The sequence below is a fragment of the Parasteatoda tepidariorum genome, chromosome 7, assembly GCF_982258835.1.
Source record: "Parasteatoda tepidariorum strain Cologne lab strain chromosome 7, Ptep-v5.0, whole genome shotgun sequence".
NCBI classification, from domain to species: domain Eukaryota; kingdom Metazoa; phylum Arthropoda; class Arachnida; order Araneae; family Theridiidae; genus Parasteatoda; species Parasteatoda tepidariorum.
The window spans coordinates 26,813,420-26,942,069 of record NC_141761.1 but is presented as its reverse complement, the minus strand read 5'-3'; the positions used below and the strand labels follow the sequence as shown (position 1 = coordinate 26,942,069).

At 30.2% G+C, this 128,650-nt stretch overlaps 2 protein-coding genes across 5 annotated transcripts; both read left to right on the top strand.

Annotated features, from left to right (window-relative positions):
- Positions 1 to 2,375: 2,375 nt before the first annotated feature.
- On the top strand, positions 2,376 to 3,896 carry LOC147806967 (zinc finger BED domain-containing protein 5-like). The gene is made up of 2 exons (XM_087168719.1): positions 2,376 to 3,369; positions 3,505 to 3,896. The coding sequence occupies exons 1-2, from the start codon at positions 2,376 to 2,378 to the stop codon at positions 3,894 to 3,896; spliced, it is 1,386 nt and encodes a 461-aa protein (XP_087024845.1).
- Positions 3,897 to 22,263: 18,367 nt separating this feature from the next.
- LOC107451864 (uncharacterized) lies at positions 22,264 to 72,488 on the top strand. 4 transcript variants are annotated; one of them, XR_015435412.1, is made up of 4 exons: positions 22,264 to 22,445; positions 47,975 to 48,608; positions 60,324 to 60,583; positions 71,251 to 72,488. XR_015435412.1 is itself a non-coding variant. In XM_087167552.1 (3 exons), the coding sequence occupies exons 2-3, from the start codon at positions 48,404 to 48,406 to the stop codon at positions 71,781 to 71,783; spliced, it is 738 nt and encodes a 245-aa protein (XP_087023678.1). In that variant the 5' UTR covers positions 22,383 to 22,445; positions 47,975 to 48,403; the 3' UTR covers positions 71,784 to 72,040. The 4 variants fall into 4 exon arrangements, 1 of the variants encoding a protein (XP_087023678.1); XR_015435413.1 differs by having other exon boundaries at positions 22,326 to 22,445; positions 60,324 to 60,587; XR_015435414.1 differs by lacking the exon at positions 71,251 to 72,488 and adding an exon at positions 70,798 to 70,935 and having other exon boundaries at positions 22,326 to 22,445.
- The last annotated feature ends 56,162 nt before the right edge of the window (positions 72,489 to 128,650 follow it).

The following is a 128,650-nucleotide window of genomic DNA, read 5'->3' as shown; positions in this document are numbered from 1 at the left end:
CTTCTTTATCGTTTATAAGGTATAAGCAGTCTTAATTTAAGTTCACCCCTAAAACACCCTTAATGAAAAAAAAAAATTGTTATTAAACAAAAGCTGATTTCAAAATTTCAAAATATATTTTAATTAAAATAAAAGTTAGATTGACTAAAAGCCGAAGTTTAAAATTAAAAATGTTCGAATTTTAAACTAAAAAGTAAACATAAGATTTGTAATAATTTCTTAAAATTTTCGTTCTCTGAAAGATTTCTCAGTTTAAAAGTAAAAAGGGAATTTTATAAAGATATCTAGCTGAAATTATTGAAAGAAAATTTAAAAAATTAAAAAAAAAGTTTGTTAAGAAATTCATTATACACTTAAAACAAAGTGTTAAAAATATTTTTTTTTTTTTTTAAAAAAAAGAAACTTTTTTTAACAAATCAATATTTGCTTGTACTATTATGCGTAAATAATTACAGAATTATTTAGTTCGATCGTAATGTTCAAATTCTTAATGAAGAAGTAAACACAAGTTTTGTTATATTTTCTAAAGATGATCACGCAAATAACAAAAGATTTCTTAGTTTAAAAATAAAAAAATAAATAAAAGTGAAATTTATCAATATATTTACCTAACAGCATAGGAACAAAATTTAAAAAATAAGTTCGTTAAAAAATTATTTGTATGCTTAAAACAAAGAGCTAAATAAATTTTAGAAAAAAAATGCTTCTTAAACACTATTTTTATTATTATTTCATATAAATAATTAAATTAAATTAAATAATGACCGAATTATAAACGAAAAACAAAGTAAGGCAAAGTTTCTTAATTAAATTCTTAAAAATAAAAACAAAAGAATTGTGATATTCGGTAATATATTTAGCTAATTAACTAATAATATAAAACGAATATTAAAAAAAAATAATGATTTTACTCTCTAATAAAACGAAGTAGTAATTGATAAAAAAAAAAAAGAAATGAATAAAATTCGCAAACTTTTCAAATTCTTTTGAACAAATAAAGTTTATTGACTTATGTCCAAAAAATAAGTTTTGTTTTAACTTTATTTCTAAAAATAAAAACAACGCAAGATTTATAAATTTAAAATCAGTAATAGAAGCCCATTAAATAATTAGAAGTTTTATCCGAAAAGTTTTTAATAAATTTAAAAAAAGTAAAAAAATAACCTAACAAATTTATTTACTTTGTAATTTAATTCCTTATGGGTGCCTTAAATTAGATTTCCGATAATTTTCACATTTAAAAATATAAAAAAAGTTTTGTCAGAAAATAAATAAAAAACTTACCTAATTAATGAAGAAACTTTTCTTTATAAATTCTTTTCAATAATAGATTGCGTTCAGAACAAGGTTACGACGGCGATCACGAAGTTAATCCCATTGAAAATAATCTACAAGAAACGATTTCAAATCGCGAAGGTGCGAAAACGAACATGTGATATAACGATATAAGGTCTCAAAAGTGATTCTGATTCTACCGCTCATCAGTCAAGGCCGTCTCAACATAACGAAACAATATCGTCTTCCACAGCGCGAGTTGGCATCGGAACGTAAGAGAAAGTCCTTGCGTGTATCGCTATATCGCTATATCGTTATATCGTCTTCTTCACTCGACGGCTTAAATCACATTTCTGATGTATCGCTTGGAATGAAAGTTGCTGTATCGGTTTGCCGATATAGGCGTTAAATCGATATGTCGCGATATATCGATTTATAGCCCAGTCCTACTTATGAGCCAAGGCCGTCGTTAATTCGACGACGTTAGCGCTCATTACATCTGGTGTGGAACTATCATCAATTGCGCGCGACTGCGGGGTTTTTCAAACTTGGACGACGCGACTACACCTGGATGCGTGCGCCCAGACGAGAGCAGACACGCGGCATTTCGTTAAGAAACGTTGGTTAAACTCGACCGTTTCCACGCAGATTGTCTACAAACTCGCTTTGGTACACTTCTAAATTAATATTGAGGTAAATTTCAAAACTGTTATAAAGTATTTTTATTTGATTTAAAATAGTAACCCTTTTAGATGGATAAATACGTAACTGGGTTGAAAAGAAAATTGAATGAAGCAGAAGCAGACGGCAAAAGAAGAGGTAACGAAAATAGCGGAACGTCTTCGCAAAATAGTAAACCTAAATGTAGAAAATATGATCCAATGTACTTATCATTTGGATTTACATGTAAAGTCATTAATGGCCAAGAACGACCAATGTGTTTGCTGTGTCTGAATACTTTGACCTCAGACAGCATGAAACCAAATAAATTAAAACGGCATCTCGAAAACGTACATGCAGATCACGTTGGCAAGACAATAGAATTTTTCCAAAGAAAATTGGAGAATTTAAATAAACAAAAAGAAATGTTTTCAAAGACCATGTCTGTTACACAAAAAGCATTGCTTGCGTCTTATAAGGTTTCTTATAGAATTGCTGAATGCAAAAAACCCCATGTAATAGGAGAAACTTTAGTGCTACCTGCAGCTATTGACATGGTAGCTACGATGCTAGATGAATCATATGCTGATCAACTTAAAATCATTCCACTTGCAGATAATACGGTGGGAAGACGAATATCCGATATATCTGAAGATCTTTGCGATCAATTAATAGAAAAAGTAAAACTATCTTCTTTCGCGTTGCAAGTAGATGAGGCTACAGATGTTCTTAAGGATGCACACTTGATTACATATGTAAGATATGTTGTGGAAACTGATGTTAGAGAAGACATGTTATTCTGTAAACCTATTGAAGGCAATACTACAGCAAGTGAAGTTTTTAATATGATTGATAAATTTTTCAATGAATATAACATTCTGTGGGAGAACTGTGTTGGACTATGCACAGATGGAGCTCCATCTATGGCAGGAAAAAACGCTGGTCTACAGGCACTAATTCGAAAGGTGGCTCCTCGGGCAAGTTGGACGCATTGCATGATTCATAGACAATCACTTGTTTCAAGAGATATGGGTGAAGATTTACTAACAGTATTTCAAGTTATTATAAGAGTTGTAAATTTTATCAAAAATAGCCCATTAAGAGGAAGGCTTTTCGCAAAATTGTGTAATGACATGGATTCAGAATATACATCACTTCTATATTATTGTGAGCCACGTTGGCTTTCTCGTTCCAAAGTACTTCAAAGGGTGTTTGAGCTAAAAGAAGAGATTGCCATATTCCTTACTGATAATAATAGAGAGGAAGCAAACTTGTTTTATTACACGAAATTCCTTGTAAAACTTGCGTATTTAGTGGATATTTTTCAAAGACTCAGTACTTTAAATAAATCAATGCAAGGGCCTCAAATTCATGCTTTTGTCCAGAAAGACAAGGTTACTGCATTTATGAGAAAATTGGAACTGTGGATAATAAGTTTGAAAAATAATAACTTTGACATGTTTCCCACTTTTAAAATTACCTATCTTGCAGATGAAATAGAAGAAAATAAAGTTCTTATTAATAAACACTTGACCAGTTTAAGGGAGCAATTCTCGTTTTACTTTAAAGATCTTGACATGTCCAAATATGAATGGATCAGAAACCCGTTTGTGATTGAAAAATATGATGATTTTGGCCTTACGACAGCAGAGCAGGAAATGATAATTGACTTATCTAGTGACAGCACATTAAAGCAGATGTTTCAACACGAAAATAATATTGTCACGTTTTGGTTACGAGTAAAGGACGAGTTTCCTACTTTAACAAATAAAGCTTTAGAAATTTTATTGCCCTTTGTAACATCTTACTTATGTGAAACTGGGTTTTCTGCAGTAGCTGTCTTAAAGACAAAGTATCGATCTTGCTTAAAGATTGAAAAGGAACTGAGAACCGCGATATCTTCAATGATACCACGGTTTGACAAAATTTGTGCTGAAAAACAAGCTCACCCTTCACATTAAATTTTTATAATGTTGTATTAATGTTGAATTCTATTTTTTGTACTTTTGTAAGATTTGTTTTTATTACATTATATTATTATTTCTTAAAATAGATAATTATTTTTTATGTATTTTTATACATAATATTGTATATTATTTTGTAGCCCATTAAATAAATTACAATATCAGATGAGTGTTTATGAAATTGGATTGTTAGAAAAATTAAGGGTGGCACAAAAATTTTTTTTTCCAAAGAAGGGGGCGCAGGTACAAAAAGTTTGGAAAGCACTGTTGTAAAGACTTTTGGAAATTCAATTTTCTAACCATCTAGTGTTCGTCTTGCTGGATGGAAGGCAATAGTGGAATATTTAAAGGTCAACTGCACAGTTTCACGCTTATGATTTCATTCCACGTTTCCTGCTAGAGTTGAGACATTTCTAATTCCGCTGTATAGAATTCTTCTAATTTCGTCGATTAGAAAAATACCTTTTTAAGATCTCGATATTTGATTTAATCTCTGTTCGAGTTCAGATACCTCTAATGCATTGATGAAATTTTACCCCATATGCCTGGGAGAAATATATCTTTACCTTCAGTTCAGTTTAATATTTTATTTCTTCACTTATTTGGTCTCTACAGCAATGAAAAAGTATGTAAGTATATATATATATATATATATATATATATATATATATATATATATATATATATATATATATATATATATATATATATATATATATATATATATAGTCAATTCGCTATAACTCGAAGTACGATAACTCGAATATTACTGTAACTCGATTTTTTTATGAGGTCCCGACCCTTTTATCTTCAATTTCATGTTAATTATTCTCGATTACTCGAATTTTACTCCCTTTAACTCGATTTTTTTTAATCTTTTAAAGCAAGAAAAAAAACCTAGGAGCTGATATCTTGCCCCTTCCTTTGCAAAACACGCACAATATTTTTCGCACTCTTCATGGAGAAGCTAAAGCTGACCCTCTTGAAGTATGTGAACAGTGGTTAAATGAAACGTTACCAAATTTACTTCAAGGATACAGTTAAAATGATGTTTTCAATATAGATGAAATGGGTTTATTTTTTAAATGTCTTGAATGAGCTAGGAACGTTTGACTGTCCTAGTTGCAGGAAATGCGTAAGAGACAAAGAAATTGCCCTTACTTGTTATCGGAAAATACCGAAATCCCCGATGTTACAAGAATGTAAAAAGGTATCCTTTGGATTACAAGTCTGACAAAAAGTTTTGGATGACATCTGTTCTATTTGAAGACTATGTAAGAAAATTGGATGGGAAATTCTTCGCTAAAAAAAGAAAAGTGATACTCTTTATGGATAAAAGCACAGCGCATAATGATCTACCTAATTTGAAAGCAGTAAACTAGAAGTTTCTCCCTCCAAACACAACAGCAAAGTTGCAGCCGATGGACCAGGGTATCGTAAAGTGCTTCAAACAGACTTATCGTAAATGGCTTGTCAGAAAAATGATCTTAAATATTGTAAGCATTTAGAAGATTTGTAATTAATAAGCATTAATTAAATAATCCGACAATATTTTGAAAGTCCCAAACCGAAACTAACGGTAAGTCGAACTTCCGATATGTCGAAGTTTTTCGTGAGTCCTATCAGATTCGAGTTATCGCGAATTCACTATATATATATATATATATATATATATATATATATATATATATATATATATATATATATATATATATATATATATATATATATATATATATATATATATAATATGCTTACTCAGTTTAAAAATTTCTTGTTAACACTGACAACATTCAATTTAAATTTTTCAATGGATATTTTATTGACCTAAATTAGAAAATAGTCAGAAATGTATTTGCTTATCGATATAAACAAATTAATAAATCAGTTATAAAAATCATTTTTCAAATAAGAATAAAATAAACCTTATTTTAATCGAAGTACGATCTAGAACTGAATAGTCGACGACTATTCATTGGACATGGCTGGTCCACTTTTCCGATAAACATCATTGATAAGATTTTTAATTAAATAAAGTTTGGATTAAATAACATTTTATAAGTTAACTTAACAATATTACTGTGTTTCAAGCTCTATTTTATTGTTCAGAAACTTAATTGAGAAGATTTTTAGGTTCTTTGATCCTTAAGAGAAAACTGGATAACAATAAGAGTTTAATAATAGCAATAGTAAATAGTTTAAATTGCAAATTTTAATAACAAATTTTATTTTTTAATTTAATCATTTTTATTATACATGCATACATTCTTCTTATATATTAATCTCATTATTATTAGCTGTGTGTGTGTAATACAGAATGCCTCATACCAGTCTTTATATATTAAGTCATAAACTTTCTCTTATTCATTTTAAGACGTAGAAATCGTTCTTTCACTAAGAGCTATGAAAAGTCAAGATAATAATTAAAATATTATTTTCTGAAGTTAATGTGTAATAATTCTTAGAAAAAGTAAGCGTAATATAAATTAATATAATAAATAAACGTAATATACGATTAAATTGATAATATATATGTAGGAGTTTGTGAAGCAAGGGAGCAAAAAATGAAATTTAATAATGAAATTTAACATTTAATAAAAAAGGGAAATAAGTTTAACAGCGATATCATGACCGGTGAGATCAGCCTACACGCAGCGGTGCTGGATCAAGAATGAATGCTAAATTAGATTGTTTAATAGAAAAGAGTAAGAGCTATTAATTTATTCGGGACATTTCGTAGATAATGCAATTCGTCCAACTCTTATATATTTATATATATATGTATACAAATTTTTTTTTATTTGTCCTTGACCATCTACATTCTTAGGGCAGATGTCGCTAAAATCGGAGATGCTGTAAATTATTTGAAAGAAAATGTTGTAAAGTAATTTTATGCAGCTTATATTTAAAGGTTTAAATACTCTACAACTGTTTATAATGTTGTTTCTTTTATTTACATACTGTTATGAATTGCCGCATTTTAGGAAATCATTTTATGGACACTTTAAAGATTTTTAAAAATGTTTTGGCTTCGATGAGATTTTTAATATTAATTTCATGTGAAAGGATATAGGTCAAAATTTTCAAAAATATATAGTTTTTTGTGAAAAAATAATTAAGGAAGGCGTTAATTTTTTTATTTATTTGTCCTTGCCCATCTACATTCTGAAGGCAGATGTCGCAAAACTCGGAGATGCTGTAAATTATTTGGAAAAAAATGTGTTGTAAAATAATTTTATGCAGCTTTTGTTTAAAGGATCCAGCACTCTACAACGGTTTATGATATTGTTTTCTTTTATTTACATATTGTTATGAATTGCCGCATTTTGCGGAATCATCTCGTGGACACTTTAAAGATTTATAAAAATGTTTTGGCTTCAATGAGATTTTTAATATTAATTTCATTTGAAAGGATATATGCCAAAATTTACAAATATATATATAGTTTTGTTCGAAAATAATTCTAGAAGACATTTAAATTTTTTTTATTTGTCCTTGCCCGTCTACATTCTGAAGGCAGATGTCACTAAAATCGGAGATGCTGTAAATTATTTGGAAAAAAATGTGTTGTAAAATAATTTTATGCAGCTTTTGTTTAAAGGATCCAGCACTCTACAACGATTTATGATGTTGTTTTCTTTTATTTGCATATTGTTATGAATTGCCGATTTTTATGGAATCATTTCGTGGACACTTTAAAAGTTTTTAAAAATGTTTTGGCTTCAATGAGATTTTTAATATTAATTTCATTTGAAAGGATATATGTCAAAATTTTCAAAAATATATATAGTTTTGTTCGAAAATAATTCTAGAAGACATTTAAATTTTTTTTATTTGTCCTTGCCCGTCTACATTCTGAAGGCAGATGTCACTAAAATCGGAGATGCTGTAAATTATTTGGAAAAAAATGTGTTGTAAAATAATTTTATGCAGCTTTTGTTTAAAGGATCCAGCACTCTACAACGGTTTATGATATTGTTTTCTTTTATTTACATATTGTTATGAATTGCCGCATTTTGGGGAATCATCTCGTGGACACTTTAAAGATTTATAAAAATGTTTTGGCTTCAATGAGATTTTTAATATTAATTTCATTTGAAAGGATATATGTCAAAATTTTCAAAAAAATATATAGTTTTGTGCGAAAATAATTCTAGAAGACATTTAAATTTTTTTTATTTGTCCTTGCCCGTCTACATTCTGAAGGCAGATGTCACTAAAATCGGAGATGCTGTAAATTATTTGGAAAAAAATGTGTTGTAAAATAATTTTATGCAGCTTTTGTTTAAAGGATTTAGCACTCTACAACGGTTTGTGATATTGTTTTCTTTTATTTACATATTGTTATGAATTGCCGCATTTTGGGGAATCATCTCGTGGACACTTTAAAGATTTATAAAAATGTTTTGGCTTCAATGAGATTTTTAATATTAATTTCATTTGAAAGGATATATGTCAAAATTTTCAAAAATATATATAGTTTTGTTCGAAAATAATTCTAGAAGACATTTAAATTTTTTTTTATTTGTCCTTGCCCGTCTACATTCTGAAGGCAGATGTCACTAAAATCGGAGATGCTGTAAATTATTTGGAAAAAAATGTGTTGTAAAATAATTTTATGCAGCTTTTGTTTAAAGGATCCAGCACTCTACAAGGGTTTATGATATTGTTTTCTTTTATTTACATATTGTTATGAATTTCCGCATTTTGGGGAATCATCTCGTGGACAATTTAAAGATTTATAAAAATGTTTTGGCTTCAATGAGATTTTTAATATTAATTTCATTTGGAAGGATATATGTCAAAATTTTCAAAAATATATATAGTTTTGTTTGAAAATAATTCTAGAAGACATTAAAAATTTTTTTATTTGTCCTTGCCCGTCCACATTCTGAAGGCAGATGTCACTAAAATCGGAGATGCTGTAAATTATTTGGAAAAAAATGTGTTGTAAAATAATTTTATGCAGCTTTTGTTTAAAGGATCCAGCACTCTACAACGGTTTATGATATTGTTTTCTTTTATTTACATATTGTTATGAATTGCCGCATTTTGGGGAATCATCTCGTGGACACTTTAAAGATTTATAAAAATGTTTTGGCTTCAATGAGATTTTTAATATTAATTTCATTTGAAAGGATATATGTCAAAATTTTCAAAAATATATATAGTTTTGTTCGAAAATAATTCTAGAAGACATTTAAATTTTTTTTATTTGTCCTTGCCCGTCTACATTCTGAAGGCAGATGTCACTAAAATCGGAGATGCTGTAAATTATTTGGAAAAAAATGTGTTGTAAAATAATTTAATGCAGCTTTTGTTTAAAGGATCCAGCACTCTACAAGGGTTTATGATATTGTTTTCTTTTATTTACATATTGTTATGAATTTCCGCATTTTGGGGAATTATCTCGTGGACACTTTAAAGATTTATAAAAATGTTTTGGCTTCAATGAGATTTTTAATATTAATTTCATTTGAAAGGATATATGTCAAAATTTTCAAAAATATATATAGGTTTGTTCGAAAATAATTCTAGAAGACATTTAAATTTTTTTTATTTGTCCTTGCCCGTCTACATTCTGAAGGCAGATGTCACTAAAATCGGAGATGCTGTAAATTATTTGGAAAAAAATGTGTTGTAAAATAATTTTATGCAGCTTTTGTTGAAAGGATCCAGCACTCTACAACGGTTTATGATATTGTTTTCTTTTATTTACATATTGTTATGAATTGCCGCATTTTGGGGAATCATCTCGTGGACACTTTAAAGATTTATAAAAATGTTTTGGCTTCAATGAGATTTTTAATATTAATTTCATTTGAAAGGATATATGTCAAAATTTTCAAAAATATATATAGTTTTGTTCGAAAATAATTCTAGAAGACATTTAAATTTTTTTTATTTATCCCTGTCCGTCTACATTCTGAAGGCAGATGTCACTAAAATCGGAGATGCTGTAAATTATTTGGAAAAAAATATGTTGTAAAATAATTTTATGCAGCTTTTGTTTAAAGGATCCAGCACTCTACAACGGTTTATGATATTGTTTTCTTTTATTTACATATTTTTATGAATTGCCGCATTTTGGGGAATCATCTCGTGGACACTTTAAAGATTTATAAAAATGTTTTGGCTTCAATGAGATTTTTAATATTAATTTCATTTGAAAGGATATATGTCAAAATTTTCAAAAATATATATAGTTTTGTTCGAAAATAATTCTAGAAGACATTTAAATTTTTTTTATTTGTCCTTGCCCGTCTACATTCTGAAGGCAGATGTCACTAAAATCGGAGATGCTGTAAATTATTTGGAGAAAAATGTGTTGTAAAATAATTTTATGCAGGTTTTGTTTAAAGGATCCAGCACTCTACAACGGTTTATGATATTGTTTTCTTTTATTTACATATTATGAATTGCCGCATTTTGGGGAATCATCTCGTGGACACTTTAAAGATTTATAAAAATGTTTTGGCTTCAATGAGATTTTTAATATTAATTTCATTTAAAAGGATATATGTCAAAATTTTCAAAAATATATATAGTTTTGTTCGAAAATAATTCTAGAAGACATTTAAATTTTTTTTTTTTGTCCTTGCCCGTCTACATTCTGAAGGCAGATGTCACTAAAATCGGAGATGCTGTAAATTATTTGGAAAAAAATGTGTTGTAAAATAATTTTATGCAGGTTTTGTTTAAAGGATCCAGCACTCTACAACGGTTTATGATATTGTTTTCTTTTATTTACATATTGTTATGAATTGCCGCATTTTGGGGAATCATCTCGTGGACACTTTAAAGATTTATAAAAATGTTTTGGCTTCAATGAGATTTTTAATATTAATTTCATTTAAAAGGATATATGTCAAAATTTTCAAAAATATATATAGTTTTGTTCGAAAATAATTCTAGAAGACATTTAAATTTTTTTTATTTGTCCTTGCCCGTCTACATTCTGAAGGCAGATGTCACTAAAATCGGAGATGCTGTAAATTATTTGGAAAAAAATGTGTTGTAAAATAATTCTATGCAGCTTTTGTTTAAAGGATCCAGCACTCTACAACGGTTTATGATATTGTTTTCTTTTATTTACATATTGTTATGAATTGCCGCATTTTGGGGAATCATCTCGTGGACACTTTAAAGATTTATAAAAATGTTTTGGCTTCAATGAGATTTTTAATATTAATTTCATTTGAAAGGATATAGGTCAAAATTTTCAAAAATATATAGTTTTGTGAAAAAATAATTATAGAAGATGTGAAATTTTTTTTTATTTGTCCTTGCCCATCTACATTCTTAAGGCAGATGTCGCTAAAATCGGAGATGCTGTAAATTATTTGGAAAAAAATAATTTTATGCAGCTATATTTAAAGGATCCAGCACTCTACAACGGTTTATGATGTTTTCCTTTATTTACATACTGTTATGAATTTCCGCATTTTAGGGAATCATTTCTTGGACACTTTAAAGATTTTTAAAAATGTTTTGGCTTCAATGAGATATTAAATATTAATTTCATGTGAAAGGATCTATGCCAAAAGTTTCAAAAATATATAGTTTCGTGCAAAAATAATTATAGATATGTCATATATAGATTGAAATGTCAGTTTTAAATATGCATTAAAGTGCAGTTCTGTTAGTTCTACCAGTCACTGGTGATGGAAGTTTGGTAACTAAGTTTTTCTTAAATTTTGAGAAATGTTCTTTTTTCTGGAAAAATGGAAGATATATGATTAAAATAACTATATTCATCTTTCCTTCTCAAACAAACGTCAAAATCTCCAAATCTACAACCACCTTTCTCTCTAACATAATGCACCTGTTTTTTATTTGACAAAAATTGACTAGCACAAGGTTGTTAACCCATATTGGTTCATTGTTGTCAAGAAGTTTCAATGCATTTATGAACTATTCTCATGAAATATGACAATTTACAATCTCTTGCTCCAAGATCTAATACTATACTACTGAAAGATCTTTTTTTTTAAAATTTTAGTAAATAGGATTGCTGTAAGCATTTTGAAATGACCTTGTACTATCATCGACTGTTTTGTATATTTATAAAATTTAATTGAATTTCAAAATGTCATGTTTCCGGTATGTCGCAAACAATATTTCCAATAATAATTAGCTTCAAAATTTCGCATAAATTTTTCAATATCTATTTTTTTTTTATCTCAACCATTGTAAGCATTTCTAGAATATACGTTAGGGAAGCTTACCTTTAGTGAAATTTCTTCCCTGGCAAAAATGAAATTAAACAAGACCATAAGAACTCCTCCCAACCACTCTCAGTATTTTTCAAAAAAACCCGGGTGAATCTTTCAATTTTTGACCGAGAGCCCATCAAACTGCCCTTTCACGCTTCTTGAGTGGCCGCACTAGATCCCTTACTTTCAAACGGGGCCAAAAAACTTATCCTGAATGTCATTGGTGCTCGACAGGCATGGCCTCCCCTGACTTGTTTAGGGTTCGGTAAGGATGAGGTCCTGCGGGACTCCTGTCTCTTTATTAACGTTTTGGAGGTGTTCGGATTCATAGGAATCGTCTAGCGCTGCTAGACGATTCCGAGATTAGCAACAACAACAACATCAGAATATACGCAGAGGGTATTATTTACAAAAACTTCATTTAAAATAATTTTTTCTGTCAATAATTTGTTTAACACATGAAAATCTGTCATCTTCCTGGCTACTTTTATTTAGTGATTTATAAATAAAACAGATAGCACCATCATTTAATATCTTATGTTAATAGATTTATTAGATAACATCCTATCTAAACATGTCTGGTTGCATGAATAAATAACCAACATTCTGGTTCAAAATCTATTTCAAAAATTATTTTTATGTTGTCATTTTCTTGTCTTCTTGAAATCATTACTAACATACACTACATTGATTTATCTGAGTTATTTCAAGAAATCCTGTTGTTTTCTGCGGAATGTAAACGTCTTAGGCCAAAATTTTAAAATAAAGTTAAATGCTATAAAAGGGCAAATTTTTCATTATCCTGGCTGTCATTTTCCTGGGTTATGAATGCCAGGACATTGAAGTGTTACCAAAAATTTTTCTAAATAGTATGCTGTAAAGAGGGAAAGCAAATATTAACCTATTACAAAGTTTATGTATGATTGTAATATACTTCAATGCAATCAAAGTTATTCATTTATTTAATGATTGATTATTATACACAATTTTATTCTGTTCATATCAGCAACAAAAATGTTTTGATTCTTTCTACAGTGGATAAAAAGAATTAATTCAAGCAATCTATGGCCCATCTAACATAAAGGCTTAAGTTGACTTACTTACTATTAGCTTAAAATGGCTTTTTTTTAAACTACTAAGCTAATATGACATTTTCCTGGCATTCAAGATTTGGTGAATTTCTATTTTATTTTTTTTCTTGAGCAAATGTCAATAAACTACAATGCTGTTTGCAAGATATTAATAAATGTAACTGAAGTATAAAAATTTTTTTTGATTATTTTGAAGACTTTAAATTTGAAGAAATTTTTTGGTCCAAATTGTCATGTTACCAGAGAAGCACCCTTATGTCGATATGATACTGCTCTTTGAAAATGAGAAACTAAAAAGTAAAGTGGCAAACATCTAAATGAAAAAATATACCTAAAGAGTATGCACACTAGTCTTACCCCCATATGTATAATAGAGCCCCACGACGACTTGTTGGTTTATGCCTAATGGTGATTAATAAAAAGTATACAGAGAAAAAGTTAATACTTAAATAGGTAAAATATAGTATAATTTATAACATATTATCTATTTCAGTTGAAATTCTGAGAATAAAATGTGTTTGTAAAAAAGCAGAGAGAAAATTTGAAAGTCACTTTTGCTCCTTAAAAACCTCCTTTTAAAAGTTTTTGCTAATGTAGTCGTAGTGGAATTGCACACTAACTAACTGAACATGGAAGTGAAGACTAGTGTGGCCAATTTAGGATATCTCACAGAAGATCAATAAATAAAAAAATTATGAAGATATCCTCTTGTGTCCACTCTAGCCCCCTCTCCTTATAAGCCATCAGTACCTGGGACTTTCCCGTTTGGGAGGGTGGTATCGGTTCTTTTTTATTTATTGGTCGAAGAATATCCAATTTTTTGTTTGACCAGGTCGATATCATTGATTTTTGAGGCAATGTTGTACATTGTTGTAACTGTTGTATTGTTTATAAAGTTTGTGGAGTGATTAATTTCTATTCGAGCAGTGAGGAGAAAATCTTTTTTAAAAATTGTTTAACATGGTTTACAGAAGGTGAAATTTTTATTATGAAAAAAATTACGCCTTGCAGTTATTTTTTGTTTTGTTTTCTTAATTAGTTTTATGTAGTTTGCTCATAGTTTATTATGCATTGCTCTACGTTGTTTCTTTTTGTTATTAGCCTGTTGCATCATTTTTCCATCCTGGTTCCTCCTTTGGTCATTTCAGGCCCCTGCTCCGAATTAATTTTGTTTTGATGGTTTGCTTTTTCTTTTTAAATAATTTCTAGCATGAATATTGTATTGTTGCGACTAAGGCTATGGCTGTTCTATCCAGAACTTTTGCTGTTGATACAGTCAAGATATGACGCTCCACTTGTTGCGAGCATAAGCTGATGCCTTTTGTGAGTGTGTTTAAACCCCCCACACTTAGAATTGCAACTGATTGAAAACTTTTGGGCATCTTGGACCTTGATGTCCAGGAGAGATCTAACTATGATCACTCAGCGTCTCGTCTGTTAGCTCTATTCGCTCTGAGTAATCGATAAGCAATTTATTATTTTTAAGCATGATAGTAGGTTAACCTTGATATATGTTGCTTTTAAATGTTTATTGTTTATCAGAGATAGGTTATTTGAGGGGAGACAATTTAGTAGGTAATATCCTATTCTTCTGTTAGTTGATATCCTCAGCTCGTGTGGTGGCAATGGAGTTCAGTAATTATTACTGAAGATAGATTAATAGCTCATTTATATTTCATTTCTGCACACCCTATTGGAAAGATCTTGCAACCATTATCTCCCAGTTCTTCCATTATTTTGTCGACCTGTTTGTCTTTTTCAGTTGAGAGTGTTTAGTGTTATAGGTGTTCTACCACGTCACTGCGGAATTTTTTTGTATTATGGATCTTTAACGTTAAATAACTTATTGGATTCCATCTGTTTTTAAAGATTTGTTCCGTTTTGTATTGTGTTTATCAGGAATTGTGTAACAATATTTAGGATTTATTTTAATTACTAAAATAAACTATTGAAATCTATAACACTGTATAAGAGTATTTACCTTATTATAGAAGCATTATTGACACAAGTATGATACTAGAAGTTTTTATCACTGATACACTGATAAAGCAACATATAAGACATTTGGAACAGTCTTTACTTTTTTTGATGTAACTCAGTTTGTTGTACTGCTTTCAAATGTGAAAATCTTTTTGATCGATCATGTCAAGTTTTTAAGATACTGAAAAAAAAAATTTCAAGGAACATTGTTCATAAATTTTTTACCAATACGTATTTATTGATTTTTCATACAACGTCATACAAAACTTCTATCGTCTGTGAAAATAATCGAGACAGGATTAAGACGTACAATTTATTACAATTCCTACAGAACTGGAACATCTGTAAAGTGAGTTTCTAAACAGATTCCATCTCTTATCCAATACTAACGGCCTCTGCAGAATTTACAATTGATGCAGAAATACAAATAGAAAGTTATCTTTCATCTTCCAACAATGTATCAGACTCTGAATAGAAATATGTAGAAGGCATTCATTTAATGAAAGAGTGAGCTCTTCCAAGATTTGGCACTAACAACAGATCCAGCAGACTTCCTCGATTCACGCATTAAAGAATTTAATTTGTTTGCCCTGGGTACAAACCATGATATCAGAATTTCCTGAGTTAAACTGCGGCTCATTTTTATAAATTAAAATATGAGCGCAATATCAATGCAGTCGCTTAAAATATTATTGCAACGATTGGGTCCTAATCAAAAATGTACAACACAAAATTTGCATATGCAAAGTTAATAAATATTATGCCCAAAAAATTACTTTGTGAAAAATATATATTACTTTAATTAGATTGTATACACTAATACTTAGAAATACTGTACCAAAACCCGACACAGTTGAAATCAAACAGAAAAATGTTTTCAAAAAATGATTAAAACAATTTGGGTTTGATTTTAAATGTTTGTCTCTTCATTTTTTTGTTGTTAAATTTTAATTAGTTATAAAAAATACTTTAAAATGTATGAAAATTAATCGTCTTCATAGTTTCCTATAAAATTCTGTAGACTCCTTTTTTAATTCAAGATTATAAAATTTTTCGAACAGTTCAGAAAGTTTCAGCATATCCAAAGAGAACAATTCCTACTTGCAGTTCTCACAGCAATTAGTTTCTTTTTCGTCAAGGTCTGGTTTCTTAGGACAAGCGCCTTATCTGGGCGTTAGCGGGACGTCAACGTCCCGCTTACGCCAACAAAATACTGGTTTGTTAGCTCAAAGCCTGGTTTCTTAGAACTAGCGCCTTATCTGGGCGTCAGCGGAAAGTTGAAGTAGAGCTGACGCCAAAAAAATACTTTTTTGTTAGTTCAGCGTGAGCAGTCGGTCCAACGCAGACATTATCTCTCATTGCGCATGCGTTAATAACGTAAACAAATATTTATTTTGAATTTGTATTGATTTTGTTTTTGTCGACCAGTGTTTTAGAGAACAAATAATGACTTTGTCCAAGAAAAAACACATTATAGCTGAGCTAAATGAAGAGTGCTATGTTTAATGAAGAAGCTATGTTTAATGTCAAAATCAAAATCTTGGCTGATTTCAATGTGCTGTTGGATGTTGTCCGCCATTGCTTCTGTGGTTAACGTCACGTTGTAATCCAACTGCAGTTGAGTTGGACGGCAATTGTAGTTCAAGATGAGCGTTCGATGACGTATACTATCAAACTCATAAATGGACCAATCAGAGGTTAGCGCTGATTTCCAGCTGACGGCGTCCTGTCCTAAGAAACCAGGCCTTCAGATTTTCACCGGGAAAAATAATCTCTTATCTTCTCAAGATTGTACTTTTTTACTTTTTTTTTAAACCTTATTTTATTAGTTTTACTACTTTTTACTATTTCGCACTGGATCTTTTGAAACCTGTTGCTTATTCTTAACGATTTTATGGTTTTTACTTTTTCTCACGGCTTATATTTTAACTGATTTTTACTTTTTTAAACTTATATTTTAACTGATTTTTCACTATTTCAGTGCTTTATATTTTATCTTAGAACATTGCCACTGGGTTTTATCTCTATTTTACACTTTAAACTTTTTTCTTTTTGTGTGATACTTATATTGTTACATTGTTTTACCTTTTGCCCATCTTTTACGTAATTTTTTTCGATTGCTTTATTGTTTAACATGTTGTTACTGTGTTAACTTGTAAATTTTAAGGCTAACTGGGGCATTGTGAACCTGCGTGGAGATGTTCATATTAATATCACCAATGTATGTAATGTTTTACATGTTTTGTAGAATAATTTTTCCTGGACTCCCTATAAGGGATGATCCATCGGCAATCGCACTCTAAAGTGGGCTTCCCGGAGCAAATTGTCTTTACTTCAATTTCTTACCTTATTCCTCAGTTGCCATCAATTGTAAATTTTATTTGTATTTTAATAAATGCCATGGGTGTGGCTTAGCCGACCTGGTTGGTTGGCTGTGAGCATGTGCTGATGTGCGCATCGCTATCCTCTCTGGAGGGCTGCTGTGGTGGCGGGTCGTCTTATCTTCTCAAGAAGGATAGAAATTTTTTTTCTTCTTACTTCTCCTTGGTAATTTAGCCATTTCTCCTCCCCTCATCTCCAAACCTTTGATGAAGAATAATCTGCTAATCTGTAGTGTCCCCTGCCATGCTGGAAGTTTTCTGCCTGAGGTATTAGAACTTTTTTACCACAAGAACAGTGTGCTTTCTTGCAGTGACAAACACGACACTATATACTGGCATTCAACGCTGTCTTTCGTAGCTCTGTTCCCAAAGAAAATAAAAAAAGCCGTAGATTAAGTACCTTACACTTGAATCATTGCGATGTTTTTAAACATATAAATATAATCTTGCCGTGAAGAATTATTTGGGTTTGAAAACTGAGAAATAACTTAAATAGTATAAAAGTTATTTAACTTTTTTAAAAATCGCCAATTTGGAGATGTTTTCCCACCTAGATGAAAATTATCAAAATCACTGCCTTTTTCTCAGTTTTTGCAAATTTTTATAATCCCATGTAATGCAGCTTTAAATTAAGTTTTTAAATATTAAGAAAATTAAACCACAAACGCTTTTCATTTTCACAAAACTGGGTCTTTTCTGACGTTTTGCACCCTTTTTAAAATAGGGGTAGACAGCTCGGGCTAAACTTGATTTAACAGTCATGAGTGATAGTTGCAAACTCACAGCAGTTATAAAAATAGCATATTATTTGCAAAAAAAAAAAATCATTTCATATTAAGTAGCCTTCGAAAACAGCATTAAAGTCAAATATTAGCCTCCGGATTCATCATCACAACATTGGAGGAGGTCGATTGCTCATCGATTTATGCAGAACAAGTTTGAAAACTGTACTTGTTACCAAATTAAAGCAAATACTCATCAGTACCGATTGGATGCTCTACCCACCTGAAAGAGATAAATTAAGTATGTTCTTGAAAAAATGCGCTATCATGACTGTTGTATCTGAGGTAATTTATTCTCATAAAAATGCAGGTACACCAACTAAGCGATAGAATCATAGCATGAAAAAAATTCAGTTGCTCAAAAATCCTGAAAATAAAATAAATTCCCCAGGGCGTCAGTGATTGACAGTACTTCTCATCAAGTTGGAGCTCTTAAAGAATTTTATGAATGTACGAGAACAGTGGTTCCCAAATGCTGTTCCGTGGAATCCTAGCGTACCGTAAAGTGTTTCGAAGAGTTAGACATTTTTTTAAACACTAATGTTTTTTCGGGACCTGGTATTAAGTTTATATCCAATTAATAATCCTTTATTTATTTAATATTTACTTCATTTTATGAAATTAATTTATTTAAATGCGTTTGAAGAAAGAAATTTTACAAGAATGTTTTTTTCTGATAACAATAAAATAAATGAATTATGAAAAAGATATTCATTTGGAAAAAAATTCCATTAGTTAATAATTGAATAAAATTGAATAAAAATACCAGAATACAGCAAAAAAGAAGAACGTTTCTTTAATAACTATTCAGCTTATTCATTTTACAGTTTATGCATTAATAAAATCAAGTTAAGAACTCGACTAGATGCCGCTTCAGACCAGTGGATTCAACTGTCTGACGTAAAAACCAATTATAAGACTTGTATTGATGTTGTAGTTGTTGACGTATTGCCTCTTTAGGAAGAGGGGTGCGATTGTTCCTGTTTTCCAGTGGCGCCATCTATTGTCAAGAATTCTACTTCTGTCACACCATACGTCGCACCCGTTTTTAGGGCGGACCCATTCATTCATCCATTCATTCATTCACAGATCGTAATTTTGACCTGAATCAGAGAACGATCGATCTCCAATCCTGTACTCCCAGAGGTATTGATTTCTTATGGGAATATGGCGGACTTTCGCGACTCGACAGATCTAATGTGCATCAGTCATTTTACTACACGGGGAGTCTTCGACTGGCGGGGTTCGAACCCACGAACTCTCACTTGTATTAATAAAACGTTATAATTAAAAAATTGTGTTCTTCACTCATTCACTAAAAATTTTAACAATAATTATTAAAATTTAGATCGTTACATATTTTTAAATTAATTAATTGTCTTTCGTTAATTAATCTATTCGAAACTGCTGATAGAATATTTTCTATAAGTCTCGGGGTTCCACCAAAAGAAGCTCGATCATTAAGGGTTCCGCAGTCGGAAATCGTTGTACTAGACAACGACTCGGGTGCTTTTCAAAAAATTTCCTGAGTTGAATTACGCGAAAGTGCGTTTATAGGATTGCAAGTAGGAACGGTTATCACACTTCAAAGACTTGCTGGCATGGTTGGCATTTGTAGCCAATTTCTTTGATAATTATGAACATGAGGACTATGCTAATATTCTTAAGAAGTGTGGTGTGCTAAGAGTCACTCTTAAAATTCATATCCTGGATACACATCTTTACTTTTATCCATCAAAACTAGGTTCAGTCAGTGAACCTTTTCACCCAACCATCTAGGGGATATTGGTGTATAAGAAATGATGGAGTTCAGAAATATTGGGTGACTACTGCTGGGTACTCCAAAAAGACATGGCAAATTCTTACCACCAAACTCACATATACAGTCAAAATATTCAAACCAAGCGCACCTTATGTAAAGGAGATATTTTCACTGCGCATTTAATCATTACTACAGATTTCTGTATACAGTGAACTCTCACTTATGCACCGGTGAAAGAGGCGCATAAGTGAAAAACTTCAAAATTCTAAAACGCAACGTAAATTGCAGTGACAATATGAATAAATATGTTTCTAAAGATTAAATGTTAATATTTATATTGTTTTGGTATTTAGTAACATAATCATACAAAGAAAAAATTTAACATACCTTAAGACAATTTATTTCCTTACAAAATAATCTTAATACATGTTTGTATTTGTCAAAATTAAATTGTAAATAGTCACAAATAGTGTCTAAAGCTTCCAATACTGTTGTGTGATTTGGAGGAACTTTATCATCCTCGTCAGTATCATCCACCACATTCTCATCGTCCACAAGTTTTAGTTAGATATAAATAAACACTTCTTCACAAAAAATTTGAGTTTTATGGGAGGGGGTGAAACATCACATGATAAATTTCTAAGAAAAGTACTGGACGTCATAATATGCTGCACGATAAGTTGTTCGATTACTAATGTCACTAAACAGATCACCTCCTTTTATTTACTTATAATGTCCATCTGACTGCAAGTAAGTGATCGCGGTCTCTTTCTTCTTTCGTATTCCAGGTGTCTTTTTTTCTCTCTAGAAAACAGCATGGGAGTAAAACTAACCGCCGGACAAGAGGAATGGTCATTTTCTAAAAGATGAATGGGCTTTCATTGTTGTTGGAGTAACAGATAAGACATCCTATTCAAAATTCTAGAAAGAATGTCTTTCCAGAAACAGCAAAAATGAGAAGGTCACAGGGGGGAAGCAAATTCAGTAGGATCTAACAACATATATTTCTTTTCATCTGTAACAAGGATTGCTTATTTGCTTCATTTTTAATTTAAAAGATTTTTTTTTAAATAAGAAAAAATATTTAAAGGATTAAAAAATTAAAATGTTAGCCTAAAATTTCGGCGTATAATTGAAAAATTTATATTTAGAGTGACGCATAAACGAAGGATGTTTATCAGTAGTTTCCTATCTAATGTACTGGGACCTATAAAAATCGTCGTATAAATGAAAAAGGTGCATAAAAGAGGTGGTGCATAAGTGAGAGGTCACTGTAGTTTGAATATTGCTATGTGTAATCTCGCTATCTTTTAAGCTAAAGCTATGTTCATTCAATAATAAATAATTCTTCTGCAATAAAAATGGTTATAAGAATATAATGATGATGAAAAGTGGTAGGCAATGCTTACATATATTTAATCGGCTTGTCGTAGAAAAGGGTGTGGATACCAACATATTAACAATATTTTTTTTAAAAAATTATTTATCAATTTAATTAGTCAAATAAAAAATTTTTTAAACATAAGGATATTTTTAGTAAATTCTACTGATCCTCCATTTATGTCATTTAGGGCAAAAATACTACATCAAAAGTTTAACGAAGAAAATTAGATAAAAAATAAGATTAACATGAAATAAGATTAATAAGAAATAACGACATTTCAAAATGCAGCACAGAGTGGTTCTTTAACATGGCATACAATTAACATTAAGAAAAAACATACCAAAAATGAAAATTTATGATAAATTATTTATCTGATTTAAGTAATATAAATTTTTAATTTAAAAAAAAGTACCCACTCTATATTTTTCGAACTTTTTAAATTGATAAAAATAATTTTTTTTATCTCATGATTTTTAAAAAAAAGTTTTCAATATTTTTTTTCCTTATTTACGGCAATCATAATTTAATGTATTTTTTTCCGTTCCCCAAACTTAAAACTGAAGTTTCTGTAAAACTTAATCACGCTAATAAAGGTCGAATACTTTAATTTGTTTGTATCAAATGATGAAAGAGACATTTGACTTTAAGGTTCTTCTATGGATTAGTTTCTCAAACTTGTTATATGTTTTCATTATGTAGAACTTATAAGAGACAAAAAGAAACATTTATCCTAATATTTGTCTGATTATTGAACGTCTTTTTACGGAGATTATTAGAATGTTACAATGAATGCTTCACAAGTGCGAAAAGACATATTATTGCGCATGCGTGTTTGTTATGAGAAAATCGTTTGACTAAGAAGTTGTCTTCACTTGCAAGCTTGTTTCGTGACAGAGAAGTTGTTGGGAAGTGAAGTTTGAGATTTACGACGAAGATTAATCCCCGATCAGGTAAGTTGCTTATCATTTAAATTTACTAGAAATTTGAGTTTCTAGATAGGGTCAAAAAGTTTGAAATTATTGTAAAATATTTAACTATTTAATGTTTAATAATTTAAAATCATAATTTAAAATTTTAAGTATTTTATTATATAATGCTAATAATAGAATTCAAGATTATGAATTGAGATAGTACTTATTAAGTTCATATCAGTTATTATTCAATGTGTTATTTTTTTACGATAATTTATTTACTTTTCAAGCGGAGACAAGTTGCTATTAATTTAAATTGCAATATGATTTGATAAATAACCTATAACAACAAATTACTGAAAATTACGTATTGCGTATATTTTTTTGTGTAATGTTGATTATAAATTTTTTTTACAAAAAATTCTACCTTTAATTAAATACATGTTAATTGTTGTTTAAGATATTATTTTTATACAATAGTATTATTTGTTTACTTTGTGAGGAGAGTTCATCTAAATTTACTATTTATATGTTAATCTTTGATAAAGGATAACATATTGAAAGTATATCATTTTCATTTATAAAAATTTAAGAACGAAATTACAAAAAAAATAAATAAAATAAATTAAAGTATTTCTATTTGAGTTCATACCAATATTCATTTAAGATATCATAAATTATAAAAACTGTTTTTATTTACCAATTAAGCAGTCAATTTGCCCATTATCTGAACTTACTGGCAATTTGTTTCTTTTTATTGTTGGTTAATATGGCGCAACAAATTAAAATTACCGAAGAGCTTTTTCTAATTATTTACATGATTATGATAAAACTGAGATAATAATTTTGATGAAATTCATACTATTTTGGATATTATTTTTTATTCATAATTGAGTAATAATAATTTATGGGATAAATTTTTACCTGCAGTTAATTTATTGGAAACAAAGATTGATGAATCTAATTAAAATCTTCTGAAGTATGGGAAAAGGAAATCACTTACATTTTTCGATAGTTTGTTTAAATTAGAAATATTTTATTCAGCTTAAAGATTTGGTAATTAAACTGCAAATCCCGAAACCTTGTTCATATATATAAATATGTAAAAAAGACTTAATTTTTATAGTGAAAGCTATTATAATTTTTATTGTGAAAGCTATTATATACAGGAAGATTTAACAAATAGATCGTAGTAAAAATACAGAGGAATATATAGTGTTTAGTTCTTTAACGCTGTTAAAGAATTTTAAAAAATGGATTAATTTTATATGGGTTTTATTTAAAATATCATTTTCTTAATTATTGAAAATCAAATTCCTTTTAAAAAACATTTTAATCTCTTTCTTACTTTAATGGAAATAAATATTGGTAATCGTGATGAAAATTTTTATTAGATTAAAATTTTTGATAGTTTGTTTAAATTATCAATATTACTTTCAGCGTATTAATTTAATAACTAAACGGTAAATGATTGCTTTTTTAAGCTTATATTTCAAAAGTATATGTTTGTATTTAAAGCTGTTACAAATACGCCATCTTAAAAAAAAAGGGTCGTTAGCATAAAGACTAAAGAATACTGGAAAACTCTAAGCAATAGGAACATCATGTACTGTTAAGTAGGAATACGAATTACAGCATCGATTTCCAGATTACTAGTTCAGTATTTAAATGTCTATATTAATTCATTTCAAAAATTTGCTGAAATAATGTTAATAGTATATCTTTTAAATATTTATTTTAATGTAATCTCAATATATGATAATATCAATATATATGAAGATTTTTCTTTTCTATTTTGTGCTTAACCGTCCAACAATTAAGATCATTGGAAGATGCTGTAATGCATAAAATAATAAATAAAAAAAAAATGTTTTAATAACGGTTGAACTAATTATTAAGGTGGAACTCGGTTATTAGACTGAAATATAGAAGATAGAACGCAAGTATTTATTAAACATGAAGTATGACAGAAAAAGAAATAATATATTTTTCAGTTGTTTTAAAAGTAAAGTACTTTTCTTGGTTCTCAACATCCTCCCCACCCTGGTCTATCTCCAAAGGAATGACCAATAGCAGAAGACTCGATAAGATCTTGTCCCTGCACTTCAAATGAACAGTTCTCACAACTCCATCTCGCCCAGGTATTAGTTTGAGAGCAAGAGCTTTTTCCCACATTTGGCAAGGACGAAGCTCTTCCTTGAGAATTACTACTAAGTTTTTATTAAACATGAAATATGACAGAAAAGGAATAACTTCTTTTTCGGTTGTTTTAAAAATAAAGAACAGTCAGTGAGCGTTTATGCGAACCTACTACTCTTGGTTCTACACAATAATGTTTCGATTTTTAAGTAATAACATGTAATCTTAAAGATTCATGACTCTAATCTTAAATGTGCTAATTAAATTATGTATACATGAATTTAACACAAATAACTGGATAAAAATTTTTTTCTTCTTTTTATCGGAATTTAAATCTTTATATTGTTGAAGGTGGGTAACCACAATATGAGTAATATGGTACCGGAATTATTTTACCTAGAATAGAATTCGGGAGTTAAACACCCTTAATGTTTATTTTATTTTTTTCACTTTTCCTATTTTTTTTTGCCATTTTTTAAGATAATCAAATGGGTTTGTCGCATATTTATAAAACTTGTTTATCTAATATTTTATTGAAAATAGTTACTAATAATTATTGTTTTTCATTATTTAGTGTTTTAATAATGGGGTGAATAATTGAATTTATTTTCATGCAAATCGTTATGCAAATATATTTTTTATCAATTGAATAGGCATCTACATAATTAGTTTATAAAAAGATATTTCAGTGAGTAAAGAAATTGATAAGATTATTTCTTACGTTTTATTATTTGACATTTGGCTTAATAGTTACGACGAAGAGAAATGAAATGTAGGTTAATAAAACTTTGTACATCGCTTAAAATTATGTGACTCTAAATTGAACGTTTTGGACAAAACCAGTGAAATTGTTTCTGAGTAATAAAATAATCAAGTAATCGAAGTTTAAACTTCTTCTTTCTCAATATTCATTCTACTGATTTTGTAGGAATTTTTTGATTTTTTTCCCTTTAATATTAAATAGTTTAAAATAGCGTAACAATTTGTCAACTTTACAATTAAACTGTTTTCTATCTATTAGTAAATGAAATAATAAGCAATTCAAAAAATTTTAATTTTTTATTGAGTTATTTTTGGAGAAATTTCTTTTTGTATTACTTATTCGACTATTATAAATAACTAGTGGGCTGCGCCCCCCTGCTCGCTAACGCTCGCCAACCCCCGAAAATTGCTACGCAATCTTATATGGTTTGCTTCGCTCGCTACTAACTTAGGTGCATTCAAATGCACAAAATTCAAAGAATTCAAAACAATCATTCAAATCCATATAACAACTTTTTTTTTAAAAAAAAATTACATCTTTTTAGTGAATACTAGGTCATTAAAATAAATTTGAATTCAAATAAAGACTCAATGACTGAGACTCATTTTTCAATGAATAACTAATAACAATAATAAAGCAAATAAATTCGTGATATAAATCAAAAATCGTCAAATAAATTCGTAATATATAAATTCGTGAAAAAAAAGCGCTTTCGACAAAATACTAAAATAGAGATCTATCGACAAAGAGTACTCACTTCTGCCTAGCTTAATATTATGAGATTGCCGCAGCTGAACTGTTATTTCAGTTTCCGTTTTTAAAAGCGCTACATGTTGAGCCATCTGAGCTAGATTTGGCATGTGTCATTTTTAGCGGCTATCATTGGTCGATTTTCTAGCGTTGCCATTCGGGGAGTTGTAATGAGGCTTTTTTTTGTCGCCGTGTAAGAGAAATATATATGTTTTCCGGCAAAGTATGAAATCCGGCATTGTATAGAATGACTAGGCATTGTATAGAATGCCTAAAATTAGCCGGCAAAGTATGAAATGATTTATATTTCACACATTGCCTAGGCATTCTATAGAATGCCAAATGAGAAACCGGTAAAGTATAAAATACATCTCCGATTCGTCAAAATGTCATTCAAAAATGACAAATTCCAAACGTCATCCGATTTGATATTAATTTATTCGTGGATATAATTACATTTATTCGTTATTTTAATACTTACTGACGATAGATTACATTTATTCGATATTTTAATACTTACTGACGATAGATTAGAAGAAACATCAGTGTAGGGTATACCGGGCAAATATATATCGGGCAATGGCACTTGACCTTAAAAAACATCAGTGTAGGATATATCGGGCAAATGTATACCGTGCTGTGGCACTTGACCTTAAAAAAACATCAGTGTAGGGTAAACCGGGCAAATGTATACCGGGCAATGGCACTTAACTATACCTAGTATGACTAGGCCTTTGGTAAATGTCCGAAATATATACTAGGTCTAGTTAAGTGCCACTGCCCAATATATCCTACACTGATGTTTTTTTAAGGTTCAGTGCCACTGCCCGGTATACATTTGCCCGGTATACCCTACACTGATGTTTTTTTAAGATCAAGTGCCATTGCCCGGTATATATTTGCCCGATACTCCAAACACTGATGTTTCTTCTAATCTATTGTCAGTAAATATTAAAATATCGAATAAACGTATTTATATCCACTAAATTAATATGAAATCGGATGTAATAAATATTTCGGACATTCACCAAAGCGACTATGTGATTGTCAACATTCACCGGTGAAAGTCAACAATCACCGATTTCGCTCATTCGCAGTAACATGCACATCATTTACATAATAACCTCATCAGGACGTTTATTTCATACTTTGCCTAAATAGCATCCGGCGTTGTATAGAATGCCTAAGCATTCTATACAATGCCTAGGCAAAGTATGTAATACTTCTCACATTTCATACTTTGCCTAAAAACGTCAGGCATTCTATACAATGCCTAGTGATTCTATACAATGCCGGCGTTTCATACTTTGCCGGTAACATATATATAGATTCGTGGTGTAAATAGTTTTAGACATTTAGTGCTATGAACAAAACCTAAATTATACATAATGATAGTCAAAAAAATTGACTATATAAATTTTTTTTTTTAGATGACCTATATTTAGATTATTTTTTCCAGATTGAGGCAAATACACGCTAAGATCAAAATTTCAAATCGGTCGATTCTAAATTCAATATATTTATTCAGAGATATATTCGTGAAAAGATACAACTTACAAAATTTCACTAAAGGTACTTAAAATATTTAAAGCTTCTAAACTATTTCCGGGTTCAATCTCTTTCGATTTTTCACCTACTTCAAAAAACTCATTTCATGTGTCGAAATAGTAATATGTGCTTTTTTCTTACTATTTCCCCGTTTTTTCTCTTTCTTTAAAACATGATACGTGAGGCCTTGTAGCTTTTTACCACTTACTATAAGGGGGTATTTACATCCCTGCCAACTTTTAATCCCTTCCATTATGATTTTTCCCAGTGGTAGTAAAATGGAATTAAAATTTCAATTGTAAGCAAAAAAAATACGTTGTGTTTGAAGAAACATCAGCTGACAACCATGATAGTAACACATATTAATATATATGCTTAATTTTTTTAAGAATAGTGGTGATCAAAATCATTTAAAAATTAAGTTTATAAAAGAAAATATAGTATATATTTACTACCACTTTAAATATGAAAATACAATTTTACGCCAAATGCGTAAAAGTTGGCAGGTATGTATTTATAGCAAGTCGAAAAACTGCGAATAGGTAAATAGTTTTGTTTATTAGGTTCTCAATTTCTTGTATAACAGTATAAACGTTTACACTATTAGTAACATCCAAAATTACATTGACTGTCAATTAAATTACAATATTCTTCATGGTTCTACAAGTTTATCTTTCAAAAATAAAATGCATTTATTAGACATTTAATGACACAAAATATATAAAATGTGAAATTCAAATCATCTCTCCTATTAAATTTACTTTCTACGCAATCAAAATTAAATTTTATCGTTATTTTGAGAAAAGATAAAAATTAAATATTAGAAGAAAATTTTCAGCAATTAATCATTACTATTATAAGGTTTAGCTTCGTTGCTTTCCTACTGCACATGGCCGGATAATTAATATTAAAAAGAACAGATTTTATTCACACTTTTGGCATATCTCAAGAAAGGAAATTCTTTTCTCATTAAATACTGCGTTATTTTTAGAAAAGAGACAAATAATTTAAATTCATGAGTCTTCAGAAAGTTAGAATAAAATTTACAAATCATTATTTGAAGTATTTTAGTATTTTTAAGTCAAAACAGTATGCCTTATGCAATAATCCATGTCCAAATGTAATACAATATATTCTAAAATGATTAAAGTGATAGTACTTATGGACTACGTAAAATACGAAATTATACTTATGTTTTAAATTAACTTTATAAGTCCAATTTGTTATTTTTTTTAATACATCATTCTATCTTATGAGGACTGATAACTTTTGAATTCGCAAGTTCATAAATTATAATATCATCACAGAAGATCGATGAAAATATTAGTAAATGGGAATAGGGCAATTATTATTAATAATCGCTATTTTTTTATATTTTAATAGTCGGATTAATCGAGGGAATTGGGTGCTTTCACCGTTCGCTGATGTTAAATTTCACTGCCCGGTATTGTAACTATAAACTGTATAATATAGGACGCACTTGGCGAAACAATGTGATAAACTGCTTAATGTTTGAGCCGGTGCGGTTTGAGATATATATTTCAAACAATTCTTATTTGAAATCACTGCTTTTGTTTAATTTTTAGAAACATCTGGTTGACCCTGTTTTATTTAATACTAGTGGGCTGCGCCCCCTGCTCGCTAACGCTCGCCAACCCCTGAAAATTGCTACGCAATCTTATATGGTTTGCTTCGCGTACCAAGATCGCTACTAACTTAGGTACATTGCAAATGCACAAAATTCTAAGAATTCAAAACAATCATTCAAATCCATGTAAAAAAATTATATCTTTTTAGTAAATACTAAGTCATTAAAATAAATTTGAATTCAAATAAATGACATGTAATTCGTTAAACCTATTAGAAATGTGCTATAGTATGATTCGTGATATAAATCAAAATTCGTCATATATAAATTCGCGAAAAAAAGCGCTTTCGACAAAATACTAAAATAGAGATCGATCGACAAAGACTACTCACTTCTGCCTAGCTTAATAGTATGAGATTGCCGCAGCTGATGCTCTCTGGTTATTTCAGTTTCCGTTTTTAGAAGCGCTATATGTTGTCACCTCAGATAGATTTGGCATGTGACATTTTTAGCGGCAATCATGGGTCGATTCGCCGTGTAACAGAAATAGTAACGTAAACAAAACAAAGCAAACGTTGCCACCGGCGGAAAAGAAATGCAGCCAAAATTTGGGAGCCACGTAAGAGAATTATATATATATTAGATATTTAGATCTATTGTGCATGTAGCTGATCGTTAAGTTCTAAATCATTTAACAGATCTCTTTAACTGTAATTTATAACAGTATATTAATGTTATTTGCTCAAAAATAATAATTGTTAGACCACCTTTCTAAATAACTTTATCTTAAAATGTAAGGCAGATTTACATTATAATACTAATAAGAAAACAGCAATTCTCTTAGTTTTAAACTCTTGAATTAAAAGCGTAATAATAGCAGTACAGGAAAATAACTTTAAGTTAGGGATTCAAAAATATTTAAAGAAAAGCATGACTTTTATTAATTTTATGCTGACTACAACCAAAACAATAAGGAGACGAATGAGGAAAAACTGGATCACACCACGTGATTTTCTGGCCAATAAAAATGCACTGACAACAATGGAAAACTGCGACACCATCATTAGAATTTTATATATAGTAAGAAAATTACTGCTCTATTCTCGATTTCTTTATGAAATTAAAAAAGGATTATTGAAATTTAAAAAAAGGATTATAAAGGATTGTGAGAATATTTCTTTCGATTGAAAGTGAATAAGTTTAAGAAAGATACATTAACGTTGAATAATTCCGAAAATGTATCATTAAAGTTCAATGTAGGTATTAAAAAAAAATCTTCATTTTAGAATACTCTTATACGTTTTATTGTCTCATTGCTTTAAAACATGTTTTTACTGCTTTTAAAAGGCAGATGTATTTTAATAAAAAGTGTAATCACTTAATATAAAATTCTTATTAACTGAAATTGGAGTCTTTAATTCAATTTTACAGCATTTTAATAGTTATTGTGACTGAATAATTCAGTAATTAAATTAAAATTGAATATTATTGACTATTTTATTCATATTTGTGGCTATAATAATAATATTTTTAACTGCACATTTTTTCCAATTTCGGTTTAATCTTAAAAACGTCTTGCAACCAAATAGTTTTGTAATATATAGAAAAAAAGTTAAATTAGTTTACCTTCTCTTTAAATTCATTTTTCTAAGATAACTTTATTTACCTTATAAATGTATAATCTATATTGTGCAGAAATATTAGCTTTTTTATATTTATATTTAAACAGTAATATTTATATTATATAAGTTGGCATAATTTTAATACATGTGAATTGTAATATGAAAGTGAATTTAGCATTTAAGGGGTCCAAACTTTGGATCACTCTTCTGATCAAACTATGGGGATCATATTTCCCAGGTTGATGCTATCCCCTATATTTTGGGGATCAGAAATCTAAAACCGTTTAAAAAAATGTGTGTTTATTCAGAGAAAGTAAGTTTTTATGCCTGATTTCGTAATTTAAAATATCGCCTGTACGAGGGTTGCTATTTATATTTCTGGCCTTGGCAACAGTAAGTGTTGCTAGGCGACCGCAGACGATTTTAATCGAAAGTTCGATATTTTTAAACATAAATTCAGCAGGCGATTTACCATTATAGCTTCATTTGTGTTGTTGACAGTAAATTGAAAAGTTCTTCTCTTTCAAAAAATGGAATTGAATCGTGAACATTTTCGTGCCATTATTTTTCATAACTTTCGACGTGGATTGTCAAGACAAGAGTGCTTCAATGAACTTAATTCTTTATTCAGCGATAAAGCGCCATCCTACAGTACTGTAAAATTGGTATAACGAATTTAATCGTGGCCGATGTTCGATCCAGGACGAATCCCGTGCAGGTAGTCCAAAATCCGTTGTTGTGCCAGAAAAGATCGATGCTGTGTGTGAAATGATAAAACAAGATTGTCATGTGACATACCGTGAGATAGAGGCGTCTTTGGACATTAGTATGACTAGCATCAATAAAGTATTGCATGAACATTTGAGCGTAAAAAAAATTTGTTCGCGTTGGATCCCGCATAATCTCACAAACGCTCAAAAAAAGGCTCGTGTCGATTGGTGCAAGGAAATGTTGGAAAAATACGTTCAAGGTACATCAAAGGCTGTGTATAACATCTACACAGGTGACGAATCATGGATCTATGCATATGAGCCGGAAACAAAACAGCAATCAACTGTATGGGTCTTCCAAGACGAGGCAAAACCAACTAAAGTTGTTCGAGGAAGAAGCACATCGAAACAAATGATTGCCTGTTTCTTCGGCATTAACGGTCATGTGGCAACAGTGGCGTTAGAGCAACGCAGGACGGCCAATTCTGAATGGTACACGACCATTTGTTTGCCAGAAGTCATCGGAGAAATTCGAAAAAAGCAGAAGAACAGGCGAATCATTCTTCATCATGACAATGCGAGCTCTCACACATCGACTCAAACAAAGGCATTTCTGACGGAGCGAAAGATCGAACTGATGGGTCATCCACCGTACAGCCCTGATTTGGCACCCAATGACTTCTTCTTATTCCCACACATCAAAAATAAATTACTTGGACAACGATTTTCGACCCCCGAAGAAGCGGTTGATGCATTCAAAACGCATGTTTTGGAGTTACCTCAATCGGACTGGAAAAAGTGCTTTGAAAATTGGTTCAAACGCATGCAAAAGTGTATTGATCATCATGGAGAATATTTTGAAAAACAATAAAACCAATTTCGATCCTACATATTTGTTTTTTTATTATTAGGCCAGAAATATAAATAGCAACCCTCGTACTTATTAATTAACAAATTTGAGGTCACCTCCTTGAATCATTAAGATTGAATCCTAGAACGTGAAAAGCCGATCATTAAATCAAAAGTTATTCAGGGTGGTCCGTTTATTTTTTTGCACATTTTACATAAGTACATGTATGCATTGTACATGCATATATTATAAATACTCACATACATACTAATTAAAAAATTTAAATTACTTTAGAGTCTATAAAAATCATCCCAACTGATATCATTATGTGTAAAAAAAAATTATCAATTATAAATGTTCAAGCTATTTTAAAAAAATAAACAATTATGTTTTTTGCTGAGGTTTGCATTTAAGATGAGAAGAGGTTTGTTTCTTTGAGATGCTTGTTTCTTCTACAATAATTTTCTAAGAGTAAATCATTTTTAGGGCACTCTCAACTTAACATGAGGTTATATCGTCAAAAAGAGCTCTCTAAATTAGAGCTTCACATAAATATATTTGGAATGCATTTGAATTTACTTATTTGTTTTGCAAAATTTTTTGCTTTGATATTTTTTTGTGTTTTTTTTTATTTGATCTTTTCCGCATTTAGTGCAGATGTGTGAGAGGGAGATTTGGAAGGAACTCTCCTGAAGGTTTCCTCGGTCACAAAGTTTATGGGGAAAAATTTAGTTCCTAAAGTGGCCGCTACACGGAGGTCGCTACTGGTCTTTCCAGGAGGTTTCACTGCTATATATTATGATCCTGATGTTGCGTACCACAAGTTCGGAAGGTTTGAAAGATATTTTCTAAGAGATTTAGTGACCTAAATGGAGACAGCAAGGTTTAAAAGATAATTTCATCTCTATAAGTGGCAGAATTTCATATTTAAGTGTTTAATACGAAACTAAAAACTGTTTAAAATTTTATGTCATATTGAAACTAAACTGTAGATAAAATTTTTTATCAGAAATAATACAGAAATTGAAGGTTATATACAAATCCGTTGGTAAAAATTTTTGCAAAACGTGGAAATCATGTTTCTCTCTCTCTTTTTTTTGAACTAATAAAGGTTAATTTTCTTTTATAACCATCGTTGAACAGCCGATCCAATTTTTGAGTTTACGACTACTAAAACTCCGTAGCCTAGTAATTTTGAATCAAATCCAGAAGACAAGAGAACTCCTGGCTCAAGTATTGGGAGAAATTTGCCTTCATGGAGGACTTTTTGATGGAGCTAACCTGCATTTGCGTTACATGGAGAAGAAGACCACGAGAACCTCCCATGGTTTGTCTGGCGGGAAGGGAACTCTAACCCATGATCCGCCTACCACTGAAGGCCTGGTTTCTTAGGACAGGACGCTGTCAGCTGGAAATCAGCGCTAACCACTGATTGGTCCATTTGTGAGTTTGATAGTATACGTCATCGAACGCTCATCTTGAACTACAATTGCCGTCCAACTCAACTGCAGTTGGATTACAACGTGACGTTAACAACAGAAGCAATTGCGGACAACATCCAACAGCGCATTGAAATCAGCCAAGATTTTGATTTTGACATTAAACATAGCTTCTTCATTAAACATAGCACTCTTCATTTAGCTCAGCCATAATGTGTTTTTTCTTGGACAAAGTCATTATTTGTTCTCTAAAACACTGGTCGACAATAACAAAATCAATACAAATTCAAAATAAATATTTGTTTACGTTATTAACGCATGCGCAATGAGAGATAATGTCTGCGTTGGGCCGACTGCTCACGCTGAGCTAACAAAAAAGTATTTTTATGGCGTCAGCTCTACGTCAACTTTCCACTGACGCCCAGATAAGGCGCTTGTCCTAAGAAACCAGACCTTGAGGATATTTCACGCCAGCACTATGGTCTGTGCAAGCCGAAATTCGTATCGACCAGCTACTGTCGGGATTCGATGGGCCGCATTAAAGATTTGAGCATTGCTCTGCTTAAATGTGCAAATGATAGCGAGGACTTAAAGTATAATAGAACCAACTGGTTATTATAGCTCTGTGATTGAAACAAATTTGCATAAAAACATTGGAAAATCTCAGACTATTTCACTAGCATTACATTGACAGATATGAAAAAAGAAAGAATGAGGCAAGATTCTGATGAATGGATGAAGCTAATATTGAAATATACGAGTTTACAATTCCCTCTGGCTCGTATATTAGATTTTGAAAAACTGGCTGGGAACATCTTCAATAAAAAAAGAAGTCTCAAATTGCTGCTGTCTCTTATGGACAGCACAAGGAGAGTTTTGTTTGTGGTAATATTGAAAAGAAATACCTGTTCGCAGTATTGAGTCCCTTCTTATTTTCCTCACCAGATGGATTTCTATTATCTTCCTCACCAGATGAAGTTATGCTTTTAGAAATTAAGCTCATTTACAATGTATAGAACTTGAGTGTAGAAAAAATTCAAGCGACTCGTGGCAACAGTTTTTATCTGAAACTCTGTGAAGGACAATGCACCAGCTACTCTTTCATAGGGTTGGTCACACTCACTCATCACTTGTCGAACCCAAAGTGAGATTCATGACCCGAGCGAGATTTGAACTCGCGACCATTGGCTTAGAAGTCGGGCACCCTGACCATTCGGTCATCTGCTTGGTTGAGTAAAAGATAAATACTTAAAGAAGTGCATCTATGTTTTGCTAGGTTATATTTAGCATCTCATAGCTTTATATTTGACTATATCAAATTAAAAAAATGCAATTTAAGTAAATATTTAAAGTAATAAATATTATATTTTCTTTTCATTTTCAAATTATCTCTTATCATTTTATTTAAATTAAATACTGAAGGAATTGTAATAGTAATCATAAAGAGCCCAGCATGAAGTTGCAATGACATTAAACAGTACAGTTAGCTTATTAGTGAAGCGACATTGTATAAAAATGTGTAATAACTGTACAAGTCCACAAGAAACAAACAAGAGAAAAACTTTAGTCTTAGTTTTGCTGTGATTTCAATGATTTCTATTTCACCACCAAGAGCATAAAATCAGAAAGATTATTGTAACGAAAATAGAATGTGGTTCAAACTAAAATGTATAAAGCGTACTCAAACAATGTGTATAACGTACTGAGAGAAATAAAATATATCTGACACAAAAAGAAAGTAGAGTGTTCAAGTAATGCAAATAAGAGCAAAAAAGGAAGGATGAGATTTTTATTTTTTAAATTTAAGCAAACCAATTTTTAAGCATTTATGGAAAATTGAATCATTCTCTCTTTCTATATATATTAAACGTATCTAACTAGCGATAGTGCAAGAAGGAATTTTTTTTAACACTATAATTTGGTCGAAAGTCATGCTGTTTGCGAAATGTTTTTTTTATTTCAATAATTGTTTAAATATTTAATTACTTATAATGAATCTATATATATATATATCTCTTACACTGCGACAAAAAAAAGCCTCATTACAACTCCCCGAATGGCAACGCTAGAAAATCGACCAATGATTGCAGCTAAAAATGTCACATGCCAAATCTAGCTGAGGTGGCTCAACATATAGCGCTTTTAAAAAGGGAAACGGAAATAACCAGAGAGAGCATTCTCACCAAACCGAAATTCACCCTATCAGCTGCGGCAATCTCATACTTATAAATTAGGCAGAAGTGAATAGTCTTTGTCGATAGATCTCTATTTTAGTATTTTGTCGAAAGCGCTTTTTTTCACGAATTTATATATTACGAATTTATTTGCCGATTTTTGATTTATATCCCGAATTTATTTGTTTAATTGCTGTTATTAGTTATTCATTGAAAAATGAGTCTCAGTCGTGTTGTTTCGCTTTAAGATTTTATACTATAGCACATTTCTAATAGGTTTAACGAATTACGTGTCATTTATTTGAATTCAAATTTATTTTAATAACTTTGTATTTACTAAAAAAATGTAATTTTTTTTTTAAAAAAAATGTTATTATATTGATTTGAATGATTGTTTTGAATTCTTAGAATTTTGTGTATTTGCAATGTACCTAAGTTAGTAGCGAGCGAAGCGAGCTTGGTTTACGAAGCAAACCATATAAGATTGCGTAGCAATTTTTGGGGGTTGACGAGCGTTAGCGAGCAGGAGGCGCAGCCCACTAGTATAGTGAAATAAACACAATTGGCATCTAGATTTTCCGTCATTTTAAACACATAGAACGGCTAACTTTGAAATTTCAAAAAGAGAAAAGGTTATGTAGCCAAACATTTAGCCAGTTCTTTTTCTTCACAATCAATAGCTTAATTGCTCAACCCGTGACAGTGATTTCAATGAAAAGTGGCATTTCTTTACGAAAAAAGAAAGACAACAGAGTAACATGAATGGTTCAAAGTAAAAACAAAACAAATTAACGTTCATAAAAAAAAATCTAATTTTACACTTGTCTGCAAGCAGCATTTAATAGATAATTAAAATGGACACCTGAAAGTCAACTACTTTTAAATTTCTTTTTCAACCTGGATGAAATGAAGGCTTATTAAACAGATTGCTTTTCATTAATGTTGATAGATTTATATTCCTATTTATCTAGTAGATAATGATAAATTTTTCTCTCCCCATTTGTATGGGATTTTTAATCATTCGTGATACTATTTCAAAAGGGATAACTGAATTACTGGAGTTTAATTTCTCATTTCATGAAATCGGGCTGTGAGAGTTGTTCCAATATTTAGTCGTAACTCTCCTTTTCTCTTGTTAGCAAAAATAAGCATATTGTATGATTAAGAAATTTTTGTTTTCTTCTTTAAAATTAACTAAAGATTTTTTTCTCTTTTTTGTTAAAAGAAATTTAGAATATTTCGTTTATATTGCAGCCTTGCCCGATAGTTTTCCAAAATTCAAAGAAAAACTTACAAATAAAAGTCACGGTTTAAGTGCATTTGACTGGATGCAGAGTTTTAATTTTAAACAATTACTACCATTTTGCAGAGGGAAAAAATTGTCTGGGCTTAAAATCAGACAATACCGGAATAGCCTGGTTGGTAGGGCAGTGGGTTTTTGTTCAAGAGTTCGTGGGTTTGATACTCGCTGGCCGAATATTTCCCGTGTAGTAAATGGTGACTGATGCACGATAAATCTGTCGAGTCGCAATGTCCCCCATGTTCCCATAACAAATCAATACCTCTGTAGGTACTGATCTAGGAGTTTCCTTATCTTCTGGATTGGTTCAAAATTACAGGGCTATGTAGTTGAACATTAGTAGTCGTAAACTCAAAATTGAGTCTACTGTTCAACGACGAATATATATAAAAAAAAGGGCGCGAGTGCTTAAGGGTAATCCGTGCACTTCACGCCCACTCGCTCCATGAGTACTGAAAACTACGTACTAATTCGAGTTATAATACTAGAGTACCGAATTGAGATCAGATTCATGTGATCTTGGGCGGCTGGAGTCATTTCACATATTATGATTCACTGGGTCATAAAGGTAGAATTGTGTGATCATGATCTTAAAGGGTTTATTATTTAAAAAAGAATTTTAAAAAACATCGCAAATTGTGCTAAATTTTTCCACCTAACATAATTATTAAAAACAATGAATTCTCAATATTTGCAAATTTTTATGATCCCATAGATTTGGAGTAACTTTCCAAACAAGAAATGTTTACCGTGATTAATTATTCATTTTTTTTTATTTAATACAATAAAAAATTGCAAAAAATATATAATTTAATAAAGGAAATTAGCTACGTGTAATTAAATATGAAGTTAGGAAAAATATGTTTAATGTTTCATAAAGAAAAAAGAAAAATCTTCCTTCCAAAACTTCCCTCATTCATCTAATCTAAGTAACAACTGTTGAATTATGTGATAAATAAAATTTAAAATAAAATAAAAAATTCTTTCTTCAAAAATTTATTTAAACTATAAATTAACAAATCTTTCATAGGAACCATTTAAAATAATGCTCTCCCGCAAAAAAGAAAAGAAAAACGTTTCCAATGTTCAGCTAATTTAAAAGTTTTATTGTTAAAATGTACAATAGGTGTTTCATGAAATCATTTAAAGTAAAATAGAAATTCTTGTCCGCCCCCTTAAAAAAGTTTTTTTTTAAAAATGAAGCATAATGAATCTTTCATAAAAACATTTATAAGCAATACATTCCCTTGAATAAAAAAAAGGAAAATAAATATTTCGCACTAAAAAGTCTTCATCTTCTTACCTTCATAGCTTGTAAACTGCTGTTTGTAGAAAATGCAACACCATGAAGGAATCATCAGAATCAAATGAAATTCGCAGCAAATGTCAATTATAGGATATTATGCAAATTAATAAAGTTTCAGAGCCATCGCGCGTGCGTGGCGCGCGCAGCGCCCTCTGAATTGATGCTGAAAGCGTATAAATAAAGTGCTGTAGCGGGACGTTGAAAATAGTCTATGATTATTTGTTAGTGGCAAACGTTTAGTGAGACCTGAGTATGCCTCCACGACGGAAGAATAAGAAATTCAAGCAACTTACGGAGTTTGAACGAGGGAGGATAATCGGCCTTCGAGAAGGAGGATTTTCCTATCGCGCAATAGCAGCTCGTATGCAGCGGAACAGTTCCACAGTGATGCGAGTTTGGAAGCAGTGGACCGACGAGCACCGAACAACTCGAAAAACAGGCACTGGACGACAGAAGGTGACGTCAGAGCGCGATGATCGACACCTGCTCCGCATGGCGGTGAATGATCGCACAGCTTCCTCCAGGCAGCTGGCAGCACATTGGTCTACTGCTACAGGTGTACAATTGTCGGCTTCGTCAATTCGTCGTCGTCTGCTGCGCCGTGGATTGCGTGCAAGGGTGCCATTATACAGGATTCCCCTCACGGCGGATCATCGACGGCTGCGTCGGCAGTGGGCTCTTGAGCACAGAGACTGGCGAGCTGATTGGCACCAAGTTGTCTTTTCAGATGAATCACGCTTCAATTTGTGGACCCATGATGGCCGTGTTCGTGTTAGACGTTATGCCGGTCAACGCTGCCTTCCTGAGTGTATTATTGAACGACATAGTGGTCGAACACCCGGAGTTATGGTCTGGGGTGCGATTTCGTATCATGGACGATCCAATTTGATACGAATTGAGGGTAATCTCAATAGCAACAGATACGTCCGTGAAGTGCTACAGCCCGAAGTCGTTCCTTTCCTTCAAGGCATCCCTGGAGCTATCTTTCAGCAGGATAATGCACGCCCACATGTTGCGCGGACTGTTAGAGACTTCTGTTCAGCACAACGCATGCAACTTCTTCCTTGGCCTGCTTATTCGCCGAATATGTCGCCTATTGAGCACGTGTGGGATATGGTTGGTCGGCGTCTCACTCGTGATCCGCGTCCTGCAGTTTCCAAAGACGAACTTTGGTTGCGCATACAAGCGATATGGAATTCTCTTCCTCAAGCAGATATTCAACATCTGTTTGACTCCATGCCACGTCGTATAGCAGCACTTATTGCAGCGCGTGGTGGCTGCACCAAATACTGATTTCGGACGCTTAATTTGTTTCTTTTGTTTTGAAAATTTCATCATTTATTTGTATCAGTACAAGTCGTTTCTGCATTAAATTTCATTTGATTCTGATGATTCTTTCATGGTGTTGCATTTTCTACAAACAGCAGTTTATAATAAACTATACATATTGAATAAAAAAATACTTTACAGCATCTACTTCAAAATTTAATTATTTTTCATTCTCTATGACAGATAATTCAATGAACAACGTTAATGTTGCCACCAAATTAATATTCTTTAAGTTATCTTGAACTACATGTTTTGTTTATTTTTACTCTTTTAAAGCGTGTTTCGATAAAAGTAAATAATTATACATCAATGAAATGATAAAAATAAAATATTAGCTATGTATTTCAGTACATTAAGGCAAAATTAATGGAACAGTGGTACGAATTAGTTTAGGAGAAGCGTAGCGAGTCGCCATACTCTTATTGTTACCATTGACGCTTGATTAATTTAGGTAATAGATGCAGATTGAAATAAAACGTATAAGATATATGTACTGGAAAGCAAAATTGATGGGGAAAAGATACTCATTGCTTTGGGGAGCCGTAGAAAATCACAGTACGCAGATGGCGCTTAATTAATTTTGGTAATAGCGTATTATTGGTATTATAGTAATTGGTGCAGCCGATACTTTAGAAATAAATGTCTTACGACCCTTTGAAAGGGATGGATATCGGAGAAAATAATTTCATAGTGGTAAATTTTGACTATCATGAGTTGGGTAGCGAGCAGCAGCATCAAGTCAATTGATAATAAATACAGTTAGACACTTATGCAATGGAAACAAAATTCGATTGAACTATTGGTTTCCGCTCAATTTATTTGAAAAAAAAGCATGTTTTCTGGTTCAGCTGCAACGATATGATCTTGTCACGTGACGATAGTTTGACTTCGAAGACTGAGTTCGATAGAACTATTTCTGACCAATCACAAAGCATATATTATCCCCTTAATATCGGTGGTGGTGAGAAATCAAGGGGTAGGATGAAGATAAAAACTTGGTTCTGGATATATGTTACAAACTCTTGGTTCTCTATATGTTACAAACACTTATTTTATGCAAATAATCTGCAGATTGAACAATGGTATACTAGTTTTTGATTAAGAGATGTAAAGATTTTGAATTACTCATTAGCATTTATATAAACTAATTTGCGGATTGAAATCCAGAACTAAGATTCAATCTTTATCTATAGTCGCTTTCAATTCATGTTTGTTCTTTGTAATATATTACTTCTAAAATAAACTGTCAATATTTGATTAATATTGACGTAAACAAATTGTCAATATTTGATTTTCTGCAGGGTAATTAGAATTATCATTTTACAGTTCTTGATACGTTTTTTGATCTGGTGAGTCTTATGTGTTTATTGATGTATAAATATTTTGAAATTGATAAAAGATTAGAAATTACAAATTGTTATCTAAGACGAATGTCAAAAAGTACTTTTATCATAGTTTAAAATTTTAAAATATGTAATCACAGTAGCTTGAAACGTTTAATAACGAGAATCTTAAAAAAGAAAACTCAAAACTCATCGCCATTGTTTCAAAAATTGTTTAAAATAATTATTCTGAATCAAGCTAACTATTCACTCTTATTTTTTAAAAAAAACATTATTTCAATACATTTTGTTAATACTTCGAAATATTTAAAAAGTTTAAGTAATATTTTAGATGATTGCAGACACAAATATGGAAGATAAGTACGAAACTTTGCGAACAGACGCTAATTCGAAAGTCACAGTTAGATTCTCACCCAACTCATAGTATAGAAAACTAGCATTGAATTTTTTTCATTTTTGGATAAAAAATATTGCACACGTGAAGTGGCTAAAGAGAGAAGTTGTTTCTACCATGGTCAATCCTCTTACTTCAATAGTGATCTAATGTTACAATTGAATGAGAAAACCGTTCAGCATCGAATAGTGATCGAATTGCTTCGAAGAAATAGAATTGAGGAAGTGCGTTTTAGTTGCATTGGAGATGAAATACAAAAAACCTTTTTATGATTAATTTAATAACGTAAAGCCACTGGGAAAGGCAGCAAAAAATATTAAATAGGATGATTGAAATTATTTTATCTTTATTAATGGTGTCGGTACATGCGAAGTTCTGTGCATGATTTCGTAGTGTTGCTTACTGATTTATTGATCCTTTTTTTTTATTCATCCCATACGAAGAACTGGGTATTCAGCCAGTAATTCATAAAAGCATTTGAAATAAATAAAAAAAAAATTATAGCGATTTTTATTTATTAACGAATATTATTATTTAACGAATTAAAAATGCTCAATTTCCTTATTCAAAAAGTAAGTAAAAATATAATAAATATTCCATACGAAACCTTTAAAATTTAAGCAATAACAAAACACGCAATATTCTTAAGCAATATTCTTTTAATGCATTATAATCGATACTTTCCATTGAAATATCGATCTCTTCTTACCGCAATCAGCTACTTTGCCTTTACTTGATATTACTTTAAAAATACGGTATGATATTACAAAGTTAATCGCCTAAAGAAGTATTCTGAACAAATGTATGCCATTTCAAGAATAAAAAGTAATCGAAAAGTAAGTCTAAAAAATTTTCTTAACTCCTTTTAGTCCCGAAAAATATATGGAACTAAAATGATGTAATATTGGGAGCTGATTCACTCATAAAAATGCATTACATGTAGCGGGAAAGAGAATTTATGAAGGAATTGGAAATCCACTATTTCATTTTTAGTTGAGCAATAAATAATCTTTTTAAGTACAGATAAGGTGATCCTTGATGTTCGTGTTATTCTTTATTTATATTCATGTATTTATATCTTTACAGTAATACCGTAAGTTTGTATGTGAACTTTGATTTTATATGAGCGTTAAGAATATTGAATGCAAGGCACTTGCTTCAAAGGAATAATCCCAAGAAACAAAACTGAAAGATATACTTGAAATGCAAACAGTTCATTTACTTCATTAACTATAAAAGTGAAAAAAATCATTATGTGCCTAGCCCTCAAAGTATAGCAGCCCATTCAAACTTACCAGACGTGAATGAAAAAAAAAAAAGTAAAGTTCCTAACGAAAGAGTGGAAAATGAAGTAAAATTGAAAAACAAAACAAGAAAAAATTACATGAATTGACGAATTTAAGACTAACTATATTAATTTATTTTTAGCTTTTATTTTATTATTAATATTTTCATTCCTAACATTTCATTTTCTTTTTCAAATCTGTTCTTTATTTTTTCGTTCATGTCTGGTGCCTGAGGACCTATTTTTGAGTAGAGAACATTTGAGCTAAAGAATATATTAATTCTTTTAATGCATTATAATTAATAAAGCAACTAAACTACACTCTATAACAAAAAAATCGACGCACCAAGAAGGAGTTGTCCGATTGAAACGAAAATTAGTGGATATGAAGACAATGTACAGAATGTTAAACGATTAAAATTTCAGAACAATAGAATAATTTATTGCAGAGTTACAGTAGCAAGTTCAATAAGGTGTTGACCCGCCTCTAGCCTGGATACAAGCTGCCACACGGCGTGTCATAGACCGATAAATCTCCCGGATGGTCTCTTGCGGTATTTCCTGCCAAATTCGATCCAATTGTCGAACGAGGTCATCAACATTCCGTGCCAGATGCAATCGCTTTCCCATCATATCCCAGACATGCTCGATGGAAGAGAGATCTGGTGATCTGGCAGGCCAAGGAAGAGTTTGACAAGCTTGAAGACAGTTCATAGCAACACGTGCTGTATGTGGTCTGGCAATGTCCTGCTGAAAAAACCAGCCCAGGGCGCTGCAAAAGGAACGGTAGCAAAACAGGTCTTAGGATGTCGTCGACGTACCGCTGTGCAGTAAGTGTACCTCTTAATGACGACCAAAGGGGTCCGGCTGTCAAAGGAAATGGCATCCCAGACCATAATGCCTTGTTGAGGGCCGATGTGGCGTATAATAGTGAAGGCAGGATCTCCCCTCTTCCCTCTGCGTCTCCAAACACGTCTTCGTCAGGACACAGTTGGAAGCGGGATTCGTAGCTAAAGACTATACGTCCCCAGTCGGCATCATTCCAGCCATATCTGTTCAAAACATGAATGCACACGAAATTTCAAAGCAATGGGATGATTGCTTCTTGGTGCGTCGATTTTTTTGTTATAGAGTGTATTTACATTCCATGTATAAGGCCATTAACTTATTTGCTCTTATAACAGTAGTGTAAAACCTTGCTACGATGTACATTCTGCTATATTTATATTTTGTTCCATAGCATTATTCTCTCGCTAGTTTTTTTTCTCCAATTTAAGATAAATTATTTAAATTAAAGTGAATTTTGATTTATTATTTAATGTAGAGAGCAATAAGATTTCCTCAGAGCTAATTATTTTGCATTTAAATCGATATTTAAAGCCTGCGTCAAATAAATTGAGAAAAAGTAAAATGTACGTTTCCAAAAAACAGAACGTTATTATCTTGAAAATTGACGATTTTATGCAGGACTGAACTATCCATAGAATAACATGGGGATTGCTTTTCTCCCGATTGAACGGCCTTAAGTGTAGTGCCAGAAAATTAAAGCATCTCTTTATTATAAATTTTATGAAATTTTAATTTTTAGATTTTGATAGTTTATGCTTTATTTACAAATAAAAATTTCTATAGAGATGGAAAAAATTAGAACTTTTTTATAAAGGAAGAAAAACCAAATTTGCATATTTTAAGTTATGAATTTATTAATTATTTAAGAAACCATTCAAAATAATTATAATAAATCATTATAATAAATCATTATAAATGCAAACTAAAGCAATGCAATGACAGTAAGTGATTATTTTTAAAAATGGCATCAAAATCCTTGATTTCACGTGAGTAAAGGTGCCTTGAAACACACTACAAGGGAGCATTGGGAGATGCATAATTTCATTGAGTATTACACTGCTGTTTGTGTCTTTCGTATTTTTTATTTGCTTTCAAGGAAATTCAATTTAATAAATACCTAAATATATTGATAAAGTATTTTCTGATTAAGCAAATTACGCGAAAACTTTGTTGCAAAATCAATGAAACGTAAAATTGACAAAAAATTAATATACTTATGTACAATTACATTTGCGGAAATACCACAACAAATAGAAAACCGAACTAATTTGATTTTTATAAAAAAGTGTGTGAAAGTATGACAAGAAAATATTTTAAATAAAGGTAACGGCATGAACGCATGATCGTTGATTAATAGGAATCGTAGCAATATTGTAATAAATACTTCAAATAAGATTATTGAGATGCGTTAATAAGATACATAGTTAGTAAGATGTTCCATTGTCAAGCGTTCTAAATGGCAGAAAACTATTTTAGGATAAAAAATATGCAGATAAAAATCTTACTTCTTTATTAAAGCAGTTTTCAGCCTACACTGTAAAAAAACTCCAAAAATGGTCGCGACTGCTCTACACCAAAGTGGTATTTCTCTACACCAAAAAGCAACAATAGCTCTTGGTATAGCGAAGCACCAAGAATACACTACTTCGTGTGAAGTAGACACCGCAATTTTTGTTACTTAGTAATGCTAAAATTTGTAATAACAGTAAAATATGATGCACATAATAGTCTGTAAAGTTAGTTTTACAATACAATATAAAGTCAGAATCATTAAGATGCTTTTATAGATTATTTTAAAACGATTTGGTTTTAAAGTCATATTCAGGTCTCTTTGAAAAAAGGTTATCTTGAAGATCCCCTTGCCCTTGAAACCCTATTACCCTTGAAGATCTAATCCGTATTGATAATCACTGTGACAATTTTGCCAACGCAACATTGGACAAACGATCCGGCCTTAAAATCTATATACTCTCTACACGGCGATAAAACAAAGCCTCATTACAACTCCCCGAATGGCAACGCTAGAAAATCGACCAATGATTGCCGCTAAAAATGTCACATGCCAAATCTAGCTGATGTGGCTCAACATATAGCGCTTTTAAAAACGGAAACTGAAATGACCAGAGAGAGCATTAGCTAGGCAGAAGCGAGTAGTCTTTGTCGATAGATCTCTATTTTAGTATTTTGTCGAAAGCGCTTTTTTTTCACGAATTTATATATTACGAATTTATTTGACGATTTTTGGTTTATATCACGAATTTTTTTGTTTTACTAGAATTTATTTGTTCATGCAGGTTTTTCCATTGCAATTCACTAATTTCAATTTTTAATAGACCTAATTACAGCCAAAATTTTAACCTTTTTAAAGAGATATCAGTTTTAGAAATTTTATCTTAAGATTTTATACTATAGCACATTTCTAATAGGTTTAACGAATTACATGTCATTTATTTGAATTCAAATTAATTTTAATGAGTATTTTCTAAAAATATGTAATTTTTTTTAAAAAAAAAAGTTGTTGTATGGATTTGAATGATTGTTTTGAATTCTTAGAATTTTGTGCATTTGCAATGTACCTAAATTAGTAGCGAGCGAAGTAAACCATATAAGATTCCATAGCAATTTTTGGGTGTTGGCGAGGGTCAGCGAGCAGGAGGCGCAGCCCACAAGTTAATATTTATTTTGGGGAGTTGAACTTCTAATTTAAAGTAAATCTGGTAGTATGAAGCAACACCGGAGGAAAAAATAAGGGTTGTGTGCCATGAATGTATAGTATGGTGACATTAGAGTCCGTTGCGAGTTAGGTAAAAAAACCTATTGTATCAGTACCCATTTTTGACGCCAATGTTGGCATAATAGTATTTATAAAGGCAGTTTTAATTAATTAATTGTGCCGGTTTTTTAGTTTTGCGCTTAGGTGTTATGAATTAATTATTTTCACCCTTTATGAAGAACGAACTAGTGAACAATTTTGAATAGCATTTTAAAAGTTACCTGGAGGATCATATTCTAATTTTTTTAAAGGAATATATAATCTTTATTCCTTTGAATATTTCTGATAAAAAAGGAAAAGAAAATATTTTTCTTCATGTCTGCTGTCGTTGAATGGAATATTTTGGTTCTTTATAAATTTTGATTCACGATTTATATTATTTGCAAAACAAACAAAGACTGACACAGGCGCAGTTGTAGTCGTCAAAAAAAGGTTTCATGCTTCAAAAAACAGAAAGAAAAGCCATCTTACGTCATTAAACTCAGATTTCAACAGAACATAGGACCTTATAATTGAATAATTAAATAAATCCATTTAATATAAATTTAGAACAGTATATTCAAAAGTCAATTCTGAAACTTTCCTTAATTAAACAACTTTCTTTGAATTCTTCGCATAAAATTATAGATGAAATCGAGAAGAGTTAAAAAGATTCGTTAAAGCCGATTTTTTTGAAGTTATACTTCTTATGCGACTTCCAACAAGGTTGCGTTAAACGTTTAACGCTACATTTTTATTGGCCGGGAAATCACGTGGTAGGATCCAGTTTTCCCACATTCATTTCCATATTGTTTTGGTTCTCACTAGCATAAAAGTATTGTTTATTTCTATAAATATATTTTTTAGTTTATTTTGATACACATATAATATAATAGGGTAGTATTTTTTATTTTCAAATTTAGTGGATAACAATTGTAAAAAATGAATGAAAACAATCCCACGGACAATGCGACGGATTTAAGGTTACGTCAAGGTACGTCTCTTGGGAATATCAATTGATTGTTAGGTTTTCTCTTTTGAAATTTCAATATGACGCATTCACATACATTATTAATTCAAATACATTTTCCATGGCGACCACTAGCACTTCCACTGGTTCAAGAGGTCCAGGAGGGAAAAATGCACAATATTACCGTGATTACAGAGCACGGAAGCGAGCGGAGCAGGAAAAAGAGTCGTTAAATAAAACTAGTTATCCTTCTACGACTGCTGATTCTTCTACAATTAACGTCGTAGGTTACGAAGTTTAACTTCTTCCGCGCGGAGGGACGCCATGAACTAGTTTTTTTTTTACATAGTATTTTGACTTTTTTTTTATTGCTGAAAATTTACGCAATTTTTGTGAGTTTATTATTATGCATATCTCATTTCATACCAGTGTCATTTAGAATACTATTTTGTTTCAGATAAAAGTAAAAATGCTTCTGAATCGAATTGAATGGAGATTCAAGCCAATTTTCGTTTGATGAACAGATTTTAACATTACGAAAAAGTGGAAACTGTTTTGTTATCATGAACGAAAGTGAGATTGATGTTAGTGAAAATGAAACAGAGCTATTTGACTTTGCTAATAACAGTTTTTTCAACTTCAGCAATGAAACCAACGGCAATCTTGATGTTACGGCGTTTACAAAAGAATCTAGAATCGAAGCAATAGTTTATGGAATTCTGTTCATAGTAGCCGCTGGTGGAAATCTCCCTGTTCTTTGGAGCCTTTTAAAAAACCACAGGCGTAAATGTCGTATACAGACGATGATATTCCACTTAGCGATAGCAGATTCCATTGTCACATTTATAATGATACCACTTGAAATTGCTTGGAGAATCACTGTTGAATGGATAGCTGGGGACATCGCTTGCAGAATAATGCTTTTCTGGAGAGCCTTTGGACCTTACTTGTCGTCCATGATATTGGTTTGCATCAGTCTAGACCGCTATACAGCTATTGTCCACCCTCTGAGAGTGCACGACGCTCAAAGAAAATCCCGCATCATGTTGGGTGTCGCATGGCTCACAAGTTTTGTTTGCAGCATTCCTCAGGTAATTATTCCGTGTTTATCTAAGTATTATAATCAAATAAGCAAAATCTATTCTTAATTTTTATTACTTTTATAAGTTTTTTTTTTACGTAATAGCGACTTTGGTTGATGTGTTTTTGTAATAGATGTTGTCAGTTTTTGTATGGACTTGGTGAAACAGCTCCCCTTTATTTCCTTGGTGTAGCAATAACACTGTCGCTCATTAAACCGTTGCTTTCTTGCAAAGTATCTTCAAGAAAACATCACACTCAGTTCATAACCCGGGCTTGGCTCCAACTGCTGTTAGTGAGTGGCCAAAGCCAGTTTTTTAGAATATTTCACAGGAAAATGAATGATGAACTCCAATGATGAGATTAGAACATATAACTTAGTGATGAGATCAAGAACATAGATATTAGCATTTAAAAAATACATAATCTGCAAAATTAGAGTAAAATAAGGCATATCCTAATAATTGAAAATAACAAGCCCGGTTTTATAAACAAGACATATATAACAAGCCGGGTTTTTTACATAAAAAAAATAAAGTTTTATTTTTGGGATCACCCTTGTATTTATTTACAGTAGACCCAAAAAATATTTAAGAGAGTTTATAGCACAGTAACGTTACAGAGATATGAAACTCTTATTTCAGATTCGAATTGTGATGCACAATAGTTCTACTCAATCACCTCCCTTAACGTGTGAGACTCATCATGCAAATATTTGGGGGCAAAAATATTTTGGTATCATTCTACTTCAGAAAAAGAAGATACACTGATATATTTATTTCGTTATATTAATGACAATGCATTTAGTATAGGCATTGGGGCAAATTTAGAATATGATCAACTAAAAAAAAAAATTAATTACTCATAATCAATAATTTATAAGCAGATTTTAATTCGGTTGTATCCTCATTGTTTGGTGCCTAGCAAAATTGGCATCGCATGCAGTTGAAGTCGCTATTCTCTGTCTAAATGTAAGTAAAATATTTTGTTTCAGACTATCTTAAATTGCAAAATCAAACTTGTGTTTAAATTTGAATTCTTACAGTGGATTTTACTAATGAATTTCAGATTCTCTCTACTAGGCGTCCCTAAAAATGATACATTGCATGTCATCATTAGGGCAAAACATAACTTTGTTATTATATCAATCTGATGACATAATATTAAAGAAAACTGTATCCCCCAATGAAACGCCCACATTTATTTTTAAAAAATATCTAATAAATATAGAACAGTTTCTTTCAACAGGTTTGCTGTCATTCTTTAAATCGATATAAAATGACGCTTTTAAAAAACTATATCTCGATATAAATATAATGAGTTTAATTGAATCGCAGAACAACTTTTTATTTAATTTCGTATAATGTCTTGGAAACTAGGGAAGTGTGACTCGCCAATTTTGAAATAAACTAGTGGGATGTATGCCTTATAAGCAATAATTTTAGGGGGCAACATTCGTTTCGGCCCATAGAAGGTACTCTGAGAGATAAAAAATAATTCAATATATAAAAAAATCGGTATTTTATTACTTCAATGCAGACTATTAGTTATTGTAATTGTCTCACACCCCAATTAATTTGTAATTAATTGGATAATTAATTGATTCGCTAATTAATAAATTAATTAACATTCGTTTCGGCCCATAGAAGGTCCTGTGAGAGATGCAAAATAATTCAATATATAGAAAAATCGGTATTTTATTACTTCAATGCAGACTATTAGTTATTGTAATTGTCTCATAATCCAATTAATTTGTAATTAATTGGATAATTAATTAATTTGCTAATTAATAAATCAATCAGAAATTTTTTTATAAATCAGTTATTAATTAATTATTAATTAAGTGTTAATTAATTATTGATTGATTTGCAATTAGATACTCCAATTAATTTGGAAAGTTTTTTGAAAAAAAATTTAAAAAGATTTGATGTCAATTTTTTTTCCAAATTAACGTAACAGGTTTTTCTGAAAAACTACAGATATATAAAATTTTCGAAATCAATTTCGAAAATAAATATGCATTATATAGTACGTGAAAGTATCAACAAAATTAATTGGAGTATGAGACAGCTACAATAACTAATAGTCTGCATTGAAGTAATAAAATACCGATTTTTCCACGTATTGAATTATTTTTTGTCTCTCACAGGACCTTCTATGGGCCGAAACGAATGTTGCCCCCTAAAATTATTCCTCATAAGCATACATCCCACTAGTTTATTTCAAAATGGCGAGTCACACTTCCCTAGTTTCCCTTTGTTAGAGAACACGATTAGTAGAGTTGCTATTTTATTTTTAGCTTGTTTGCCAATAAATGCGTGTTATTCTGTCGCTACCCACTTGTTTGTAAGATTCTCATTCGTTTGTACTCTCTTATTAATTTAGCTTTTTAGCTCATAGTTTATTTAAATTGATAGCTTTTATCAGTATTATATATCAATATTATTTATCAATACAATACAATATTATTACAATATTATTTATCAATCTTATATATTTTAGCTCATAGTTTTATTTAAATTGATAGCTTTTATCAATATTAATTAAGCCTCATTGACGCCAATAACAGTATGATACCAAGCCTAACAGTATGGTACCAAGTCTAAATAAATTTGTAACATTTTCCCATCAATATTGCTCATCATTACGCAACATTTTTCTCTTACTTCAATTATAACTCATTTTAAATTATCATTTCTATAGATACACGTTTTAAAAGCGTAAATAAATTCTAAATTAACACATAGTTTCATGTAAATTCAGTAATACTAATTTAGGGAAGTAGTCTACCTATGCTACCTCGTTCACGCTGACGAATAAACATGCCTTTTTTACGACAGAATTAAATTTTTGAGTATCAAAACATATTATATTATAACTGTCGATGAACAGCCAACCCAATTTGGTGTTTACGACTACCAATTTTCAGCTCCGTAGCTTTGTAATTTTGAACCCAATCCAGAGGACAAGGGAACTCCTGGATCATTTTAGAAAATATTGTTCCGATAATTTAGTCAGCAGAGTTAATTTCACAATTCACGTACTTTACCATATCTAGAGAATTATATTTATATATCAAAAAAGCTTAGCACCTAATTATAAAATACAGTTATTCAAAGATAATTCCAAATCGAAATATTTTTTTTAATTTTAGTCATTGTTTTATTTCATTGGAATCGAAAAAATATTGATTGTTAAGACCTAGAATTTTTGCATAATTTTAAAATAGTTGCTTGTTGTAAGGAACTAAGTCAATGAGAAGATTCCATTTTTAAAATACATCTCTGAATTTAAAAGATAATAAAAAAGTCAAAAATTCTGGATTCATAATTATTTCACAATTTTACTTGATAGATTCATTTTTAATCTCTTATTTTTAGGGCTTAAGTTGTCCACCAAACCAGTATACCGACACAAAGATAGAGATATATTATTTTTAGATTATTACAAAGATAGATTATTTTTTGACCTTCTCGGTGGCTTTGAGTTTTTAGATTAAGCAGAACACATTTTTACAACACATATATAGACTGTGTTCAGAATCATCTGGCCCAATACTGTTTGCTCGAGACAACTTATGATATTTGACAGCTTATGATTATATTATTGACGTTTTATTACATTTTTTTTCTACCAATTAGTACCATTTCTCTCTTAATTTCACTTTTCTGTTCAAATTTTTTTTTTCATGTCAATTACCGTAGATTACAAACTATTTAGGTTTAAAGTTATACATTTTAAACACACAACTATAAACAAAATAAACACGTGATTTCAGATAATCTGAAAAATATTAATCTGGTCACGTAGTCCGCTTTAGCTATCACTATCACGGTGATATTCAGATAATCTTGATCGTTCACGTTGATCATTCAGATAACGTTGATCGCTCACGTTGATCATTCAGATAACCTGACAAAACAAGTATAGCTCGTTCACCAGGAGTTGGCACTTGGCTCCGCCTTCATCATGTGGTATGCGACGATACTATTTCGCTATTTTTGGGAGAAGGTTGTGAGCAATCCTGAACAATGTTGCTATTTGGCGATCGTTTGGCAAAAATATTTATTTCGCAAACTTTATGCGCATTTTTTTTAACAATGAATATTTCATAAATTTGATGATATTTTACACTATTTTTTATGATATTTCTTTCTTTTGAGTGAATAGTTTGTCCTTTATGAGACATTTCGCTGGGAGAACAACAGTTTCTAAATTTAAACTATATTTAATTAGCTAGTGTAACAAAAGGTATATTAACAGATGATAAAGCAAAGTAAGTGAAAAAGAATTCATTTTCTGTGTTTGGCGCAAATTAAGGGTTGTCTCAATTTCAACAACGGAGATGTTTTTCCTCTTACTCCCCCGCGCTGAAATGAACTCTGCGTCCGAGGAGGTGGAGCCAAGTCTCAACTCCTGGTGAACGAACTATAGTTCATTAAGCACAATAAACTAATTTTTTAATTAGAGCTATAAGCTAGCTCTAAAATACGTTGTACATTTAATACCTATCAAAACTGCATACATGGGATACCTGCATGTGGTGTAGTGTGGGTATAGATGCTATTGCGCATGCTCGCCGAACTCATGTGGGAAAGGAATTTTCTTTTGATCAGTTTGTGACATTCCCTACTCGAAATGACGTTTTGTTTAAATTTCGTAGATTTGGAAGTGGAAATAAAATTAAACTACTTTGAGCATTTGTGCTGTGAGAAATATTAGATTTTCACGAATTTGAAATCGTATGTTGTATTAAATAAAAGTTCGTGGGAAAAATTCTTTTTCGAAGCATCGTATTTTAAACGTTAACCTATATTCTCTATAAAATAAAACAATATCCCAAAATTTTAATACTTATCTGACGTATTTTAGAAAGAAAATTCTACGATTCTTGAAATGGAATTTTAGATGGCAAATTAAAAAATCAGACTTTAAAAGTGCTTGATATATAAGACAAATCTGTAATAAAATGTAATGCTTATTTTTATTACTTACTTTTTATTTCTTAATTTTACCACCTTATTTTTGCTTCTGATTCGAAAACCTAAGATGAACTGTATGTTTTAAAAGCACGTGTAATAAAATAATCTGATTGTTTTACATTAAACTTTAATAAGAATGTGTATGAAATGTCATGAATGACAATTTTATAGTTCTGATTGAAAACCGTAAGAGATAGCTATCATTTTTATTAAAACTTTTTATGAATTCTTCTCTGCAAAAGTCAAAAAGAAGAAGTGACAGGTATAATATTTTAAGCAGCTGAATCACTGTGAAGACAGTGATTTATAAATTATACGAAAATAAGTTATGTAAACATGATTGTATTTCCAGACATAAATGCTTTCTTAAAAATTGTTCAAATGAAAATTAATACTATGTAAGTTTTTTCAATAAATAAAGTTAAAATTTTATATGCCTTAAACACTATTATAAAAATCTCATTTTAGTATTTTTCTAAAATAAATATGTTTTATTATAATATTGTGCACGTTTCTTTTCGCTGTCAACAATGAAAAACTTTGGGTGTAAAATCTGCATGTTTTCTGGCATAACAAATCAGGTATTAATTCAGAAAAAAAGTCGAGCAAGAAATTTGTTTACTTTTTCCTTAAAAAGAAGTATACAGGAAGACAAGAAGTATAAGAATTACAATTCTCGTCTGGCAATTCCTGAAACTAAGTCCCTATTTTTGAAGCGCTCGAAATATGTTATTTCATATTTGTATATTTAAGAGAATAAAGTTTTCTATCAGATACGAATTTCAAGGTTATTGTAAAATATTCACATTAATTCTATAGAACTTAAGTTCTCAACAGTTCTTTATCTAAACAAAGCAAATAATTTAGAAATAGTAATTTTACTTCGTGTTCTAAAAATTTAAAGGGTATACAAAAGATTAAAAAAACGAAGGAAGGATTTGAAATCAAAATAAATCCATTTAAAAAAAATTCTATGTAAATTTCACAAAAGTGATTAATGTTTTTTTTAAAAAATTTCTATTTATGTAACCACAACTCCATCACTGAACTAATAGATCTAATATTACGTAAACACATTATTTTACTATGACGATTACAACCATTAATATTTCCATAAGGACTTGTAATTTATCAATATTTAAAAAAAGGATATGCACTTTTGTTTACGAGGTGGATTTCTATATTAGTACTTATGGCAAAATAGTTCTTACAGTCAGTCAGTGACAGGGAAAATCAGACAGTGAAAATGACAGTCTTAATGACAATTGGCCAGTGGCATGTGAGAAAAGAAAAAAACATCTGTGAATGATACACCCACCACTTTTATATACCTGTATATTTTCTTAGTTAGCGAATTCTATACTCTGTTCTTGAAAAATTGATTTCGAAAAGTAAGCGTAAAAGTTTGTTGCTTGTTCACCCAAATTGCCTACTCTTGCCAGTTCGTCTTAATCCTCAATTATTTTCACACTGAACATTAATTTGATTATTACTGACTTTTTACTCCAACCTTGGCGCCAGTAAGCCAAGTGTCAGATAACTTTTTTTACTTTAGCTATCAGTTTGATCACTGAACAGAGTATAGTAAAGATTACTGATATCATTGTATTTTAGTCTCTAGGAATATAACTGATTTGATTAACTGGTGCTTTAGATGCATATACGCATTAAAGTTGCCCCATCAGGAAGGAATGCAGACAACAGAGTGATATTCATTGGGCACGTACATTATAGTTGAAAGAACAGGTGATTAAATTTTCAGGACATTGAAATATATAGATCTGAGGAATCAGTACTCGGAGCAGCCTCCAATGGCAGCAATAACAGCACCTATTCTCCTGGGCAACGAGTCGAACAGAGATTGGATAGCATGGACGGGTACAGCATTACATGCAGCTTCAAGATTATGCCACAATTCATCGACAGTAGTGACTGACGAGTGGTGGCGTGCCAGTCGTTCGGCAACCATTGACCAGACGTTTTCAATTGGTGAGAGATCAGGAGAACGTGTTATCCAGGGCAACAGGCGAGCATGTTCTGCGTCAAAGAAGGCCAGGAAAGTGCGGGCAACATGCGGTCGTGCATTGTCCTGCTGAAACGTAGCGCTATGGAGCAATACCTCCTAGAATAAGGAAGGCCTCAGCACGGATCAAATTAGTAGTCCGATGAGACGAAGTTAACTGCGCAGTTGATGAAAAATAAGAAAGATGTCATTACGTTCGGGGTACTAAGTTGCGCAGTGGTTGAAAATACGAAATATGTCATTACGTTTGGACTACTAAAGGATATTTATGGTAACCCGTGCAGAGGCCTACTCTTTTCTAGGAGGTGTTGTATGGAGGCCTTGAAGATAAGGCAGAGCAACTGGCCCTAACACATCAGAAATGTAACGGCTGCTGTTCAAAGTGAGCAAGAGGTGATCGAGACGTGTAACCAATGGCACCCCATACCATTCTGATGACTTCTAATAAAAAACCATATCCATGAAAAAATTGTACAGGACAAGAAGATTAATTTGCTTTGAAATGACTTGTTACTTTTCAGATAAGACTGATTGTCCTTTCTAAAAATGCTCTCTGAATATATGATTCAGATTGTTAAACAAATTTTTCGCTGAAGAGTTCAGCTGAGCTGGAGAAGTGAAATAAAGTAGAAATTTTATAAATTACAGATTAATGCTCACAAAAACCAGGATGTGCTTGTTGAAAGTGAGCTATGCTCAGTGTCTGATTTATCACAAGGCCTAGACCCTCCTAAATGCTTCAAATAATTTCTTTTTATACTTTTCTTTATGAATTGTCCAATGGAATAATGATTTAATGAAAGTTGTAATAAATAGAAGCTCAATTTTTCAAATAAATCGTAATTTAAAAGCACTTCACGAATGAACAGCAATTAAATTTAGTTTCAAGTCACGACCAGAGGGTCCTTCACAGTTCTGTGCCTCCTACATTACCAGATCAGGCCTTGTCCAATAGACTCAACATTGTTCCACCCAAATATTTTCGATTTATTCATAAAATCCAGGTTCTTGTGCAACCTGTAATCGTTATAAAAGAGTTCTACTGTATACGTAATTTATTATTTTAATTCAATTTGTAATTATAACCAGAATTAATTATCATTGGTGTCAATAATAAAATTGGCATTTTTTTAAAACTTTTTTCCTGAACGAATTAGTACCATTTTTCCATGCATTTTGCTTTTTAGTACGATATTTTTTTTTATCGCGATAATGATTTTAAATTATTTAGTTTTATTAAAACACAACAATAAACAAAATAAACACGCGGTTTCAGATAACCTTAGAAATACTTCTTTTGTGTCGCAATCCGCTTTGATCGGAAGATTCAGATAATTTGGTACAACGAATAAAAAATAACTAAGTATTACAGTATGCGCAATAAACAACCTTTTTATGATTAGAGCTATAAGCTAGTAAACATTAATGGTGTTCTCTTTATAATATTTTAAAAAACTGAACTGTTAATTGTTTATTTTAAAACAATGGCTTCCACTGAAACAATGAGAAAATTCCAATTCTTGATTGTCTCCTTAAAAATATAATTAAAAATCGAAAATCGGGCTTAACTTAATCTATAAAGCTAGTAGCGAATTCAAACGAACTTGAATTCGTTATTCACTTTACAGGCTACATTCTGTGTTCTGTTCTGTATTTTTCTTACATTTTCTTTTCATTTTTTTGTTGCTTCATGTGTTTCATTGCTTATATTTTTTACTTATAAGGTAAGGTTGTATAGATTATACCTTATATTATACTGTAAGGTTGAAAGACAAGGAATTTAGTTAAAATGAATTTTGATTAAGAAGCGAGAAAATATTTAAACAAAGTATTTCAATAAACAATAATAAACAGCGAGAAATGTTTTAAAGAGAAGCATTCTATTTAAGTATCAAATCTGCTGCCGCATTTCTTATATAAATGTTAAACTTTTCTGCACCGTGATTAAATTAAACTTACGCCAACCTTGCATTCCGCCTCGCTCTATGCTAAATGTACATTGAAGTGTAAACATTAAAGGTTCTAGGACAGATTTTGGCAAAGTCTTTCAGGTGGGCGTCGCAGATGATAGGGGCTCGATAGGATATTGGAGTGATTTTCCCGATTCTGTATGTCTTCTATTGGATCTAGCAATTCAGAAACGGATTCTTTCTTTTGATCCGAGCTCTCTTCTTCCTGGGTGACTGGTGTATCTCGCATGTAATATGGACGAACATGTTGCACATATACAACTTTCAAAAGTTTATTTCGCAATATATACATATACACTATCAGGATAAAAGTATCCGGACACTCGGTTGCCAAGGTAATGGAGGCATAATGTTGTGGGAGTGTTTCTTGTGGTTTGGTCTGGGTCCGTCAGCTGTTATGGTTGGAAACATGAACTCTGAGCTGTATGTGGTCATTCTGGATAATGCTGCACTCCCAACTCTGTGGCAATATTTCGGGGAAGGCACGTTTTTCTTCCAGTAGGATACCTGCTCCATTCATACATCGAGGCTTGCACAGGCGTGGTTTGAAGAAATGGGTGTTCAAAAACTGGACTGACTTTCTCAGAGCCCCGATCTAAATCCCATAGAACACCTTTGGGACCAATTAGAGAACAGATTACGTAGCCAGCCAAATAGGCCATCCTCATTGCAAGCACTCACTTCAGCTGTGATGGAAGCCTGGAAGTCAATTCCTATGGCAACCCTATAGGGGTCCAATAACATACACTCTAAGTCCATTTAACTGGGTGGCAGGATAGTATATATATATATATATATATATATATATATATATATACATACAGTAGGGAACCGATTATCCGGAGCGATCGGGACCATCGCTATTCCGGATAACTGATTTTTCCGGTTTTCTGAATCGCTACAAAAAGCCGTTTTTTTTATTGTTAAACCCAACTTAAAAATTTTTTTGTGGAAATAATCTTAAAAAGAAGAAAAAACGATGAAGTAATACACTAATGATTATTTCCAAAATGATGGTAAGGTAAAAATCTTTCAAAAAAGAAAGAAAAATCCTAAAATCTTATGAGGAAAAAAAAAGTTTTTTTTTTTTTAAATGGTGGGAAAATTCATCGAATTTCGTTCCGGTTTTTTGGTTTTCCGGTTTTCTGATTTCCGGATAACGGGTTCTGTACTATATATATATATATATATATATATATATATATATATATATATATATATATATATATATATATATATATATATATATTCGCACACTTGAAGTTGGAAAACTTTTGCGCGAGAAGTTTGGTACATGCAATTGCAACATTTCATGAATTTAAAAAGTGGACGGTTGTTTTATTTTCTAATAGAAAGAGAGAATTAGATAAAGCCTCGATCCTGGCTAAATCAGTTTTGCTTTCGAGCGGATAGACATTGAATTACATTCTACGACTTAAGAAGAGGGAGATGAGATGTTTTTTTTATTAAATTCTGTGTAGATAAATTTGTTTTACTGAGTCAATCCAATGACGCTCGATTTTTTTTCAATCTCCCGTAATTCATTATCATTACAGCTCTTTTCAGCTTATTACACGTTTGTTAATTATTTATACCCTAACAAACAATATGAAAAAGAGTTTTCAGGAATCATATATTGTACTCAACTAAACAATAAATATCTTAATTTAATCTAACAGTTTCTGGGTCTAATAGTTAAGCTCAAACAAACATTTTAGCTACCAGGCTTATCATTTAAATTGGAAAAAAATCCGTTCTTCCGATTCCATTATTTCATGGAAACTAGTTGCATCAGACAATGGCACTTGCATGTATCAAATAATACCTTTTTCGCTGAGTAATATTCACCTTAATACGTTTACGTAATTTAAATGTAAATTAACACTCGAACATTCCTGTTACGGATAAGTAGTTGAAATGATAAGCCTAAATGGCGCTCGTTTTTTTGCCGCTTCGTTTTACTGGTTCTGACAATTTTTCTTTTGTATAAGTTTTAGTTTAATATAAATTAATAAAAGTTATATTTAGTTTTTAAAACTGTAGACTTACCCGAAAGTAAATCATATTTCTCTCTGCTGCAATAATTAAAATGAAAAACGCAATATTAGAAAGCTGCTATTCATAGATTACTAGATTAGCCATCAATTTCTAAATATTTTTTTTAACTATTAAGCAAGAGTTTTGATAAAAGTAAGAAAAATCGGGAAGTTTTTAGTTTATTAATTATTTTGCAGAATATTTAAAAAAGTGGACGGTTTCGTTGTCTTGAATTGTGCAAAAAATCGATATTTTAGCTAAATAATTTCTTAAAATCGGAACAAAAAAAGTAGCACTATTTTTATTATTCAGCACGAAAAAGTAAGAAATAAAATATTGAGAAAAGCTTATAAGAATGGAGTTGATGCAGTTTTAGTTCAGTTAGTTAGACGGGTAAAATTTCCGAGTTTTTTTAGAGTCCTGCAATGAATATATACTTTTTTCCGATAAAATAATTTGAATGGCGAAACAATATACTAAATCACTGTTTTATTCGTCTTTTTTTAAAAAAACAAACAAACATGCAATTTCTATATAAAAAAGAGCTTAAGAAGTGTCAAATTGTGAGACAATTATGGAAAATCATATGAAATGCATTATTATTTTCGATGAATTAATACATACATGACATTGACTTTGAATCTTTCAAATCAGTTAAAAGAAAATTTAAATGCATTTCTCTAACATGTTTCAATATTTTTTTCTTAATTATAGTGTTTTATATTCCACGTCGAATCCCATCCAGTACAAAAAACCTTCCAACAGTGTGTGAGCTTCAACTTTTTCCAAGCACATTACCAAGAAGTCATCTATAACATATTTTGCATCTCAGTGGTTTACTTGTTTCCCCTCATTGTCATCATCTACTGCTACTCCAAAATTATGTGGGAGATTCACAAGAGATCGAACGCCAACAACAGTTAGGTTCTATTTTGAACTATTCTTCACCGATGTTGTGGAGAACTGTTGCATGTGTATGTATGTCAGTGACATTCTGTCGTTTCTTTCCTCTTTTTGTTTTTTTTAAATTTTTTATAACGCATACATTGTTGCTTACATAATACGGTGTTTGTACTTGTATATTTACAGTCTTTATACTTGTGTGCATGCTGAATATGCTTGTATACATTTTATTTATTTATTTTCCTGCATCAATGCAGCGAAGTATTAATTTGCTGATCATCGATCCATCGACTCAGTCCGCTATCCGACGTCTACGACTCTATCTTAAGGTCTGGTTTCTTAGGACAAGCGCCTTATCTGAGCGTCAGCGGGACGTCAACATCCCGCTGACGCCAACAAAATACTGGTTTGTTAGCTCAAGGCCTGGTTTCTTAGAACTAGCTCCTTATCTGGGCGTCAGCGAAAAGTTGAAGTAGATCTGACTCCAAAAAAATACTTTTTTGTTAGCTCAGCGTGAGCAGTCGGTCCAACGCAGACATTATCTCTCATTGCGCATGCGTTAATAACGTAAACAAATATTTATTTTGAGATTTTATTGATTTTGTTATTGTCGACCAGTGTTTTAGAGAACAAATAATGACTTTGTCCAAGAAAAAACACGTTATAGCTGAGTTAAATGAAGAGTAATGTCAAAATCAAAATCTTGGCTGATTTCAATGTGCCATGTTGTCCGCCATTGCTTCTGTGGTTATCGTCACGTTGTAATCCAACTGCAGTTGAGTTGGACGGCAATTGTAGTTCAAGATGAGCGTTCGATGACGTGTACTATCAAACTCACAAATGGACCAATCAGAGGTTAACGCTGATTTACAGCTGACGGCGTCCAGTCCTAAGAAACCAGGCCTCATATCTGAAAGGCATTTTAAGAAACTGTCGATGGAAAGTTTGCTTTTAAATTTATCGAGCAAATAATAAGCTGCTTAGGTAAGGTCATGTGTTTAAAAAGGAACTGCACTAAATACAACGGGGAAAAAAAATTAATTTTTGATATATATGCAATTTTAAATCAATCTCGTTGCGTGGTTTAAAACTGTTTGGAGCATTTCCATTTGTGATGGTTATGGTAAACCTTTTTTTTTATTGTTTAGAGAATAGGGCATGATTAGTTTGTTCCCGTTTCATTCATTGGGATTTAGATTACCATAAAAGACTCAGAAAAGTGCTTTATATTCTACTTTTAAAAAGTTGGCAATCAAAGAAAAATAATATTTCCTGTGCTACACAAATAAATTCTTTTTGAAACACTAGTTTTCTGTACTAGATTTATCTGGTTATTTTTAATAACCAATGGTTATTATTAAAACAATACTAGATTGGGGTATATTAGAAAAGAATAGGAAACACCGGGTGAGTGCAAACCAGAAAATTTCATAAAAAAAAAGAGAAAATTTTAGGAAACCGGGCACTTAACCTTAAAAGAAGACATCAGTGTATGGAAGCAGTGCCGACTGAGGACGTTCTTACGCTCGGGCGAAACTGTAAATGACTTAACTCAATTTCTGGAAAGAAATCCGAATTTAAGAAAATAACGTAATTTTCTCATTGATTGTCGCACTGTTATTGTTATAACGCTATATACGATGCGGGGGGGGGGTTCCTATCAGAAGATTATAAAATCTATATCAACCCTAAATGTTGATTTTAAAAGCTAATGAAAAAAGTAAATAGCAATTAACAATTGCAATTCTGAAACCTACCCAGTGTGCGCTTATTTTACTTTTAAAGAGAAACTTCTGTCCATCTGGCAACGCCTGAATCGAGACATCACCTGTTTGTTTCAAGAATTGCAACTTTAACAAAAAAAGAAAGAAAAAATGCTCAGAAAATATCGGTCAAAAAGGCAGGAACTTTATTTTTTTTTAACGTTTCTGGGAAAACACCAAAATTTAAAATTTAATAAATCCAAAACTAATTCAAAATTTTCAAAAAGTTCAAATGTTTCTTTTGTCCTCCACGAAGGCAAATTTCTCCCAATACTTGATCCAGCAGTTCCCTTGTCTTCCGGATTATGTTCAAAACTACAAGGCTACGGAGTTGAACATTAGTAGTCGTAAACCAGGGGTCTGTTTGGGAGAAATTTGGGTCCGTTAACGGACCCTTCACAAAATATCTTTTCATAAAAACGGACCCTTCACAAAATATTTTAACTTAAAAACGGACCCTTCACAAAATGATTTTTCTTTTAATCGGACCCTTCACAAATTTGTTTATCTTCATTATTATTTTGTTAATCGAATAAACCCTTTCCAGGGCAGAAAACAAGAAAGATGGATGTAAACGAATTAAGTTTTGTCTTCGGCAGACGATTCTTCCATTATTCGTCCGAAATTAATATTCTTCGTTCAGCAGTATAGGCTAAATACCAAATATTTGTATGTTGCATCTCTGATTTAGAAGCAGCAATTGTTGTTTATTTTTTAAAATTTAATTTTTTTAATTACAATTTTACAGTGTTGAGAATAATCTTGTATGTCTTTACAATTTAAAAACTCCTTGAAAAATTTTTTTTTTGCAATAACGGACCCTATTTGTACAAATTCATAAAAGCGGACCCTGGTTGAAAGAATGTGAGTAATTTTTTCACAATTTCACAAAAAACGGACCTTTCACAAAATGTCTGGACAGACCCCTGCGTAAACCCAAAAATTGGGTCCGCTGTTCAAAGAACTGTTATATATAAAAAAAAATTTCTTTTTCCCTTTTAATCTTTCAGTTTACGTGGCTACAAAAATGTGTAATTTTATTGTGATTTGTTTTTCCTTATCATCGAAAAATCAGAAAAAACCATCAACATTAACTAATGAATTTCTCCAAAAGTAATTCAAAATTTAAATAGTGAGACTAGTTGTCGATTTTCAAACGTAGGAACACGAGATTGCAAAAAAATTAACCAATATTTTTCGTTAAACTTAATTACATGGCGCTATTAGCAATCTACAACTTAGAAATAAAATAACTCAAATTAATGATGGCGTCATTATTATTTCGATATTATTTTATAACCGATTTTGAACAGTCGACCCAATTTCGAGTTTACGACCACTGTTAGTTCAACTCCGTAGCCTTGTAGTTTTGAACTCAATCCAGAAGACAAGGGAGCTCCTGGATCATGTACTGGGAGAAATTTGCCTTCGTTGATGACTTATTCATGAACTAACCTGTAATTGCTTTACATTAAAAAAAAACACGAAAACCTCCCACGGTCAGCTTGACGACAAGAGGACTCTAACCCATGATGCGTCTACCACTGAGAATATTTTACGTCAGCACTGTGGTCAGTGCGAACAGGGTGAAGAGTTCGAAATGACCAGCCATTGCTTGGATTTGAACCCGGTCCAATAGTGCAAGCTCTATCCTCTGAGCCACCACCGCTCCTTTTCAAAATTAGTATGCTTTTTTAAGCATTTTTTTCTTAAAATATGTACAATTCATAATGTTTAATCAAATAGTTTTAGAGTTAGATTTGTGAAACAAAAATTTCCAGAAACAGCGGTGACGATTTCAGTAACATTTTTTTTTTTTTAAATATAGAGAGATATCTTTCAGATTGATTTTAGAGACCTATCTTGTCTTCTAAATCCCAGCCTTCATACACGTTGCAAACTGATTTTGGCTACTGAATGTTAACTTCATTTTCTACGCTTATCTTGTCTCACAAGACAGTAGCACCAGATGCAATACAAAATGCTGGTATCAAACCAAAATTTTTTTTGCACTTCGAAGTGATATGTTTGAATATGCAATCTATTTTAAAGCCATTTAAATGGTTATTGCCAAAAATGTTTTTAAACTACACAACAGAAAGAAAATAATCTTTGCGTTGTCCCACCGGTGACTAGAAAGGGTTGTTTTGAATGTGTAATCGTTTAGTTAAATCTTTTGCTTATTGTTTTGAAATTGCTTTCAGTCTTTTTGTTTTATACTACTATGTGATGTGCTTTTTAATGATTTTAGATGTTTTTAATTTTATATTTGTTATTTCATTTTTTGAATAGCACACAATTTTTTTTATGTGATAATCAAAAATATTTGTTGTATTATAGTAGGATTTCGCGACAAAGAAACCCCTTGCTAGATCATTTGTAACATTATCTGCTTGAACAAGTACAAAATTGATTAAAATCTTAATTTTTTCCACAAAAAAAATCAAAATAATTCAACTTTTTTTGATTTTAATCAGATTTTTTTCTGTTATTTTTTTTATTTAAATGTAAATGAAGTTGAAATTTCATTAAAATAATTGCCAAGAATATACTTAAAACTATCGCACAACGTAAAATTTTTTTAAAACTAATATAGAATAACTAACACAATTCAAAAAAGTAACACAAATCAGATATGAATTTCAGACAACTTTACCGATTAACTACCAAAAATGTGTGCTTAATAAAGCAAAACACATTTTTGGTAGTTTATCCCATCAGAATAGTGATGAACTGTATTTAGATGAACTGTATTTAGCATCACTTCGTGTGATGATATTGCTCACGGCTAATTTCTGATAGTCAAAACAAACTACTGTCCAATAATTTTACTCCGCTATACACATCCCTTTGAAGGAATATCCTGTGAGCAGGGCCGGATTAACCTATAGGCACACTAGGCACGTGCCTAGGGCCTACGAAATTCAGGGGCCTACGAAAAGCTTGGGAGAAAAAAATTTGCTGACAAAAATAATTTAGCTTTAAAAACAACAAGTTGTATTTTGCACAAAATTATGAAGATACAAATAAAAATATAATATTTTACGGTAATAAATTATTTTGCAGAATCTTATGATCTAATATATTACTTTTTTGCGATTTTTGGATTCAACGAAATCTTGTATTATGCTGTCGAATTCCAAACTACGCAAAATGTCGGATTCAATAGACATAAGTGCGAGCGATGCCAAACGATCTTGATTCATTGTTGAAAGCAAATAATATTTTAACAATTTTAATCTGGAGAAAGATCTTTCTCCTTCTGCATTTGATCCAAGAATCGACAAATATATTCTTAATGCAATGTGAACGCTAGGAAAAGTATTCACAAGTTTATCTTTAATTTGAGCCTTCAACATTTCTTGTGCAGATTTATGTTCATACAAATTAGAAAATAGTAAAAATTCATCTACAAAGTTTTCCTCTAAATCGAATGAGTAAATTTTCACCAAATTTTGCGCTTTTAGTTTAGTCTCAGATTCTGACAAATTTTTGTGAACAAGAAAACCGAAATTGTTGTACAAATCACTGTAAGCTTTACGCCTTTTAGTCATTTCTGAAATTAATACATCTAAAATGGCGTAATACGTTTCCATACGAAGAAAATTTTAGCATATATTTTGAAAAGAGGGGAGGAGTGGGGGAAGGAGGGGAGGGCCCATAAGCGGCTGTGCCTAGGGCCTACGAAAGGTAAAATCCGGCTCTGCCTGTGAGACAGTATTCTACAGCATCGGTATTATAACTGCTTAGTACTGGTGAAGTTCATCGGTGGTAAATACCGAATGTAATACTTTATACCTATTTGGTACTTATTGCATAGACATTCACTGTTTGAGTTTTGTGTGAAATAAATTTATCAATGGCAAACTAAAGCTGAAATTTTAAAAACAAATGGAAGGTTTTGATAAGGACCATTTCTCTATGGGATATTTAATTTACTGTCTAAAATAATTTAAAGTAGAGGTGAAAAAGGTTTTTTCAATTCATACTCTATCTTTACAACCAATGGAAAAATATTTTATGAAACCCGTTGAAAAATTCTTATTAAAACTGCACCAATTATCCCAATACCAGTAGTTCATATTACCAAAACTAATTGTCATCTGTGCATGGGATTTTCCACAGTTCCCTTACACGAATTTCTTATTAACTTTGCTTTTTATCACGTAACTTATTTATTTTATTTCAATTAATACATATTACCTATATTAATTAAGCATCGGTATCAATAATAATAATAATATGGAGAAGGATAATATCCTCAAATCGAATAAGTATCTTTTCTCCATTAACGTTTTTGTAGATAGGTTATTTTTTTTAAAATTCAATAAGCATGATAAAAAAATGGGTTGACTGTTTAAAAACGGTTATAAAATAAATACATGTTATCATCATTAATTAAGCATCATTGTCGCCAATAGTAGTATGATAATTTTTACAGTACCACTAAACGTAAACCAGAAAGCTCGTAAACTCATATATAAAGCCATAATAATCCCTTCCTTAGTCCACGGTTCATGTGCATGGGCGCAAAAAATCTCACCTATAATCTCAAGAGCTTTAGACTTAATCCAAAGGAAATTTCTTCTGAATATCACAAGGGCCTGCCACTCCACTCCTACAGCTGCTCTACAAGTCTTAGCTGGATTCCCATCTCTCTCAGAACAGATTGCGCCGTTGTCCTGTTCAATAATCATAACTCTACTTAAAAAATGCATTTTCCATAACAATATAAATTATCAATACAGTTATTACGAGGAAAAACAAACAATTCCAATTTTTCACCCTTCTCAGTCTATCTATAATTCAATCAGTTTAACAGAAAATAAAAATTATAATCACTTAGATCCATACAATTTTTCACAGATTGTTCGAAAACAAATACTGGAACTGGTTTTGTATTTTGCAACATAAATCATTCTAATCATTACACAATTAATAATAACAACTCAGTCTTCCAAGCTGAACAACTTGCTATTTTAGAATGCATTAGATTCATCAAATCCCAAACTTCACTTAAGGCATAAAAAAATATACAATCTTGTCGGACTCAAAATCAGTACTATACTTTCTAATCAACCCAGGCACGAAAAATTCACTCTCGACTAAAATACAAAAATTACTCCTTAATACAAATTTATTTATCTCATGGATTAAAGAGCATGATGACAGAACAGGTAAAGAAAATGCAGACGCCCTAGCTAAATTGTCGACAACTAAACAACGAAATTACTTATATCCCTTCCCGATCTCAAGAATCAACTTCGGAACTCTTTACCACAAATTTGGCAAAATTATTGGAACAATTCAGATAAGGGAAGATTACATAAAATTATTAATAAATTAGCTTATTTTAAGACGATACCATCAAATCAAAAAATTTGGTTTTTAGCTGGGCATGGTCCTTTTCCCTGTTATTTAAAATATCTAAACATCTCAGATAATGATCACTGTACTTGCGTCCTTCTGGGCACTCCAGAACACTATCTTGCTGAATGCATCTATACAGCCTCATGACATACTCGTGCATCGAATATTACTAATCTACTAACCTGGCAAAAACATTTCATAACCAACAATACACTTAAAACCAAATTATTATTAGTAATGAATATTCTATTCGATAATGATAATATTCTAAAATTTTAAATAAAAAAAATTAATGTATATTTTGGAATGCTTACCTATATGTTGTAAATATTGTATATATTTTTCTATTCAATTTCTTATCTATTAATATAACATTTTAATTACTTTCTTTTTTTATTGCAATACCTGGAAATCAAAATTTTAATGGGGAACTTAATATTATTTACCTGTAATATCACCATCTAAATTTAAGGAAATCAAAGATTTTTTAAAAGAAATTTTTTTTATTAATCTCTTTTTAATAATTTACATTTCAAAATTCATTTATTGTTACTTTCTATGTCATGTATACTTATAAAAAAAATTCTTGTTAAACTATATTCAAATGAATATTTCTATATATTTGTAACCTCCTTCCTTTCCCGGGGTTGGCTGGAAAAGTGGCCAGACTCGGATTATATGGGTAAGGGTTTTACTAACATAGGTACGTATCCGCGTCTGGAAGAAAAGGAGAGAGAAGTACCACTAAACGAATACCTTTACTCCATTTATCTTGATTTTAATACATAGCTTATTATTTTTATTTGAATATGCATATATTAGCTAAACATTAATTAAGAATCATTGGCGTCAATAACAGTTCGGTGATTTTTCACGTTTCTCCTAAGCGAGTTAGCTCTACTTTCCCATTAATTTTGCCTTTGAATACATAAAATTTTTTTTTTCATATCGTTTTTTTTGAAAATTATTTACTTTTAAAGAACATTTTAAATGAATTGCTATAAACAAACTTACATGTAACTTTAGAAATATTAATTTGGTGACGTAATTAGCGAATACCATTACGTTAATGTTGCTTCTAACCGTGTTTGAACAGACGACTCAATTTTGGATTTACGATTACCAATGCTCAACTCCCTAGCTTTGCAATTTTGAACTAAATCCAAAAGACAAGGGAACTCTTGGATTAGGTATTAGAAGAAATTTACTTTCACGAAGGACTGTTTGATGAAACTAACTTGCATGGGCGTTACAAGGAGAGAAAAACCACAAAACCTTCCACGGTTAGCCTGATGTCAAGGGGACTGCAACCCATGATCTGTCTGCCACTGAGGATATTTTACGTCAGCGCTGTGGTCGGTGTAAGCCACGTGAGGAATTCGTATCGACCAGCCACCGCTGAGTTTCGAACCAGGTTCACCTCCTGGTGTCATCTTAAAAATATTTTAAAAATTGATTCATAGTTAAATTTAACACAATGGCTAACGCTTAATCAATCCGAAAATTCCGTTTCGCTTTCCACCCATCTCGCTCGAACGACTTGTCGTAGAATATTCTAATGTTATCATTAACCTTTCTCGCGCTTCGAATTATCAGTAAGGCCAATTTCATCTCTTTCGATCTCTTTTGATTTAGGAATAACTAAAGGACACACAAGCAGACATTAATTTTTATTTATATTGACAATACTAATATTATATAATTGTAGTTGCAATTAGAAATATATAAAGTATTTAAAGTTCCTTTCTGACACTTTTCGTCGTAATAAATTTTTTCAGAAAAATATTTTATTACGTTAAATTAAATATTTAATCGTACTAAATTCGGGTTTATCGCTCTGAATTGAATCGGTCGTTAAGCTTTTATAATAGCTTGTGAGTTGTTTTTATGGTCTATATTCGAAAATTTGCAAAGGTGTTTTTTTCTCGTTATTTCAATAAGCTTTCAATATTATTACAATATTACAATACAATATTTACAATACAATATTTACAATACAATATTACAATACAATATTTTCAATATTATTACAAATGACAAAGGAAAATAAACTTTCACTGACGTTCTTCAATAGCTGGTCTTCTGTGTTATAATATTCTACTTTTAAAATAAATACAAAATCGGTAAAGTTGTTTGCATTTTATGAATGAAATAAAATTCAAAATGAATCACTTTAAGCAATTATTTGAAAATTGAGAAAGATTTGTCTTGCTTCAAAAAAAAAAAGCTTTCGTAATTCGAAAATTATGATTAGAAAATTACGTACCTATTAAATTTACTTTTGACATTAATTTTTTTTACTATAAATATTTTATTTCCCTAAATTTGTAAAAACCGTTATTTAAATCGCAAAATTCAAAATTTTCCAACTTGGCACTCAGTCTTTGTTGGGATCAGCCCATTCAATATTAATCTAAGCGTTAATAATAAAAAATTCCAAAAAAAGAAAATATTGTGAAAAATAATATTTGCATAATCATTTATATAATAATATTTGTATAAAAAATTATTTTTCCTGCGTAAGAGAAGCAGGTTAAAAACTTTCACCTTTTAATCAGCATTTTAACGCATGGGAACGGGAATTGAGTGTCTTCAAACCTCTTTGTCTGCAAAAATAAGTAAATCTGAAGCTTCAAGTGCTTCCGTCTTCTTATAAATTATTATTTAAACAAAAAAAAATAATGATAAAAAATTGAAACCCAGCGAATTATTCTCAAAGAAGCCGAGAGCAGAAACGACAAAACTGAGAGGATGTGATCTAAAAATTCGAAAAACGTAGAAAATGTAAAAGTTCATTTGAAACATCTTCATTCAAGTTTTATTTAGCAGTCAAAGTAGTAGTAAAAAATTGCTTAAATATTAAAAAGTTGCAAGATTAGTCAATAGTTGCTCCTAAGATTTTAATATCAATTTTGTACTTTAATAGGGCTTAAATATTAATTTGAAGCCATGATTGCTCGGAGCTTAATCCGTTCAAAACCATGATCATGCGATTCCCCATTCACATATGGTATCCTATATGAGACGAGTTTTTTCAACACTCCAACGGCTCATGGTCTTATGGATCTTATCTTAATTTGGTCTTATCGTATTAGTACATACAATTTCGAAGCACACAGATCTGGTAAATTGCTTCGTTTCTCCTTTTGCAGCTCCTGAACGTTTAAAGCAATGGGTTGTTATTTTGCTGCAGTGGGATTATTATATCCAGTGGCTGCTTGAAAATCCCTTGGCTTCAGATCAATGGCCATCAGCTAGTCTAGGACACAATAGTGGCCACATCGATAAAGAAATCATATAGCCTTGAGCCCTTTTTTATTCTAAACGACTGACTATGGGAATGCTTTATTTATTTTCACACAGTGATAATTTATAAAGATCCATTGTAATTGATCATACATCAACAACATTTCTACTTTAATCCTGTTATTAAATGTATGTGAACGCTTGTGCTTTTTCTTTTGAGTCAAAATATGGTGCTTATAATGGAATAAATGCATGCATATTTGCAATGGAATTAATGCATGTTCTTATAACCTAATTAATATTTCCTTTCGCAATAATTTTTTTTAAATAAAATATTTCAAGATATGACTTCTTTGTAGATGAACCAAACCTTCCTGATCGCTCATTATCTAGACGTCTTCATCTACGAATCTCCGATGTCTCGAGGCTGGAGAAATCAAGGGCGCGAACTTTAAAAATGACCGTAATCATCATCATCACGTTTTTCTGCTGTTGGACGCCTTATGTGGTCATCGATCTGTGGTACCTTTTCGATCCGAACTCTGCTGAAGCTATAGATTCGAGAGTGCAGTCATCACTGTTCATGTTTGCTGTTTCCAATTCATGTGTCAATCCATTGGTGTACGGTAGCTACATGTTTGATTTCACAGCTTTCTTTCGAAAACTGATTCCATGTACCCGAACTCGCTTGCACAGAGAAGCTACCGTCATCACTCACTTAACTCACATGCCTGTGAACGATAACAACAGACTGTCACCCAAGAATCCTCACCAAGAATGCGAAGCAATTGAACTTAGGGAGGCAACACCCGCAAAGCGGTATCGAGCCAGAGAATTGCCAAATATCAGTCATTCCGGCCGTCGTACCCATTCGGGTCCGGAATACGATTAGCTTGTGATTGATCACAAATTGAATATTTTTTAGCCCTAGAGCAGCCAAACCATTGACGATTAATTTGACCTTAAAAAAATGGAAGTCATACAGAAGTAGAAGTTTTATAGTGCAAAAAAACAAAACAATACTTTTGAGTTTTTAAAGATTTTATAATATAGTTTTTTAATGTAATGTAATTTTTTTAAGCACAAGAAAATCACGTGATAATATTAACAGGTAGTGTAATATACCGCATTACAGACTATTCTTGCACAGTGGTACAAGTTATAACTGTTTCTTTGAAAACAGAGGATCACAAAATGCTTCGTTACCAATCAACGGCAATTTTTAAATGACGAAAGCAGGCATTCTCTTCAAGCTAGAACGTATTTATTATGAGGGTTAAAATTATATCTTCTGGCTGTTCTAGGTATTTCCATGATTATTTGGTTTAGAAATCTCTACTGGCAAATTAAAATTTGATATGCAGTGAAACCTCCAGGAGATACACCACCTCTATGTAGCCATCATCTCTATTGACGACCCCTTTTGGGAAACACGGTATTTTTTCCATTGACTTTGTGTTGATGAGAACCTTTAGGAGAGACCATTCAAGCCTCTCCCAGTCATCGGTCAAGCATCTATCAAATGCGGAAAAGGTCAAATAAGGAAACACGAAAAATGTAACAAAACAAATAAGTAGATTAAAATGCATTCGAAATATTTGTGTGACGCTTTTTAGAGAGCTCTCTTTGATGATACACCCTTGTGCAAATTAATTGAAACAAACTCAATAAATTCAGAAAACTAAGAGAAAATGCTATTTTATTTAAATTTATACAAACTCAAAAATATTTAGTACATAATATGATCTCCACGACACTTTATTAACATTTGGACACGATTCGGCATGGATTCTATTAATTTTTTACAGTCATTTATAATATTTGTGTCCTTGTATCACACATGAATTAGCGCCGTGATTAGCTTCTCCATAGTTGTACAGTCCATATTTAATAGGCGATTCTAGCATATGGCCCAGAGATTCTCAATTGGGTTGATATCCGGAGAGTTCCCTGGCCATTCCAATGTCTCAATTTGATTCTCAGACATGAATTTCTTGACAATTTTGGACGTATGGCAAGGAGCTAAATCCTGTTGAAAAATCCCTGTTCCATCAGGGTATCGTTTCTTCAACTCTGAAACAACTTTTTTACCCAGAATAGTAATGTACTGCTCAGAACGCATCATACCGTCAATAGGCTGCAAAGGTCCAACCCCATTGTAACCGAAACAACCCCAAAACATCTCCTTTAAAAAACACGGAAAAAAAAGTTTGTTTCAATTAATTTGCACAAGGGTGTACAATCTCATTTTGCAGTCAGAGCTCACAAAAGACGATGCGGTCAATGATTTACTTTCCGAGTTGAAAGTTAAGTTAGAAAAAAAGCTTGTTTTGGAAAAAAAAACAACCGTCTGAAACAAACAAACCTCTTTTCATCCTTCAAAGCTATCTAATCTTTATAGTATAAAATTAAATGCAAACTTAAACAAAAGACATAATTTTTTTATTTATTTAAAATAGCTGTATCATTCAAAATCGATATATATATATATTTTTACATAAAATGATATCAGTTGGGATCATTTTTATAGACGCTAAATTTTGTTCGTTTATCCGTCTTTTCATGAGACCAACCGAAGTGGCATTTCCGCAAAATCTAGACCTCCGATAACAGTTTTGAAGTAAATGGTGGTAACCTCTAAAAGCGACCCATCTTCACCATTTTACTGTGTAACGGAGAGTCGCTCCCGAGAGGTTTCACTGTATTGCACTTGAAATCATTTTTGAAAGAAGTAGTAGAAAAAAAAAAACACGAGCTTCGTAGTTCACATCAGAAGATATTGGGGGCCCAATATTTCTTCTAGTTTAAGTCATAAATGGTGCTCAAAGTGATTTTCTATTGTTTGATAAATGCTTGTCCTAAAAATTAACAACTTTGTTAGTTTATCTCACATCCTTAAAAATAATCATATGCAGCACGTGTGTTACTCAGTGATATTGAAATTGCTGCTATCAATTAGGACAGTGTTTCCCAAACTTATGACTTTTGTGTACCCCTTCTAAATTTTTCGTAAGGCTGTGTACCACTAATAAAAAAAATGAATGTATTTTTTTAAAAATATGTTAATTTTTATTTTTTGGTATAAAGTTTTGCTAGTAAGTTTACTTGTATCAGTGAGAACGATGATATTGTTTTTGTTGTGATAACAGTTCCCCATAAATCGGTTCTCTTGTGGTCAAGCTACTTCACATAAATATGAAGTTGGAAAAGGCAAAATATATTTCACAGCTTTTTCTGTTAAGACTGGATACATATTTTGCATTTGCAGCCAGAATGATGTTAAAGTACACTGCTCAAGCTTACTTTTAGAGAAGAATAAAAATTATATTTTATAAATATAATGAAAATAAATAGAGTTTATTACAAACTTTTACTATAAAAAAATTGCACAAAAGTTAAAAATCACAGCTGGCTGTTGATATTACTAATTATTAACTGCTAACTCTGCAAAACAAATAACCAATAGAAAAATACGTAATCGTAAATTTTCATGGCTAGCTTTGTTTTTAAGAAAAATTCTGTGAAATTTTCGTTTGTTGCAAGATATTTTGCATAAGAACGCGTACCCCCGCTAAACTGCTCCCGTACCCCTGGGGGTACGCGTACCACACTTTGGGAAACACTGAATTAGGAGAATGCTCTATCGTGGTGTCACCAATATCGTTATTGGTCATTCCTTTTAATGGGATCACTTCACGCAGCACATACCCTCGAACTTTCTTTTCTTCATAGATCAAGTATTCTTTTTGCATTAATATAAATCCATATTTTTTTTAAAAATCTTTTTTTTTAAATTAAAAAAAAATTTTTTTTGTTGAAAATCTGGATTAAAATGTTTTTAGGAAATACTTCTTTCTTAGTTTCATACGAGCAGATCTATAAAAAAAAGTCAAAAAAGCACCACAATTTTGTTAACGAATTATTTTTGAATAAGCATTTATGCTAAAGCTCTCTTTGAAATAATGTAACTAACATAGGGATTATGCATACCAAAATTCAAGTTTATTTTAGTAATATTTTAAAAATAAAATGTCTATTTTTTGTTGAAATTTTCAGTTTTGAGAAAACATCGCTAAATGGAACAGACAGCACGATGTATAAATGGCACCGATAGTTTTTGAAAAAGCATGCAAATATTTCAAATTCAGCTAGAATAAAAACTAAAATTATTTTGGAATTGCCAGAGTTTGATTTTTATTATTAAATAAAAATTTAGAAATGCAGTTGGTGAAAAAAGTGAAGTGACCCCCTTAAAATGTGTCATATTTAACATGTTTATAAATTTGTGAATTATGTTTTGAAGGTGTATAAAATCACGTGATGGTAAATAAGGGAAGATTATTTATATTGACTAAATAAGGAAAAACACATCCTTTGGTGTCCTTCAAATATTTTTCTTAAAATTTTTCATTTTGTGATAATTTGTTTGTAAATAACCTCTCTATACATAAAACTGAAAGTACAAAAACGTATGGATATACTCTAACTAGTCGGACTCTAACTAATCTAACTAGTCGGACTCTTAACTAATCTAACTAGTCGGATTTAAACCGGAGCACCGATTTAGATAATTTATTATTTTTGCAGTTTGCAAAATTTCATGAGGTGAGTTGCAAACTAATGTTATTATCCTAAGAGGTATTGAAAATATGAAAATCCATTCTTGAAATTCAGTGCTGAAAAACTAACTTTCAATAATATCTTTCGAATAGAATCACACATTTGCATGGCATTTCCCCCCCCCCCTACGAATTTCAATATATTTTCAGGGTCATTTTACATTATTTTCTACTTTTCTGCATTGGAGGGTTGAAAAAACTTATATTTTTTATTGTTTTTGAATGCAACAGTGTGTCATTTACTTTTTTGATTTTAAAAGAAATAGAAGTATGTGAAATCTCAGGCAAAATAAAAATTCAGAGATTGATTAAATAAAAATTTAACTTTCCATAAACCTAAAAGAGTTTAAGTACTTTAGTAAAAAACCTGCCTTAAACAAGATAACATAAGTTATAGAACAGGGGTTTCCAACTGGCGGCCCGCGAAGCGGTTTTTTTTTGTGGCTCGTGAACTAAAATATATTAGTTGTCATTTTTTTGCGGACAATTTTCGTAAAAATTCTATATGGGTTTAAAATACTTTTCTCGTTAATAAAAACCTAATTTCTTCGTTTCTGTGAAATTTATCATACCAACGGTGCAAAGAAATTTATTTTTCAGGTTTTGCATCCAAGAAAATATTTATTCAAATACAAAAATAATCGTGTATGTTGCTCTTTTTTTATTTCATTTTTTTTTTTTTTTTTTTTTTTTTTTTTTTTGTTTTGTGAATATAATTTAGCATGTGCGCATTAAAAATTTTTTTGAAGAAATTCTCCGATTTAACTTTTTGAAACCACTCATTTTGGACGAAAATATTTACACACACATTTGTAAATTTTAAATTTAAAATGTAAATATCGATTCTCTGGTGGTTGCAGCAGACAAACCTCAATTTTCTCATTGAATATTTTGTGTGCTACTATGTGAGTTTTAATACCTTAACAATTAGATATCTGTTGCATATTAATTGTTTAATACATAGGTGCACATTAAAGTTATTGTAGCCCGATTTTTTATTATTTATTTATGTCTTTAAAATTATTATTAATAACAATTAAATATTTTTAAAAATCTACTTCTTATTTTAATTTGTAATTCAATACTTTTGTTTTGTACAACTTGGTAAAACTCTGACAGTAATATTTAATGTTTCTTCAAACATAAAAGAGTCCTACAAAAAATTTTGATATAGTTGCGGCCCGCCATTTGATTTGTGTGTTTAATTGTGGCCCCCGGCCGCATGTAAGTTGGAAACCCCTGTTATAGAATATTAAAGAAATATTCATACACCACAGGTAAATTTAAACATAAATATACTTATTCTTACTCAGGCAAAAGAGAAATTCAATTTCAAGACATTTAAAAATATTATACTCTGAACCCACTAAAGCTTTTTTTTATTGCGCTTTAGTCGTTAATGAAGGGGATATATTAATAAAATATAAATAATTATGTAACAAGAATGACTTGCGTATATTTAAATTCTAGAATTCTGGAATCACAAAATAAATATTCTTCTTTTCTAAATACAAAAATATAACCCTCTACTGAAGTGACCATTCGACAAAACAAAATTTGGGTAGAAAAACGAAGATAATATTATATGCTTAGAGCTGCTGCAAATTCAGTGGCGTACGCAAGGGAGGGGTTTAGGGGTTTAAACACCCCCCTTGAGCTCAGACAAAATGGCAAAAATTGAAATTTTAGTAGAAATTATGCGAGCTATTATTTTTTAAGACAATATATTTTTATCTGCCTTATGCCTACTTTTTTTTCTCACGGTATTTCTCAGAATACTGAAAAAACATTTACTATAATAGGGTTGTACTTTTGAAACCAAATTCACGTGATACTGTTACGGACTGGTTCCTATCTGTCCTGTCAGTGTAGTTTTCGAGACTGGCTGTCATTCGCGAGATCTTTACGTGATGATTCTGTAATCCTAGACGTGCTGTTGTCTTTGAGACAATTCGAGAATTTTGGAGATGCGGTGAAAAATTATATAAAAGGGGGAACGGAGTACAGTGGATGATGTAATATCAAATAATTAGGGGCCCCCTTAAAATGGATTTTTTTTTAAAATAAATTTTAAAAAATTAAGAAAAACAATGATTGTTTTTAAAAAAATCAATTTTAAATATATATATTTAAATTTTTTTCAAAATGTTATGATTAAAATTTAGTTCTAATTTAACAAAATAAAGTAAAATTCAATTTATTATTATTTATTTTAACTTTAAACATGCTTTCTGAAATGAAAAGATATAAATACTTTTATATTTGAATAAATAAAAAATATACGAGAAAAACAACTTAATCGAAGGGCCCCAAAAATTTTAATGGCGTATGTCCCCGCGTAAGCGCCGGCCCTGGGCATAGCATTTATTTCTGTGCCAGTATATATATTTACTGTTCTTGGATCTTTAGGATGTGAAAACGTAAGGATTTAACAATTTTTAATTATTTTGATAAAAAATCACGACCTGAAATTAGTGAGGTGACAGCATCTAGTATCAATGTAAGTTTTTTTGTTGTACAGAAATGTGATATTTCCGTTGAAGAAAACGTTTCTAGCATAACAAAATCTGATGAATGTGAAAGTGGCCCTCCAAGTGTTACTTCCCACCCATATGACATTGGACTTTTTTCAGAAGATATTACAGTATGTTCTTAAACTTAAAAAATCAAATCAAAATTTAACCAAACAATGTTGTCTAAATAAAAAGTCAAAATTGTCTAGCTGTCTAAATTAGGGAAATAATAGTGCTTTATTACAGACTCGAATTTCTTTTAGTAGTTTCAGAAAATTATGAACACCCCCCTTGAAAAAATTCTGCGTACGCCACTGATCAAATTTTAAATATTAATCGATATTTTCAACATGTTTTGCCTAAACACTGTATTTTTAAACACCGTATTCTTTTTCATTACTCTTTAAATGAAAATAGCACAGTTTTATACAAAGTAAACTACGTTTTTAAAGGTGAAAAGCTAAATGCTTAAAACGCACATAAATTATATGGTTCAGTGCTTTGATCAGTCAAGTTTAAGCTCTAGGCTTTTACAATGAATAATGAAAGAAAATATTAACGACCGCATTTTTTATTTTGATTTTTTATGGAAAAAATTTAAAAAAATTATTTTTTTCCTTTATCTTTAAAAGTTAGCTCATCCAAAAATTTTTTTTCAAAATTCTCATTTAATTTTAACAACTGTAAAAACTTATTTGAACATTTTTCGCCAAAGAATTTATTTAGCGATGGTGGAGAAATTTATAACATTATTCTTATATAGTGGTATTGGCGCATATGTCAATCCAGTCGACCAGAAAAAATAGCGCCAATAATGCCAATTTAGCAACAAACCGTTTCAGAATTGCTAGCAGAAAATATTTAATGGGAATGAAAACAAAAATTAATTTTTTTAAACAGAATATTATGAAATTAATGCTTCGGAACATACGGTTAAAAATATTTCAAGTTACAAGGGCTAAGTTACAAAGAGGCTTCTAGTTTTTTTTTCTTTTCCTTTTTTTTTTCAAAAACAGTCGACACCACTGCAAAAAATACTCATTTTTTTCAGAATTTCACCGTATATTTGACGGTTAAAGTTGTTTTGTTAAAAAAAAAAATGATTTTTGGCCATTTTATAACATAATCATAATCGAATATTTAATCATAGGTGAATTAAAACCGTCAGTTCGAATTCCAGTTTCCATTACATTTTTTCCTGTCGAACGGTAACTCTATCTTTCTTCAAATTATTTTACGTTTATTTTCTGTATTTCCTCTTAATTTTTAGCTATTTTTTATGGTATTGAATATTTTATAAATAAATCTGTAAATCAAATTAATTGTAAAATTGATTCTCTAACTGATTACAATCTTTTTTTTTCTTTAATTTAATTTTTTACTAAGTTGCAAATGGCAACAGAGAGGGCCACAAATGTTTTAAGCGTTTTTACTCTTGAATACAATTTCCATATCTTAGACACGTAAATTAAAAACAGTCTCAGGCTTTTTTTTTTCTCGTAATAAAACATTAGAGTCAGGGTGGGGCCATTTGTTACAGAGCAAAATTTTCGAGTGTCGGGTTCTAAATTTGGTTCCTAGGGGGCGCACAAGGTGTATTTAATAAATCTACATGTACACCCCTGCTGGCAACCATTTTTATGTACTTTTGAAAGAGTTACATCACGAAAGATATTTTCACTCTACGTAAGTACTTTTTTTGGTATAAGAATATTATATTGTAACAATGTAATTTTGTTTAAACAAATAAAAATTATTAACGGAATATGTAAGTGGACACCTTAATTAACATTTCAAAAAAAAAGATTAGTTTTGCTAATTAACTATCATTGTTTTAAACAAATAAAGCTGAAATGTCGTCTTGGGGACAATTGTAACAATAAGTAAAGGGACGATTGTAACAGCTGAAAATAAATCTTATGTTTACAAACCATTACTTAACTCTTTAAGAACCACCAATAGTTTTCTATATCATTTATATTATGTTGCATGTGCATTATTTTATTTGTCACCTTTCACAGCATAAATTAAAATTTTTGACCCCTTAAAGTTAAAAGTTTATTCCTTTAGGTCTCTGCTCATTATTATGTTTACTCCTGAAATATCACTACTATTTTGATCAATAAAAAAACAGATCACAACTATGATAATATGTATAATTAACTATGTTTTAGTTGAATTTATGAACTGTTACAATTGACCCCGTAAGTGGGGACAATTGTAACAAGTGCACGACTCTCAAAAATTGTTAGTAACTAATATAATAACATTTAAAATAAGGTATTTATTAATTTTTCTAGTAGAGGATAGTCTACTTTACTCGTCTGTCAATTCTTACTAATAATATATTGTATTTTTTGTTAGTTAAAAAAAGTTAAGTAAAAAACGTTACAATTGACCCCACTCTTCCCTATAGATTTACTTCGCATCTTTTACAGAATAGTGTGATAAACCATTCTGACTACGGATTTCCTTTTGTATTTTGAGAGGGAAAATTTGTTTTTATATTGTAAAAACCGTTGTGACTTGAAATCTACTTTGTATATTTTACGGTTTTGTACGCCCAATTCCATTACTCTTTATTACAGTGTATAATTTTTATTACATAAAGTTGTATCATGCTAATCCTTTTATAAGGACAGGTTATTAAGTATAAGTTCAAAATAATCCGATATACCCTCTAAAATGAAGTAAAATGTTCAAATTTAAATAATAATTTGTTCATACGGTCAAAATAAAACATACAATTAATACATACGTTCAAAATAACCTATAGCAAATTTATGAAAATGTTCTGATTAGCCTCCTTCTTCAACGCATCTTGTAATCAAATTCTTAAACAAATTTTATATCCTTTTTAAATTACATTTTCTGTATTGATTATTTTAGGAAGACAGCAGATAATTTCTTCCCCTTCTATTTAAAAAGGCTTTGTTTCCCTCACCGGATTGGAGCCGAGATGTAGCATAGGAGGCCACTAAACTCGGCAGTTTAAATAAATAATAATTTTTCTTTTTTTTCTTTCGTTAGCACGCTAACTATGATAAATTGAAGTTAAAGGTGATAAATTGAAAGTTTAAAATTTTTAATTTATCACCTTTCTTTTTTAATTAAATATTCAATTTTTATTTCCGCAATCATTCCTTCCTTTAAAATCTTAAGATTTATGGTTTCTAATAAAGCTTAAAAGCAGAGAGTAATTATTTCCCTGCCTTTATTGAAAAAAAAAATGCTGAAAATCATCAGAGAAAACAAGGAATTTCAAGAAGACTAAATAGTAAATGGAAGGTAAAAAAAATTTAGAGACGTTAATGTCACATGAATGAATAAAAATTGGGTTACCATTTTTATTGTTTTCAGTAAATAAAGTAATAAAGCTCTCTTTCATTGTATAAATGGAATTTTTATGTGTGTCAATTTACTAACAATTCAAATATTGTGATTACGGTCTATAAGTATTCTTGTATAATGTATAATTTCTTGTCTTTATATTTTTCTTAAAATGAAACTTAATGTAAGTGATACATGCATAAAAATTATAGAGTAGAAATAAAAATGTTTAAAATGATTGACTACCATCAATTTTTTTCTTCTTCAAAATCACTGAATGATTCTATTAATTCAAAAATTTAATTTTATTTTCTATTTATTTATTCATTATTTTTATTTAATACTAGAGTCAAACTATAATGCTTCTTTCATTAGTGTATTTTACAATATGTGATTAACTATCTCAAAGTATGAAAGGTTTGATCCACTTTCAGCGGAATTATTTTACCATTTTTTCCTTTATCGTAACCAAGTTTTCAAGTTCAAATTATTTGATAGATTATAGTATTTATAATTAGTTTACATTGTTACATTTTATTTAAATTACAAAATACGCTTTTTGTTACATTATTAATTTTTTTCGCTGTTTCAAGAATTGTTCTTCATTCTTTTTTCATATATTGCCTCGTCTCGAGTTACCCTTTGACAAGGGTATCTGACAAAATCCTTGATTTGAAACAATGGGTCAAACCTTTTTTAGCCACCATTTTGTAGAAATATAAAAAAACACTTTATTTTGCGAAAATATTTAACAAAAAATCACTTCAAGTAAAAGTAAAAAATAAGTATTATTTCTGCAAACTGCGGAGGTGGTTAGACGAAAAATATTTCTTTTCCAGATGAAAATGAAATCCCACGAAAGCACTAAAGATAGTTTAAAAATCGACAAAACTAGGGCATCGAGAAACGATCTCATCTAATTAACTTATTTTTAGAATGACGTTATTTGTATATGAGTTTTAGAACTTGTTTATCAATGGAATTTATCAGTAATTCAATTTTAACATTAAAAAGAATTTATTCAATAATTCTAAAGGAAAATATGTTAAAAAATTCTCTGTGATTTAGTGAATGCTTGTCGTAATTTGTTTTTATAGATTATTCTTCGCAATTTGGTTTAAAATAATATAAGCAGAAAGTACTATTTTTTTTGTTATGGATTTGTGGTTAGCAATTTTTTAATACCCTAAATAGCGTAAATCACACCAATGTCTGTGCATTATTATGATGTAAATAAGAGGAATAGTAAGGGAATGTGGATTAATGTAGTCGAATGTTTAATAATTATTTTTTTACACTACATTACTATCGTAACGTTGAACGAAAATAGACTGACTATATACAAAACAAAAATTAAGTTAGAACGTCAATATTCTTAAAAAAAAAATTTCCCTCACTGATTGTACCAATGCATGAGCTGCTACACTAGTTCACACAGAATTTTCGAATTCTTTCACCCTTGTTTCTTCTTTTTTTTATATTTTATTTTGTCCCCATGCCGCACTTTTTCTCTGGTCCCTATTGGCATAAACACTTTTCTTTCTTAATACAATTTGTTTGAAATTTTAGCTTCTGCACTCCGTATTTTGTTTTATCTTTCAACACCGGAGAATATTCTTGATTGTTGAACTATTTTTTTTTGTGCTGTGGCATCATTTGTGTTTTTTGCTTAGCATTATTTAATTTAAACCACGTAGAAATATGAAAGACGAAAGACCACGTTAGGTCATTTAGTGACCAAATTTAAAAAGAAACAATTATATATCATATTAAATAGAATCCAATACTCTTTTAAAATTTTTCAATTGTGTATGTAAGACATACAGACGAAGAAAGAAAATATAATTCAATGTGGTTTCAAATATTTGTAGTTGTTACTGTGAATGTCCAAAATTGTTGGTTGTTGACTTCCACCAATGAATGTTGACAATCACATAGTCACTTCGGTAAATGCCCAAAATATATACTAAGTCTAGTTAAACTCCACTGACCGGTAATCCGAACACGGATATATATCTCCTGATCTATTCTTAGCACATATTAAAATATCGAATAAATATAATAATATCATGAATGATATCAAATCGGATATAACAAATATTTTGGATCTTCATCAAAGCAACTATGTGAATGTTGACATTCACCAGTGAAAGCCGACATTCACTTGATTTCCGTCATTCACGGTAACATAGTCACAAAATACTTCAAAAAATAAATAATAACAAGTTCCAGTAGGCTTAATCGTTTTGATTGGTGTACTTATTGCATATTTTTGTGAATGTCACGCCATGATTTATAAAAACATATCAATTGCACATACCACGGTAACTTGAGTGCTTTTGGACTCGCAAAGTACGCTTGGTCGAAGGTTCATTAAATTTTTCTAGTTCAAAGCAGTACTTTGTGTAATATATTTTGGTAATAGATTCAGTATATCGGTTTAATCGATATTCATTGCTTACTCGCATCAGTAGAACTTCATTCCCACTTCTTTGCAGTACAATTTAAAGATGTTAACAACCCAGTAGGATTGTTTGTTTGTAGTTTATTTACGTCGCACTAGAGCTGCGCAATGGGCTATTGGCGAGGGTCTGGGAAGCATCCCTGAGGATGATCCGAAGACATGCCATCACAATTTTGATCCTCTGCAGAGGGGATGGCACACCCGCTTCGGTAGCCCGACGACCTACACGCGAAGTCGAGCACTTTACTGTAGAACAGTTTAACGAGGAGCAATACCGCGCACCCTCGGTCTCTACGCAGACTGATCCCAAGTGGTCACCCACCCGCACACTGACAGCAGCCAGTGATGCTTGACTTCGGTTTTCTGCTGGGAAGCGTGTCTTAACGATCAGTCCACTGCGGGACCAACCAACACCTCCTAGAAAAGAGTAGGCCTCTGCACTGGTTACCATAAATATCCTTTAGTAGTCCAAACGTAATGACATATTTCGTATTTTCAACCACTGCGCAGCTTAGTACCCCGAACGTAATGACATCTTTCTTATTTTTCATCAACTGCGCAGTTAACTTCGTCACATCGGACTACTAAATTAATCCGTGCGGAGGCCTTCCTTATTCTAGGAGGTGTTGGACCAACCCAGTAGGATAACCTCATTCTAAAATTTATAATTAATTTATGTTCATTGTTTATCATTTATTTAATTAAGCATAATAATAATTTATTTACTCATTGTTTTAATTTTGTTCAAAACTTTCATAATTTTTCCACAATGCTGAAAACATTAACGATCAGGAGCATTTATTAAGTGACCCCACGTAAATGAAATTTATTAAATGATAATTTTTTTTTCCGAACGAATCATCTAATTCAGAAATATTAATAGACTAGTGTAACACTGAGCTAAAAATATATTGGATTCAACTGAATTTACTGAATGAATTGAAAAAAATGTAGTCAAATGTATTGAATGCCTTTTGAATTATTTATTTATTTAAAATTATTTAATATAATTGATTGAAAATCATTTCTTTAAAGCCAAAAATTGGCTTTGAGGTCACTAAATGACGTCACGTGGGCATGCGAGAACTTACCCTCTGTCAAGTCAGTAACTTAAAAATCAATCTTGATTGATTTGAAACAGCTTACAAGGGAAACTAGGGAAGTGTGACTCGCCAATTTTAAAATAAACTAGTGGGATGTATGCCTTATAAGGAATAATTTTAGGGGGAAACATTCGTTTCGGCCCATGGAAGGTCCTGTGAGAGATAAAAAATAATTCAATATATAGAAAAATCGGTATTTTATTACTTCAATGCAGGCTATTAGTTATTGTAATTGTCTCATACTCCAATTAAATTTGTGGTTCTTTCACGCACTATATAATGTATATTTACTGTTAAAATTGATTTCGAACATTTTATATATCTGTAGTTCATCAGAAAAACCTGTTAGGTTAATTTTAAAAAAAAAATTGACATCTAATTTTTTTAATTTTTTTTTTTAAATTTTCCAAATTAATTGGAGTATATGATTGCAAATCAATTAATTAATTAATAGTTAATTAGCAATTTATTAATAATTAATTAACAATTAATTAATAATTAATTAATTTTCTGAATAATTTATTAATTATCAAATTAATTACTAATTAATCGGATTATGAGACAATTACAATAACTAATAGTATGCATTGAAGTAATAAAAAACGGATTTTTCTATATATTGAATTATTTTTTATCTCTCACAGGACCTTCTATGGGCCGAAACGAATGTTAATTAAATTATTAATCAGCAAATTAATTAATTATCCAATTAATTACAAATTAATTGGAGTATGAGACAATTACAATAACTAATAGCCTGCATTGAAGGAATAAAAGACCGATTTTTCCACATATTGAATTATTTTTTATCTCTCACAGGACCTTCTATGGGCCGAAACGAATGTTGCCCCCTAAAATTATTCCTCATAAGGCATGCATCCCACTAGTTTATTTCAAAATTGGTGAGTCACACTTCCCTAGTTTCCCTTGTTAGATAAAATATTTATTAAGTTGTTGTTGTATTCAAAAAAATAAATAGCGTAATAAATTTTTATTCTTCTCTAAAATCAATTCGTAATTTTTAAAGCACGTTTATTTCTTTTTTTATCCCATTTGCCTTATTTACAGCGTAGTGTTACTCTAAAATATGAGGAAAAAAATATTTTTATAGAAATGTATATGCATGTACTTTTTATATATTTTTGATCTTTAAACGTGCAGTGTTTTTCTCTTTTCAGATTTCGATTACTTTTTAGGGGTAAGTACTTTATATAAGCACCTTTTTTCATGCAACATGCAAATTAGAAATTTTTTTTTTTTTTTTTGAAAAATAAAAGTGTCTAACACGGAGAATATTATATAACAAAGTTAAATCTACAAGCCATTTTGCAACAATGCTTGAAGAGTTTTGAAAAAAATGAGTTTAAGCCAGTTACAAACATACCTTCAAAGAAATTTTAATACGAAGCAGAAAAAATTTTTTTTAAAACAATTCATGGCTTAAAATTGAGAAGATAAATTTTTGTGATGAAATTATATATAATTAAAAACAATGATTAAGATCAGCAATGTGAAGTATTTAAAACTATTGGCATTTTGTTTTTTATCACAATATTGTTATATTTCAAGCTGATAAAAGTTATGTTTCTGTTGAAATTGAATTTTCTTTTTAGTGCGCTTGTTGAGGAATTTTTTTTAACCTTATCAATGGGTTATATAACGGTTTAACAATCATGAAAGTAAGTAAACAATAAATATTAAATATAATAAAAAAATAGTGCGTGGAGTCCCTCCGCGCGGAAGAAGTGAAACTTCTTTATGTGGAAATGAAAATAGGAAGGGGTAGAAATTGATTTTTAGTGAAATCATATTGTTTCTTTAAGACAAACTTTATTAACAATGCTTACAATTCACAATTGATCGCATCTTTTAATTATCATTTTCGAGTGGAGAAATATCCAAATCTATAACATTTACAATGGGATTATGATAACTAAAGTAATATACGAAATGTTTGAGTTCTATTTTTTCTTGCAATATTTCTTGCAAAAACTGCATCAATGGTAGTTACCCCTTTGGTTGTTGGATCATTCCTACCATTTATCATTTCCAATCCAAATTTGTCTCTAAGGAAGGTTAATAATGTTTCAGCTTCAGGTAACGAGAAATTCACATTAAAATCTCCCGCAAGGATCACAGGCCGCCCACAATAATCAATTTCTTCACCAGTAACGTCTGCCAGAGCTTGTGAACCTGCAGTGGATAGCGGCAATAAAGATTTTGCAATAAATAATTTAATATCCCTCATGGCTGCATTTGGTGAAATATAAATGGCAATTAGAAAAGAGAAAACCTAACAATCAATTGATATTCACAAGAGACGTACCTTGACATAACCTTAAATCCGTCGCATTGTCCGTGGGATTGTTTTCACTCATTTTTTACAATTGTTATCCACTAAGTTTGGAAATAAAAAATACTATCCTATTAAATTATATGTGTATCAAATCAAACTAAAAAAATATTTATAGAAAAACAATACTTTTATTATTTTTATGCTAGTGAGAATCAAAACAATATGGAAATGAATGAGGGAAAACTGGATCCTACCACGTGATTTCCCGGCCAATAAAAATGTAGCGTTAAACGTTTAATGCAACCTTGTTGGAAGTCTCATAAGAAGTATCACTTCAATAAGTATTTGCCTCATTTCCCATCCGAAAACGAAAATAAGTATGCTTTATAAAATTACGAGATTGATTCTTAGTGTCAGGGCCGGATTACCCATTAGACCAGATTGGGCCATGGCCTGGGGCCCCCAATGATTAGGGGCCCCCTTAAAATGGATTTTAAAAAAATTGCGAAAAACAATGATTTTTTAAAAAGAAAATCAATTTCAAATATTATATGTTATGATTATAAAATATTATGATTATTTTTTAGTTCTAATTAATGCAAAATAAAGTAAAATTTAATTTATTATTATTTATTTTAATTTTAAATATGCTTTCTTAAATGAAAAGATGTATAAATACTTTTATATTTGAATGAATAAAAAATATACGAGAAAAAAATTTAAATCTGAGGGCCCCAAAAATTTGACTGGCCTAGGGCCCCGCGTACGCGCTTAATCCGGCACTGGTTTGTGTTAGTATAAAACTTTTATTAAAACCAAGATGGTAAAACTGAGAAGATTTAATCCCATATAGGTTATGTTACAATACAAGATATTATTAATTATTCTTTGTGACATTATAAAATTTCATTAAGAACAATGATAAAATTCTTATTAAACATCTATACGCATTTCGGTGTTGCAATGGTCAGCAATCATCAATAGGAAAACTGGTAAAAACACGTATGATTCTATACAACATTGGTTACGTCATATTAGAAACATAAATCTACAATTAAAAATATGGAATTTGTTGTTTTAAAACTGTTCGACAAATATGGCGCTGCAGCAAGATTATTAACATTAGAGCTTTTAATAATGTAGGAACTCTCCAAAAAAAATCATGAAATCAGGTCAACGCATGAAATTTTATTATGAATCATATGAGATGAGGAAAGAATCGAAGCATTTAGCCTTCTGTTGATAGAAAAATGGCGGAGTCCTTGATTTGTGATGTCGTCTCGTTGTTCTTTGAGTCAATGTTAGAGAGCCTGTTTTGTTTGCTCTATGAACGACAATCCACATTTTCCTGGAATTTCATAAATTTCCCACAAGTTAAAATCGCGAATTGCTTTTTTGAGGTTCAAGAAGTAAATTTTTTTTCTGGAGCTAAGATAACTTGGAATTTGTGTTTTATGAGAAATTTTAATATCTGGAAACTTGCGGTCTCCGAACTAAAAAATCTAATTTCCCGGAACAGAGACATTTTATTTTGCTCGTTAGAAACTCCTTATTTACATACGTTTAAGAAAAATAATAATTTAGTATTTAAAAAGGAACAATGGCTAAAAAAAAAAGCGAATTTTTTTAAATCACGGATTCAACTGATTAAGTAACAGCCTAATTAAATCTGTTAAATTTGGAACAGTTTTCATCAGGCGAATCTTGATAAATAATTTAATAAAATATTGTAATATTTGATAAATTTTCTTTTAAATTTTTTTATTTGGTTGGTTTTGAAGTTTTCATGAATTTTTTTTTTTAATTTACTTATTTCTTACAACGAACATTAAACATTTTTATAGTTAATAATATTTTAAGCATCGAGTGCTGTTACAATTCAGCTGCATAATAGCTAGGGTTGGGCACTAAATTCAAAAAAATCTTTAAAGCTCATGTTTTCAAGAAAAAAAATGTCGTTTTACGTTAATCTTTTGTTACCTTATCACCAATGGAAATTTGCTATCCATAAATGTTTTCTCACTTTTTAATTAGATTTCGTAAACTTTAATTAGAAATCTGTACTGGATTATATTAGAAGTTTCAACCGTTTTCTAACCTCTGCCAGCTGAAGTTATATGGCATTTTCATTCCCAAATAGAATTTTAGACAATTGAACTTTTACTCACTTTCTTACTTGCTAGAGTCCTCAAAATTCAAATAAAGTTCATTTCCTGATGTCCATACAAGAGACAATAAATTCCCTAATGATGAATTTAAAACATATCACCATTACATAAATGAAAATTTTTAAAAACCGACATTTTTAAAAAGTACCAAAAACAAGGAAATAAATATATTTTTGACTAACCTCATACGAGAAAGGCACAATATGGATGGATTGTGCAGACATTAAAGATTCATCGTTGGCGTCTATGAGGGTTCGTTGGAGGAACCTTACTGTGATGGCCTTCGACTATAGTGGGCTGTAGAGCATTTAAAGAAGAAGAAACATATGATGCATCACTTTTGTAATGAACTATAATTATAACTTTAATCAACTTATATTTTTCAGTCAAATTTGTAACTTTGAATATGAATGGATTTCAGTGTGATCCACATGAATAGAACTGTGCTTATCTCAATGAGTTATAAGAGGTTAACAAAGGACACAATTTTAATAAAGTATTGTAAAATTCTACTTTTCCACAAATACTTTATAGTTTGAAGTTACCATTCACTTTAAATGTAAAATATAAACCTAAAGTTTAATTTTTTTTTTTAAAATTTGAACTAAAATCTGTGATCCTTTAAACTTCTTGATTTCAAAAAGAAAATAATTTGATAGAGTAATAATAATTATTGTTAGACATACGTAGGAAATTTGGTGCAATATATAAAAAATAAAAATCATTGTTTTAAAAGGCACTTTTCTTAAGATCAACAATTATATCTTTTTCTATCACTTTATTTTAATTTTATCATCAATATTATATTAATATTTATATTTATTATTATATCAATTATATTTATAATGTTAATTTGTCATATTTTAATTCAAACCTTTTGCAGGTTAAAGACTTTTATTTTAGTTGAAGTCTTGAAATGTCTCTTCAAATAATATTTCGTACAATTCATTTTTATTTTATGCCAAAAAAGCTTTTTAAATCGTAAGAAGAAAAAAAAAACATTTTGTTTGATCATGGAAAATAAAATGCAATATGCATCTCATTTCATAACATGCATCTCAAAATTTTTTAAAATATAGACAAATAAGTTAAAGACTCAAAATGCCCTATAAATATGCTAAACATATCAGATTAAACACTAAGGATTCTTAGCGTTATAAACATATTAATAAATTGAAATATTTTTTGCTAGTTGAAAACTGATTTATGTTAATGGAATAATAACTAAGTTATTTTTTTAATTTATTTGATGCTTCAATATCGATTTTGTTGCAAGTATGGAAGTTCTGAAAAATATACAATGCTTGCAATACTTAACAAATGATTAAAATGGCAATTACTATGTAAATGCATTTTACATTGAAATGAAATTCTCATGTTTTTAATTTTTCCTAATTTGTGCCGCATGGTATTAACTAACGATATCAAAAGAAAAAATATTATTTTTCAACATATCAAATTAAGGAGGAGAAGCAAGAAATGATAATGAGATTGTACCCAATTGTTATTATTACAGGACTCGTCATATTTCATGACATACTGTTTGAAAAATGTTTTGATAAATGATGTCGAATTGCTTACAAGTTTCCTTAGGAATGATTCCTAGTGAATTTATTTGTATTTTAATTTCATTTTCAAATGTTTTTAATATCAAGAAGAAAATCTTTCTAGTTTCCCCAAAATCATCTGTCTCCAAAATAATTTTCTCTGAAGTTGACATTATATTAAAACTATTGTGTCTACCAAAACCTACGAAAAGTGATTTTCGTTTAAATAACTCAGTTTAATGATTCAACCATTTAATTAGAAAGAAAAAGAAGAAGAAAAAACAGTTGAATTAAAGACAACTCATTTCCTTCTTTTTTGGGGGGTGATTGACTCATTTTTTGAATTAATTTATGGAAACCATGACTCCAAAACACTAGAGAATTTGAAAAATGTCATATTGGGCAAATAAAAACGGATTTAATTTTCCCCCATATCAATATATTCCCATCTCCGTCAATATCAGCATCTTAAAATGCTGTTGTTTGAAAATATATGCAAGTATTAATTACCTTCTAAACAAGAAAATATTAATGTTGTTTTTTTATTTTATTTTAATATGTTATTATTTGAAAATACATTTATTTGAAAAAAATGTGGTTAAATTAATTTCGCATATTTTATGAGTTTGATGGCCATCTTGGCGAGCTCTACAGATAAATAAACAAATCAATAAATTACAATGAAATAACTATTTCTAAGAACTATTGAGTCGCTTTTTTAACAAATATTATTAAAAATATACAAAATTATAATTTACTAAATTTATGTTAGTTTAAGGTTCTCTAATAAGTTCCTGATATCCAAGTATGCAGAGAAAACTCTATGTTTTAAATTATAAAAAAAGCGTTAGCCTAAGCGTAAGAACCCTAACTGTATTTACTATATATATATGATATATATATATATATATATATATATATATATATATATATATATATATATATATATATATATATATATATTGACAGAACTGGCTTGCAGACTGGTTTACCGCAGAATATTTATAAGTATCACATGACTGTTTAATTATAAGACATAGAAACACAATATGATACTGCTGTGTAATTTTTTATGTTCCAAAACAAAGTTTTTATGCAGATCCCTCAGTTCCTTGTATATTTATAAGTGCTGGAGTTCTATTGAAACTTCGGTACTCGATCCTGCGACCTTCTCCTCTGTGATGCAACTGGAAGTAAGGCCCTAGAAATTTGATCACTGTGAGCTTAGTACCAAAACAACGTAGTGTACGAATGCGTCTAATTTGTCTTCGTATCATGAAAAGGGAAAATGTCCAAATTATCACTAAGAGAAATTATAGTATTGCTTTATTAAGAAGCTAACGATAAAATCTTACTTGTTAAATTAAATTATTCGCTGGGATTCTTTATTTCTTCAAAGGAAATATATATATATATATATATATATATATATATATATATATATATTCTTAGAATAACTATTGAAGTAACTATGTTTATTAGCCAACTATATTTATTTATTATATTTATTAGCAATATCTATATTTATTAGCCATAGGATTCAGTGACTTTGCTATTGGGTGACAGACTGAAATCGTTGGAAGATTTGCATCTTGGTTTTGCTAAATCACCTCAGCACTAAAAAACATTAGGTAAGTAGATATTTAATTTACGTCACTCTAGAGCTTCACAATGGGTTATTGGCGACGGACTATTTTTAATGGTACTCGAACCCACTATCATTGGATGAATACTTCTGGCAGGTACACTTTATTTACGTTGCACTAGATCTTCACAATGGGCCATTGGCGACTGTCAGGGAAGCATCCCTGAGGATGATCAGAAGAAATGAAATCACAATTTTGATACTCTAAAGAGGGGATGGCATCCGTGATTCGGTTTCCCGACGACCTGCACGCGAAGTTTAGCACTTTACAGTAGACCAGTTTAACGAGCACCAATACCGCACAACCTCAGTCCCTACGCAGACTGATCCAAGTGGTCACCCACCCGCACACTGTCCGCAGCCAGTGATGCTTGAATTCGGTGATCTACTGGGAACCCTGTCTTAGCGATCAGTTCACTGCAGGACGCCGAAATTCACCGTATAATTACAACGAATATTTCTAAGTAGTGCAACATTGTTTAATTATAAGACATAGAAACACAATCTAACACTTCTGTATAATTTTTTTATGTTTCAAAATAAAATTTTTATGCAGATCACTCGTTTTCCTGCATATTTGTAAGTGCAACAACAACATTGTTGTGTTGCCAATTATTATAAGACATGGAAACACAATATAGCACTTCTGTATAATTTTTTATGTTTCAAAATAAAGTTTTTATGCAGATCACTTCGTTTTCCTGCATATTTGTAAGTGCAACAACAACATTGTTTAATTATAAGACATAGAAACACAATATAACACTTCTGTATAATTTTTTATGTTTCAAAATAAAGTTTTTATGCAGATCACTCGTTTTCCTGCATATTTGTAAGTGCAACAACAACATTGTTTAATTATAAGACATAGAAACACAATATAACACTTCTGTATAATTTTTTATGTTTCAAAATAAAGTTTTTATGCAGATCACTCGTTTTCCTGCATATTTGTAAGTGCAACAACAACATTGTTTAATTATAAGACATAGAAACACAATATAACACTTCTGTATAATTTTTTATGTTTCAAAATAAAGTTTTTATGCAGATCACTCGTTTTCCTGCATATTTGTAAGTGCAACAACAACATTGTTTAATTATAAGACATAGAAACACAATATAACACTTCTGTATAATTTTTTATGTTTCAAAATAAAGTTTTTATGCAGATCACTCGTTTTCCTGCATATTTGTAAGTGCAACAACAACATTGTTTAATTATAAGACATAGAAACACAATATAACACTTCTGTATAATTTTTTATGTTTCAAAATAAAGTTTTTATGCAGATCACTCGTTTTCCTGCATATTTGTAAGTGCAACAACAACATTGTTTAATTATAAGACATAGAAACACAATATAACACTTCTGTATAATTTTTTATGTTTCAAAATAAAGTTTTTATGCAGATCACTCGTTTTCCTGCATATTTGTAAGTGCAACAACAACATTGTTTAATTATAAGACATAGAAACACAATATAACACTTCTGTATAATTTTTTATGTTTCAAAATAAAGTTTTTATGCAGATCACTCGTTTTCCTGCATATTTGAAAAGTGCAACAACAACATTGTTTAATTATAAGACATAGAAACACAATATAACACTTCTGTATAATTTTTTATGTTTCAAAATAAAGTTTTTATGCAGATCACTCGTTTTCCTGCATATTTGTAAGTGCAACAACAACATTGTTTAATTATAAGACATAGAAACACAATATAACACTTCTGTATAATTTTTTATGTTTCAAAATAAAGTTTTTATGCAGATCACTCGTTTTCCTGCATATTTGTAAGTGCAACAACAACATTGTTTAATTATAAGACATAGAAACACAATATAACACTTCTGTATAATTTTTTATGTTTCAAAATAAAGTTTTTATGCAGATCACTCGTTTTCCTGCATATTTGTAAGTGCAACAACAACATTGTTTAATTATAAGACATAGAAACACAATATAACACTTCTGTATAATTTTTTATGTTTCAAAATAAAGTTTTTATGCAGATCACTCGTTTTCCTGCATATTTGTAAGTGCAACAACAACATTGTTTAATTATAAGACATAGAAACACAATATAACACTTCTGTATAATTTTTTATGTTTCAAAATAAAGTTTTTATGCAGATCACTCGTTTTCCTGCATATTTGTAAGTGCAACAACAACATTGTTTAATTATAAGACATAGAAACACAATATAACACTTCTGTATAATTTTTTATGTTTCAAAATAAAGTTTTTATGCAGATCACTCGTTTTCCTGCATATTTGTAAGTGCAACAACAACATTGTTTAATTATAAGACATAGAAACACAATATAACACTTCTGTATAATTTTTTATGTTTCAAAATAAAGTTTTTATGCAGATCACTCGTTTTCCTGCATATTTGAAAAGTGCAACAACAACATTGTTTAATTATAAGACATAGAAACACAATATAACACTTCTGTATAATTTTTTATGTTTCAAAATAAAGTTTTTATGCAGATCACTCGTTTTCCTGCATATTTGTAAGTGCAACAACAACATTGTTTAATTATAAGACATAGAAACACAATATAACACTTCTGTATAATTTTTTATGTTTCAAAATAAAGTTTTTATGCAGATCACTCGTTTTCCTGCATATTTGAAAAGTGCAACAACAACATTGTTTAATTATAAGACATAGAAACACAATATAACACTTCTGTATAATTTTTTATGTTTCAAAATAAAGTTTTTATGCAGATCACTCGTTTTCCTGCATATTTGTAAGTGCAACAACAACATTGTTTAATTATAAGACATAGAAACACAATATAACACTTCTGTATAATTTTTTATGTTTCAAAATAAAGTTTTTATGCAGATCACTCGTTTTCCTGCATATTTGTAAGTGCAACAACAACATTGTTTAATTATAAGACATAGAAACACAATATAACACTTCTGTATAATTTTTTATGTTTCAAAATAAAGTTTTTATGCAGATCACTCGTTTTCCTGCATATTTGTAAGTGCAACAACAACATTGTTTAATTATAAGACATAGAAACACAATATAACACTTCTGTATAATTTTTTATGTTTCAAAATAAAGTTTTTATGCAGATCACTCGTTTTCCTGCATATTTGTAAGTGCAACAACAACATTGTTTAATTATAAGACATAGAAACACAATATAACACTTCTGTATAATTTTTTATGTTTCAAAATAAAGTTTTTATGCAGATCACTCGTTTTCCTGCATATTTGTAAGTGCAACAACAACATTGTTTAATTATAAGACATAGAAACACAATATAACACTTCTGTATAATTTTTTATGTTTCAAAATAAAGTTTTTATGCAGATCACTCGTTTTCCTGCATATTTGTAAGTGCAACAACAACATTGTTTAATTATAAGACATAGAAACACAATATAACACTTCTGTATAATTTTTTATGTTTCAAAATAAAGTTTTTATGCAGATCACTCGTTTTCCTGCATATTTGAAAAGTGCAACAACAACATTGTTTAATTATAAGACATAGAAACACAATATAACACTTCTGTATAATTTTTTATGTTTCAAAATAAAGTTTTTATGCAGATCACTCGTTTTCCTGCATATTTGTAAGTGCAACAACAACATTGTTTAATTATAAGACATAGAAACACAATATAACACTTCTGTATAATTTTTTATGTTTCAAAATAAAGTTTTTATGCAGATCACTCGTTTTCCTGCATATTTGAAAAGTGCAACAACAACATTGTTTAATTATAAGACATAGAAACACAATATAACACTTCTGTATAATTTTTTATGTTTCAAAATAAAGTTTTTATGCAGATCACTCGTTTTCCTGCATATTTGTAAGTGCAACAACAACATTGTTTAATTATAAGACATAGAAACACAATATAACACTTCTGTATAATTTTTTATGTTTCAAAATAAAGTTTTTATGCAGATCACTCGTTTTCCTGCATATTTGTAAGTGCAACAACAACATTGTTTAATTATAAGACATAGAAACACAATATAACACTTCTGTATAATTTTTTATGTTTCAAAATAAAGTTTTTATGCAGATCACTCGTTTTCCTGCATATTTGTAAGTGCTATTGAACCTTGGTGCAGCAGGAATTAAGAGGGAGAAGAAAATTTTTCTCTCAAATTCTCTTTCATTATTAATTTAAAGTGTAGAAAAAGTGATTTCAGACAAACGTAGAGTAAGTCATAAAGTTTCAAATACTGAAAAGGAAATTTTAAAATATGCAAATGAAAATAAATTATGAGAACGCAACGGAGAAGTTCTCTTCTGTTTGCATTTTAATATTTTGAAGTCTTTTTTTTTCAGCAATTAAAACTTTACGACTTACTCTAGGTTTGCGTGAACCTACTTTTAAATTAGTAATGAAGGAGAATTTGCAACGAAAGTTTTCTCCAACGGTATGGCGTCCCGCCTGCACGACTTGAGCTACAGTGAACTTATGCAGTGTAGAGTACGAATGCGTCTGTGTTGCCTTCGGTTCATAAAAAAAGAAGAAGAAGAAAAAGAAGGGGAAACAAAGAAAAAAAGAAGGGGGGGGAAGAAAAAAGAAAGAGAAAAAAAAAGAAGAAAAAGTGAAGAAGAGGAAAGAAAAAGGGAAAAAAAGAAGAAAAAAGAAGACATAAAATATTATGCCTTGATCATCTCCAATAGATTATTTTTATTGCTACACTGCGAAGATAAGAATTCAATATTGCTTAAATAACTTGTTGAAAAATTTATGAAATTTATTAAATTTTCTTGCTAGAAATGTTTTTAAAAAAGTCCTAAAAATTTTAAAAATTATTAATTAACTTTTCTCTCTATTAGCGACTCTTTATACTTCCAACATTTTTTGAAGCTTTCATGTTGCGAATTGACAATCTATCGTCAAACGACAAAGTCATCAAAAATGAGAAATTATCACTAAAATCTAAACTAGCGAAAATAAAGGTATTTTAACAATCAATCAATCAAAAACGCTATTTAGTATAGTAAATTTAGACTTACTGTACAGTCCGCAAAAAAAAAGATATCACCCTGAATAACTTTCGTTCTAATCATCGGATTTTCACAAACTAAGTATCAATCTTAATGGTTTCTGGGGGTGACCTCAAATATGCTAATTAATTAGTGCTAACTATTAATTAAGTTACGAAATCAGACACAAGAACGTACTTTCTTTGAATGAACATATATATTTTTTTACATATTTGGAATCTAGACACTTGAATTAGGGGGGGGGGTAGACAAAATTTTAAACAAATTGGGTGGTAAATTGGGTAGCAATAAAGGTTTATATATTTGGCGATAGTCCAGAAAACTGCCAAAAAAAGTCGCCTGCGCAAATGAATATTTTAAGATAACCCATTGACTAATTCAAAAGAGGAATGCTTAATTTTACTAGGTTGCTAAGCAACCAAAATCTGACCGTAATGAAATTGAAATAAAGTTCTGTGATTGCTTTAAGAGGTTTTATTAATTATTAATAGAAAATATCTCGAAGTTTCTAGGCAATAGACAATTTTTAAGCAGAATTCTGTCCAAAAAGCAAAAAAAAAAAAAAAAAAAAAAAAATTCTTAATACCCTTTGAAAAGAAAATTTGAATCGATTTATAAATTATTTATTACGTTCTGAGTTTTTAGTATTTAAACACATGAACTTTTCATCTGATATTATTTAGATTATGTTGTTTTTGCTATATTTATTCGAGGATTTCATACTAAAATCAAATTAACATAACTTATTATAGCTATATACAAAATTTTAGGGATTATCATTTTTGAAGGGAAAAAAAGTGCTTGAAAAATAAAATGTAGATTGTATAGTAATTCTAATGCACATTCACAGAGTTTTCTATAATTTACGATATTTCTTTTTTCTATAACTCAAGGAATTGCTGAATGTTTAGTGGCATTTTAAAAACATTGAAATATGTTATGTTTAAGAATAAGATATTGAAATAATATGTTGCATATTGTATGATTAATTATTTAAAAAATCACTTCATTCTGCTAGATATTTAGGTTACATGGTTTTCTTTGGATAAAGATGATTAGAAAATAGCATCCTCATATTTCGATACATTCTGAAACTTACGTTCTCAAATTCACCATTAAGTGTCGCACAGCATATTCTTCAATTACGATAAGCTACATTTACCACCAAATACTGCTCCTATGATTATTTTTGTTTCCCTTGTGTATATCTGATACTCTCTTTCTAAACAGAGCTTGTAAGATATTTAAGATACGGAAATAGGGGCACAAAAACTTAAAAGATAAAATATTTAATTTCATTAACTGAAAATATCTGGTCATAAAATTTTAATTTTTAAGTTAAATATAACTTTTACAATATTGATGCTCTTACGTTTTTAAAGACCACATGAATCCTGTTAAAATATTAAAATGCATATGTTTACTTTAACGAGTGTAAAATCCTTATCAAAATAATGATCAAGACTCAACTGTAAAACAGTATAATTGACAATAAAAAGTCAACTGGCTTCAAAACATATGAAGAGGGTACTAAAAGTCGACAAGTTTCGAGCGTTCAAATATAATCGCCCATTCTCAAGACTTGTCAGGTTGGAATAACTTGTGACTTTTATTATTCTGCGCTCAAAACATGTCTATTTTTACTATTATCTATTATTTTTTTAAATCAATGAAGTTTTTATATTTTCGATTCAGTTTCTTGGGATTATCCATTTAGAATTATTTCACTCGATATTAAAATAAGTTTTACATAAGTTAGAGGCACAGGTTCTTAGATTGAAAAAATTAATAATTCACTGCTTTGTGAAAAAATCAATGCAGTAAAATTTTTTTTTGCTGCAAACCTTAACATTTTAATTCAAGGACATAAAAAAATATAGTGTAAACCAACAAGTGAAGGAACACACCCCAGTGAAGGAACATTTCATAGATATTTTTTAAAAATACGATTTTAATCGTTTTGATTTCAATTGATTGGTAACAGTAGCTTACTACCTAACAATAGGAAGTCATCTAACAATGCACTGAGTTACCTGGTCTTAGAGTCTTCTCTGGAAAAAGTTTTGAATTTGTTAGTATCTGTTCAACGCCTTGTTTCTTTGACAAATTATAAGGTCAGGGTTTGTAGTTATCCGTTTAAAGTACAATTAATTGCATATAATAATGTTTTTTTTTCTCATTGTGAAAAAGAGAATTCAAAATATGGTTATTGAAGTTACGTTTTATTTATTTTAAGCATCATAACATAAGCAAGTACTGAGATTAGGGGGTGTTTATTAACTGGATTACCAAACGATGAAAAACCAATGAATAAACAAGTGTTCCTTAACTGGGATTTTTTTAAGTTAATGAAAATAAAAGAAAAATTTTAATTTTCTTGTACCTTTAGTCATATTATACATCAAAATTATGTTAAAAATACAAAAATCAACTTCTAACCTGTGAAGGAACAGACATGTTCCTTCAATGGGAATAGATTTCCCAGTGAATGGACAGTATGTGAAACATGATTTTACATGGATAATAAGTAGCTTTGAAGTATAGAGGACATCCAAAATTCAGTTAAATGTTGTATGAATAGTTCCTATAACAATTTCATTTCAAAATGCACGCACATTTAATTACTAAATTTACTTAAAGAATTATAATAATAATTTATTTATTATTTATCTTTATAAATGTAGTGATTAGTTATTACATCATACCATAGACACCTTGATAAACTATGTTTACTGCCTAAATATAACAAATAAATATAATAATAAAAGCTTGAATCGAAAAACTCTTTGCAGGTTTTTGTGCCAATAATTAGCTAAATTATTATCTTATTGCGGTCCTTAATGTCCAGACGGGAACTGGTAGGAAAAATCCATTTAAAGACAATCACCCAGGTGAAAAATGGGTGAAGTCTTTTTTAAGGTGACATTCACCGATAACTCAGTGCAATGCGAAGATAATTTCAAAAGGCAAAACTTCCCTTAGAGAATAATATTCGAAATACTGGTTTTAAGAACTTTAGAAGAATCTTTAGGAGGGAAGTAGCCCTGGCACCCTTTTAGAAAGTGATTGCATTTACAATGCGAACGAAACAAGAGTTGAATACTGCCCTTAAACGGGAAAAATCGTTGGCCCAAAAAATTATAAGGATTTATATTCTAAAGTACCTAGGAAAGAAAAAAGTACCTCCATTGGTAGTTTTTCCTTACTGAAGAATTCTTTGAGATATTACAGAATCAGTCACTACTATATATTTCATTGGAAAAAGCGATTCATGAAATGAAACGATGACCGCAGCAACATTTTGCAAATATATTGCAGATGTTTCTACCCATGGCTAATTAAAAATGTTATCAAATTCCCTATTTTGCTTCTTTTGGATAGATATAAATCTCATATCAATTTGAAACTGAGCAAGTTTTGTTCATCAAAACAAATTTTCTGGTTTAGTACCTAATTCATGGAACTCTCCCGTTAGATCTTGAAAACAAAAGAATTGTAAAACATATACCGGGAAAATTTTACATCCATTTTTAAATAAGATTTTAAGGCATCAACTGATCAAGTTAAAATGCTTTTATGAAATACGATATTTTTCCATTCGATGTAGAAAACGTTTACTTTAACAAATGCATGTGAGGCAGACACCAAGAGTTAATGAGCAAGACAGCTTATTAACAAAACACATGCTTCGAGAGTAACGATGCTCTATTTCTTCAGAAGCTTGAGAAGGAAATCTCACAAGTTATGTTGCAAATTTTTAAAGGAACATTGACAGAAAAATTTAATCTCCCAAATATCCAATAGCCTGTGCTTTTCTCAATATTGAAGAATTTATTTCAAAAAGAAAATTTGGTTAATCAAATTTTGGCACTGAAGCTGATACAACTAACATTGATAATGAAAGTATCTTGAAAACTGATTTTGAGATAAGCCCTCTTGAGGCATTGTTAGTTGCAAAAAAAATTGGTTCCATAAGTAAATGGTAAGTACTGCTGAAGATCCACTAGATATAAGTCAATGGGAGATGGATTTTACTCAAACTTCGAAACTCCTTTTTCTCATTTATTATCCAGTAAGGAATTCTAGAAATGGTACTGGAAAAATCAAAAGAAATTTCGAAGATACATTTACATTGGCCAAAAATTTGGAAGAAAGAGGAAGGTTAAATCAAAAGAAAAAGAAATAAATTACTTTTTTGCATTAACTTCAGAAAAAGAACGAAAATTTAAAGATATTGAAAGAGCTGGAAAAAAAAGTTAAAGCAGAAAGTATGACGAAGAGAAGAAAAATACTTAAAAAGATTTTAAAAAAAGCTTAAAAAATATAGGGAAAAGAGTAAACAAAAAAGTGATCTAATTATAATAATGATAAAAACATCACCGGATTACACAATGATAAACGCTCATAATTTAGAACGGACTACTAAACTGTGAGAAAAAAAAATGAAAAACATTTTTTTAAATTATGTATTTAAACATATTTTACTTTCCATTCCATGCCTGAAAAAAGTAAAATTTTTCACGTTAACTGGGGTTATATGTTGTAATTCCAAGAAAAATCTTGTTTTTAGGCATTTGTGTGGCCTATGGATTCCTAACGAGCATCAAACATTCTCAAAATTAAGTGTTCATTCACTGGAAAATTTAGTGTTTATTCACTGGTAAGAACTGTTCCTTCACTTGGTTATCTTACTACTTATTATTTAAGCCACCAAAAGCTTAAAACAATATTGTGTAAGTTATCTAAATTTTTTTTACATAATTTGCATTTAATAACAAATACGTCGACACTATCATTTAGCTAAAATTACAAATTTTGAGATTTTTATGATTTTTTTTAAAGGGCAAGCTAAGCTTAAGTGTTCATTCACTGGTTAGTTTACCCTATAAGATGTTGAGAAATTTGCGATGTTGTGAGAGATGCTTAAAAATGTTGACTACGCATTTTTATTGATATTTATAAAATATATATTCAAGAAATTGATAAATATTTTATTCCAAATTTATTCATACGTATGTATATTATTGCAATTGTATCAGTTATTGAGTAAAAAAAAACTGAAAAATAAAAAGTAATCACATTAAAGAAGCACAATCTGTTGTAACATCATATTCTATCAGAAGCATGCTTTTATAAAACTCGACATTCGTTGAATAAAATGTTTTATTCAAATTTCTTTACTAAATTGCAAATCGATTTTTAGAAGACTAAAAAAGAAACATTGTATTTTATAGTTTAAAAAAAATAAAAATAAAAAGATTAGCAAACGATTATTAGCGAAAAAAATATGAATGAAATTTTACGCACGCGCGCGAAGTCAAGTTCTCGCAAGTTTATCACATTTTAATATTTATCGCCCCATTTAATCATTTCTTTATTGTCGAAAAATTAATTTTTTTTAAATAATTAATTTTAATTTTTCTCAGCTTCTAATAAATAAAAACAGTTGAAACTTTAGATTTTTCAATTGAAAAATATGTAGATTAATATGGTATAAAAAAATTCGTACCTTATAATTCAAAATTTTTTTCATTTTTAATTTAATTAAATAATAAAAAATAATTAATTATTATTAAAAATTATTTTTTTCATGAAATTATCTTTGGGTAAGTGATTTTTATGACTGGGTGAAATTTTCTTTGAATTGCTTTATTAGTTTTAAAAATATGACTAAAAACGTAAAAAGTGAAATTAACATTAAGGGGAACGAACTTAGGATCGCTCTCCTGACCAAACTATGGGGACCATATTTCCCAGATTGCGGCTACCCCCTATATTTTGAAGGTTAAGAATCCAAATATGTAAAAAAAAATTATATGTTTATTCAGAGAAAGTACGTTTTTGTGTCTGATTTCGTAACTTAATTAATAGTTAGCACTAATTAATTAGCATATTTGAGGTCACCCCCAGGAACCATTAAGATTGACACTTAGTTCCTGAAAATCCGATCATTAGAACGAAAGTTATTCAGGCTGATATCTTTTTTTTTTGCGGACTGTACATCTGTACTGTACATGAGTAAATTTAGACTTACTCATATGTACATCTCCCCTTTCTGGATGGAGTCGATTTAAAGGAGAATATTGAATTTCGTCTAGACAGGCAAGTTAGGTATTGTTTCCGATGAATTTTTCCACGTTGAGCTAAATGAGGTCACTCACAAAGGGAATTGTACTAATAGTTTAGAAGTCATAAATATTTTATCTATAAAAAGTACAGATTTGTACTGGTACCTATTTGTGAATTTAATATAGCTACATAAAGGAAATTATGCACTGTTTTTTTTTTATGTTTAGGCACTGCTGAATCGAATGATACTAAATTCAAGTCATTAAAACAACTTTTGAACTATTCCACTGTGGGTCAGAAGACCATGATCTTTGGGCAAAAGTCAAAAATTAAATTTTCAACTAAAATATGTGTAGGCAGTTTTATTATAGTCCAAATTAAGTATTCATAAACATTCCAAACATTATAATTTACTTTTTGGATCGACGAGAGTACAATGTAAGGAAAAATATGTTAAAAAAATTTTTAAGTTTAACTTTTAAAGTTTTATTTCAGAAATATATATATAGGAATTTCACCTTACTGTTACATTTTTATCAGAGTAATTAGTCTGAAATTATAATAAAATTTTTCAATTTGTTGGATTAGTTAATACTCTTGCCAAACTTATAGTTTATATCTTATCATTTGACATTTGACAATGTTTGAATGACTTTCGAAACTTAGTTCCAAAAAGTTCCACGAGGTAATAAGCTAAACTTTTTTTTGTTTTCTTCTTTGATCTTTCTTCTTTCGAAAAAACCTGCCCCATTTTGCCCGTATTGCAAAGGTGGACTGAATATACCGAAAAACAAAAATTATGTTTTGTTTCATGTTTTCGCGTTATTTTGTAACTAATTTGCGTTATTTTGTAATATTACTTCGGAAATATAATTGGCTTTTCATTTTTAATATAAAATTACGAAAATTATTATATTTTCATTGCTATATTTAATTATTCAAACGTACTATATTATTACTTTTATTTTTGCTCGTCATATTTCAGCCGCCATTTTGTTTTTTTGGGTATTTTTAGTGTATTTCAAAATTTAAACTATGAATTCAGCTTACCTGCACATGAAAACCTTTAAATAAAAACCTCCAAATTTTGAAACAAATTTTAGCGAAATACTAATTTTGGCCATGAAACCTTGGATGCTGGCCCACTGTGTATTCTGATGACTTGTGTATAATTTCTTTCGATTCACCTTGAAAAAATTGATGGAAACAACGTCTCATATGTAATAGGTACTAGTACAAATTTGTACTTTTTGTATATGAAACGCTTATAACTTCTCAACTAGTTCGATCTCTTGAGGATTAATCTTGTTTAATTCAGCGTATGCTGGGAGCAATGCCTCACTTGTCTGTTTAGAAGAAATTCAATTCCACCCCTCAAAACTGCCCTTTTTGCCTAAAAAAAAGGGGGGGGAACGTATAGAGGAAGGTAGGGGATTTACTAAATGAACATTTCCAAAATTATGTCTAAATTAAACTAAGTTATATTTGAAATACTTAAAAGCGTTTCCGATTTATTGAATGTCCCATAGTGGACAGATCGTTAGGACACGGTTCCCAGGAGATCACCGAAGTCAAGCATCACTAGCTGCGGACAGTGTGCGGGTGGGTGATAATTTGGCTCAGTCTGAGAAGGATCGAGGGTGAGCGGTATGGGTCCTCGTTAAACTGTTCTACCGTAAAGTGCTCGACTTCGCGTGCAGGTCGTCAAAGCTGTCGAAGCAGGGGTTCCATCCCCTCTGCAGAGGATCAAAATTGCGATGCCATGTCCTCAGATCATCCTCAGGGATATTTCCCAGATTGTCACCAATAGCTCAATGTGCAGCTCTAGTGTGACGTAAATGAACTACAACAACAAAATTACCATCACTCATTTAGATTTTAGGTTGGATTCCGTTTATCTGCTCTCTCTCTCTATTTGTTTTTCGGTTTTGAGCGAACGCTTGATGATACAGTGCAATTTGATACCATGAAACCTTTAAAATATAGACTGACGCTAATCGGGAGAAAAGGTAATTGATAATTTTTAGAATTTGAGGACTTTTTTTTTCTCAAAGTTTTTCAGCAATAAGGTTATAAGGTTAGTAATATTGATTAGGAAACTTGCAGCCCTACATTTGTCATCTTATCATTATTATTTATACAGACGAAAATCGACTTTTGGATTATACTGATAATCCTTCCTACATGAGGTGGGGAGCGCAGATACTGGTTTTAAGCAGTTAATTTAGTCCTTGTAAGTACACTTTTAGTGGTCCCGCAATGTACAACATGAAACTACATTGCGTATGCAATGTAAGATAACAAAGACACAGTTTCCAGTAGAACGGTGTTACAGACAATATACCTCACACTTGTAAATAATTCATGTATAGTGATATAAAGGGTATAAATTAGTCCGCACACGGCTCGCGCCAACCACAGGGCTGACGTAAATTATCTTCAGTGGTAGACGGATCAGTGGATTTAGTGGATCATGGGTTAGAGTCCCCTTGCCGTCAAGCTAATTGTGGGAGATTTTCGTGTTTTTTCGTGTAACTCAAACTGGAGTTATGTTCCTCAAAAAGTCCTTTAAGAAGGCAAATTTCCTCCGATACTTGATCCAGGAGTTTCGTTGTCTTCTGAATTGATTGGGTTTAAAATTACAAGGGTAACCGTGTTTGAAATCTGTAGTCGTAAACTCAAGAAATCGGGTCGGGTTAACTGTAGAACACCGTAATCAAGCATCACTGACTGCGGTCATTTAGCTGGGGGCTGACCAATTTGATCAGCGTACGTATAGACAGAGGGTACACCGTATCTGTTCTCGCTAAATTGCTCTACCGTAAAGTGCTCGAATTCGCGTGCAGGTCGTCAGACTACCAAAGCAGGGAAACCATTCTCTCTGCAGGCGATCGAAATTGCGATGGCATGTCTTCGGATCATCCTCAGGGATGTTTCCCAGACCGTCGCCAATAGGCCATTGTGCAGTTCTACTGCGTCGTAAATAAAATACCTTCCTACTTACCGTTTTATAGTGCTGGGGTGATTTAGAAAAGCCAAGATGTAAATCTTCCAACGATTTCAGTTTGTCACCCAACAGCAAAGTCACTAGTCCCGCAGTGGACTGATCGTTAAGACACGGTTCCCAGCAGATCACCGAAGTCAAGCATCACTGGCTGCTGTCAGTCTGCGGGTGGGTGACCACTTGGATCAATCTGCGTAGGGACCGAGGGTGTGCGGTATTGGTTCTCGTTAAAGTGCTCGACTTCGCGCGCAGTTCGTCGGGCTACCGAAGCGGGGGTGCCATCCCCTCCGCAGAGGATCAAAATTGTGATGGCATGTCTTCGGATCATCCTCCGGGATGTTTCCCAGACCGTCGCCAATAGCCCATTGTGCAGTTCTAGTGCGACATAAATTAACAACAACAACAGCGAAGTCACTTAATCCTATGGATAATAAAAAACTTCGCAAAATTCTTCAATTCTAAGAATATTTTTCTTTTGCTTTGAAGAATTAAAGAATAACTGCCCCCTCATCATAATTGTATATTTTAATTAAAGTAAAATTTGTAAGATTTCATTGTTAACTTCTTAATTTAGCAACACTATAATTTTTCTTAGTGATGATCTGGGCATTTTCTCTTTTTAAGGATACGAAGACAAATTAGACGCATTCGTACACTACAACTGTTTCGGTACTAAGCTTCCAGTGGTCAAATTTCTAGGGCCTTACTTCCAGTTGCATCACAGAGGAGAAGGTCGCAGGATCGAGTCCCGAAGTTTCAATAGAACTCCAGCACTTATAAATATACAAGGAACTGAGGGATCAGCATAAAAACTTTGTTTTGGAACATAAAAAATTACACAGCAGTATCATATTGTGTTTCTATGTCTTATAATTAAACAGTCATGTGATACTTATAAATATTCGTTGCAGTTATACGATAAATTTGGATTATAAACGTGTGATTCTCTTTATTTCTATTTGGTGCTTCAGTTTTCAGACCTTTCCACTCCCAGAATTTTCTGGCTTTTATTCTTCAGTAAAAAATTAATGTGGTACGACTTTTCATTAATTACATAAATCTAAATTATTAAGAATGACTTTAAGAAATTTATTGTTTCTTGTAAAATTAGTTTTGTTGGTAGGATTAAAGTAGTAAAGAGCATACCTCCTCATGGTACTTCTAAAATTTGGAATACAGATTATAAAAAAACTGAACTCGCTATCTTTATCCTTCGGAACATTTGGTAAAGGAGCAATACTCTTATGGCAACTTCAATACAAATATCCAGATTGTTTGTTATACAATTGATTATGTTACGATTCGAATTCTGAAGCACTGCATTGCTTCTAAATTATCTTTCGTTAATAATGACTAACACAAGTAATATAACTGTGACCATGAGATAAAAATCTATTTAAGCTATCCAGCCGCCACGTAGCAATCTCTTTGTAGTTTGGATAACTGAGCATTATTACCTTCATTCTCTCTTACGAATAACCTTCTGGATTTTAGAAATTTAAGCTACGGCAGCTTCAGTTATATTTGGTAAGTGTATCTTTGTTGCTCTATAGACATTTTGGTAGTGTAGAACAAAATATGCAGTGCTTTAAAATTTTCTTTTATTAAAAATTTACTATTTTTAAAGAAATTGCAACATTTTAATTTTTAAAATTAAAGAGGAAATATTAAGCTGCATAAATATATCTAAAAGTGCTTTTTTGTTCAATAAGAGACAGTTTTAGTGAAATTAAAGATTAATTATGTTTGATTATGTTTCTTAGATATTGTAATCTTTTGAAGAATTCATCAGAGTGAATTTAATTAAATTCATATTCTGTTTTTCTCACGGAAGTGTTTTAAACATGTCGAACGATGTTTAATGAAGTTTGGTCAGCATTCATTTTTTATGTTCATGAATAAAAGGTCCAAAAATTTGAAATTTTAAAAAAAATTTACTTTTAATTTAATAGCATAAGTAGGGGAGAGTGGGGTCAATTGTAACATTTTTTGCTTAACTATTTTTAACTAACAAAGAATCCAATATATTATTAGTATTAATTGACAGACGAGTAAAGTAGACTATCCTCTACTAGAAAAAAAAATAAATACCTTATTTTAAATGTTATTATATTAGTGATTAACAATTTCTGACAGTCGCGCACTTGTTACAATTGTCCCCACTTACGGGGTCAATTGTAACAGTTCATAAATTCAACTAAAACATAGTTAATTATACATATTATCAAAGTTGTGATATATTTTTTTATTGATCAAAATAGTAATGATATTTTAGGAGTAAAAATAATAATGAGCAGAGACCTAAAGGGTTAAACTTTTAACTTTAAGGGGTTAAAAATTTTAATTTATGCTGTGAAAGGTAACAAATGAAATAATGCACATGCAACATAATATAAATGATATAGGAAGCTATTGGTGGTTCTTAAAGAGTTAAGTAATGGTTTGTAAACATAAGATTATTTATTTTCAGCTGTTACAGTCGTCCCTTTACTTATTGTTACAATCGTCCCCAAGTCGCCATTTCAGCTTCATTTGTTAAAAACAATGCTTGCTAATTAACAAAACTAATTTTTTTTCTTAAAATGTTAATTAAGGTGTCCACTTACATATTCGGTTAATAATTTTTATTTGTTTAAACAAAATTACTATGTTACAATATAATATTCTAACACCAAAAAAAGTACTTACGTAGCGTGAAAATATCTTTTCTGATATAACTCTTTCAAAAGTACATAAAAATGGTTGCCAGCAGGGGTGTACATGTAGATTTATTAAATACACCTAGTGCGCCACGTAGGAACCGAATCTAGAACCAGACACTCGAAATATTTGCTCTGTTACAATCGTACCCTGTTACAATTGACCCCACTCTCCCCTACTGTTTATGATAAATATTGATCCTACATTCGTAAAAATAAATACGTATTCACCGTCGAGAACAGATTTATTAATGCGATTGGGCCTAAAAAAAAAAAAAAAAAAAAAAAAAGTTAGAAATCACTAAAAATTTCAAGACATCAGCAAAGCAGTTTAATCTGCAAGTGGTTAAACTACACTTGTGTAAAATAGTTTCGATTATCTTATATTAGTTTCTCAAGTTACCTGCAAATTAAATTCTATAAAAACTGGTCGTATATGAGATTGCTTATTTTAAATTCAAGATTTTAGTAAAATTTTAAGTCTGTGAATAATTTGTTTTTCTTTTCCGTAAATTTTTTTTTTAATTTATGTGAAATTTAAAATTCTAAATATTGCTGTGTCATTATAGGTTAATTGGCTATTGCATCTACTGAAATTAAAGCCACGCATTTAAGACTGTATTGTTGACTGGGAGTCCCACAATCACTGGACTGGCTTACCGACTGGGAGTCACGCAATCACTGGACTGGCTTACCGACTGGGAGTCACGCAATCACTGGACTGGCTTACCGACTGGGAGTCACGCAATCACTGGACTGGCTTACCGACTGGGAGTCACGCAATCACTGGACTGGCTTACCGACTGGGAGTCACGCAATCACTGGACTGGCTTACCGACTGGGAGTCACGCAATCACTGGACTGGCTTACCGACTGGGAGTCACGCAATCACTGGACTGGCTTGAGAGCAGTTCCTATCAGTAAGAGAATTTTATTTATCAAATTTTAATTCATTGATAGAATCTTCTTTCACTTATGCCAAGTTGACTGAACCTTCTATATACTTTTTAGAATAACTGAAATAATTTTCCGAATCCACATTTTTTTAATTTTTGATTGAGCTTTTTTCTTTACTATTCATGCATTTTTAAAATAGATACTTGACTCAATTATAACACTGGGTAAAATTTTCATTCTTTTATTAGATATTAATTACATATGGTATATCTAAGTAAACGTCTTGAAGGGTTAGTAAGATTTTATTTCTAGAAATAAGTTATAAGAGATGTAAACAATGTTTTTAGTTTTAATCTATCGTTGCTTTTCATTGATTATGCAGTCTCTACCCCGTTCTAAAATAGACTTCGTACTTTTTTTTAAAAAAAAATTGAAATTTTCTTAACCCGGACTTTTTAAAACATTTTTAGATTACTGTTTCTTAGTATTATTTACAGAAGTATACTTTTTGGAATTATCACTTCCAACGTAGAATATCCATAACCTGGATTATAATTTTCTAGTTTATTTTGCAATCAATTATATTGGTTGGTAACTGAGCTTCCGTCAAAATTGTTTTTAAAAAAATTAGGAAACTCTTTTCTTTTCTGCAACGTCTGTTCGTTGGACACGAATATTTAACTATTTTAGTTTGCTCTTTATCTAACTCAACTGGACGACCGGAGTAAGGTTCGTTTTTGAGGGTAGAATTTTCATTTTTAAGTTTAGCAAATCAATCTTAACCTGTTCTTTATGCTATGATACCCATTTCATACATAGCATAAATATCAGGAGCAGCTTTTTCAGCCTTGGTTAGAAGCAAAAAATGTGTCTAGAATAAAGTGACCACACGTCCCGATTTTGGCGGGACAGTCCCGCTTTTTAGTGGACTGTCCCGCGTCCCGCCGATTTTTAAAAATGTCCCGCTTTTTAGAAAATATCTGCATTTCTTATTTTAAATGTACTGTAAAAATATATTACCTATTATTTATTAAGTATTATGATGAATATAAAGAAATAAAAAATACATTTAAAAAAGCACGTAAAATGCATGCAGAGTAAACTAAATTAGGCAATGTACCGAGTTAGATTTACTCGGTGGTGTTCGATCATTGTCGTTACGTCTCGGCTTAATTCAGATAAGGGCAGACAGTGCAGTTTGTTGTTTTCAATTTGACGTTCGGTTTGACTCATTATTTGATTGACGAAGATAGTGGTAGAGCAATAGTCGCCACAGCGTAACGGTCAATAAGGCAAAATTTAATACTCTTTTTTAGCCTTTGTAGTAAATTTTTTATTCATTTCTAGTATTTACCCACAGAATAAAAGATGAGTAAAAAAAGAGAATGCAAATTTAATGAAGAGCTAAGCAGAGAATTTCAATTGCAACACGGAAAAACAGCTAGCACTAGCGGAAGGGCTATTTGCTTTCCACGCCATAAACCTTGATCTCGAAATCAAAGTTTCAGATCAATGAATTCTACGTCGCAAATGATCAAAACATTGTACGACAAAAAATATGCATGTGCAAGGACAAAAACCGAAACAATTATTTGTAATATTTTTTCATCATATTCGTTTTCACAATTGCAAAAAGAATTAGAAAAATGCGCATTTATATCCATGAATTCTGATGCTTCCAACCACAAGGATTTAAAATTATTTCCAACAATTGTTAGGTTTTTTGATCCAGAAACAGGAATTAAGTATAGAATATTAGATTTTGTTTCATTGCCGAGTGAAACTTCACAAATAATTTTTGATTCAGTAAGTACTATTTTAAAAAAGAAAAATTTTAACATATGAAATGTTACAGATGAAAAAATTAAATGTTGGTTATCTGCAAATGTGGAAACAGACAAAAAATGGACCGAGTTATTCCTTCATTTTAAACAGAATAATATTCCTTATCAAAATATTTTGAAAATTGTAGAATTCGCGCTCTCCCTTCCAGGAACAAATGTAGCAACAGAACATGTTTTTTCTAGTATCAATAAAATATGGACAACTGAAACAACGCAGTTGAACATTAAAACTTTAAAAATCTATTTTAAGCGTAAAATATAATTTGACCAATTCATGTGAAATATTTCACGACATTTTAATAGATGATCCGAATCTATTGCTAAGTATTCACTCAGATCTAAAATATGACCGTGAAAGAAAATCATACTTTTTTTTAAATAAAAAATTTAATTTGATTAAAAATCATGATGTTCAAATTATTATTTTTTACAAATATTTTTATAGTTACCAATAGTTAATAATAAGTACATTTTTGTACAAGTATATGAATGTATACAATAAAATATATATATAACTAAATTGTAATTCTCATTTCATCCCATTTGTCCCGCTTTGTCTCAATGAAAATGTGGTCACTTTAGTCTAGAATGAAATCTTTTCTAATTTAGCAGTTCCCTTTTAATCTGAACATTAACACTTATTCCAACAGGTGCAACAAAACATAATAAAAAAATTTAATGATTTTTTGAATGTTAGAAATTAGAAAAAGAAAAAAATAGTAGACATTTCTTTGACAACTCAAATTTGTTGCTGGGCATAAGTAAATTGAACGCACTCCTTTGTGTTCATAAATGTTCTTTCTTTCTTTTAGGTATCAGTGGGTGCCTCCATCACTACTTTATTAGAATGTCTCCAACAATTATAACAGTAGCTATGACAATAGCTTACAATCCTCCCAAGACAGTCCCCTTTTTCTATATCAATAATGGGTTATTTCTTGTTCTCTCGAAATTAAATGTTTTGAAATACTTTAAAACTTAAAAATCATTGATAATCATTGTTGGAAATGAGTGATTTATGCAACACAATTTTTTATCATGCTATATTCAAAGTCTCCCTTGCTGTTTTGTGTTAAAATTTAGGTAAAAATTCTTTAATTTTCTAGCTTTGAAGTTAGCCGCTCTTTTTAAGGTTTATATTGAATGCAGTTTTTGTTACAACTTATTTTTCAAAATATTTTTAATTACATTTATTTTTAATTTTTAAATTGAGGACACATTATTGCATGATAAAATTATTAACATAAATAATTTTAGTAAGAGTAATTAGAAAACCAATGCTTTGATCCCCTAGTTTCTATTGAAATTTTTATACGATTAGAAATGTGGAGGCTGAGATTTTTAATTCTGGTTTTACACGTTACTCGTATTTTGTTTATCGCTAATAGGAAACTCTACGCAACAACGATAGAATGTTATATTTGTGAACTTTTAATGTATTCAACAAATCTACGAGTATTTTAAAGTTCTAAGTCCCTCAAAATTTTATTTAAAGAAAATTCCAACATCTTCAAATTGAACTGATAAATAACAAATTTACTGTATGTTTCAAAACTGCGATAGATTTTTATGAGAAATGACTTTTCAAAGCAATGCAGTAAATTATATACAAATTCCACGTTCTAGGGATGATCAGTAATTGTAAATATACCAAATCTTTAATTTTACTGTGATAGTTTCGGATGTTACATGGTTTGTTACTGAATAGTCACCTGGTGTTGTGTGGGTTTAAATATCATATTAGAAATTAAAACTTCGTTCTATTCCTGAAATAATTTAAAATAAAAGCTAATAAATAAATTTAATAAACAGCCAACCACTAACAAATACTTTTAGTAGTATACGCAAAATTTTTTCCAAGTATAATTATTTAAAAACTTTTTGCCTAAGTAGATATCAATATTGTCCAGCTTCAAAAAATATCGCGTGTTAACATATGATTTTGGGATCCCGTTGAAATTTCTATCAAACTAAATATTTCGGGGAGTTTTTAAGAAATACTTGATTTGTTTTTAATACTATGAGTGTAGGTGCAAATTTTAGTCTTTTAAAAGAAAAATATCCTATACCGATAAACATGTTAGATTCATATCTACAAATCTATTTGTGACGGCTTTCACATGCTAATTAATATTAAAGTATTTTACCTTTTAAGGCATTATTACACAAAATTTGCTACGATTTATTTTTCAAAGAATCTTTGAAAATCTCATGCATGTGAATTATATTGGACAAAAATAAAACGTATCTAGACATTGTAATATTTATTTTTTAAAAAAGGGACCGTTTGTGTTAACTGAAGTTGATGAAAGCTCCAAATTCTATTCTTTCTACGCAGTGTAAAAATATACTTTATAATCTCAGGATATAGTTTTTAAGTGGTAAACTGGATTGTATTTTTGACGAACTATTTTCTGAAGCAAACATTTTATGATCTTGTTCATTAAATATTCTTCGTTGCTAAAAAAGTTAATATTCATAAATCCAGTTAATTAAGTTTACTTTACATTAACCTGAATAGTATTTTAATTTAAAATAGAATAAATTAATAATTCGAACTGGGTGTCGTGTTACTCTTAACATAGAAATTTTTAAAGCTCTACATCCATATTCCTTTTCAATGAATTTTTATCTTACTTTTTATGAAACTTATTTATTAAATGGAATATATTAATAATTTTCGGTCTTAATGTTTCGTTTAAAATGTACTTTACTTATTGCTTGCCTTCTGAGGATGCATGCACACAAATATAAATAAAAAAACAAATATAATTTTCATTAGAATCAGTCCATAATTAAACCTTACATATGATACTCAACACCGCGTAATTTGATTTCTTAATTTTTGGAGGAAAAAATTTTCAGAGTTCTGAGAGAAATAAATTTTTCTGTTAAGTATATTTTCAAACAAAATATTATAAAATATATTGACAGGAATTTTTTAAAAGTAATATTGATAATATTTTTTTGATTTTAATCAAATTCTAATTTAATGTGATCAATTTAAAAAAAGTCAAATAAGCGTTTCATTTTTAATATTAAATTTTGTGAAGGAAAATTCAGGCTCATTTTTAAGATTGAATATTTGGGGAAAAATGTTTTTAAATGAAATATTTTATGTTATCTGACCTTAATACGCGAAACTTAATTTTTAAAGTTTTTATATTTATCACTTTCAAAAGTAGTGTACAGTCAGCAAAAAAAAAAAGATATCACCCTGAATAACTTTTGTTCTAATGATCGGATTTTCACGATCTAAGTGTCAATCTTAATGGTTCCCAGGGGTGACCTCAAATATGCTAATTAATTAGTGCTAACTATTAATTAAGTTACGAAATCAGACACAAAAACGTACTTTCTCTGAATAAACATGTATTTTTTTTTACATATTTGGATTTCTGACCTTCAAAATATAGGGGGTAGCCGCAATCTGGGAAATGTGGTCCCCATAGTTTGGTCAGGAGAGCGATCCAAAGTTCGTACCCCTTAATGTTAATTTCGCTTTTTGCGTTTTCAGTCATATTTTCAAAACTAATGAAGCAATTCAAAAAAAAATTGCACCCACTCATAAAACTCATTTACCCAAAGATAATTTCATGAAAAAAATAATTTTTAATATTTATTTATTATTTTTTATTATTTAATTAAAGTGAGGATGAAAAAATATTGAATTATAAGGTATGAATTTTTTTATACCATAATAATCTACATATTTTTCAATAGAAAAATCTAAAGTTTCAACTGTTTTTATTTATTAGAATCTGAAAAAAATTAAAATTAATTATTTTTAAAAAAATAATTTGGCGACAATAAAAAAATGATTAAATGGGGCGATTAATATTAAAATGTGATAAACTTGCGAGGAACTTGACTTCGCGCGTAGTGTAAAATTTCATTCATATTTTTTTCGCTAATAATCGTTTGCTAATCTTTTTATTTTTATTTCTTTCAAACTATAAAATACGATGTTTCTTTTTAGTCATTTAATAATTTATTTGTAATTCAGTAAAGAAATTATGAATAAAACATTTTGAATAAAAAACACTTTATTCAACGAATGTCTGGTTTTATAAAGGCGTGCATCTGATAGAATATGATTATGCACCAGATTGTGCTTACTTAATGTGATTATTTTTTAATTTTTGATTTTCTTTTTCAATAACTGATACAATTTCAATAATATACATACGTATGCATAGATTTTGAATAATATATTTATCAATTTCTTGAATATATATTTTATAATTATTAATACGAATGCGTAGTCAACATTTTTAATCATCTTAAAACTTCGCCCGGTGGCTGAGCGGTAGCGCTTCGCGATGTCGTTCCTCGGGCCGGGCAAGGCTGACTCAGCCTTTCATCCCTTCAGTGGGTCGATAAATAAATACCAAGCATGATTGGGAACTAAACACTGGGGGTTCCGCGTTCGGCTGACCACCTGACCGGAACATCTGCTCCTGCACCCCAGAGCCCTAGGTCTAGAAAACTGAGGTGGGCACAGTAGGCCTTGGCCCTCCATGGGCTGTCGTGCAGCTGAGTTTAGAGTAGAGTTTTTTAAAACTTCTTTACATCTTATATATCGCCTTAATCTTAAAATAAATTTGTAAATTACCTGTCTGTGCGTGTTTCGCAGAATTATTTTTCTAACTTTTTTATTGAATTTTAATGCAATTTTTTTAAAATTCTATTATGTATATATTTTTCCAATAATATACTAATTAATCATTTAAGTACTTTAATTTATGTTTTTCTTTAAAATAAAATAACTTTTTAAATTATTGCTAAGTTCTTATTGAAAGAAAACTTAGAATTATTGCCAGCTATCTGAGAATTAAATCTTGTTAAGAAATTAAATATATTCTACTGATCACACACAATATCATTCGAAGCAGAACAGCTGACTATTTACTAAAAATACTATTGTTTACGAAAAATGAAGATAAATTATTAATTTTTTTTTTTTTATTGCTTCTTATTTATTCGAGTAATGAAAAGTAAATGCGTATGTGCGCACAGGGGAAAAATTTAACAGATTGTTTTGTTTTTTAAATGAACAAAAAACTATGGGCATGCAATTTTAATTCAACATTCAAAGTTAATCTTGTGCGCTAACCCTTTTAAGTTACCCTTTTGTCTTAAAAAGTTGAAAATATTTTCTTTAAAAGTTGTTTGTATGATTTCTCAACTTTTGCACAGTTCAAAAAAATATTGCTATATCAGGAAAATGTTCGATATGCCTTGTTTTGTTAAACAACTACTAAAATAAAAAATTGTAAAAAGATTTGAAAAACGTGCTATTTTTAGAATCATCATCTCAAAAATTGTTCTTTTACTCCATTTGACTTTTTTCTTCTTAAATAACTTATAATCATAGTTTTAACACACGTTTTGAAGAAATTATGTATACAAATTTCTCCTAATATTTCGTAATAAAAGAACAAAAATATTAATGATTTATTTATACAGTGAAACCTGCCAAGTTGACCACACTTGTAAGTTTTACACCTGAATAAGTTGACCTCAATTATCAAGAACGGAAATTTTCCTACATAATAAAGAAGCAAAACCTTTGTAACTTGACCACCTGTCTATCTTGTATGTTGACCACTGAAATAAGTTAATTTTGTCTAGGAGTATTATGAAATTCTATTCTAAAGCCCTCATAAGTTGACCAGAAAAAAAATTCAGAAAATTTTCTGTCAGTTTGCAATGTATGTTAATATTTCACTTGTTTGGTGAAATAGTGTAAAAAGCTAATCTAAACCTTTTTGTGAGTTGACCATCTGGGGAAACTGTAGGGAGTCAGCTTTTGACCATTTCTTTCATTCATTCATTGAAAACAGGTGTGTTGGTTGAAAAGTTGCTCTTCCAGTTGCAATAGTGAGCAAATAGGCTTGTATGTGTAGTAATAACAGAATAAATTTCAAAGTGTTAAAATAATTTAGTTTTGTTAAAATTTTCAATGTTTTCGTGTTCTGATATTTTAAGAAATTATTTTTATTAAACACTTCACATGCATAACTAACAAAATAATTTTTTTTTAAAGTTAGTTAAATATTAAATTATTTCTGTGTAACAAATTGAAGTTCGTTTAGGTTTAAACACATTTCTTGAGATATTCATTTGGCCATTTGCTAAATCAAATTTTTAAGTCAAGTAAAAAAAAAATTTAAATGTATAGCAACATGTAGGAAGCGAAAAAGTAAGCAATGTCCCACCCCTTCTATAAGTTGACCACTTGTCTACGTTGGCCACTAAAACAATGCACATGAAGTGGTCAACTTACACAAGTTTTACTGTAATTGTTTCATTGAACCAGAGTAGTTAATTGTTTTCGTAATAATCGGCCTTACAACTATTTAACTTAGATTCTTTGGACTATGCGTCACTTCATGCATGTCTTTCGAGATTGAAATTTCAAAGATAAAATGTAAAAATTACAAGAATGCGTAAGCTGGTTTCAACTAACAAAAAAAAAGGGACAAAATCGCTGGCCATATAACATTTATTAAGTTTTACAATTTTATCGAAAATAAATACCGTGATTTCTATAAAATTTTGCAATTATGCATCAGAATAGCTATCTTTTTTCAGGTCCACCTTTGCTTGATCGCTTTTTTTTTTCCTTTCCTAAGAAACTCGAAGTGAGGGGCAAAAGCATTTAACCCTACAACTCTTCATAAATGTATGATAACTTATGAAAATTTGGTTTTAATTCAAAACTGTCATACAAATTACATTAAAACAGCTTTAAAAAAATAAATAATGTCAGATAAAAATTCAAAGATTCTGTAATCTTGGAGAATCAAAAATAATTTATTAATTTATTTAAATTTCCTTTTTAAAGGAGATTTAAAAAAAAAAAAAAAAAAAAAAAAAAAAAAAGCCCAGAAAGCAACGCGAAAAATTCTTTTGGTTGCTTAGCAACGAGAAGCACTATCTTTTCCCATCTTGTCATTCATTCAATTTCTTTATGGTTGTTATAAATTATTTCCCCTTCTATGGCGAGGTAATTTGGCATATTTTTAAACCATCGCCAGATATATAAATCCTTATTGCCACCTAATTTACAACCCATTTTTTTCGATATTTTGTCTACCCCCCCTATTTTGAAGGTCAGGAATCCAAATATGTAAAAAAAAATACATGTTTATTCAGAGAAAGTACGTTTTTGTGTCTGATTTCGTAACTTAATTAATAGTTAGCACTAATTAATTAGCATATTTGAGGTCACCCCCGGGAACCATTAAGATTGACACTTAGATCGTGAAAATCCGATCATTAGAACAAAAGTTATTCAGGGTGATATCTTTTTTTTTTTGCTGACTGTACTTGTATTTTTATTAGCTAATATCGTAATCTGAAAATAGTTTAAGAGGATTTAATTTTAAAAAGTGAAATAAGTATTGTTATTTTATCGGGAATTGTAATTTGAGAAACTAGTTAATAATTCTTAAGATTAGGAAGAAAAGGTATAAGACTCAGTATTTTTTTTCAAAATGGTATTCATGAAATCGAAATTATTTTTATTTACTGTGGAATATTTTATTTCTTTCGCATTGCTTGTGAAACATCGATACAATATTTTAGTATTTAATTTTATACTTGATAAGAAACTACCAAAACGGCGAGTAATAAAATGAATGTAAGTATTTTGGAAAACCAATTGTTACAGTAAGTATGTGGTTTTGATGCAGGTATTTTAAACTGGTATCAGCAACGCTGTTACACTACTAAATGCTTTGACTTTTACTAAACACTAACATTAATACTAATAATCTAAACATCGAGAAGTATTTAGAAGTGTCAGTAAAGTTACATATCAGGGATCTACAACTATCAGAAATATCGGGCGTCTGGTCTCTATTGTTTCTAAAAAAACTACAGCTGGCCCAGAATGCTACACCAAAGCAAAACGCTTTTATGCTATTTTATATTTGAAAGCATTCTTGGCTCTTAAAAATCGATACTGATTCCTTGAAATGTTGTATTTTTGTAGATCCCAGGATATGAAACTAGTAAATTTAACTTGCGAAGAATATATGTTATGAAATGTTGTTACTATGCATCAAATATAAAATGATCTATGCAGTCCATGTAAGTAGTGCAAATGTTATGTTACAGTAAGTACTTTTTTAGATACCAATCAAGCAATGCAAAAGAAATACTTATTCTAATGATGTAGTGTGTTAAAGTAACGAAATGTTTTAATATAAAACTTGATAAAATTTAATGTAATATGACTGAAGGGGTGAAAATAGTTTTGGAAGTTTTCAGATTATGAGAAATATTTATCGGAGTAATTTTTTGTAAATGGAATAAAACATGGTATGAAATAGCCCGGGAATTTCATCTTGTGTTTAATTCCAGAAAATAAAATTTTCTCCATAAATTTAATTTTTACTTTGATTATATAATGATTACATTTTATAAATTTTGGTTAAAAGTAACTAAATTATTTAATTTTTCGAATATTCAGTCTAGTTCCGTTTCTAGATGTTAATTTTAATGATTTTGCAACAAATTAAAGAATTTACCCCTTACTTATTTTACTTTAGAATTTGATTATTTCAATTTATTTTTCACGGTTTTATAGCTTTAATCTAGCTTATAACAAACTAGTTCCCAACGAAGCAAAATTACGTAATTGAAATCTGCTAGTTCATTTAATTCATCTACAATACACGATACACGAGATTTAAAATTTTAAAATTAAATATAGTAAATGTATCTAAACAAGTTGAACCAAATTTTAAATTCCGATGTCCGTTTATGAAGTAAAATAAGGAGGAATTTTTAATATTGCGTTATAGGGGATTTTCAAATCTGAGATCTGCAACATAGAGTTCGTTGAAAATATTACATTTATAACTTTTAACCAAACGCAAACCTTGTCCAACTTGAACCTTAATCTGCAAAAGAATTTTTTGAAGCTAATTTTAGTTATTTTGTAATCTAAAATATTTAAGACAATCAAAGTAGTTCTATTTTAATTCGGTAAAAAGATGATTATAATATCATAAAGTAGTAACAGTTAGTGACAAAAATTTCGATTGCGTTACTTTACTCATTTCACCCTTATTTAAAATATGCTTTAAATTTTACCCAGATATAAATTTGTTAAGATTGGAATTTTGTCTAATATTGTAAATTCGTAACAGGTTTCAAAATGAACTCTCCTTACAAACTTCAGTTATCACATCAAGTATCTTTTGTCTAGATGTATGGATTAATTAAATGGTACTTAAATGTACGGCACAATGAAAGTGTAAAGAGCGATTTTTTGCTCAAAATTTCTACTTTGTATCTCGTAATTTAAATTTGAGGGAAATCTTAAATTATCAAATACAATAAAGTTGTAATTCCTAATTTTTGTCCTACTTAAATTTTTATGCTTATTTGTTTGTTCTCAGTCAAAATCTGTGTTAAATTATTTAAAAAAAATTTAATGGAATGTTTTTTGAAATATCGTGTTTCCTTAACGAGACGAACTTCAGAAGTGAGTTTTCTAATTTAAATTAAGAAATACTGAAATCCGTTAGATATCTGCAGTACATTTTATCCCAATTTTTTATATAACTACTTTCAAATCTTAAGCCCATATCCAAAATACTTAAGTTATAAGTATACTTTGTAAGGAAGTTGCCAACTGAAATTTAGGAAATACATTTTTCCCCTATGTAGCAAAGGTGACAATTCGGTAATAACACATTTGCTCTCGGAATTCTGAAACAATGAGGATACGTTCAAATATAATAATAAAAATAAAATGTTTTCAGATTTCTAATTTCCCGTTGATAAGCAAGCTCAGTTTTTGCAATGAAATTTTTAAAGTCACTCTATATGACTTTAAGTACTTACACAATTTTAAATATATCCTAACTTTTACTATACGATCAGGTTCCAAATAGGATACTGGCAAATATAACAGTTTAAATAATACTCTAGAAATGTGACGGGAAAATAATTGCGAACCCTAAGTTGTGGGTAATTAAAAGTATTGTATTTTAATTTAAGGTATGTGCGGAATGCTTACCGATAAGAACAGCACTACCGTTCCAGACAGAGGTAAATTAAAAATTTTATAAATAAAAAATTAACTGCGTATATTAAGTTCTATTGGCAATATATCGATTCCTCGCCGTTTTTTATTACATAAAAACCTTAAATATTCCATTATTTAAATTAAAGACTAACTGAAACTAGTTTAGACTTACCGTCATTTTTAAAGTCCCTTTATAATGTTTCTTTGACATCTAATATTGCATTAAATAGTAAGACTAACGATTAAAATTGTATAAATCACAATTTTGCGGATTTTTATCGAATTTAAACTAAACGGACTTCATGCTTTAATTTGTTCTCAAATTGTCTTTTCATTTTATACAATGTATTGAAAACGCAACCGAAATTTCACGTATTCATAACATAGATATTAAAATGCCAAAATTCATGATGAGACTGCATTTAAATAAAAAAATTTAGAATGTATTCAGCTCAATGAAAATAAAATATTTTTCTTTTAAATATTAGATATTAAAATGCCAAAGTTCATGAACAGACGGCATTAAGGTATCTGCCTGCCTTAAAATGACCGATTTCATCAAATAATTCGAATTTCTGTTTTTTGCATTTTTGAAAAGAATGAACTCTTAGGATTCTAAAAATGCTTTGTTTTTAAAATTTCTATAATTAGAAGCAAAGTTATAGCTGATTTTGAAACCGGAAGTGAGATTATGAAACACCGGAAGTGCACTGAAAACTTAAAAATTAATTGTAAACAATGTAGTTTTGAGCCAATAAGAATTTTTTTTTGCTTGTAACGCTATTAAAAATATTAATATTTGTTAATTTTTTTATATAATATTAATTAAACGCATCTGGCAACAAATTATGTATAAACTTTTTAAAGGAAGCGAAATTGAAAGGCATCAATTTTGATATTTATATTTTCTGTTTGCTATGATTTATTTAGCGTTCAAATTTGCCAAATCTTATTAAAAAAAGCTTTAATATTAAATTGACGGTAGTTTTAGTTGTTATTTAAGTACTTTTTATTGTTATTTAAGTACTTTTATTTCACTGTTTAGTTATAGTAAACAAATATGCTAACATAGTAAATCTTTTTTCAAAATTATGTACTGTAAAATTTTGTGTTTTCATAAGAAAAGCATATCTTATAATGTTTATTTTAAAATAATACAGTTTTTGTTTGAAATAAAGTTAAAAATAATATTAGTGTGTTGTATGAAGCTAATATTTTTAATCATGTAGTTGTGTATACAAAATACAGCGAAAATTAACGCGTCATTTTTGCCTGTTTTGTGAAAAAATATAAATATTTAACTATACTACATTCTAAAATGACTTAGGTATTGTTTGCCAATTGATTCTAACAACCCAAAACTGTTTTAGAAGGAGTTTGGTGGTAATTTGCTGTGAATTATTGCATACATAACTAATATTTTGAAAAAAAGAAAATCGCGGGCTCGAGTTACTGTTTGTCGCTCAATAGAAAATTTGTCATAAAAAAAAGATAATGGATTAAAATTCAAACTGTAAAAAGCAAGAGCTACATAAAGGGCTGAACTACAAATATTATTAAATTAAAGCTTGTTGAATAAGTCTATGTAACTATTTTTGTTTAAGTAAATCTTTAAAAGCGTTTTCTGAAAAACTGTATTTTTCAATACTTTGATTCACGCCAGACACTCATACTCCAAAACTAATGGAAATTTTCTTATGAAATTTGGCAACAATGTTATAAACTATATATACTGTGTTTTGAACTAAAACTAAGTTTCAATTTAAATATTTGGTCATGTTACAGGTATATAAACATAAAAAACTATTGAAAAAAATGAAAAGATTGCTGTTTTTCTAGATTTTAGCACTTAATTTGGGTAATTTTTAAAATTTCCATAAACCTTTAGTTCAGAACACAGATAAGGGTCAAAATAATCTGTACAGAAAAAGAAATTGTATTTTATTCATTTAAATTAAGTGTATGGTGTCTGGCGTAAGCTCTAAATTTCGCTCATTTTAGGCTTAATTTTTCAAATATTTTAAAAACTATGCGATATTCAAAAATATTTCTTCTTGTTTATATCATTTTATGTCACACATGAACCAATAACACATATGTTTTTTTAAAAAAATTAATTTTTAAAAAAAATTTCATCGTACCCAGGCAGTCGCCTTAAAAGAAGCAAAATTTTCAAGCACATATTCAGCATAATAAAGTAAATTTTTTGAAACAAAATATTAGATTCGAAAACTTCCTGTAACAGTTTACAAGAGTGTAATATGAATAATGAACGTTTTAAAAATTTTGAAATTTAATTCATTAAAATGCTGCTTTGAACTGGCATTCGACGGATGCTTTTTGTGCATTACGGGGACATCGATCTGCAACAGGAAAGTGTGCAGGTGTGGATCGGAAGTTTCGTAACGTCTGGGGAAGTGTGGAGCATGAAGTGGAGGTGGTAGACGGCTGTTCTGCTTTCTCTTCGTGTTTCACACTCATTCAGCCGTTTCGGAACTTTTCGATTTGTGCCTGCAAGTTTCTGCTGTGGAACAATTTCGTCGTACTGCGTCGAAAGTTTAACGTTAAATCTCAATGATTGCAGCCTTTTCGATTGTAGAATATAAATTTAAGCTTATTCATTAATGTACACTGAGCAGTAATTTAGAATAACAAAATTATGGCAACAAACAATATAAATAAAATTTGTATAAAATATAAGTTTAATTAAATCTGGAAAATTTTTTTGTACAAAATGACATTGTGCTGGATGCAGTTTAGAAAACTTTTTTCCAAATTAAAACCTGGATTTTGCAACTTTGGTACATTTTAAAGGCTTTTTTTTTTTAAAAAAAAAAATTCTTAATTCAGTACTATAATTCATATAGTTTAGTTTTCTTTTTAAAGCAAATTTGTTGTAATTGTTTTTATATTTTACACATCTGTACTAGAATAAAACTGTTGGTATTCCATAATGTAACAAAATCTTTTAACTGCTATTAAGTTAAAAATAAGGATTCAAACAAACCATGACGAAAAGTTTAATCAAAATCATTTAATAAAAATAGGAGAAAGGGTTAATATTGAAGTTGTGGAAAAGTTTTATACTAGTTTCTTTACGAAAATTGCAGTTGGCAAATTTTGCATCCAGGTCTTTATTGTAAGACCAAAAAGATGTTGCATATTGTTGTATTTTGAAATTGCAGCATTAAATGTTATTGTATATTTGGCTTAAACCCAAAAATTAATGTATATTTTATGAATTTTGAATTTAATAAAATTTATTACTAAAGCGTAATGTTTTTAGTTTTTGTCACTAAGAAATTTATCCTTCTTTAAATATAGTGTTCTGACTTATTGTCTTTTGCGTACATAAGTGATTGCTAGATGTCTTACTTTAATATTTTCAAAGAGAGCAAACATTAAATTTTAGAACTTGACTTGCATAAATTTAAGTGCATTTCTCTTAAGCTACTCTGATATTTTGACATAAGTGGAGAAATAAATGTTTTTATTTTTATTTTGTAGACCTAGAATAATTAATCAGAGTTAAGTTGTATAGTGTTAAGATAGTAGCATGACTTATTCAATCCCCAAAGCATAGCATAAATGAGTTTAGAGAAAATTAATTTTAAAAAGCATAGGAAATTCAATGAACAGTTATTCTGTTAATGAACTCTAAAAACTTTTGATTCAAAATTAAAATGCAATTAAATTTAAAGTTTAAGTGAAGTAAAATTTTTGACTGAAGAAATATTAAAGGAAAATTTATTCATTTTGAAAGGAAGTGTTAATTCATAGTTAAACAAAGTTCGCATAAATTACTAACTAATGAAACATAAAATTTGATATCTGATTATGAACTATATTATTGAGAATCAGGTGGGTAACATTCTGAAACTTGAAAATTTCAGAAAGTAAGGAAACGTCGGAAACCATGGTTAATCAAAAACCGCTTTATTTACAGGTTTATTAGTCCTTTGATAGTCTCGTGATTGATTTCTTAGCTCAGCATATAAGATTCATCGGAAAGTAAGCACACCGGACAAAAAATTAGTCACCCTTAGAGAAATCATGAAAAACATCACTTTTCATGAAGATGTTGATTGAAAGGCAACATCTAATAATCCAGAATGTTCAAATTAACTTGTTGGTTCATGCTAGTGGCCACCTCAGTAAGGGGACACAATCCATAGTAAGAAAAGCACCCCCAAAACATGACAGACCCACCCTCGACCTGAACCTGACCTTGCACACAGTCAGAATGAAATGCTTAATCTGCTCTTCGTATCACTCGACGACGCGAGTCTTTTGAATAAAGGCAAAAACGTGATTCGTCAGACCATATTTCATTCCTCCAGTCAACAACTGTCCATGTTCGGTGACTTCTAGCCCTCTTAAGTCGCGCAGCCTGTGTGAGCAATGACCTCTTACGAGATGTTCAACTCCAAATGTTCATTGTATGCAGCTCCCGTCGCAATGTTCTCTCACTAACAGGTTGGGATGGACCTTCATTTATAAACTGAAGCAATTCCTGTCGGGTTTGGAAGCGATTTTGAATGACAAGTCGTGAAACACGTTTTTGGTCCCTTTCATGCAGGATCTTTTTCCGACCACAATTCTGACGTCGTCTTCCTTGATTACGTGTATTACACCACTGCTTGTAGGCACGTTGAACAGTCCGTATCGAAACACCAACAAATCCAGCAACTTCATTCACCGTATGACCATGGGCACAGCCAAACACTATTGCCCCTTTTTGCCACTCTATCACATCCTTACACTTACCCACATTTACACACAATTCCAGCTTCAAAAAAAAATATTTCACCAATAGCTACTTGCCTTTGATCACGTTGAAGCTATGAGCACGTAGTTGAACGCGTCATTTGACCACCGCTTCATTTAACGAAACCTAAAGATTCATCGGTGCTTGCGCACTAGGGTGACAAATTTTTTGTCCGGTGAGCTTATATTTTACCTGTTAAGATAGTTCTTTGACAGCAATGTGAAGCATGAGTATGCGTCGGAAGTAATACTTTAATATATGAAACTCGTGCACTTTTTGTACTATTTGGTTCATTGATTTGTGTAGTCTTGTTCAATCCATCAGAAATTGTACAGAAACAATACGTCACTTGTTTAAGTCAGATGCGTGATATCAGATTTTAAGTTAACATAATATGTACACTTTTTAAATTTCTAAAGAAATACCTAAAGGATTATTCGTATACATTACAATTCCAAAATTTTTTTAACTACTTTAAGATTTAATAATTATAAAAATGATTAATAATTATAAATTTTCTTAAATGAAGTTACCTTTAGATTAACGAATTCTATAATTGTGTACAAAAATATTTCGATTCGCTTAAAAATTTCTCCCGCATTAGCTAAATATGCCAAAAGTGAAATTAACATAAAGTTCAAACTTTGGGCTGCCCTCTTGCCTAAACTATTGCTGTCATATTTTACAGATTGAGGCTAGCTAACATCCATATTTTGAGTCAGAATTTCGAGTTCGAGGAAATAAGATATGTTTATTCAGAAAAAAAGTACATTTTGTGCCTTATTTCAAAATTTATTATATCATTAAAATATTGTCATCAAAAATTAGCACAATTAAGGTTTAGCATTTGAATCCATTAAGATTGAGTCCCAGTTTTTGAAAAAAACCGATAATTTAATGAAAAGTTACTCAGGGTGTTCGCTTTTTTTATTTTGCACATACCTTATCTCTGAAAATATTAAATCAAATTTCAAAAACTTTCTATTTCTTTTCCTTCATGTTTAGCTGCACATTTTTTATAAATTTTTATATTTAAAAAATATTGTTTATCAGCTGTAGTTTTTCTCTTTATTTTCAAGTTTAATTGCATTCCTTCAACAAAGCTCTACATAAAAATTTTGTAATATTTTTAAACTTAAAATAATTTTTAAAATATTATTTTGACTTTATTTAAAACCAGTTTAGTATAAACTGAAAAAGGTTGGTTAAAGTCAACTGGCTTATCAAGCTGATAAGATCTCATTGTTTCAGTAATTTTCAAATAATATTTATTTTAATAAGTGAATATTTCAATAACTTTTTAATTACTTTAATGGTAAAGCATTCTGAATTTTTTATCTTTTCTTTAAATAAAAAGCATAGGATACAAATGGAAAAAAAATAGTTGCAATATTGAGTAGTGGAGTACACTATTGAAATGGAAATTAATAACCGGTTTTTATTCAATATATAAAACATGTGATGATAATGCATCAGCTTAATGTAGACAAAAAAAATTTTTTTTTTTTTTTGAAATCACAATTAATTAAAATAAAAAAACTTCTGAAAATAATATTAGATTATTTATGCGTAATTAAGATCCTGAAGACGATAAAATTTACTAGTTAAATCGTTTAGTAGTTTTAACTATCAATTCATTTAAAAATTCGTCTGTAACAGTGCAAATGGTGAATTAACAGTTTTTTCAAATTTAATTGGTTTAAAATCTTTTATTGGAGTGAGA

Coding starts and splice junctions, on each gene's coding strand:
- LOC147806967 (XM_087168719.1), top strand. CDS start 2,376: ATGTCTGTTACACAAAAAGCATTGCTTGCGTCTTATAAGGTTTCTTAT. Junction 3,370..3,504: donor ATTGGAACTGTGGATAATAA/GTTTGAAAAATA, acceptor TTTACTTTAAAG/ATCTTGACATGTCCAAATAT.
- LOC107451864 (XM_087167552.1), top strand. CDS start 48,404: ATGGATAGCTGGGGACATCGCTTGCAGAATAATGCTTTTCTGGAGAGC. Junction 48,609..71,250: donor TTGTTTGCAGCATTCCTCAG/GTAATTATTCCG, acceptor ACTTCTTTGTAG/ATGAACCAAACCTTCCTGAT.